Genomic DNA, 136229 nt, shown 5'->3' on the forward strand with positions numbered 1-136229 from the left:
AGTCATTGTCCGGTTGAAAATTGTATGTTACCACCGAACATGAGTACTGAAGCAGTTTTTCTGAAACCACGTGCACCATTCAAACTTGCTGCCTTTAACGTTCGCACATTTATGCAGGTCAGACAACAGATAGGGCTGGCTATGTCTTTAGAAAGTCTTAATATTGATGTTTGTTGTCTATCCGAGACCCGTATTCAAGACTCTGGTGAAGTACTACAAATTCGATCTTCATCTGTCGCTTCAAAAAGCTTGTTTTACGTGCGCTTATCCGGGGACACTGTGGCATCTTCGTCTGGTCTTACTGGCGTTGGTGTCGCACTAAGCGCCAGAGCTGAGGCAGCACTAATCGATTGAATCCCCATTAACAGTCGGTTATGTGCTGTTAGATTAAAGAGTTCCATCAAAGTGAGAAACGATGTCTTTTCGTCATCTCCGCCTATGCCCCGACAGATTGCAGCCCGGATGCAATCAAGGATGAGTTTTACCACCAGTTATCTGTTCTTCTCCAGAAAGTGCGTTCGACAGATATTGTAGTACTAGCCGGAGACTTGAATGCTCAGGTCGGGTGTCTAGGCCCAAAAGAGCATCTTTTAGGTAGCCGGTGGGGAATTGTTGGTCGCAGGACAGATAACGGGGACCGTCTACTGCAACTTTGCACAGACCGCAACCTGTTTCTGGCTAGCACTAACTTTCGGCACAGTCATCGCTGATGTGCCACCTGGCGTCCTCCCTCTGCATCCCAAGCCTGGACTCAGATTGATCACATCGCGATCAGCTACCGCTGGCGTGGTTGTGTACAAGACTGCTGCTCCTTTTGGAGTACCTATCTGGACTCTGACCATGCCTTGGTCTGCGCCAATCTTAACTTACTTTTCAGTGGACAACGAAGTGACCACCACCAAAAGATTGATGTTAGCAAGCTGGTTGCAACTTCTGTTGCAAGTAAGTATCGAACCGAGCTAGCCTCTAGGCTAGCTACCATTCCACCGAAAAGTATGGATGAGCATTGGTTGCACTTGCATGACGCCATGAAAATGGCGGGAACAGTCAGTTGTGGGTTTGCGAAACGTCCCGCTTTTAAGCACTGGGTTTCTCCAGGTTCCTTACAACTCGTTGAAGCCCGTCGGTCTACTCCGGGTGACCGTGAGTTTGACCATAAACGAAGGATGCTACGTAAGGAAATTGGGCAAAGCTTGCGTAAGGACCGAGAAGCCTGGTGGTCGAAGCGTGCTAATGAGCTGGAAGCAGCAGCTGCATCCGGTAACTACCGGAAGCTCTTCCAACTCATCCGAGCCACTGGCAGCAAGAAGTCTGGTGTGAACGAAACAATCTGTGAGGATGACAGGATGCCAATCACTAACATCCATCGACGTCTTGGACGATGGGCAGAATTTTTCGAAGGGCACTTCAACTGGCCTGCCGCTCCGGCAGCATCGGTCAGACTGTCCTGCTCTTCATGGCCGGTGATGACTGATCCACCAAACGAGGAGGAAGTCCGCAAGGAACTCCAACTCTTGAAGCGTTACAAATCACCTGGCCCAGATGACTTACCTCCGGCTCTTTTTAAAGATGGTGGTGACTTTCTGACTAAGGAATTGACGACGTTGTTTACAAAGGTTTGGGAGCTAGAGAGTGTACCAACGTCATGGAATGAGTCGATAGTTGTCCCTATCTTTAAAAACGGTTCACGTCGTTCCTGTAACAACTATCGGGGGATAAGTCTACTTCCGATTGCGTCCAAGCTATTGGCTTCCGTCATTCTTCGTAGGCTGTTCAAAACCCGAGAAAGATTGACTCGCGAGGAGCAGGCTGGGTTTCGTTCTGGTCGAGGATATATTGATCATATCTTCACCCTCCGCCAAATGTAAGAACACCACCATACTTATCAAAGGCCAACAATCGTAGTGTTTCTCAACATCAGGGCTGCCTTCGATTCGTTGGACAGGACTGTTTTCTGGGATTGTCTATTGAAGAAGGGTGTGTCTGAGAAGTTTATTAACATCCTAAAAGCCCTATATACAAACACCTCAGGCAGAGTGAGGGCATACAACCACCTTTCTCCATTGTTCTATTCGAGCAGTGGGGTTAGGCAGGGTTGCCCAATCTCACCATTCCTCTTCAACTTTGCCATCGATGACATTCTGGAAACAGCTCTGATGAATGTAAGTAATGGTGGTGTGGATCTGTTGCCTGGAGAAAGACTTCTCGACCCTGAGTATGCGGATGATATTTTCTTACTGTGTGATAATGCCCAAACAATGCAATTCGCACTTAATCAGTTGGCAATCAATGTCCGTAGGTACGGTATGTGCTTTGCACCTTCGAAGTGTAAATTACTCCTACAAGACTGGCAGGATTCTAATCCTGTACTCATCCTGGATGGTAAGCAGATAAAAGCAGTCAAGAAGTTCGTGTATCTGGGTAGCTGCACAAGTGCTGGTGGTGGCGTGAGTGATGAGATCAATGCACGTATAGTGAAAGCCAGAGCGGCTTATGCCAATCTGGGCCATCTTTGGCGCCTTCGTGATGTTAGTCTGGCTGTAAAAGGTCGGATCTACAACGCGTCGGTGAGAGCAGTTTTGCTCTATGCTTGTGAAACCTGGCCTCTCCGAGTTGAGGACGTTAGACGACTCTCTGTGTTCGATCATCGTTGTCTCCGAAGGATTGCTGACATCCAGTGGCAACACCATGTTAGTAATGCAGAGGTTCGGCATCGTGTGTTTGGGCACAGAGACGATAATCCACTTGGTGTCACCATCTTGAAACACCGACTTCGGTGGCTTGTACATGTTCTACGAATGTCGTCCCAGAGAATTCCACGTCGTGCATTACTTGCCGACGCTGAGACTGGTTGGAGAAAGTGGAGAGGTGGTCGGTATGTGACATGGTGTCGTGGTATGAAAGAAAGCTGCAAAGGGCTGGCTTGTGTCGGTCCTTCACGACTCCCTGATTGGGGTCCGAGAGATGGTACAACACAGTGGCTAGAGACGTTATCAGATATGGCTCAGAATAGAAGACAGTGGCGATCATGCTGTAACCTTCTTTTACTTTCTTCATAAAACGTGGTTGTATCTTCCTTAACTGAAAGATTTCTTCTGACTGTACCCTTCTGTTCCCCTACTATTACTATTATTATTACACTACCTTACACCAATCTCTTCGTTATTGTTTTTTTATATCTTTTTTTTACGTTCCCCACTTTTTTCTTTTTCTTCTTAAATTTTCATTGTTTTGTGTGGCGCATATATATTTGGCGCACTCCTGTACCAATATATATGTGTTCAAATAAATAAATAAATAAATTACATACGTCCAACTGTTTCTATTAAATTGTAACTTAATCAAATCAAACCTAAAAAATATCATTTCTCCGTGTTAAGTCTCCAGTTTCTAACCAAAAATATTAATTACAACAGGTCAACAGGACGTGTAACGGATTAAACTAGAATTTCCATGAATCTTTCACCAAATGAACTCCGCCTGTAGCTCTTCTAGAGTTACTGCCGGTCCCAAGCCCGGGTAAAGGAGGAGGGTTGGGCATGGGGTTAGCGTCCCCATCCCGTAGAAAACTAACTCGCTAAAAAAACGCTTACCAGAAAAAATAATTCAAACCATTTTAACTCTGCCCTGAGCGTTAGAAGGTCTTCATTTAGAAGAATTATGACGCTTCATGGTGAAAGCCGAGTTCCTTCGGAAGCCACGAGGCCGATGCCCCTTCTAACAACTAGAGCAAAAATTTTTATAGGTACATGGAACGTTCGAACAATGTGGGAAACCGGGAAGACCAGTCAAATAGCAATGGAAATGAGGAGATACAACTTAGCAGTACTGGGAATCAGCGAAACCCACTGGACCCAAGCTGGACAGAAAAGGCTAGCTACGGGAGAGATGCTGCTATACTCCGGTCACGAAGAGGACAATGCTCCGCACACTCTGGGAGTTGCTCTTATGCTGTCCAAAGTAGCACGAAATGCACTTGTAGGATGGGAATCTCACGGATTCACAATCATCAAAGCATCATTCAAAACAAAGAAGGAGGGGATCTTAATGAATATTATCCAATGTTATGCACTCACCAATGATAGCAACGACGACATTAAAGATCAATTCTATGAGAGGCTGCAATCAATCATAGAGAAGTGCCCAAGAAAGGACCTAACTATTCTGATGGGAGATCTAAATGCCAAAGTCGGAATAGACAACACTGGATATGAAGATATTATGGGACGACATGGACTGAGAGAGAGAAACGAAAATGGAGAAAGATTTGCAAAGTTGTGTGTATTCAACAAATTAGTCATAGGAGGCACAATATTTCCACACAAGCGTATACACAAGGCTACATGGATCTCACCGGACCACACTACAGAGAACCAGATAGATCATATTTGCATCAACAAAAAGTTCCGAAGGACAATGGAAGATGTGAGAACCAGGACAGGAGCCGACATAGCTTCAGAGATCACCATCTAGTTGTGGCCAATTTCAAACTGAAGCTAAAGAAAAACTGGACAAACATCATTGCAAAGGTTCAATACAGCCTTCCTTCGAGATACCAACAAAATCAACGAATTCAAGATAGCTCTCAACATTAGGTTCCAAGCCTTACAGGATCTACTGAAGGAAGAAGAAACTACTATGGAGAACAACTGGAGAAGTATCAAAGAAGCATTAACTTCAACGTGTCAAGAGGTTCTGGGTCTAAAGAAGCACCATCATAAGGAATGGATCTCTATAGAAACACTGAACAAGATCAAAGTAAGGAAGAACAAGAAGACAGCAATTAACAACAACCGAACACGAGCAGAGAAAGTCCAAGCACAAGCTGAATACATAGAAGCAAACAAGTAAGTGAAGGAAAGCATTAGAGCCGACAAGAAGAAATACGTGGAAGAACTAGCAACGACGGCGGGAAAAGCTGCAAGGGAAGGAAATACGAAACAACTTTACGATACAACGAAGAAACTAGCAGGGAAATACAGTAAACCAGAGAGACCGGTCAAGGACAAAGAAGGCAAGCCAATCACTGAAATTCAACAACAGCGAAACAGATGGGTAGAATACTTCAAGGAACTCCTGAATAGGCCGGCTCCAATGAATCCACCGAACATCGAAGCAGCACACACAGATCTTCCTATAGATGTCAACCCACCAACGACGGAAGAAATTAGAATGGCCGTCAGACAAATCCAGAACGGGAAAGCAGCAGGACTCGACAACATACCAGCTGAAGCACTGAAATCAGACGTCGAAGTAACCACAAGCATGCTTTACCCTCTATTCAAAAAGATTTGGGAGGAGGAACAAGTGCCGATGGACTGGAGAGTATGGAACCTCGTCAAGATTCCAAAGAAAGGAGATCTGAGCAAATGTGAAAACTACAGAGGCATTACACTACTGTCAATACCAGGGAAAGTCTTCAACAGAGTTTTGCTGAACCGGATGAAGGATGCAGTAGACGCCAAACTTCGAGATCAACAAGCTGGATTCCGTAAGGATCGGTCGTGCACAGACCAACTTGCAACACTACGGATCATCGTCGAACAATCAGTTGAGTGGAACTCGTCACTATACATCAACTTCATTGATTATGAAAAGGCATTTGACAGTGTGGATAGGAGGACATTATGGAAACTTCTTCGACACTACGGAGTTTCTGAGAAGATCGTCAACATTATCCGGAACTCATACGACGGACTACAGTGCAAGGTCAGCTGACAGATGCATTCCAAGTAAAGACCGGAGTCAGACAAGGCTGTTTACTCTCTTCCTTCCTCTTTCTTCTGGTGGTCGACTGGATTATGAAGACCTCGACATCTGAAGGAAAACACGGAATACAATGGACAGCTCAGAATCAATTAGACGATTTGGACTTCGCAGATGACCTAGCCCTCCTATCGCGTATACACGAACAAATGCAGATGAAGACAGCCAGTGTAGCAGCAGTCTCTGCATCAGTAGGCCTCAGTATACACAAGGGGAAAACCAAGGTCCTCAAATTCAAAGCGGAGAACAGCAATCCAACCACTCTTAATGACGAAACTCTGGAAGATGTAGAGTCCTTTACATACCTAGGAAGCATCGTCGATGGACAAGGAGGTTCAGATGCAGACGTAAAGGCGAGGATCGGCAAAGCAAGGGTCGCATTCCTACAATTGAAGAACATATGGAACTCAAAACAACTTTCAACCAATATCAAAGTGAGAATCTTCAATACAAACGTCAAGGCAGTTCTACTGTACGGAGCTGAAACTTGGAGAACTACAACAACCACAATCAAGAAAGTACAAGTATTTATAAATAGCTGCCTACGCAAGATACTCAACATCCACTGGCCGGATACCATCAGCAATAGCCTTCTGTGGGAGAGAACAAAGCAACTTCCAGCTGAAGAAGAAATTAGGAAAAGACGATGGAGATGGATAGGACATACGTTACGCAAGTCGTCAAACTGCATCACGAGGCAAGCCCTAACTTGTAACCCTGAAGGGAAGCGAGAAAGAGGAAGGCCAAAGAACACATTACGTCGGATAATAGAAGCAGATATGAAAAGGATGAATTACAACTGGACGGAGCTAGAAAGGATTGCCCAGGACAGGGTTGGATGGAGAATGCTGGTGAGTGGCCTATGTTCCTTCACGAGGAGTAACAGGCGTAAGTAAGTAAGTAAGTTTCACTAAATGCTTGTCATTTTTTTTTATGGTGATACAACTACATAAATATTATCTCTACACTTTTTTACTACTTATAGTAGTACAGAAACGCTTTCACAGCTTCCAAAATTTAGTCATATCGTGTGCAAAACGAAGAACATATTCATTACACTTCGTGATTCAGCAATATTAGAATTATCTACTGGAATAAACTGAAACCTCAAGGACATAGTTGAACATTATTGACTCATAGTTTTGTATCCTGGACTTGTGGGATCAAATTATACTAAAGAAAACAAAATCCTCTGGATTTCCAAAGGAAACTGTAGTTTTTGCCCATATTCCGAAATCCCCAGACAAAACATTCGGTCAGATAAATGACAACTACAGATCTACTACTTAGACTCACGACTCATTTGATTATATAAATAAAGTATAACAAATATTAAATTGAGATAAATACATTGCTCAGACAATTCGATACAAAGCTACGCTACAAAACAAAATAGACAACTTCAGCGAATTCTTTTTTCGGGTGATTCGAAGACATCTAGGATCAACTGCTAATAAGCTGTGGATTTCTTCTGACATCAAAGGCCCTATTTTACAGCTAAACAACGGACCGAACTGGTTTTCAATATACTCGTCCTTTGATATGTAGAAAGATATCTCTTCAACGCTACAGGTATTACTATTCGGCAAAACTCAAGTGAGTTTTATCCACGTACCGAAATTCCATTAGTTACAGAAAAAACAGCTGATTGGACAGATATCCAAGATAAGCGAAGTTTCCGGCAAACTCAATCGTCAGACTGATCGTTGACACACTGGTCAGTCCTTGAGCGAAATTTTGTATTCAAATAGAAACGCATCAAAAACTTTTCCTTATTTTATTCAAGACTTTCAAACGGCAATACTCCCATGAGTGTCCTCACTGTCAAAACTCTTGAAGTCCTGTATAATTATTACGTGACCATTAACAACTCATCACTAAACGTCCTTTACATATATTTTCAAGTGATTTGAATCTTATGCAAACTCTTCACAACTTCTACAATTATCATACAATCTATCTTATCTGTTTCAAGACATTATTTAATTACTGCCTCACCCGACCCCTTGTTGTTGAATTCCATCTTCAAATGACCTCACACCTAGTTGTACATAGCTTTTGTTATTCTAATTCATTCTGTCATCAATGTCAACCGTTTTACATTATATCTTACCTCAATCCTAAACATTAATACATATATGGTTGTAGGCAGCTGATGAAACAATGAATTCATATTATACTGTCTCAATTGTAGTATTGTCTTTATTCATAGTTGTACAGATATTATTTCCGCCTTCTGAAGGAATTCAAGTTTAACAGCTTTTGTGAGACTACTAGTAACACCGTGAATCATTAAAAACGACTAAATTACACTAGCATTATGGCCAGCTTAGACTAGATAAGCTGTGATTAGATTGTTTAGTCATAATCATATATAGTCACGCTAGAAGGTATTTACGAGCAAGGAAACGTAAACTGTTAAAAAAAAGAGATCTCCCAGAGTTGATTAGTTTACAGTAGAGACTGAGCCAATAAATACAAAGAGAAGCCGACAGTCTAAGTACCTCACTTTTCAATCCTTGTGTAGCGAACCCAGAAGTGTAAGACAATAATTATAGCTTTATTCCATTGGATTCGATTTTAGACTGATGCACGTAATTTCCAAATTAACACGATCCTTAGTTCGTGTTCTCTAAACTGTAGGCATAGGTAGCTACTTATGGTTTGAATATCTCCTAATCAAGTTTCGCATCAATATGTTTGTCGATAAGCTTGTCAAATTATCCTTCTTCGAGTATTTAGAGTTATGTCCGGTTTCTCCTCGAGGGTGTCTCTAAAGAATATTTCGATTTTTCTATAACTACGCATTTATCAAGTCTACTTTGTACCGCAATGGTGCAAACCTAATGTAATAGGTATAGAAGTTAGGAACTGCAGCTCTGAACCCAAAAGTAGATTCAACCTGTTTTTCTACATCAGTTGGCCTCCAGTCCATTAATTTACGATAATACTAATAAATCCTCTCAGTATTTTCTTAACTCAAATTAATTATTTCAACAAATTAAAAAATTCACTTAATACTCACTTCAAGCTTACCACCTATGATTGGATTCGTACATTTTATGTACCATGTAATCTCTAATATCGTATATCTGTAATACGATAAGAATAATTCAACAAACTCATATATGATCAGGGGTTAAAAGCTTTTGTTCTATTCTACTGTATATGACTAGACACCAGGAGACAATGATGTACGTTATGCTTTAACTTTAGTCATAAACCTCTTAATGATGATAATCCAATTAATAAAGAAAAAGTTATGGCATAAAGGTTATACAAAATTTTACTTAAGAGAAAATGCGTAATCATGGAATAGATATAAATTTACGGGAAATAATGTATTATTTAATGCAATTAATTTCATGGACATGAACATGGCTTCCGAAGTATGGAGCAATAGTAAACAGAAAAGTAGAAACACAGAAGGAGAATGAATCCGAATCGCAAAAATAGCCTTTGAAATGAAATTATAAACAACGCTTAGACAAACGCTGAACATAGTTTTTTTATGAAACTGTCACACTTAAGCGTAACTACCTAGGCTTTGGAGAACAGATTAAAACTTGATAAGCAGTTTTTCGTTCAATATAAACAAACGTTAGGTGGATGAATTTCAAGAGATAAACATTTTACAATTAGAAGGCAAAATTTATAGAGAATCTAGTTGCAACAGACAACGCCCAGTAGGATTAAAAATAAGAATTGACCTACAAAACTAGTACACTTTGTAGCCTTACCGAACTGAACTTCCTAGGACAATGGAATCCTAATAAGTGTCTATACCGCTCGAGCTACTGTACGTTATAAAAAAACAGGTTTATAAACAAACCAATAACGGCGAGGTGATAGTTGGTGGAACCATTATAAACAGTTATAAATAAAAACAATACATTTAAACTTGGGTTAATTTATTTCAATTCAGTTATTTATTCTCTGAAGAACTGGCTTACACTGGGTCACGAAACGTCAGAAAACTTAATTCCTCTGCTCACTGGAATATTATAAACATATTATTTATATTTAATAGCAATCTACCTAATGCTCAATTTATTTGAAATTATCAAGTCAAACCTTAGAAATGATACAATTATCAACATGGAGAGAACGACAAACTCACAAGCCCGACATCCCGATTAGACCAATATTATTCATGGCTAATTCGCCCTTCCATAAACTCGCCCGCCGGCTGACAAAGTGCCTAGAACCAATCCGAAAGACACTAACACCTTACAGTATAAAAGATAGTTTTGAATTTGCACGAAAACTCGACAACCTAAATGTTTCCGATAAATTTATGGTTTCATTTGACGTCTCATCGCTCTTCACAAACATCCCCTCGGAAGAAACGATAGGGATCATATGTGAATATCCTGAACTTCTACCTCTACCAATCAATGATTTTAAACAGCTCCTCTTTTTGTGTACAAAAAACATACAATTTCAATTCAATAATGTCTTTTACCGTCAAATTGGAGTTGCCATGGGCAGCCCGTTGGGCCTAATTCTTGCCGATATATTTATGGGAAACCTGGAACTAAAAAAGCTTAAGCACGCAATTGATGGTACTACGCTGTACTATAGACATATTGATGACACATTCCTCGTCTGCAACAATCATGAGCACGCCATTAGACTACTCGATCTGTTTAATAAAGCACACAAGGACATAGAATTTACTATGGAACAAGAAGTTGAAGGCAAATTCCAGTTCCTTGATATTGGGATCAGACGAACATCTGATGGCACATTACATAGACATATTCATCACAAAAATACTTGGGGTGGACTATATCTCAATTACTATAGTTTCTGTCCAATAAGTTACAAAAAGGGTATTTTACGAACCCTTTTTGACCGCGCTCGTAAAATTTGTTCAAAGGAATGCTTGGATGACGAAATTACTCTCATCACTAATGTTCTACGTGAAAATGCATACCCATTGGAATTCATCCAGTAACATGCAAAAACCAATCCTCGGACAAAGTACGATGGAGTAAAAAAGAAAACCTGCTTCTTACATTCGTTTTAAAGATGAAATTGCTGGATTAATTAATCACAGATTGAATTCTGCGTTGAAAGTGGCCTACCCAGCAGCAAAACTTACGACAGTATGGCAAACAAACTGCTCACTTAAACAAACTAAAATCGACAAGTCCTCTTTTCTTAGTAGATCCAACTGCGTTTACCAATTCACATGTACGTGCCAAAGAACAAACATTGGAAGAAATGAGAGAAGAGTGCATTACGTAACCCATCTTATGATTATTCGATTCCATTAATCTCTAAAATTATCACACAATTTATGAACTTCACTAAACTATTACACCATCCACCCTGAATTAACTCCTTTTTTAACCTCCGACCTGTTCTAGCATATATATAGTTATTATTGTAATCCAGTTATTTACACTCAATTATGTCAATTGTTTCACACTATCTCAATATAAGAATTCTATCACATTTTTGGTTGTAAGCAGCTGACGAGAAACCTCGAAATATTATGAATTCATACTATTCTGCATCAATATTTGTTCTTGTTTTATTTAAACGACAATAGACCTTACTAACAGATAGTTAGATCAATAGACAGAACACATAGAAACGTTTAACTCTGGTTTCTTAACCATTTTAGTTACAGTTTAATATTGATAGCACTTCAACTTTCAACAAAGCTTGGAAACAGTAGAATGAGAAAGTGATTACATTTTAGTCTAGTTCCACGGGTTTCTAGAGATATTACTATTAAGTCATCAGTTAGGTTAATGAAGATATCATATATTGTTGAGAAGTGTAGTGCCTTAAACTAATTTTCTAAGGTACAAAAATGTAATTCTTTGAGTTTTTAATGTACAAAATATAAACCAACCATTACCAAGACAAATCGTCTAGTCGGAATAAGAGTTTTGGAAGGTAATATTGTGTCTACTTAGAAATGTAAGGGGTGTTCAGATCTACTTAGAAATAAAAACGACAGACTGGTGTTGGATTCATGTAATGAGAGCTCATAGGACCAGCTAGTTTGAGTGGATATTAACTTCTTAGGGAGACGGTTTTTGAAAGTTTTATGAAAAGGAAGAAAATAAATGAACAATTCAGTGAACGTCATACATAGATCAACTTACTCCTTATCATTTTTAAAACAGGAAAATATAATGACACAAACAAGATATAAATTTATTCGAATCGAACAGTTACACCCGTTTCATATACTACATTCCAAAAGAATAGGTTTCAAAATTTATAAGAGATATTTTCAGGTAATATTCTAAACGAGGCTTTTATTGCGTAATAAATATAGACTGTAGCAGTTACAGATGTTAAAAGTCTATAGCTAATAACATTAAAATAGTCAGCATTAAATGTACAACACTAAATTCTTGTCATTAGATCGTTGATTAGGTTGCGGTGAGTCTAAAACATCATGGAGGAGGCTTCTTCTGACCTTCGGAAATACCTTTGCGAAATGCTTCTTTCACTTGGCTAATAAGACCAGTCCAATCATGTGTCTGCTTTGTAGATGAATCAAGCACTAAATAATGAGTTCGAAATTGTATAACGACTCACATTTCTCTTTTGCTTCCAGAAACATGCGTACTGTTGCGCGAGCGACATATCTCATAGGTTTACTATCTGCCAACTTAAATTATAAATTCGCAGCAAAAATTCAAACCTTTCGTGTCAGCTCAGGATTAGAAAAATAGGTTCTAAATATCAATGTTAGTAATACACGAATTCCGCTTACATTAGTATGCGTACCCACATCATATCAGTTCACGTGTTTCTGCCTTTTGGGTGCGACACACGTTCAGTCAGACTGTCTTAAACGCTTCGAAAATTGATACTGTCTGTAAACTAAAAATAGAAAAGTTAATCACTCAAAAGAATAAAGACGATATTTCCAAATTCGAGTCCAAAATATAAACGTAATTATCAGGTATTGATGAACCAAGCAGCTTAACTATCAACAGTTTACACCGCGTAAAACTGTGTTTGCTTACTACTGCGAATTTTCAAAGTATTCCAGCACCCTTTTCCTAAAAAATAACCTGTTTATTTATATATTTGCAAAATTAACAGTTTAGATACACTAGCTGTTTAAAAAGTCATACCTTTCGTAGCAGTGAATAAGAAACGTACTATCACACATGTATAAAAACGCCTAAGATTAGAAGTGAATAGTTAGAAAAGTCAAATCACGGTATACAGAATAGTCAACAAGATCAAAATAACTGGTCTGTTCAAAAGTAAAAATAAGTTTATCCGGGCGCTATAATAAAGTCACCATTAGAAGGTGTTTAGGCGCATATATCCTAATCACCTCGGTTGATAAGGACTTGCTAACTAATCACCCGACTGATAATCTTCTCCGAGTGCCCTATGTCTAACCTTAACATTGTTTACTCAGTTGTTACTCTAGAAGCCCCAGAGATCATTATCGTAACTGGGATAAACGTTGTGGGAAAACGAAATGAAACCAAGGTAAGACCTTAATCACCGGACTCAGCTATGTACAGAAAGATGAACTTCCTAATTAGTGGCCTTGTGACAATTGTTACTAGTAGTTTTAAACGCAAAATAACATGGTTTGGATTCAGTAGGGATAGTTTAGATGCATCTATACTTGGTCTCCCGCTGGATTTTAAGTCCCAGTACTGATAAAGAGTTCCTATTTTTTAAATAAATTCCTTATTTATACCATATTACCTACCTTAGGTTCTTTTTGCAAGGACAGACTGTTGCCTCTGCTTTTTTTACTATGCCTTTCGTGAATGTTACCTGTGATGTGTAATAAATGGAGACAATAAAAATTCGTGTTATATCCTCCATTGTTTTAGTGATTGACAAATCGTGTGTTTGCGCTGTTGGTTCTTCATAACATTCCAACTTAAGCAGCAAAATTATTAGGACTTTAATAAACCGAAGATTTTTATAAAACAGGTGTGAATGAATGAGAAGCATTTAAAAAACGAAAAAACTTGGAATAAACATCTACCACCGTAATGCGAAAAAATGAGAAAGTGGACAACCATAGCTATAAGTCACAATGGTTGATTACATAGTCTGTAGTTAATCTGGTCTTTGCAAAGGACACGAGTAACGTTAGAGACGAATTCAGGAAAGTTTAGATACCTCCTGCATTTTGGTGACATTGGCATCTACTCTACATCATGGTTTTGTATTGTAGCAGTCTAAAATCATAAATCAATCTTGTTGTAAATAGCCAGGACATTTTACTTCCACAGATGATTAGCAATCTTATTGACAGAACGTAAACAAGAGATCCAAATACCTGAGAGTTCGAAAACAACTCCCATTACACCAAACAGGCGTTATATAAGTATGCTAAGACACATGAAGATCATTATCTACGCCCTCCTAGAATATCTGTTTAGTCATTTCATATGTCTGGTATCCTATTAAGACTGCGTAAGTAATAATGAGCTTCCTAATATTATGAAATACCACGTTACTACTACAAGAGAAACCTATTTAACTTCGATAAGTGCTACTTCAGATCTGTAACGTAAGCGACTCAACACAACAATACTCGGCTACGGTATATTCTGTTTATCCAAATCTCCCAATTTCGGGTTCTTCCTTAAAGTTTAATGATTATCGGCAGTTTTCCCCAGACTTGGGGAAATTTTGGGGGATTTGTGCAATTTCCCCAAAGTCTTCTCTAGCGACTTCACTGAAGTCAAGAGACTGTGTTATTCTACTTCCTAATGTGTATGGTCTAATCTTCGTCACCAAATCGTTCCAGTTGGTGACCGAATGTGTATGAACCACACAGAACCCAACGTACTGCACATATTCTTGACTTATCTAGATTGCCACGTAATTAGACCAAAATTGACATTCATTCCTATAAATTATTTCAAAAGTTGATCAAGGTCGAGACTATGGTGTAGTTACAAATTGACTTCTTTAAATTTGGCTAATGTTAAGAAGTATTTTAATGTATTAAACAATGACGACAACATACTGTACCTTACAATAAGCCTGACTAGAAGCTAACACAAAGTATTCCTAAACGAACCCTGACATAAGACATCTACCCGACGAGTAACGTCTACATTCAATTGCACCAACATATCTCAACAAACAATAATCTTGTAAACGGCTGGTGAAAAGCAGTCTTGATATTAATTTATAAACATTTATTAAAAAGTATTGATGATAGTCTAGTCACTTAGCTGCGATAGTCCCATTGGGTTCTGTAGTTAGCTTGGGGCTAGCATACTTTATATACACGTGAATCAGTATAACGATTCAAATGGTTCAAATGGCTGTGGATGAAATAGAAGAAGTCCCCGCTTGACGGACTTCCATGTCTAGAAGCGGTGGATCACCAATACCTACCAATACAGGAACCTGAAGAAACTCATTGACTTGAGTAGCGCAGCGAAACTAAGAAAACATAGTTGACTCAATGAAAATTTGCGGCAACACTTACTGTATTACATTAACCGTGGAATTCCAGCACACTGGAACATTAAATTACGCAGCTACACAAGAGAAAAACAGAACGCGGAAAGCCGACCGCCATTGCTTACAAAGATGTCGGATATATTGTAGGGTCAGTGAAGTGTCACTGAGTCCTCGCCAAATCAGCCAGTAGTCGGGACACTGAATATCCAACAAATCATCGATCCCTGTCAAGGACAATTAACGCTCATCAGTTGATCGTTTGTCATGAGCTGACGCATGCGGTGGTGGTCCAGCTATTTTCACTGTACTCATTCTTGCTAATATATTTGCTTAATGGGGTCCTTTGTGTTATAGGTCCTCAAAGCAGCCGTTGAAAGGGTAATCGACATTAGGTGTTGACCGTGAAGTATAACTTAGAAGTTAGATGGTTCGTAACACTATTACCGTTTGACTCGAGTAGGCCTCCAATCATTTGACATAGATCGTCTACGTTGGTGACCTACACTGGTGAGCCCGACGTGATCTGATACACCAACTTGTAAACTGAGTCTGTTCCGTCTCAGAATTCTATATATCACTGCCTTGTTTTAGTTTTTATATATTGTGATATTTTTTCATGCTTTTGGATATACAAATATATATCTGCCATGACGGAACAAACACCTAAGATACTTCAGTTAAAGACTATGACCGTACCTTCATTACAACTAATGCCCTTCTGGCCAGACGGCATTGAAGACCTAACCCGTTGACAAAGTTTAGATCGATTCCTTAATAATATCGATCTGCGACATGGTCCTGCAGAAGAAATGTTGTTAAGAATGAGAGAGGTGAGTGGCCAAAGAACTTTCGATGACGGCTTATTGAGACAAATTTTCTTACCTCAACTTTCTGAGCAGGTTCAAGCTGTGCTGGTCTCGCTTCCAAAACAGCGCCGTAGACGATCTGGCTGCATCTACCGACCGCATTTTAGAGATCAACAAATATTCTAACGTCGAGGATTTTTCACACGATAGATCTATTCTATCAACAATTACTCGATAAGTACTCTGAGATATACTAAACGCAACCGAAATTGCCGTGTGTAACCAGCAATGCTACATATTACATCACGACTGCAGGACCACCTTTATTTTCTAAAGCGCGCTGACTGGCTCCCGAATTAAGGTTGTCTAAGAACGAATTCGATCAGATGATAGATTTAGGAATCATCCGGCCATCAAACAGCCCATGGGCATTCCCCTTGCATACGGTCCCTAAAAAGGACAGCTACGACTGGCGTCCAACTGGAGACTATCGATGACTGAATGAGTATACCATTCCTGATAGTTACACGGTGTCCCACATTCACAATTTGACAACTACCTCGAAAGGTACAACTGTCTTTTCGAAAACTGATTTATATAAGGTCTATAACGAAATGGCTATGACTTCTGTTGACATTCCTAAAACCGTTATCATAACTTCTTTCAATCTCTACGGATTTTTGCGCATGCCTTCCGGCTTAAGAAATGCTGGACAGACCTTCCAAAGGTTCATAAATGACGTTTTTTGAGGTCTCAACATCGTACATGCGTATGATGATGACTGCTTGATAGTAAGTCTTCGGGGTTTGACAATAACTTAACCAGTAGCAACTTTTATGATCGAAATTCGACAGAATATCGATATATCGAGAAGTGACCAGTCTAAGCAGTTGTAGGAGAAATGAATCACGGCGTTCCCAATCGTGATCTGGTCTGTATGCATGACCAAGTGCCTTCAGCTAAATAAGTCCATTAAAACTAATATGGTCAGTATCAAATGTCGAAGACTTCCAGAGTTATTGATTTTGGAGATTTATTTACCGCCATACAATGATCGATGACCAACCTTATCTTATCTTCACTGTCACAAATCATAAAGCATAACTTTCATTATTGTTGTTAAATGAGGACATAAAATTTACGAAATCTGTGACCCTACCTTGCATAAATGATTCTACAAATGAGCTATCCTGCGTTGGATTAGATAAGCTGTATATCAAAATTAGTATATACAGTGATTTGTACATCATTTTATGGTATCTGAAAGGTTAATCATCAGTTTCCATCTCCATATCTTTTCAGCTACTGCTATGGTATGTACATGTTAAACCGAACAATCTATTAGTGAAACTATTTGAACCTTGAGAAATCAAGTACAATTTACTTCCAAAAGATTGTTGAAGCCGAACAAAATTTATAGGCAAGACAACCACTCCAAGTTGTTACGCGATATACTAGACAGTCTCTACCTCGTGTTTGGATCCGGAACTTTTGGACCGAATTTTAAATAACTTTCGCATAACTGCCCATACGACTAAAATTGCTCCTTGATTCCACAGCTGCTTATGTTCTGAGCTTATGATAGGCGATGGACTTTCTTTAGCTGATTCATCGTGATCTGTGTTCTTTGACGTTCACATTCTGTCTAACCGTGTCAAGAAGCAGGAATGTGCTGCCAAGCCCAACATTATCTGGAAACAAAATAGCGAATCATGAAGTAGTACCATGTGATTGTGCAACATATGGTAGACAAAAGCAACATAATATATCAGGACCAATCGTGAACGATATAATTAAGTAACTCTAATAAAATTGTACTGAAACCCTTTCAATCAGCATGTATAAGAATCTGAGGGACAAAGTCGCTTAAGAGTTCTAAATGAACTCCTTGAAAAGTCAAGTGCACACGTATGAACTGTATGAGTCAAATTTAATTATACAAACTAGTTGATCTGATAGACAGTTTGAGTTTAAGTTATCTTAAATGTTTGATGTGTATAACGGAAAAAACTCTGAAAATCCCATACAAGTATTTTTGGACTATAGTATTATTTTTCACTCTCTCATTCTGTCTTACATTGTAAATTCTGTCCAGAAATCGGATAACTATGTCTCATAATAATGCCTTATGTTCCAAAATTTTCTTCCGCTAGGTTTTCATTATCTGACTTTGGTTGAGATCTACCTTTACCATTTAATTCCGTTAATGAACGTTGGCAGACCGTTTACGGTAGGACCGTGTTCGGATGAAGTCAAGATTAGACGTGGAAACAGTTGATTATTAATACTATTTGACTGCTTTCTGGAAGCAGTTGCTTGCAATATTGCAGATAGATATTTAATCATGCCTGTTAAGGTATTCTAACGGATTACCAGATGCCTATTACTTTGTCCTCAACCATTTTTTTGCTGTATTGCACACTATATTTTGCCAGAAAAAAGCTTTGATTGTACAGCACAGACAGTACGGTAAGGGAACTCGTTTTACTTTTGATGTAACCCGTTTTCTTCATTAACTTTGAACCAACAAAATTCGCCACGAATTTCGAGTATTTATACGATCAACTAAGAGTGAATCAAAAGACTTCGTGCGCTTTACAGAAGGAAGCAGTTGTGTCTAATTGGAAAACCTTCGGTTTGTTGACCCGTTGCGTTTAGGCCATACATTGCAACTCAGTTAGTGAAAATGAGTTTGTTTGAAATCTATGAGTTTAACGGAAACGGAAGATGCTACAATTTAAACGATTGGTTTGGTTGATCATAATGAATCATCAATTGAATCATAATGAAAGAATAATGGTGATAACTGAAACTATCAAAATGAGATGGCACGTTTGAACAACTGGTTTCTGATAGAATGTATCGGGTTTCTTTAAACTGGGGTCTTAATCAGCGCTCAAATACTGGCTTTTCATTGAACCTCTAAAGTTTTGCATGACAAAATAGAAAAGACATGTTGGATTAATGTATCTTGAAGTCTCATTCTTGTCACTAACCTCGTTATTTCTGAGACACTCGTATAACGATTAAGAAGCACCACAAATATTCATGGTTTGACAACGGTTTTACCTGCAACCCATATACATTTGAGAGGCAAACCCAATAAAAAAATAAGTCAGGAATAGGCGGGTCGGAAGTCGCCGATATTTAAAGAAGCGTTTGGTGTAAACTGGCTAGTGGTTGCTGTTAAACCCAAACTAAGGTTTGGACTGAAGAATAGCTGCCTAGGTGGGTTAGATACGCGCCCTCGCCCGGTTGAAGCGAAAACAAAGTAATTTGATAAAATGGCGGTTCTGAAATTCATTATAAATCTAAATGTACATTGTTACCTTAACAAATATGATCACCCAGCTATCCAACCAATAATTATTCAATTATTCAAATCTAAATTACAATAAATAAAGAAGTTGACAAGGGATGCGAGGAAATTACCAATCACAACAAACAAATGTCATTATATTCTGTCTGGATAGACCACGCACAGATTCGTTCAAAAGATAATATTTGGTTGTTTTATAATTATTCCAATTCTGAAAGAGTGCCTCAATTCACAATCAAAAGGTGCACAATCCCAGTCAATACAAGCAACACAATCAAAAGGAGGAACAAACCAATATGGCTGCCGCCAAGACTAAGTATCACGTAAACCAGCATAAAAGCAGTTGAGGAAGAAACGTGGAAACCTAGTGAAGGCGTAAGAAAATTAAAAACTATAATAAAATACAAATATTACCAACTCAATTGGAGTCAAAAAGAGTGACAAAATGTACAACTAAAGGAATAAATAGGAACAAACTGCAAGTGTATACATGGAGGGATTTTTACACACAAAACATTCAAAATGGATCTTACAGTTTCAAGGAATACGTTGCACGAGGTACCCACTAATAACATGATGTGTATGCATGACCGAGAATTTTCGGCCATGGTGTTTCGTGTAAAACTAATAAAGTCAGTATCACTCTCGAATAATTTCAGAACTGTTCATTGTTGAAATTTGTATACCACTAAAACTCATTCCCCTCTAGTAAAGTAGTAATGACCTTAAGATATTGTAGTGTGGCGTCGATTCGCGTTTGACTATGATCACCACTACAAGAAGATTGCGTACCAGAACAGGCTAAACCTCCAAGTAAACTAGAAATCAGAAGGCGATTGAAAGTCGTAGCGAGATATATTTGTTGGCGATCTCGTGGTATCAAAATAATACCGAGATCGTGCCAAAGGAGAACAAGCGGAACTACTGAGCAAACGTAAGTTCGTGCAAGGTCACAATCAACGGAAGGAAGAATGTTCTTAGTACGGTTGAACAACTAAGTACAGTAAAACAATCACTGGTACAATTGGTTATAATAATAATCGTTTCCATCAAATCAATCGCGTTCTCTTGTTAGAAGTAGGTCACTACAAGAGCCCTCCTCTAGAAAGGGTTCACTTTTTCGATACGAAGAGATTTCTTTCGTGGGACTGATCGGCAAACGTGCGATTGTGGGACGAGAGGGTTGGCAGGGCAGAGAGGGATCGTTGATCCTCGAGTTGCCACCGAAAGTCTTTTCGGTAGAACGGTACCTGGAGAAGCGTGCTGTATTTGTTGATCCGGTTAGCGTACCATACCAGAGTAGTTTGTATCCAGGATCTGATGATTGCGTTCGAGGTGGTGCGGAACAGAAAACGCTGCAGACGCAGGACAGAACCACGTTGAACCAAGGAACCCGAAGCGACCATAATAACCAACTGCGAGACCAAGCATATGCCATACACATTCTAAACCAGAATATCGACTGAGTGCGTCCACAAGGGCGTGAGTGATCAGACCAGCTTTCGCCAAGGTTGACTGAAATCGACGGTACCAAACGGGTGATGGTTGGAGGAGTGAGCTCAGGATACAAAAAATCAAGAAAAAGGGGAAAGGTTAGGCATGCATGTAGTATACGGATAGAGTCTTGTGTCGTATCCGCTGTTGGTTGTGCGGTTAGTCGCGAAAGCATACGGGTAGGCGTATTCGGCGATCGGAACGTGGGACGGCAGTTTTGTTCGTACCTCGTGAGCCTGCAATCGAATCCGAAGTCAAGGGCAGCGTGGTCTGTTGGTCTGGATGTGAAAGTGAAGTGCAGATGACACGCGCTGTTAACTGGGGCGTGAGAATAAGGTCTCTGACGTATCCAGCGTTGGATATGAAGTAGATATAGGGATCCCGCTAGCAGGTTTATTGGGCCTAGCATTGAGTCTCAACTTATCAGGGAGAGCACTGTCATCGACATGTGCTGACTTGAAACGATCAATGCTGACGATTTCGGCGCGGCCATGTCGATCAACCTTGAGGGTCATTTCGTGACGAGAAATCACGTGAAAAGGTCCTTCGTAAGGCTTTTGCGAAGGTTAGCGTACCGAATCCACTCGCATGAAAACATGTGAACAGGTAGATAACTCTCGAGAGAGAGAGCGGCCTGTCGACGTTGTATTCGGGTTGACACTGGAGACAGCGTTCGCATAAATTCAGACAGTCGTTGGACGTCGTCTGATTTACCAAAGTCGTTACTGCTCCGTGGTGTGAAAAATTCCGCAGGCAGACGCAATGTCGTGCCGTACAAGTTCGGGGTCGGAACACTGAATATCTGCCTTTATGCTCGTTCTGATACCTTAGAGGATGAGCGGTAAGGTTTCGTACCAATTGTTGTCTTCATGTGTTCGAAGAGGACTTTTGAGTTGGCGATGAAACCGTTCAACTAAACCATTTGATGCTGGGTGGTAGGCGATAGTGCGTTTGCGTTCCGTACCAAGCAGCCGGGTAAGTGAGCAGAATAATTCGGACTCGAAATGTTGTCCCCGGTCAGCCGTGACAGTAAAGGGACAACCGTAAAGCGCTATCTATCGTTCTACGAAGCGGTGTGCAACTGCTTCCGTAGTAATAAGCGTGATGGGGATACCTCCGGGCCATCTTGTGAAACAATTGATGCACGTGAGTATGTGATCATACCCATGCAATGGTGGCAATGGTCCGACAATGTCCATATGAACGTGGTCGAAACGAGTATCAACCGTAGCGAACGTGCCAATGGGGGCAGCTACGTGCCTGTGCACTTTTGATCGTTGACACTGTAAGCTATGCTTTAACCACACACGGACACCTTTATTCATGGACGGCCAGACGTATCGTGCAGCGATGAGGCGTAGTGTAGCTGCGATGTCTGGATGAGACAGTCCATACAGGGCATCGAAAACGAGAAGTTGGTAAGCAGAGTGTACAATGAGTCGGGGAAGACCGGTAGAAGTATCACACAGGATAGTACCTGAGCTAGTAGCTAGGAATACTTCCTGGCACTGAAGGGTGGAGATTGTTGTGCTTCTGTACAAAAGGGATCGTTTGGTTGGGTGGCAGCCATCGCACGAAGATCGAGAACCGGTGAAGTGACCGCATTCACTTGGGTACATGACAGAGCATCAGCAACGTAGTTCGACCCGCCTTCAATGTGACGAAGGTCTGTCGTAAACTGAGAGATATAGTCCAAATGTCTGCGTTCTCGAGGTGAGTAACGGTCAGATTTGGTATGCAGAGCATACGTGAAAGGCTTATTGTCGGTGAATAATATGAAATTGCGACCTTCTACTGCGTGTCGGAGATGTTTGATGGTACAGTAAGATGCTGATAGTTCTCGACCGAAAGCGCTGTATCTCGTCTCCGTAGGAGTGGGGCGTCATGAGAAAAATTCGAGAGATTACCAACTTCTGGAGATGCTCTGTTGCATAACGGCTCCTATAGCAAAATCTGGTGCATCAACCGCTATACTAAGCGTGGCTGATGGTTCAGGGTGAGCGAGGAGTGTGACTTGAGCCAGAGCCATTTTGATCTCTGAAAATGCAGTACGTGCGGCATCGTTCAATTTTAATTTGCGTGGATTACCGCGAAGTAAATCGGTGAATGGTCTTAACCGTTCTGCCGCATGTGGGATGAGGCGTCGATAGAAGTCAACCAAACCGGGAAATGCGTTCAGTTCCTTGAGTGTGAACGGCACATTGTACTCCCTTATTGCACGTACTTTGTCCCCACAAGGTAAAATACCCTCTTGCTTAATGATGTAGGATAAAAACATTACCTCGGACTTGCACAGTTCACACTTGTCCGGGTTGACTACTATTTCTTTATCCGAAAGGCGTTGGAATAAGAGTGTAAGAAGTTGATAATGTTCATCCACGTTTGATGATGTGATTAGCGGGTCATCAATATAGACGTGAACAAAATCAAAGTCTCGTACTATGCTATCGGTGAACCTTTGAAAAGTTTGAGCAGAATTCCGTAATCCAGATGGCGTTCGTAGGAACTCAAACAGACCAAAACAAGTCGTGACAGTGGTTTTCTCGATAACTTGAAGAGCGACTGCGTTCCGATGATATATTCGTACCAGATCGATCTTAGAAAAGATATTCGTGCCCTTGAGCGATGCCGTGATGTCGTGTATGTGGGGGATGGGGTAGCTATCAAAGCGTATAACTGCGTTTAATGCTCGGTAGTCGCCGCGTGGTCTCCCACTAACCCCATCCTTCTTGCGCACCATGTGAAGCGGTGAGGCCCAGGGACTGTGAGAAGAACGAATAATACCAGTAGCTAGTAAATTGTGAAACTCACGTTTAGCGAAAGCCAACTTGTCCGGTGCCAGTCGGCGTGGTCTTACCGTGACTAGGGTCCGCGAGTGACTATGTAGTGTACAACACGATTGGTCATTGATGGAATCTCCTCGAGTGGTTTAGTTAATTTGGGGAATTTCTCGAATAAATCGTCACGAGAATGAAAAACGCCTAAGATTCAGTACGCATTTGTGTGAACTTTGAAGCCCATTAATCTGCTGTTCGACGAAGCATTAATTAGCTGCAGTCTACGTGAATCGACTAGCGATTCGCAGTGCTGTAGGAAATCAATATCGAGTATGACTGTGGAAAAGTCGATAATGATGAACGTCCACATACAATAATAATATATTTCTGCATGTGCAGGTACACACCGTTTTTACAGGCATGATCTATTAATTACAACATTTGTTGGTTCGCAAAATGCTTCCCAACTTATTAAGTTTATAGTTGTTATAAAGTGAAATCGTAGAGCACTTGCTGTAAACTATGACCTTGAGAGGACGCGTACGTCAAGTTCGCTCCAAACGTCAGAAGTTTCATAGCTGTGCTCTCAGAGCAAGATTCTGAAAAAGAATAAAAGAGAAACAGAAGAGCAGCAAAGCACTTGGATATGAACGCCAAAGGTTGCTTAACATTGTGTAGTAGTACGGACAGAGGTAGAATAAATTAGAATAAACTCATATTATGTCTTGTTAGAGTGAAGTCAGAGGCTCCATATTAGAGAATGTACTAATAAAGAACAACGAGTTGTGATGTTTAACAAGTTGGAGTAAGCTCACATGAAGGAAGGGAAGTCAAGGTTGGTACAAGGAAAGCGGTTTATTAAAAGGGAGTGTGTATATAGAGGGTGAGGTGTTAATACTAGTGACTATATCTTTCATTGTCTTTTTTCTTTTCTTTTCTTTGTCCATCCGATGTCAGCCACGCAATCCTAGTGTAAAAGTCCGAGTTAGCATGTTATAGGTTGTCTTAGTAGAATAGCTAATCCAGCATATTATTGGAAACATGAGTCTGAGTGGTGAGCGTAGGAAGACAATCTATATCTTAGATTGACTGTCTTATTCTCAATTATTAAGAGCCTGATACATACAAAATGTTCTGTCCCCACAAACACGGGTGGATTGAAGTTATCGCCCTCATCATCAATGCTTGCTGGTCAGTAACTCCACCCTCCCTCCTTTTGTGATGTTAGGCTCATTTAGGCTTATTTTTGTATATACGTCATACCTCACACAATTCTTTGTGTTTCACGACCTGTTGGAGAGCACTATTTCTATAAGTACCATTTTACAAGCTTATCAGGCAGTTACAAGCTATGGACTGTGGGTAAAGCATCGATGCAATGCCTCTGTTGACTATAGTATAAAGTATAGTTTGCCAATCAGAGTATAAGCGTTAAGAAGGGTATATTGTAGGATAGTTGTTTATTTAAGCAGGCGGAAAAAGTATGGAAGTATATGAGTTGTACGTAAGGTAACGAGTGGAGAAATAATATTAATTGCTAGTCAACATAGTGTACAGGAGAGTAAAAATTTAATAACAGGAAGGAACTCACAGTAACTTGGTGCTGATGTTACTTTCTGTTGTCATAACCAGTTGATTGGTAACAGGTTCCATAGATGCAAGACCACTGGTAGTAGGCAGCCGATTGTGCGGTCCTCTTGACTTTTTAGGGTGGTAGTGAGTGTCCCTTATCGACCGAGTTTAGTTTAACAGTAATGATAGGTCCAGTGAGTTACCTGTCTACTTCAAGTGAAGAAATGGGGTGGAAAAAGTATTTAATACAACTGCAAAACAGGAAAAATAAGGCAAACTGAACTTGAAGTCCATTTTGGTCTAGACATGGAGAGAGCCTATGATGTCTGAGTGGGGTGCAGATGTGTTCGTACGTGCAAGATCAGTGCGAGTGAGGGCTTGATCAAGCAGTTTCACAAACGTATGTAGTTCATCTGCCATGCGAGTCTCGGAGGGAAGACTGTTCCATATTATTGCAGACTTGGTGAGGAAGAAGTTTTCCCGAGTTTTTGATCTGTATTTCTCAACTTTGACCGTAGATACTTTGTTTCGAAGTCCGTATTCATGTGAATCTCGGGCAAGAATTATCTGACATGTTGAGTAAGTAAGGTTTTTGAGTAGCTTGAAGTAGAGAATCAAATTAGACCTAAGCCTTCTCTCCCAAAGGGGTGCTATTCCTAAGATTCGGCATCGAGAACTGTGGTCAATGACTGAGTCAGTCTTAAGTACTTTGCAGGTGAAGTCTCGTTGTATTCCTTCCACCTTTAGTATATCAGATAGGCGTAGGTTGGAAAATAAGAACGAGCAGTATTCAACGATAGGTCTTACACAAACTTTGTAAAGAAGGATTTTAGATTCATTTTGATGGAAATTACGGAGAATGAAGCCAAGCAATTTCTGCATTTTGGATGCTTTGGCTGAGATGTGTTCAGAAAAATTAAGACTGTGTGAGTAATGTACCCCTAGGTCAGTTACTGATGCCAGTCTGGGCAGTGTGTGATCGCTAAGTGTTAGTTACATTTTAAGAGACGTGTCTCCTATACATAACCAGCCGCATTTCTCTATGTTGAGCCCTAACCTCCAGCGTTTGCACCAGTCATCTACCATGTTGAGTTCATGTTGGATTGTTTGCATAGTACTGCGTAACTCGCAAATGTCAGTTTTATAGATGACTTTTAAGTCATCGGAATAGAGGTAGGTCTTACCTGTGCTAAAACACTTGCATATATTGTTGATGTAGATTATAAAGAGCAATGGACCCAAGACACTACCCTGCACAACACCACTGGTTATCGGTCGAGGTGTAGATGTATTAGAGTTAATCTTGGTTATTTGATATCTGTTCGTAAGAAAAGACTTGATCCATTGCAAAAGGGGATTTATAATTCCAACCGACTTCAGTCTGTTGATTAGAAGATTATGAGGTACTTTATCAAAGGCTTTCTTAATATCGAAGTATAGTATAATAACTAGTTTCTTCTGGTCACGTATACGAGTAACCTCGTTAAAGAAGTCTATCAGGCATGTACTGCACGACCTTGTTCTAATGAAGCCGTGTTGTGACGGGTCTATTAGATCTTCCTTGAGTAGATGATCAGATAGTTGATTTTGTATCACTTTTTCCATTATGCGTGATATGACTGGAGTGATATTTATAGGTCTGTAGTTTTCAACCAGGTTTCTCGGTCCGGATTTGTGTTTGGGAAGAACATACGTTACCTTCCAGGTTTCCGGATATGTACCTGTCTCTAAAGATAATGTGTATATTTTGAGTAGTAGCGTCTGTATGTTCGGCCCTGACATTTTATAAACGATTGAAGGGATATCATCGGCTTAAGAGTTTTAATGGCGGTATGTATACTCCTAATGTCGAAGTTTGTGGTACTAAGATAGTTTTTGCCGGTGCACTTTATGTCGATATCTGGAGCATCAGATGTATTCCCATTGTGAGAAAACCATTCACTTAATAGTTTACATATGACGGTTTGGTCATTATACGTTACTCCATCGTGCAGTAAGGAGTGAATGTTATGGTCTGTGTTCTTTCTTATGCGTTTCGTGAGGAGACGACATAGGGCTTGGGCTTTAGATATAGCAGCGAGCGCAGTACGTTCCTCTACCTGTTTATGCTTGTTGTGTTGTCGTCGGTTACCCAGGTTGACCGTGAGTTGTCGTGTACCATAGGTAAGAATGGCTGAGTTATTCACAGCGCGTAGTCGAAGCGTCGTAGCTTGTGACTTACTGTTACCAATAGGCACGACAGAAACTTGGGCACCTGTATGTATCTGCCTTGTATGAGCACGGGGCTCGACAACGGCGGGCTCGAGACCCGATGGAGCGGTGAAACCAGTACCAACCCACACTCGCTTCCGAAGCCGCCTTCTGACGCGGCTTGAGAGATGCTCGTGTTGTGGCTTTCCGAGAGCATGATCTGGCTCGAGTGACGTAAAGTTCGGGTATATCGCAACGGTCTCGGAAGTTAAGAAGTGTATGAATACAACCGCTCCTATCACCTTGATCCGGGAAGCGACTAGGGTCGATATCCACGTTCGAACGTGACTTTGAGGCAACTATGTGGTTGTCCCGGTTGCCAGTCCCTGCCAATATTTTTTCTGCTATGAAGGCCACCTGGTTGAGTGGTGCATCCTCGAGCAGGGCCGTGATAGTTGGTTGGATGTGTACTGGTAACGTTTCGAGCCACAATTCCTTAACAATTTCGGAATCAACTGCTGTAGGTCTGCAAGAGATTTCAGGCGCGCGAGGTAGTAGCTCGGCTTAGCATCACCCAGGGGGTAACACGCTAGTAATGTCTTCAACCGTTCCTCCCTCGATGGGAGTAAATATCTGGGGATCGCCTCCTTGAGACGATCATAATCGTTAGGCACATTATGGTTTAGGACGAACACACGGACAGCGACTATGTGATCCCTTTGTAAAGATTCCATTGCGTAGGCATGTATTCTCCGTTGGGTCGTAATGCGGCGGATCTCGAACTGAGACTCCAGTGCCGCGAACCAAACTTCCGGATCATCGGGGATCAAAGATACAGGTCGAAAATGTATAGCCTGTACGTCAGAGTCTATTATATTAATACTATTCCTATCGTTATCCTTCATTTCAAGTTGTTGCCAGAATATTATATGTTGAGAAATATCACTGTGAATATGTGCAACAGACGTGGGTAGACAAGTAACAGACTCGGCGCAATTGACTTCTTCGGAAGATTCGGCCTCGATTGAAAAGCGTTCGTAGTTTTGGGTTCACCAGTTGAAGTGTGGCGTCGAGTCGCGTTTGACTATGATCACCACTACAGGAAGACTGCGTACCAGAACAGGCTAAACCTCCAAGTAAACTAGAAATCAGGTGATTGAAGGTCGTAGCGAGATATATTTGTTGGCGATCTCGTGGTATCAAAATAATACCGAGATCGTGCCAAAGGAAAACAAGCGGAACTACTGAGCAAACGTAAGTTCGTGCAAGGTCACAATCAACGGAAGGAAGAATGTTCTTAGTACGGTTGAACAACTAAGTACAGTAAAACAATCACTGGTACAATTGGTTATAATAATAATCGTTTCCATCAAATCAATCGCGTTCTCTTGATAAGAGTAGTTCACTTCAATATAACCAGTTCGAAGTTTAGACACGACAATATAAAAATCCCAAGAATACAACGAAGTGGTTGTGAGACGCGAAAAGCAAAGCAAAATAAAACTTTGTTAATTTCCTACATGCAATAGTTGTTCAATTGTTCTAGAAACATTAATGTTCGTCCGAAGTGAGTGGAGTGGATATCGGATACCAGCGAGGTTTTGTTATGGTAGTTCATGATCGTGGATAGTATCGTGGTCGTGAGGCTTGTATCGAATTTTTACTCGGAAACGAAGTCAATATAATTAATGCTTTAATGCCTGAGACCTACAGAACTATTTATTTTGCCCACCTATTTACCGTAACACATTCCTGGATAAATTCTGGTAAGTTTACCTGGTTAGAAAATAATTTTCAGTGGTTATTGATGCTATTGAAACAGTTTCCTACCAGCTAGATATGGCATAGTGTCACTAGTAATGACCCTGCTATAAGCAGGAAGCTGCTCTGCTTGATAGATCATTTCCCTAGGGCTCAGTAATAATAAATTAGCCTGAAAATGTTGGTCATACCTTGTTGAACATCCTCATCATCCAAAGAAGGTGTGAGAGGTTTATTCGCAGTTACTCATCGAAAACGTAATCTGAAATGTCCTCAGATACCTCGTGGTTCTAGATCAATTTACCCAACATCATCAAACTGTTTTAAATGTACGATAACCACCAGATTTTTAAAAGAATGTATCCAAAATAATTCCATGCATAGTTGCGAAGAAAATCAAATTTCATATACGTCAACAGTAGTTCAAATGTGTCGTTTATTTGCTTAGAGTGGATAACTTCAAGGACTTCACCAGGTCATAGATTCAGGTTGTAAAGCGCAACATACAAGATTTGTGAGGAGTAGTAGTCGGCAGCGCTCCAGGGGTATCGCGACACTTTTTTGCGCTACTTTTTCATTTCTGCTTTGTGCACAACCAAATTTGGAAATACATAATGAATAAATTTGAAAGTCTATTTTCCGTTTTCATAATTACGTAAAAAGGGGTTTTTCGATTTTGCGTTACATGGTATCGTGAAGTCCTTGAAAATTCATTATTCAGGTGCTGCTATAATAGTTTTTCGATGTTTGCATCGCAGATTAGCAATTATTTCTACTTAGGTATACACTGATGGTCGACAAATCTTTTATTTTTATATGAAATAGGAAGATTCAGGCATATATCGTCATAAAAATTGTATTGTCGTCAAGGCTACCAAAACTGCGTTACAACTAACGATACCATGGTAAGATTTATCGTTTTTCCTATCTTTATCACAATTTCTGCTGTTTTTCACTGTTTTGGTCGACTTTTATGGCAGAAATAGGTTTATAGTGAAAACATAAGGTGTCCTGAGTGTTGTAAATATTATGTATATGCTATAGATGATAATAACACATATTAAGATGTTAATATCACCTTCTACAGTTAGATATATTAGCCACCAGATGATTGTATTGCAGGAAATAAATCATAATCATGCGGTAGAGGTATAATTATGTGGAGATTCTACCAAAGACGAAGCTAAGATAGCATTACTACCTCTTGTGTAGATGTACACAAGTATTTGGCTGTACCAAAGCATGTCATTAAGATATGGTTGTGACTTTTTTCTTTTTTTAAATTGTGAATTCACGGGACGACTACCTCAATTCTCAATAGCCGTGCAATTGTTTTGATGTTGTACCTACATTTCAATAAATATTTTTCAAACAGCTTACTTTTTTACTTACATGGGAAACTGTAGAAGTGTTGAGAATGTGTGTTTGAGTGTCAGTGAACTTTTGAATAAATGCACATTCCTTATAAATAATACATCACGTGTTTCTTCTTTTGCAGATAATTTCAAATAACAATGAATTAGCAATTGCATTGGATATGCAAAACAATCGATGCTTAAGCTTCTGCTCTAGTGTTGTACAATAATACGCTTCACCTTTTAAATAAAATTTTTCAAAAACATGCCGGTCTTTCACTGTATTGCAGATTTATTTTGGTCTGTTGTTGAAAATAAAGGTGAACATAGTAGACCTTTGGGGTTATGTCAATGGATGGAAAATAGGGAGTTCTGTGTGTATTTAGGCGAAAAGTAAACAATTCTGCGGACAGTTAGGCGAAAATTCGGTAATTTGGGGGATATTTAGGCGAAAAGTGAGTAATTTATCGACAAAACGGCGAAAAGGGGGGAAATCCACATTATTTCCTCTGGACAGGCGAAAAATGCGACATTCTGATGTGTTTTCCCCTTTCGCTACCAAAGCATTTACCCCTTTATTTTCCCTTTTTGGGTTGTCTGGGGAGCTACAATGTTTTGGCTGCCGGTATTATTGCAAAAATACCTAATATCAGAAATAAGTACTGATATAAAGCTGTTACGAGAAAGCACTGAAAAGTACGATTCGATAGTCAAGATATCTTGATCTAAGGTGACCAGATTGTGTGAGATCCTATGTGATGATCTTCGGAAATCAACCAAGGCCTGTCTAGCTTACGTGCTGATGCCGTAAATGACAATTACTCATAACTTACGTGGGACTAGAATAGAATATGCATCAAGAATTTCAGGTTACACAGGACGATTGAAAGTAAATTCACACAGTAGTCTTTATATATGTTCATCGTCTAAGTTTCTGAAGTGCAACCTGCCCAAAGAATTAAATAATACAATCCGTGTATGTTGTGACCCATACTTTCCTAAGCAACGCAAGAGATAAAGGAAATAAGCGTGATTGACTATCCAAAGGAAGGGTGTGCTAAATGCACTTTCGATCTGTAATTGGATACTGGTTTCCGTTTTTATACTACTTTCTGGTAAACATTTATACTGAAATAACTTTCCTGTCTATCTTATTTCCAGCTAGCTTCGCAAGCGTTCACAGACCTAACGGGAACAATTCCTGAGAAGTAGAAGTTATTTATTAATGGACCATTTGTGCTAGATTCAAACTTTAGTAAACGTTTACATTTATAACGCACCAGTCTCTTAATTACGGCAATTCTTATCTATCGTGACACGTCGAAATCCGAACTACTAGTATGGTACACCATGTTCAAGGTAGCAGTATTTGGTAAACGGTATGTATAACTAATCGCGTGTGCGCCAAACTGGTAATTATTACACAAGAACGCGAAACAACATCCCTGTCTCACAGCCACATAAGACTGCACAGTACACTCCCTGCCGTTACGCTATAAGAATAAGTCAATCGCCATATAAATGAATTTATGTAAAACTAAAAAGATTACAATATTAGATCTTCTTGTTAGCAAGAAGCATAGCTATGGTCTGCATTAACAATGGATTCTGACGTTGTAGCTTCATCATTAGCACCGACTGAACTCATCAACTGTGCACATATGTCTTCCGATGCTTCGAGGCATGAACGGATGAGTTTACTTGCCATAGGTTCACTAAGAGCATGGATTGAGTGGTAGTTGCTAGTGAACTTCTCTAGCAGATCACCACTCCCTGTAGAGATTGAGATGTTGTCCAGCGCACGAAGAACCAGGTCCATTATGTATTTTCTTGTCCACCGGTTGCTATGTCGAAATAAGTCTACAAAACTTATAGAGATAAAGGAACACACATACCTCCGCGAATCAGATCTTTAGAATGTGCATACAAAATATGACCACAGGGCAGCATGTAGTCATTGAAACGCTCACAAGCACATCGTGCACGTGAAGTATCAACAACATACATCATACCCTTGTCGTAGCACCGGATGTATTCTCCTTCTATAAATTCGTGTCTCATTGTCCGAACACGTTTATAATTTACAGCTACAATTTTAGCTGCAAAAGGTGTGAACTCAATTAGAAGAGTTCGAAATGACATTGGAACCTGGAATTAATGATACATTTAACTATATTTCTTACCTGAAGAATAGGAAAACGTTGAAGATCCTTCACAGCGTCATAAGGACGCAAACGTACATCAATGTCTGTTTTACTCCAAATTTTCCAGAACGTCAATAATAGGGAATCACCTCTTCTGAGACATTCTTTTAGGTGTTTATGAGCACTTTCAACACGGTTGTTTGTGTGGTTGCCCAGGCTTAATACATGTCGCCGGTAACAGCGAGCCCACATTGACTTCCTAGCAATCCAGTAATCTTTTATGTAATCATACGCCCGTGGAAAATGAGTTCTTAGATGTTCGTACTTTCGAGTAAATCTGAATATAATGCGCTATGAAAAGCGAAGCTCACATATCAGACCGTTTAGTCTTCACAAGCTGTTCCAAGCATTTGCGCACATCAGGATTTCGGAACTACAGAAAATAATTTGTACAGTTAACACATACCTTCCTGAAAAACGCTCTTAGGACATGGAATGAACAAAGTATTGTGTTAGAATGACTGTGCGTAGACTGCACAGCCGAAATTTCGGTCGCTGCCGAATCCATAATGAACGTGCGTGTAGCATAAGTACCGCACATTATCTCTTTAAAACATTCCAATAGTTTTTCTATATCTTCGCGTCGTTCTTGACTGCAAAGAGCATACATAACAGTGTGCCCTTGCCCAAGACTATCAGTGACCACTAGCTGGAACAGTGGAAAGCTTTCAGATAAATTTATTACTAATCGTCACTTACCCGACTTTATTGGTCTGATAAGTCGAATCAATACATATTACGTCCGGGAACGCGTGGTAAACAGCTATTTGCTCTCTGCGGCTGAAGCAAATCATAGACATGTTCCCATTTTCATAGAATACTTTAACTTCAGTATTACCTTGAATGCGCTGTAAAATGTTATTGATATTTTTAGTGTCTAAACTCAATTAATTACAATGTGAGTTCAACAACCTGGGTACAACTGTGAACGCATTCTGGCGATATCGTCCTTGGTAAGTTGTTTATTGAACTTCAAAGAAACCAGATACCGTAAGCTACGAGTTGGTGTATTACTCAGTAGAAACGTTCTTAAATACAAGCGTTCACTTGAGGTCAACTGTCGTTTCGATGGATCGGCAGAAATATATCCTTCTGTGCAAGGATGGTTGTGCACGGTTTTAATAGAGGTGAGTTTCAACTCACCATTCAGTGCCCGGACCCAAAATCCTGATTTACAGTGGCAATATTTCGACCTGAAGGATAAATTCATTTGAAGTAAGGCATACGTAGATGACCGACGTCGTCTCCTTTGCCTAGGTTGTGTTGGCGAGTTAGAAGTTGTATGCTCTTCAGAAGAATGATTATTACTATCATCATCTACATCCTGAACGCAAGCATCTGACTCTGACGAACTGCGTTTACGTCCATATGTACAGACATATCGCACGAAAAAGTACTTTAGAGTTGAATCATCACTGTTCTTTTTGCATACTGACATAACGTACTTAGTATGCGTATACTAAGAAAATAATTATTAACCACAGAGGTCATATTACCTTATGTACTTCTTTCAAACAGGTCTCAAAATTGTCCCAACCTGTAAATCTTCGAGATAACATAATATCATTGAAGATTCGTCCTATATCATGCATCATCACGATGGAATCGTCTTCGTTACTTGAAGAATGAACGTTATCAGACATAGTGTGGCTGAACTCAACTCAAATCTAAAAATGTCTTGATTTGACCGCTTCTGAAAATTTTCACGAATTGTCGATGTGACGCACCAATCATTTTGCGACAGTTTGACCTTCAAGTGCTCGCAACCCCCATCAGTGGACGATACCCTAGGAGCGTTGCCGTAGTAGTCCACTCGTCTATACCTAGATAACTCTGTGAACACTGTTCTCGTTTGTTGTCATGTCTAGCAAGCACAAAAAGAAAAATCTGGGACTTTATGGCTAGTTAAAGAAATATTTAGTATGTTGTTTACAATAAGTGCTAACTGCCCAACCTCCCTATTTTGGGCAACTGTGGGTAATTTTTCGGGTTTTCCTCAAAACCGTAAAAAATATAGTAGTTTTCCCTAAAGTTTAGGGGAATTTTGGGGAAAAACCTTAAAGTGTTGTAAGATTTAGGGGAAATATTGGAGAAAACCTAGACATTTCCCCAAACATTCTCAGGATTTTCCACAGACCTGGGGAAATTTCGGGATTTTCATGCCATTTCCCTAAAACTTCCCCAAAGTTTCCTATCGTAGTTCCCCTCAAATAGGGGGATTGGGTGTGTACAGAGTTAATGCTGTTGTTCCTTAACTACATAGAAAATTTAGGGTTTCTGTAGCTGAAAAGTCCCTAGCACTTAAGTGCTGTTCAGTACTTTAATTATCAGAGGGAAGATTGTTTATGATTTCAATAAATAAAAAGTTTGAAAACTCAAATGACACAGTGAAAGGTCAAAAAAATCGGTTGGTATCTACTAGCTCATAAAAACATTATATATCTGGAGAATGTGATCTAAGTGAATGCTAAATATTAGCACAGAGTCCTCAGCTTCCACGTGTATCGATTACCATTGCTATTACTACTACTACTATTACTGCATTATATGTTATAACTAACCTCTTCCGATTGGCATTTAAATCTACATAAAATCAAATGTCTTCCTTAAAACCATTCTCAGGCTTTTTTTTATATAGGAAACCATACAACTAATCGACAAATTCTCTTGCTATCCATTCATAGCCTCAAAATCTAACTAACCAGGCCACATATCTCTACTCGCCTTGGTGATGTTAAGTGTAGAAATTTGGGCAGACGGATATGTTTGTTAGGTTTTATGTCATTTATGTTTGCTTTTGTGTACAAATATCCACTTATCTGCCAGAATCCAGGATAATTACATGGAAGTAGACTTTTGTAAGTCATTCTTGTCCTCCACGGTACGTCTTTGTCTTGTTTGCTTTTGATAGTTACAAGTAGTAAGATGCGTTTATAAATTTTGTCTTCGAATAGAATTTCGTACGAAATTTATGATAGTTGGACAAAGCATTTCTAACTGTACTTTATTATATTTCTCTTCACGTTACTGCCGTGGAGCGATAGTTTGGTTATTAAGACACGAGTTCTAGCCACTAAGTCTCGGGTCCATTTACCACAACTTGTACTTTCGTTTGTGAACTCGGGTATTATCGTTACCTTTCAGAGAATATGTAGCTCAAGTTCGAGTATCTAAACTGTTATTTTCTAAAAACTTATATAAGCCTAATTATTTCGCTTGAGAAATACATTATCCATGTTGTAATTTTACATGGTGGGCTTTGTGCACAACTTGTTACGTTACAATTTATGGCTTTTGCATTGTACTGAAGTGTTTATTTATTTATTTTTTGCTCACAACTCGTAGCAGAACTAAGTTATGATGTCAAGTGAAGTGATAGGGATTCAGAAGACGGTGATACATGTGTTAAGTAATAATGATTCCTGCTGCACTTTTACTATTTCAACATTTCTCAGTTGTTTCTACTTCAAACAAATAAATATCTCCAGACTCAATTCTCCTGGACAGATTGTTTGATTGAGTATCTTAATGAACAAACAGATCAAAACTGTAGTTCTTGAATTTCGACTAACATTCATAAATCATCAGTTAATTCTTCGTGTATATTATAGTGATTTTTTATGGTACCTCCATGCTATACTTTTCAATGTGTTAAATGCTTGAAAATATCAAAACTTCCAGAAACTGTTAAAAGGCCTTCAAGTTCATCAGAGTGATTAAACAATCCTTTTTTGAGGAGTGATGTTCGAGTAAAAGTTTTGTATATTTACGGTTGAGGCTTCTGAAATACTAAATGTGCAGTCACCATTCCATGACCACCTGACGATAAAGTACTGTTGATTTGTGATGAACTAGTGAATATTATACTTTGGTAAATGCTTTATGATGGGTCTATATTTCTCTCTTTGATTGCACTAAAGATCAGTAGACAACTGGAACTACTCGGTATAACCATTTACTTCGTAAGTTTTATGTAGGGTTTTCGTTGAACTCCAGTTTTAGTTGCCCATACTCAGACTACGATTTCATGAATCTCCTGGTATTCTACAATAACTGACTTTTTAATTCGATATTTGTCCGATTCTTTAATGTTACTAAGCTATAATCAATGTCGTTTTAGCTGTCTCAGATTCGGTAATTTTGAAGACATTAATGTTTGACTTTGTGTTATGAAGATGTGCCCATAGTGCAAATGATCGCTAATTACTTGGAACAGTTTCACGTTACCTTATTTGTGAATTTATTTCACTCCTTACTTCTTATTCTAGAACGTGAACCACTTATTAAAACGTTTAAATTTTGAGGCTAGTGGACTCCACTTAGCTCTTATATATAAAACTTAATCAGAAACTAGAACGTTTTATGTCCCAAACTGGGATTGGAGGTGTAAGTATGAATACTTGTACTGTAGAGATTACCATAACCTTTTGTATCATGTGTAGTAAAGTCGAAAACCTGAGTTTTTCATTTTATGCTAACAGTCGTCAGTTCTGGGCACCATGACACGAAATTTGGATTTAGTACTCATTAATGTCGGTCATACTACTCACCGACTAAGTCTTACCAGAATGACAATCTTTTTGCTGGTAAAACTCGGTCAATCAGTTATGTGATCAGAAATTTATGTTTCTATACGTTATTGGAAGTCTACTAAGTATCTGACTTCTTGCTACTAAGAAGTCGGAATGTTCATTTTACTAGTAATTTACAGAATCTTTTAATTATTCTGTAACTACTGGTTAACAGTGATTAGGCTACTCAGTTATTCTGTAGTAATAAGCAATAAATTTACGTTTGTTGGTATCGTAAATCTGCTTTGAAATTACTTTGAAAATATATTCCATACATGTTTTTATTTATTAGATATCTTATACTCTATTTACTTGTGTAATAGGTTTTATTTTTGCTATACTGGACTTGTTAACATAAAGTATTTGTTTATATTTGGATTAGTTAGATAAAATAAGCTCAAACTTTTGTGTTTCTTTAAATGATTATGTTGTGGGTGGTTCAATTGTACAATAATAGTATCACAAGTTCATTATAAAGTTTTCAATTTTCCAACTTTTCAGAACTGGATTTTATGACGCAATGGAGAAGCAGAAGAGTAATTATTTTAACATAAAAGTGTATAGGCGACATTTCTCAAGAAAACAAACCTTGGGTTTTATGTTTTTCTTTACATTATTTTTAATTCTTGTTATATCAATCTCATATTTAGTTTATAGTAATCAGGGCCTGAGTTTAAATTATTTTGAACATCAGCCTAATGTGGATTTGTACGTGATATATGAAAATGAGTTCAAAATGTCGAACAACAAGTCATCGGTTAAACCTATAAATCCTGTTAAATTTAACGCAATTCTCCAACCAATACATTCTTGTAAATTGTCCAATCAATCTGATGCTTCACCAGATCTAGTTATTTTTGTCAAATCAGCGTTGTTACACTTTGAGTCACGTAATAATATACGCCAATCTTGGGGTAATTCAAACTGTTTCCGTTATTCCGGAGTGCGTGCTCGAACTCTTTTTATTCTTGGTAGATCAGGTTCCACCGATTGGGAAAATTCCAGTACTCAAAATCTGGTATTACAAGAACATATAAAGCATAACGATATAGTTCAGTTTGATTTTATTGAGGACTATCATAATGTTACGTATAAGCTGATAGCGACATTAGACTTTGCTATCAATGAATGTTCCTCTCCTCGATTTTTCACTTTGATTGACGATGATTTCATGTTGCACCCGTCTAATTTGCTTCGGACACTTGCCGAAGTTACTGAAACTCAGTATTTGAACTATATAGCTGGTGATGTGTTGCGTATCTCCAAACCGATGAGGTTCCCGTCCAATAAATGGTATATATCCTACTCAGACTATCCATACAATTTGTATCCACCCTTTCCTACTGGCGGAACCATTATTCTTAGCATGCCTGTCGCAAAGCTGCTTTCCGTTGGTCTGAGATATACTAAATTACTTCCTTTTGAAGATGTTGTAATCGGCCTTATATTATATAATCTGGGTATTAGCCCTGTACATTTGGATGGTGTTTTTGCAGTTCGTCAATCAGACGATCATATTGATCTCATAAGTCTTCATGGGTATGGTGATAGTTCCTTTTCTTTATCTAGTTGGAATAAGCTTGGTTTACAGACTGTTTGCAACGAGTAGCTTGTTTTCTTGGTTGCTTCTTTGTTATTGTTTGTATATTCAATATGTTACAGTTTGTTAACGTTATGTTAACCTTGGAGAATTTCTAGTCAACTAATATTCACTTTTTGATTTGCTGATAACTTCTTTGAAAGTGCAGTTACTTAGTTACTTGTAAAAATGTCACACCTAAAATTTCGCATACTAATAATCAAACTGTTTGTTACTCAACTTGTCAAATAACTAATCACAAACTATCTAACTGTAATGTAAATATTTATTAAATTCTCATCTTGCAAATAAGTCGTAACTACATATTTTTCATTTCAAATTAAAAGTAACTTGCTATAAAAATATTCGTAATGCTTTTTTATTTGTACAAATATTGAGAAAGCATACGTCTGAAAAGATGCTACCTCAGTTATAGGATAAGTTCAAGAATCTGAAAAGTTAATGCATTAGTAAAAATTATTGCCTCCTAATACAATCAATGTCTCTTAACGGGAAAGAAAGTAGGCTATCCCAGATAAAAATACAGTTAAGTATTAGTTGTTAGGTATTCAATCTCTGGCCTATCCGTCCGGGTGATTAGATCAAAGCTTATGCTTTCTTAAATGTTTCTGTCTGGCTGATAACCGAGTCGAACATTGATTAAGTTAACGGGAAATAAATGTAGGCTGTTAGATAATGAGGTAGAAGTTTACGTCTTTTAACTCATGTTACTACATGAACTCAATAATTTTAATTATGGGTTAATAAACTTAAATAGTTGAACCACTTTCCGCTGTAATTTTGGGTTTGCTGGAGAAGATGTTTGTAGAGTTGTATTTTTGCTAAATATTAGCCTTTTGTGATCTCAGGCTGTATATTATTCCTATTGCTTAGCAAAACATAGGTTACTTGAGGTGAAATTCGTTTTTGTCTCCAATTCTTACCGTTGAGTAATGAATGGCTGATTTGGTGGAGTTTTTTCTTCTATGCAATTCACAGTGTTTGAAATGTAGTTTCATTCGCTTGTTTCTCTAAGTGTAAAGTCTGTTAACATATAGTCGTTTAATCAGTAATGGGTTTGACTATTACTTCTTTCCGAATCCAGTAATTTTGTAATTATGAAGTAGTTTCATTTGATATATCCAGATTCTCTTGTTCACATATGTGATGCCATTGACAGGTATGATGATCTGTGATAGGTTTACAAAGAATGTTATTCATAAGTAACAAATGGGTAGCAACATATACAATCTCAAAGTTTTCAAAATATTGTCTTGTAATAACTTTTCTTACTAAATGACTGTGAAAAGGTCACTGCACGTCATTGCTGTGGTTGTAAGCACGTAAGGGATAGTAGCTGATTGTGTTGAAAATAAGCGAAATCGTGTGCTCTCTCAAATAAACACAGTCTTTGATAGTCGAAAACTAGTAAGATCGGGTCGATACTGGATCTGGAGCCGCTCTAGAGGTACTGTTTGTTTCAAGCCCGCAGAAACGAAATGATTTGGTTGTAGGGTTAGTAATTCCGCCTCATATAAAAAAGTTTTGCTAAAGAAAGCACACCAGTCAAAACGATCACTCAAAATCTGCCCTAGAGATAAAGAGTCTTCGTGTAGATGACATGATGTCTCATAATAAAAGCCGAAATTCTTTCGAAGTCATAGAGCCGATACTCTTTCTGGCAACCAAAGCAATAATTAATATAGTATATTGAGTGTTTGAAAAATGTGGGATACTAGTACGACCATCCAAATAGCGGCAAAATTGAGAAGATATTGTCTGGGAGTGTTTGGAATAAGTGAAACGCATTGGACACAATCTGGACAAAAATGTTAACTTCAGGAGAGCTTTTACTGTACTCTAGTCGTGAAGAAGAAAATATCTGACGCATAGATAGAGGACCTAAAAGTCAAGATTGGGGTTGATAGCACGTCTCGCGAATAGATCATGTGGTGACATGAAATAGACGAAAGGAATGGAGATGGTCAGAGACTGGTAGATCTATGTACTTCCGACAGTGTGCTTATTAGCGACATCAATTTCCTCCAAATGCGTACGAAGAACTTCATGAATTTCACCGGACCATACCATGGTAAACCAACCCTATACATCTGCATAAAACAATTACGAAATTTTATCTAAGTTGAAGAAACAAAAAGAAGAGACGATAGAGCTTCATGTCACAATCTGATGACGGGCAAACTAAAATTGTAGTCAAAGTAGCACTGAAAAACTGGATAAGTGGCACAAAAATGTTCCACAAGACCTTCCATCGAAATGCTAGCAAACTCTTAGCGAAAACTGAGTGTTATAATATATACTTGGAGAAGTGGAAACTGCCGCGGCGAGCAGCTGGAAAGGGATTAATGCAGCAATAAATTCAAGATATCTGGAAGTGCTCGGCCCCAACTGACATCAGCGTAGAAGTTGGACCCTTGTAGACAGCGTAGGTAAGATTCAAGGTATGAAAAACAAGAAGACGGCATTCGGCAACAATAGAAATAATTAAGAGACAGCTGAGGCATTGGCTGAATATGCAGAAACAAACAGGCAAATGATAAACACCACGAGAGCGGGCAGATGAGAATATGTTGATGACCTGGCAACTACATTAAAAGCTGAAAGAGAAGCAAATGTGAGAGAAATATATGATAAAACGAAGAAGGTAGCAAGGAAATGTAGTAGATCAGAGCGACCAGTCGAGAGCAACGAAGTAAAAGTAATCACCGATGTTCAAGAAAGGTGTAACAGCTGGGAAGAGCACTTTTAATATCCCTTGAATAGATCAGTAGATTTCTAAACCCATCAGATATCGAAGCATCAAACACTAACCTTGTTATTGATTAAGCACAGACCATAGGGGAACTTAACAATAGCATCAGACAAATTGGGGTCAGTAAAAGAGCACAACTAGATGACATACTAACTGAAGCACTATCATCAGATAGAGGCAACTTCAAATGTACTCTGTTCTAGTCAAAAGGAGTTTTAAGAAAGAACAAATAGCAGGAGACTGACGGAAGGAATACTTCGCAAATATACCGAAAATATGAGATCTTTGTAAATGTGTGAACTACAGGGGCATCATGCTAGTATCAATACCACACAAAGTTCTCAGGCGGGTGTTACTGGACCGAATTCCCAACCTTGGGATCAACAAGATGGGTTTCATAAAGATTAATCATGTGCCAACAAATTAGAGACATTATTGAGCAACCGATTAGATGAGACTCATCACTATACATCAATTTCCTTCATAATGAGGAAGCGCTTGACCGAGTGGATGGGAAAGCTCTGTAGAATTCTCATTGATATTATAGAGTACCTCATAAGATCATCATCGTAATACAGAACTGAATTGCAAAGTTGTGTATGGAGAGTTCACAAATGCATTCTAATGGAGGATCAGTGTCAGACAAAGCTACCTACTATTACTTTTCTTCTTACGTTTGTCGACTGGATCATAATAACCTTCACATTCCGTGAAAAGCACGAAATACAGCGAACACTTTTGTCACAGCTGATGACTTAGGCCTTACTTCCGCAAAAAGCAACGAATTCAAACGAAGTCAGCCAATGTAGCAGTGGTTTCCACAGAAATGGGTTTCTGTGTTAACAACACAACGGACACTAAAAAAGTCACACTTTGTGCTCAAGGTTTGGAAGAGGCAAGGGGCTCTACACACCTGGGTAGTATCATCGATACACAAGAAGGATATGATAATGGTGTTAAGAAATGAATCGGCAAAAGAAGGGCAACACTTTAACTGCAGAATATCTAGAACTAAGAAGTACTGTCACTCAAAACTGAAGTCAGAACTTTTAACGTAAAAATTAAAACGGTCCTATTGCACGGAGCTGAAATTTAGAGAACTGACATCAACCATAACATATAGGTAATCATGAACAGTTACCTACGTAAGATACTGCAGATTCGTTGGCCAGATACAATCAACAATAACCTACTGCAGCAGGAAAGAAATTGTCTCTTTGAGGAGGGAATTAGCAGAAGAAATTGAAGATAAGTACAATATCATATGTGGAGACCAATATGTATCACAACGGAACCTCCAATTTACAATCCTGAAAATGAAAAGGAAAGGGGCATACCAAAGAACATGTTACTTCATAAATTGGAGGCAGTCATCGAAACCATAAATAGCATTTGGCAATAACTTGAAAGGTGGACGCTAAACAGTGTTGGAGATCTCTGGGTGGCGGTCTAAGCCCATAGAGCTATGACGAGCCCAAGTCTTTCAGTGAGAGTACAATAATAGTTAATCATTTAGAAAAATTAGTTTCTTGATAAAATATGAGTGCAGATTCCGAAGTGCAATGTAGCTGTCGTTAGTTTAAGAAATCTCCCTTGCTTTTATGGATATTGAATCTCTGATTACTTATTAATAGGAGTAAATTGATTGAAAGACTATATAGTAATTAAAACGCAATCTTTATTTGATCGATTTCCTTATTCAATGTCATTCTTGCTCATCATAGCGCTAATTTATATTGATCAATCCAGTGTGATTTATTGTTCATTTGACTTTTATCCAGTTTAATATTCAGTCATACTAATTTTTTTATTTGACAATTTATTTAATTAATAATCACTGGATGTAATATATGTATAGTAAAATAAATTCGAATTTGAATGACTCTTCTTTAGTCTCTGTCAAGCGTTAACTTCTATCCTTAGTTAAAGCGCAGGGAAAATGGGGTTAGGGAACAGTTTTATTCATTATGATTGAAATCAGAGCTACAAATTATTCATTTAGCTCCTAAACGTATTTAATTCACACTGACGTTTTTCAAAAGGAAGGATCCTAGTTAGCATGGAAATCCAGAACGCATGTTTTCTCCTATTTAAGACTCATCATTTGCTTGTATCTGAGATCCCGGTGTTGGTGATTGCACTGGGAATTAAACCTAATAGTAGTTTATGGAGGATATTTCTACCTCACATTGTCGACCAGCTCTGTTTTGAAGTTTGGCGTGTTCAGGATTACTTTTTCTAGTTAATTAATTTGTTGAAGAAAATGGATTACAAGTATTTTTAACATTTAATAAGCTTTAAATTAACATATTGGTGATTTAGAACACCATGGAATTCACACGGTAATTGAAACTAATTACTGTTCTACTTTTATCTGTCAAAACTTTACTCTTATCTAATTGGTCTAGTACAACAATATTTTATAGGTTGGTTGTTATAATAAAATCTCTCTCGATTTGCGCACCATTACTTAAAGCGTTAGCAACTCACCAAAAATCAGTGTATAAGTAAAATTTCGGATTGGTTTTATACCCATATGGCTTCGATTTATTGACAGTTCGGACATTTCTAATGCTACATGCCTAAAAACTATTATCTGCAATATGATATGGCCAATAAGGCAACCAATAATTATTACTATACCCATCGATTTCAAAGATTTATGGTGCCGTTTCTTTTTTTGCCCTATACGACAACAACGTATAGTCAATGTCTGGCTTAAAATCTCAATAATAACCAACTATTTCTTTCTCATAACTTTCCTACATTCATAAAATGTTTAAAAGGTAATTTATAAAGAATAATAACCATTACATTTAGTTTTCATTCCACTGACAACTGTCAGTAGTTCGACTTCAATATTACATTACATGTTTTTATTTTATTCCTTTGTTTGAGGAGTTAGGGAAAAATAACAATTCCTCCGCTCATTGTTAACCTATCAGCACTCGTAATCATTTTCAACACTGTCGTTAAGTCATATTAAATATCATCAATCTAGTGTCTTCACAAGTTAGTTTTACATGCTACGTGTTTTGTTTTAGTGATGGAAAACTAAAATAATAGAAAGCTTTTCATATTTCTTATGTGTTAATTCTTAAAAGCGTAGATTCAATAAACAAATGTTTCTTTTCAATGAATTATCACTTTCTATAGTTAATAAAAATTAGTTTATATACTATCCGATGAATTTTACTGAATATAATTTATGTTAGTATGTGTTCTTAACAAATAAATATAAGACTCCTCAGCAGTGCGCATCCACCATCCCGCCTCGTTAGATTCGAACCCTGCACATGTCGGTTTCGCGCGCGGACACTTAACCTCCAGACCATTGATCCGGCGTCCAACGGTGTTAATGTCTAACTTCAAATAATCCACAAAATTGAGCGACAAATACACCACTGCCTTCAGTGAGTTAGTATCTCACGACAGACCCGGCTAAACTCCACTGGTCACTGCTTTTCATTAGAAAAATTGAAAAGTATTTTTATTACATGAATCAGTGACTAAATAATCTGAATATAAATTGATATACTTATGCAGTACAAGTTATAGAATTATCTACTCTGAAATATAGTTGAAATGTTTGAACATTTGTTTGATTTTAATTTTCTTTTGTCATTTTAGTGAATAAGTTTTCTTTATTTTGTCATTACCTTAACTCTGTCGATTAAAGCATCATAGAGTATACTTTTGTTCATCATTAAAACGAGAGTTTAGTTAGGCGGTGAACATGATTTACCTTTCAAGATTCCTTTTTTTCAGATAATTGCTCTAATCTATGTTATTCAACCCGAAATCAAAATGAAAAAAAGATATTCGAGATCAATAAGACTGTTAAAAATAGCATTAAAGTTGAATTTATATACAAATACTATTTTCTATTTGGTCCTTTTTTATACAGTAAACAACGTATAACTTCAAATTCATTCTGCTGGAGAACTAATGGGAGCCATGTTATACTAAACAAACATTCGGACAGTGGCTTTATTTCGTGGATTGGTTGAAGTCAGAAATTAACACTGTTGGATGCCGGATCAGCGGTCTGCAGGTTAAGCGTTCGCGCGCGAAAGTCAGTGAAGGCTTCCTCATACTACTGTATTCGTGCTTACACTTCAGTCATTATTGATACTTTAGGCTACCGTGCATAAAAAAATAAATGAGTTATCTTTCATATTCTTTCGTCAAAATGCATTATTATCTACGATAAAGATATCATGTGGTGTTTATATCACTTAGTTTAAGGAAAATAAAGAGCAGGGAAAAATACCACACAACCTTTTACAACTTTATATTTTTGTTCTGTCATGAAATAACAAGTTAGTGGAGTTCAACCATGTAGAGCACGAGATGTTTACCTAGGGAAAACAGTGGAATATGGTTGTGTAATACTGTGAATGATTAAGGTTAGAAACGTAAACCACTAGTTGCCAACTCAGTGATCACATTACAAAACCTAAAGGTTCCAAATCCTTTCCATGGTGTGGGTCATCCGTTGAGGAGTCCCATACTAGGAGAAAACAATTATCTAGTGATTCCCGGTTTTCAGTGTTTGTTTAACTTTGGTCGGTTTGTGATCTGAAAAACTTTATTAAAGTTCTCATTTACAGGAAAAAGAAAATATTCTAGAGCTTTTTCTCATTAATGAATATTATTATTATTTTATCAATCGAAGTCGACACAATACAAAACATTAATTTATTATACATCCTTTCTACGAACTGAATACAATATCTTAATGTGATCATGAGGTAAGTTATGTTAATCTTATAATTATCAACGTACACATTCTTTAATGGGTGGAATCCGATTAATCTAAAAGATCATATAATATTGATTTTGATTTGCAACAATTGTGTTCTTGTGAAAATATAACGAGAATTTTAGACATTGATTATTTTGTTAGAAACTTGCTAAATCGTTCAATAAATTCTAAACTATAATCATGATTTATGTGAATTGATAGGTGAAAATCAAATTTTAGAAATTCAATAACTCCCATCTACTTCGAAAACTGGTAACATTTAGCACTTTTATAACGGAATGAATTTAGTTGAGAATTGGTGCCGTGGATTGCATCTAATAATTTACACAGTTATGATTAATATTCAATGATTGATTCTTGAGTATTAGAGTCACTAATATTTCTGTTGTACGCTGATTTAAGTAGCTGAAGACATTCACTTTAAGTTATTAGACAATACTTTATGATAAACGATTATATTTTCATCCATAAATGTGATGTATACATAAATTTGGTAATAAAGGATTTTTTAGGTGGGTCCATTAAGTTAAAACAATTTGAGTAGAAATCTGATAGATTTATGGCGGTCACTAATCTGGATATTCGATCCAATGAGTTACGTCATATAACTCACTAGCTGCACTACATAAAATACTAAACGTTGATGAAACACCTTTAGTTGATTATTTAGTCAACCTTATCAATAACAATCTTCACATTTACTGTGGATGATTGCGTCACAACTCTCCTACTTATTTCATCCTTATGAAAGTTTAACTTGTATTCTTGCGAAATGTGAATGAGCTCAACTGAATTGTGAATGTTTCTCACGAAATTTCGTTTATAAAACCTTTTATGGATCAGATTTGTGCATATGTAGAAGATTTCGGGCACAATATGGAATAAATTTACTTCATATCACAGTAGTTTTTTTGCTTAATTTACAGCGAATAATTTAGTTTAGTTTTACTATACTACTATTCAGAATCGTGAAGAATAAATTTACGTCTGCTTTCACTGTGTTACATTAGTCAGTTATAATCACAGTGCCTGACACAGTGTTTTAAGCCAAGTATCTATACATCAACACAATGAGATGAAATTAATGAATATAAATAGTCAATAAAAATCCAGAACATCGAAATACTGCTTTTAAACAACAGATGGGTCAGAGGATTAAATATATGAAACAATAATTAAAATTAAGGAGATGTAAAGAGTATATGCATCTGTGTCACATTCACCGATTCTTATCCATGTCGCATAACATGATGCCATATTTATAGTTAATTTCGATTCAAACTGTTAAATGGAAAAAGGCACTGTAGATGTTTGGTAAAGTGAACAACCACTATTCAGACTAGTTCATTCCGTGCTAACATGAGTATGAATAAACAGTGAACGTGACAAAATATTTCTAAAATATTGTTTTGACTACTCATGAGTAACAGTCCAATATAATTATTGGATTGCCCAAACTAAACATCAGCGCTGACTTGTCACGTAACGATAGTTCAACTTTCTTACTCGTAACTGTTGGTGCTTAATCCCATAAAAAACCTGGTAGTGAAATTGCTTAGTCAATTCTTTTGCTTGTATTGGGCAAAGTTTCATCAACTTAAATTATTAATACGTCTTAGACCTATAGGAGGTCAGTCGCCACCCGGATAGCTCAGTCGTAGTGTCTTTGACTATGAAGCTTGGTGACATGAGGTTGAATCCGCCAGGGAGCATTAGTCCCCCCAATATTCCAGGTGCACCTTACTGACGAGTACCATATAGTGCGAAACGTAGGTTCAAGGTTTCTTGTTGAATACCTCCAATCACCACCTTACATCTCAAAATAATGCGCGTGACGTCACTTAGCCTAAGGCCACATTGCAACTTGATCTATAGAGTTCTATAAGCACTAAGAAGGATTTGACATACACGCCACTGTTTACTACCCAGTGATCGATCAATGATGGAAAGTGAGATTATCTTAAGCGCTCTCAATAAACGGAGAAAATCGTCTAACTGCAACGAGAAATTCTCATTTATATTCATCCAAGAGCAGTTTGTTACTGAACAGTTAAGGTGTTCAGAATGTGTTCATTTAATGAATAAAATTCATATTACATTGTCACACTATTATGCTTTATCAATGAAGATCTAAGTAAATAATTTTAAGACCAACGTTTTTGTGAATCAACTGTTTAAAAGTATTCAATCGACAACCATTTACATCATCCGTTTACCCTTACTTTAACGACAGCCTTTTCAAATACATTAAAAACCTGTTCATTTTTACGGCTTCGTATAACACATTTACAGCAATTTTGGTGGAGTTTTGTTCTCTGAGCTGGATGGTTTGGTCGTGGAGCTTTCATCGTTCTTCCGAACGACATCATCAGCACAAACTTCAGATAGAAGTGAAGTGTTCGAATTTCTCCATATGTGTTTCACAGCTTGTTCTGTGCACCTCGTAGCTGATTGGTTCTTATTGACCTCGAGGTGCACAGAACAAGCTGTGAAACACATATGGAGAAATTCGAACACTTCACTTCTATCTGAAGTTTGTGCTGATGATGTCGTTCGGAAGAACTATGAAAGCTCCACGACCAAACCATCCAGCTCAGAAGACCAAAATCATCCACCTGAGCTACAAATCTTCTCCACCACATTTACAGCAATCTGATCATGTATCAAAAATGCTTATATGCTTGAACAAATGTTTTCAGACTAATTTAATAAACTGTATTAGTTAACTAGGAGTAAATTATTGAAGACTTATCTGTCAAATAAACCACGAAAAAAAAAAACACCGAAAGAAACTTTATAAATTGACCGCAATTAGAGTAATAACGAAAATCAATAATATTTAGATATAATTCTTTACTTAAGCACTCAGTTCGAGAAAAATTAATCTGACGATGATCACATCTAATATTTAGTTTATCAGGGAAGATTATTATTATTGTCGTCTATGATTATTGTCAAAACAATCAGACATCTATTATTCAGATTGTTGGAAACGTCTCCACTCTAATGTAATATAACAAAGCATTAAAAATATAAAATAAACCGTCATTTTACAAAATCTATTATCTATAGGTTGGGAAGTAGTAGACCACTTATTTGATCATAATTTTAGTATAGGACTATAAAATGAAATAATTTGTGATCAATAAAACACTTAGGATACCGAATGGTAAAGTATAAGGAAATGTATCAAAGGATATAGAAGTAAATGACATAGTTTTAGAGCCTAATTTAAAATAGGATCTAAACGCAAGTATGAAATGGCTACATGTGATGGTTAACCTATAAAAATTTGATATAATGATTGTCGATTAGAAATCTATAGATTTACTAGTTACCAGAAATTAGCCCAATCTAACCCTGGCGATGAACAGGCTTCATAGCGATGAAAACATCTGATAAATGATAACTTAAATGTACTCGCATTAACAAAATGGGAAGTTATTCCTGATAGTACTTAACTGGTTGATCATACTATTCCAAAATACATATAACAACCAGAACAATATTACCAAATAGGATAAAATTGAAGGTCGACTTAGAAACAATCTAGGTAAACGTGTAGATATTTTCATTTCATCCAACAGTTGAAATAAATCACAAGACTCTAAAAAAGACATATTTAACGTTTTTATTAATATATCATGTGTAAACCTACCAAGACCAGATTTGTTCTTAGCTTGCAGATATATTCAAGCGCCAATTCAACCACAGTTTTGATTAATAACATAACAAAGTTATGGTACTCCCTCTTTTTGGCGTAAAGACTCATTATTCTAGTTTCACTTCTTTGAAAATACGTAAATTTCTCAACACGCAACAGTGGTTGCTGCTTATTGCCGAATAAAATTTAGAACCAGGTTGGAAACTCATTGGTAAAACTTTGCATAGAACCATAATATGATATTTTGAATAAGAATGCAATAAAATAAATTTCTTTGTCTGAAAGCTAAGCAATAAAATCAGCTAATGGATGAATTACAGTCATGTGAAGCCCACATTATTTGTAGAAACTTAAGAACAGTTTATTAGATGACTACAGTCTAAGTAATGAATTATTTTATCAAATAGGATTCTACAGACTGTAATAAAATACACAGCGTACACTTGTGTTGAAAGAACCTACGTAGACAGATTTATTGAAATAGTACACATGAGGAGACTATCCTAGCTGAACGGTAACTTCAAAAATCTAAAATTAATCCAACCGAACGTCAAGTAAATACGGTATGCCGAGCATTAGTGGCTTTACGTAAAGGTCATAAACTGTGAATGTAACCTAAAAACAACATAAGCCTCTCACCGAAGCAGTCGAGTCAACAATATTTTGGTGCGACAGGGAGCTCTACATTAAAAGTAAGTTTTTAGTATCAAATAGGTTACCTGGTCGGATAGTTGGAAAGAGATCTCTGGTATCTGACAAGTCTTCTGTCATCAATGTAAACGTTTTGAAAATTCACCTGCCTTAAATATTATGTAAGGATAGTCCAAACAAGTTTCTTTATATGGAAGCAGAGGTTAATGTAGTCCATCCTACAGATTCAAAAAATCGACAACATAGTTCAGATACTTCATCCAAGCTTTCATTAAGTCTGGTATGATTGCTATATATTCATCTGACTTTGGGTCCCAACTCCACTAATGTTGTTTTTCTGGTTGTTTATATCAATATATACATATCAATATGCTCAGACTCTTGAAACTGACTTTCGAAAACCCGATGCATTGATAATACACGCCGTAGATGACAGGTTGGTAATTTCGAAAAGCATAAATTGTATAACTGATACATGCAAATCTGACTTCAGTGTCTTTTCAGTCAAGTTCCCTGTTATTTAATTTTCGTTTATTACTGTTTTGATAATTCACTTGTATCCAGTTAACATGGAACTGAAGCTACTCAGTTATTTGAAAATTTGTAATATTTGCTAAATGGGAATATTTTTTTTATTCTACGAAACACCAGTGTTTATTCATCACTCATGGCAGTCCCGTTAAGTCTAGCCAATTAGGCTGTTCTACCACTATAATAAAAGGTAGAGTGAAAACCATTGATTAAGAACGTTAAACACTGATAATGGTCGTTATAGTGTTAATGGAATAAAGTTATTGTGAGATTATTATAAGAAGTGTTTATAATGTTTTCCAACTGTAAAGCTCTTGACAGTGCTTAAGTTAAAAGCAGGATGACTACTCTCCATTAGCAATTTGACAATTAGATTTTACAGAACAGTTCACATTCGATATGTCACAGTAATGGTGCCACGAACGGAATAGCTGACTCATTTTGAACAGCACTTGTTAACAGTTTTATCTATATTTTAAAATATAAACGTTTATCCTTGTTAAAGAAGACTGATATTAATTTAAGTACATATATTGAACGTTCCAAAAAGTTTGTTAGAAATATCATTTGCATATTATTTTACAAAATAAAAACGGAAACAATTATGTTACCATAGAGCTTAAAAAGTAAGGTTAGTTAATAAAAATTGTTTACCGAATTGTTTATTATTCCAACAGCCTGGTTAAATTTGCATTTGACTTAACCAACTCATGCACATTGTAATCAATAATTCTATATATCCTTTTAAACTGGTTCATTGTAAACTAAAACTGGTACCCTTATCATGAAACATAGACTAATTAATCCAGTGATTCAAAAGAAAATAAATACATTTGACAAATTCTCAATTCTTCGTAAGTACTCTCAACTTCATTTATCATATGTCATATGCAAATAACAATTAATTTAAATAAGCAAATATGGATAGTGACTAGTAGTGGAATCCAGGACGTGCGTTTCGTCCAATTTGGGACTCGTCAGCGGGGTGTACTTGCATCTCAGAGTTGATATGCACTCTGGGACTAGAACCCAGTACCGTTCGCTTCAAGCGCCAACGCGTTACCCACTTAGCTACTGAGTTTTGACAGCCACTTGCTTGTACAATGGGATGCTTATAATGCTTGTAAATTAAGGCAATATTGAGGCAATACGCACAGTACGCACATATGCCAATAAGAGACTAATCAATCGCAGTCCTAAACATCAATGGGAAGATTCAAGTAAAACAATACCAAGTGAATTAATTAATTTAAACGTTATACTATCCTACAGTAACTCGGTTTATTATCGGTTACACACGAGTACATATTGTAAAGTGTTTTAAAAAAATTTGAAAACATCTTTTATTAAATACCGAATTATTTATCAATGAATATTTCAGTGAGCATAATGTCAATGAAGGTAAGAAAGTGCAAAACTACATAAAAGTCTTCCCAACTCATTTTCTTTATTTTCAGAATAAAACTTTACACTTCATCAGTCATAGAAAAATATTAGGAGGAGAGTGTACTGATATGATATATTTGAATATAACATACTGAATTTAACTATACAAACTTGGAAAATGACTTTCTATGATTGAGTAGTTGATTATGACTTGTGAAAAACAAATGCAAGTAGACATTTTCGGTTTGAATCTAGTGACAAATAGAAATATATAAATTTTAATACCTAATAAATGTATCTTCGGAACGAAAAATCATTTGACCTAATGATTCTCTTGGAAAATTTAGTTGAACAAAGAAGAACAGTAAGAATTCGAGTGAAGAAATTTCTGTTTAATTAGTTTCTGATCATGGCTCTACATTAATATATGTATGTATGATTCATAACAATGAAATAATACTCATCGAGCAGTTACGTTACGTAATAACTATATAATGACATATTGATTATAAAATAACATTGACCAATTGGAAGAAAAATGATTATAATAATCAAAGTTATTATTATGTTGTGTGATACACAAAAAGAAGGAAATAATAAAATATTTTTGATAAAAGGTCAGTATTGTAGTAGTTATGTAAGAATCACAGAACAAATGTTGGGAAAAAGTAAAATACCATTCAGCAAATTTGACTGAATATGATGGATAACCTTAAAAGCTTTATTCAATTCAACATGAGGACCTGTGCCCATCAAGTAAGCGAGAAACGAACTCTTAATCACTCTTACTTTTCCCTTGCTCAACCAAGACGGATGGTGCTCTGCTATGCGATGACAGACGTGCCGAAATGTACGCTTGTAAGGTTATCCACCATATTTCATCAAGTTTGCCACATGATTCGCATATTGCTGAAGCCACTGGAATCCATGTTTGCAAACCAAACCTTTGCATCTAAACGAAACTTGACAACCACTCTGGCTACCTAGGCTATTGGTAATGGAGTGAGCTGGTATCAGAACATTGATAAAGTATTTTTTAAATTTCTTCCACTTCTGTATTTTACATATTCTTAACATTCCACTTACATCTTCATTCCGTTGATAAGTGTTTAATATTTTCATTAAACAGTTGTGAGTGTTAACCACTGATGTTATGTAACAAGGGGGTATTAAAAACGGTTTTGGATTCACGATTTGTGTGTACGGGAGTTGGTGAATGTTCAATATCGAATAATCTGATGCTGCCGCGATCATTAATTCATCGTGACTAGTGGAATGTCCTCTATTTTTACCTGCTTCTCATCTACATCACTATGTATTGTAATATGGTGTAGGATCTAATTAAAAGCAGCCTTAGAGTGTTACATTTGTATCCAAAGCAGTTGACTAAGTTACTGGGTGTGGTAAACAGAATAAACGCAACTTTGCTCAATAGCACGAATAGATTATGATTTTTGATGCCTTTCAACCGACATGTTAAATCTGACGCATTGGTTATTTATATACCATTAAGAGTGACCTTCGAGTTGAGTAGTCCATCACTGTGGTATATTTTGTCTAGTGGTACGAGGCAATGAAAAAACCCGTGAATCATTTTATCATTTAGTCTGAAACTCATTCCATTTATATAATCGAAATGGGCCTTACTAACAATAATGGATCGGGAGAGTTCACCAATCGGTTTTTTTAATTGTTCAGAGATTTCTCCACTCATCCGACGAAAACCACAAGTTCTAGTAGTTCAACTTTCCAAACAAATAATAAATGTTATACAGATTAGTTCTAATGTATTTTGGCGATGTTTTATTAATAACAACTAATCAAAGTAACCTGTAAGGCAATTCTGAGTTATATCAGTTTATCAGTTAATTACAAGACCTTTGATTTCTAAATTTCATAGATTTTCTTGCCATCAAGAATTCATAAATTATCTACGTGTTTAATTTCAAGACTGTTAATCAAGTCCTAACCTAAATGAAACAAATTATCGATTTCAAGATCATAATAACAGTGTGTGACCTAAAAATATTTGACGTAAGAAAACTGACCAATCAGAAGCGATGGAAACAAGCCATTTGTATGACTCATTAATTTTATTTGAGCTAATAGTTTTTAAAAAAGGTTAGTTCTGTTCAGATGGTTATTAGACATGGGCGTAAATAACTATGGGCATATCTTACATGGTAAATTTATATTTGTCTTTTAACACAATTTCTAAATAAATTTGTGGGACAATTAATTTCATAAATAAACACGATACAAATTTATGGTATGGTATAATTACGTACAAACATGCATTATTTCTATTTTAGATTGTCTGAAAAAATATTTTTATACAAAAATCAATAGATTACATAAATAAATAAAATTCAACGTGAATATAATGTCCACAATATTGAATGACTTTCACTCTGTTCACCTTTTTCCGTATCGCTTAGATTGAACGCACATAAATTGGCTATTGTTTTAGTCTTGTTGATTGAAAGCATAAAATAAGGATTAACTAAATACTTTGGTGAATGACTATTTAAAAAGTCCCACTAATTCTTGAAATCAATCACTAAAAGGTAAGTCTCATACATACTTCAATATATTTTTAACAGTATTCTTTGTTCTTTTATGATTCAATAACAAGTGGGAATATTTCTTGTAGTTTATGTGGTGTTAGGCGATAATAGCAATATGCAAAAATAAACGTAGTTGTTAAAACTATCTTTATTCAAAGTTTCAACTTTCATTTATGCTTTACATGGTGATTTTCATTAGCCTGTATTGTTTAAATGTATATCTTGTATAACAAGTTTCTGTGTCAAAGATTTCTCATTACTATTTTGAATTACATGCTCGAAATGACATCACATTACGAAGGAATCCTATAAAAGACAGACGATGTTTAGATTATCACTTAGTATTGTTTCCTGTAATAAACGAACTGAAGATGGTCAGTTACTGCCGAGTCATAGAAAGTTAAACTTCTCATTTAGAAATAGGACAATATTATCCAAAATCAGGTAGTTCTATTGTCCATCTGTAAAAATGATTATTTATGTTTGAAATCAATCTACATTTCTGTTCTATAAATGGTTTCCTGGATAACTTACCTTTCAGCTTTACATTAAAGTAAAACTCAGATAATTCGTGAATCGGTTGCATACTTGCGTACTTTCGTTAACGAATCCAGCACTGGTTTTGTATCAGTAGATACTAGCAGTCCATACTAGATAGACTTCATATTGATATGTGTTGATCAAATGAATACAAAACGAATGTTTAGCGTGTATTCTAAGCTGGAAATAAAGCTTTATGATCATCAAAAATAGTATGCGAATATAAGTAGGTATATTGAAACATGCATTTTATTGTACTGTTATGTCATTTGTGTTTAATAGGAGGACATAGGTGTATAAATCCTCGTGAAAATTGATGGTTATATATCGGGCTATATTAATTTTCTAGTTTAGTTTTTCATGAACCCAAAAGATTTACTTTCAGTTATCTTTTATATTTAACAGCAAATTTACACAAAATTATTCTAATTATTTACCATTTGTACAAATAATTTACCAAAAGAGGAATATTATAATGACATTTAAAGCAAACTCAATTAGGATACTAAAAGAAAGAAGACTCAGTAATATTTGACAAATATAACTTATCACAAATCGATACAAACTGCTTAATTAATGATTAATAGTTTGATCTTACCGTAAAAAGTTATCTCAAACTCGATTATATCATAGGATATGACAAATAACTTTAGACATTTAAATAGAACCAAATGTACACAAAATAGGTATAAGGTTTTTTTGTATGTTCAGTTTTTTCAACGAAAACGTTTGATATCACAGCTTCGGATACTGGAAGAAAACGACTTCACTTAACGTAATTAATAATTCTAGATAAGATAAATTATAGAAAAGAAAGGCGGTTTGACTTAAATATAATAAAATTATATTTACAATTATTGCTTTTTATTATATAGTGAAGTCAGAAAATGTTTTTGAAATCTACCAAACACCATACTTTAGTAGAACTATCATAATTATAGTGTCAAAAGTAAATATAAATTAATTATCAGAATGGGATTTGTGGAGATTTTAGAAATTTGGTTGAAGTTAGACATTAACACCGTTGGATGCCCGCTCAGTGGTCTAGTTGGTTAAGCGCCTGGCACGAGACTGATAAGTCCTGGGTTCGAATCCCGCGGGGGCACTATCGTGGATGTGCGCTGCCGAGGAGTCCCATACTAGGACGAGACGGCCGTTCAGTGCTTTCAGGTTTTCCATGGTGGTCCAGCTTCAATTGACTCATGATTTCAACCAGTAAAATAAATTAATTAAATGATAATAAATTAATATTTTCATCATAGAAACTATCCAGCTAGTTTTGATTATTTCAGTTTGTTTATTTATTTTGGTACAATTTAATTTTATGTACGTTTTGTTTATAACATAAAAGAATACAAAAATGATGGTGAATATTTTAAGCACAGAATGTAACTATAGTAAATGTTATAGTCTTTGAGCTGGATAGGTTAATTGTGAAGGTTTACACAAATATTGATCTTAAAAATAAACTGCGAAAAAATAGTTGTAATTAGAATGTACAGAAAAAAAACATATGGTTGTTTTGTGTTAATTTTTTCTTAGCTGAGTTACTCATATATATCAGGTTTTATGAATTTTTTCAAAACAAAACAAACTACTAAATTGTAGATATCATTACCAAGGTTTGATTTGATAATTTCGAATAAATTGAGCATTGGGTAGCTTGTTATAAATAAATAAATAATATATTTGTAATATCCCACTGAGTGGAAAAATTAAATTTTCTGACATTTCATGGCTTAGTGTAACCACTAAATTGATTATTTTAAATTTATCTCAAAATATTTTATACATGAAAATTGGTTTCCAACATTCTTTTTTACCATAAAATTATTTGGTTCAAATAATGCTAATTAACAGATGAGTGTTTGTAAGAACACTGAATTCTATCATAGAAAAAAGTTAGTCGTAAAGTATACCTTAAAAATAATTATATCTTTTTTTAATCTAATCTTTTCTACTACTAATGATACTGTTACCATTTGTACTGTTTTGGTACTTCATTGTGACGTAACAGTGGGACAACTTGACAAGATGCACATTCTATTTGACGAATGATCTGTTGACTGACATGTTCTTGACAAATTCTTTTGTTTTATTAATAAGGAGCATAAAGAAGAATTTTATTTTCTCATATCACTTCTTTTTTTTCTTTCAGAAAGAAAAGGTTTTTTTCATAACTATAGCGTTACAAACTAGTCTAAAACGGATTCATTTAGTCTAAATTCATGCGTATAGATGTTAACAATGTACACTTTAATATTGATTATTTTGTTTATTTGTTTGATTTCTTTATTTTTATTTTTTTTGAAAGAAAGGCTTTTCAACCAACATATAGGATTATAGAATATTTATGAATGACTTTATATGGTCTGAAGTTAACACACCCCTATGTAAATCAATAAAATTTAGATATAGAACATTAAAACAAAACAAACAAACAAGACATTTTTATAATTCCGAATTTTATTAAGAATTTTTTGATAATAATTATTTCTAAAAAAAAACATTTATTTCATATATTGTGTATAGTGACTTGTTTGTAAATGAACTTTGAAATTTAGATTATATTCTATCATATAACGTGTACAACAGAAAGATTCATATTACAATAATTTTAAGAGTGTATTATGAGTTTGACTTGGTATTCTTAGAATATGAATATGGTGTTCAAGTCAAAGAACATATACTGAAATACATTCGACATCAGTTGACGTCGGAAAGCAAAATGTCATAGAGCATACTTTTCGATAACAAAACTAACGGTTAAAATAAAGCTAGAACGAACATGGATGCAGACTAATATGAAGTCATTGTATTTCGTGGTTTCTCATCAGCTGCTTACAACCAATTATGTATTGAAATTTAACATTGAGGTAAGATATAGTGTGGAACAATTGAAAATGAATTGGGATGATAAAGGGTTAGGGTGTCAGAATAAAAAAATGAGGTGTAGGTGATATAATAGTTGAGTGAAGTTCAGAGACAGATAAGATAAATAATGTGATAATTTAAGAGTTAATGAAGGGTTTACATAAGATTCATGGAATTAGAAAATCTAGTACGATCGGTTACGCAATAATTGAAGAGGATTTGAAGAATTTACATAATTTAAGAGAATCGAGTGAGTGGAAACTGATGAGTGAATGCGTGGTTTAAGTGTACATAAAATAAGAATTCGGTTATGGAAAAGAAATATAGCAAATTAAACATTAACAAAATAAAACTAGTGACAAAAATTGAATTACCAAGGTAACAATAGGTTTATTACTGTCTCTTTTTGAATACATAGATCAGGTTTGAGTGTTTTTATCGCAATCGCTTCAGAGAAGCGAAGAGAAGCAGTATTTTTTTGTCTGCTAATAATCTTAAAAGCTTGAAAGATGTGAACGGTATTCCCGGTGTCAAGTAAATGCCGAGCTATTGCACTGTTAAGAGCCCCTCTTCTATCGGTTCTTCCAATGTATGTGCTTTGACACGTACATGTTAATTGGTAAATGCAGTTGGAACTACTAAAAACAAGGACCTGTCAATTTTAGTTGGTTTGAGCGAGCAGTTCCTTTCCCATAGCGTAGTCAGTTTTACTGATGGGTAGGTTACCTTCAACGCAGCGATTTCATCTCCTATGAAGCGTAAGTATAAGAAGCATGCTTTCTTTTCCACTGTATCGTACTTAACCCGAGGGTTGGTTCGGTCATATTTCTGGATGAACTTTGCTACTACTCCTTCACTCATAAGTTTCCACTCACTCGATTCTCTTAAATTATGTAAATTCTTCAAATCCTCTTCAATTATTGCGTAACCGATCGTACTAGATTTTCTAATTCCATGAATCTTATGTAAACCCTTCATTAACTCTTAAATTATCACATTATTTATCTTATCTGTCTCTGAACTTCACTCAACTATTATATCACCTACACCTCATTTTTTTATTCTGACACCCTAACCCTTTATCATCCCAATTCATTTTCAATTGTTCCACATTATATCTTACCTCAATGTTAAATTTCAATACATAATTGGTTGTAAGCAGCTGATGAGAAACGATGAAATATAATGAATTCATATTAGTCTGCATCCATGTTCGTTCTGGCTTTATTTAAATTCATAAAGGCAACTAATTGCACTAAATTAATGATTGAAACAAGCTTTAAATGGTTTTTAAAGCTTTGCGTCGAAGATATCATAAGTGGATTCTTAAGTTTCTAAAATCCTTCATCATTAAACAACTATATTAATCAAAATATTTTGTCCTGACGTCACATCTGTCCTGGTAATCTGTTATCTGAATTAAGTCTGAGAGTGATGTATGTGACTTCCTCAATCACAAAATTTGAAGAAAATCAATCTTAAAATTCTTAGATCGATTCAAGATGATTTTCGTTCAGTCATTTTTCAATGGATTTTTATACTAGTTTATTCAGAGTAGATTTTGTTCATTAACTCCATTGTATCTTCATTTGTATTGATTATTCAGTATTTCATTAAATGTATGATTTTCAACTCATTATATTGATTAATTCACTGTGATTATGTATCCAATGACAACTGCTCAAGTTTAATAAAATTCTGTGATTAATAATTATAGAAAAATTAATGTATATTTGAACAGATTTTGAAAGTAAATTTATTCTTTTTGCGGTATTTATCAAGGAAGATTCTATACAAACATGGATGTTTCACTCAAGCTAAAAGAGATAGAAGTAATCTAGTTCGTATTATTTATACCGCAGTTGTGGGTAATTAGTTTAGTATCAGAAGGGAGTTATATAGAGATTTTATTAATTTAATAGCTGAATTCATGAGTCAATTTAATATAGACCACCATGGCAAACCTGGAAGCACTGGACGGCCGTTTCGTCCTTGTATGGGATTCCTCAGTAGTACGCGTTAACTATCCCGTCCCTCAAGATTCAAATTCAGGAGTTATCGGTCTCGCGCACGAACGCTTAACCTCTAGACCACTGAGCGACCATCCAGCGGTGTTAATATCTAACTTCAACGAATCCACGAAATTGCGCCACCATCCTGTGCTTCCAGGTTTTTCATGATGCTGTAGCTTTAATTGACTCATAAATTCAACTATTAAATTAGTTTTTTGACAGTCAAAACGAACCATAGGGACAATTCCTGCACCCTTGTCTATCTCAGTAATTAGTTTATTGAACAAACATCAAATGACCTCTTATCATTTTCACATGATTTATTTACCATTTCTCTCCATTTTGGTTGGTCATTTTGCATTTGCTTGGCAAGTATATATGTGGCTAGATTTTTCAAAATGTTTAGTGTAAATACACCATATTTTTCAGATTTAATTATACTGACGTATATATGACAAATAAATCTAAGTGGAATCTTTAATGTGAATGTGAATTCGAAAAGTTCAGTATAAATTGATTGCACATAAACCGACACACTAACTTATCAGCACCTTTGAACATTATATATCTGTGATGGTGAAAATCTCTTTGTTTGTATAGTAGCATTGTTGAGATATATAAGCTATCAGGTAAACAGATGATCTAGATTTTTCCAATTTGTTGATATTTACTTCTAACGTCGAAAAATCTTGTTTTTGGTGTTTTGGGACTCCGCAGCACTGAGAACCCATAATCTCACACGAGGTCGAACCATGCATATTTCAGTTGGTTCAACAAGCATATCAATGTTTCGTCGAATTGTTCGCAATTGTAACTGAGGACAGTTAATGGTACTGACTGGTATTTAACATGTGTTATTGATGGGTGGCTTTACTCAGCACGGAAGAGCTTCCTAAAAAAACTTCAAGAAATTCATTTTAATCAATTTACTAGTGTACACATAAATGCTATTTAATTTTGTGACTTTGTTTAAATCTGCCTCATCTTTGGGATATTGTCAATTACTAACTGATATCATCCAGTGAAACGCTAAAATCCGGGAAACGTCGGAATAATGCTTCATCATAATTTACACGATGCATACGATTATTATTATTGTCTAAGAAAATAATGTCATTAAATTGAAATATAATGTCTCATTTATCATCGTACTAATACCTGAACTTTAGGAAAGAATTATATTGATAAAGTAATGAACGATTGGTATCATTTATTTTCCACTCATTCTTTAATATTTTCAAATTGTTCAATTATGTTGTGGTCTTTATTTGATTCACATGAGTGATATTGTACAATGATATGCAAGTGTTTTCATGTTTATTAAATACACACTTTGGTGTATATTCATCAATTGAGAGAATACTATGCAATTATTACAGAATGAGAAAATAAAAGTTTATTTTGATTTCAGTGGTTAAGATCATGAGTCAGTTGAAGCTAGACCACCATGGAAAACCTGGAAGCACTGGACGGCCGTTTCGTCCTATTGTGGGACTCCTCAGCAGTGCGCATCCACGACCTCGCCCGCTGCGAGATTCGAACCCAGGACCTACTGGTTTCGCGCGGGAGCACTTAGCCACTAGACCACTGAGCGACCATCCAACGGTGTTAATATCTAACTTCAACTAGTCCACGAAGTTGAGCGACACATCCACCATTGTTATCAGTGAGTTACTATCTCATAACAGACCTGGTTGAAGAAAACGAATGATTACATTGTTCTATACAAAAAATATGACAGACAATGTACAATTCACTGTGAGTTATCTTAGCAACCAAAGATTATTATAGAACTAGGATTGATAATCAAGTGACACATGATAATCATGGCTTAGTGAACTAATTAAAATACATTATATTAAAACTATGTATGTTTTAAAACTAAACTTAATTCTAATGATAAGAAACTTGGAATATGATAGAAAAATTTTAAACTTCGTCAATCTATAAAATACGCTGACAACTCTTCTAGTTAAACTGACAGTTCTCATTGCAAATATGATATCACTTTGATAGGTGAATGTTAAAATATGAAGAATAATTCAAATGTTTCTTTTTAGTTTATAATTAATACACAATATGATGAGCACCTCTCCCAGCGTTAGAAATAAAACCACCAAGTTGTGTGATTATTTTATTAAAGTTGGATATTTCAGATTTATCAATAGTGAATTTTTTTTTATTGTCTAATTTTGATTAAAAATGTTAGAATCTTTGTACAAAATAGGAAATCTATAGGAGAATGGAAGTGCAGAATGATGAAAGAGTCATTCTGTAAAATTATGGTTGTTTTATGTTGTTGTACTATCAGTCAATGGACTAAGGGGTCCTGATCTCCTGATCATTAACAGTTATAAACGATGTAATATAATTACAAATAGATGTAGATAATTTGATATATATATTTTGGGTAATTTTTGTACAGTCAGATAGAAGTATTTATCGAAAAGCCATGAATCTGAAATCTCTATCAACTAGAACTCGTTATTGGGTACTATCTTCGAACATAAATATTTATCCAACGATTAAAGTTATCATCATTCTTGTGGTCTTGCAACAAGGAATAACGTATCAAACATGATAAGCTTTATCAGCCAATCTGTTTCCTTGTTTAAAGTATTTCGTCATATAGCGAATACACCTATATCGCTGAATATCATTTTGCACTTATTTGCTTAGATGGTCATGAGGAGATTTCATACAGCTTGAGAGTAGATATTTAGCATGCTTCACTGGTCCCACAGATGGTGTCAGTTCCTGATGTGAATGGTTTATATGTCAGATCAATTCTTAGTAAACTGCTTAACTTAACAAAATCATACATTAATTAGTGATAGATTGATGACTCACTTAAGGACAGCTTTTCCAGAGTTAAAATAAGGGCCCTTGGAAATAGCCAAGTTGAGGGTATGAGATGTGCTTACTAACAAAATTAGATTTAGGCTGCACTATAACACAAATCGATGTAAATTTTTAATTTCAAATGGCGAATTCCGACTTAGCGGTTTTTTGGTATCGGGGTCACCATGATGCATGAAAATTGTGAACTCGATCAAATATGTTTTGAATAAACACCATTGAGGACCATCAAACAGAAATTAAATATCTATTTTTTACTTCAAGATTTTTAATAATTCCTCATCTAATATATAGCTGTAATGATAAATTTTATTAATTATTAAATGATAGAAATTGTTTTGAGGTCACATATTACCAATCAGTAGTTATTAAATGTTCATCTTATAATATAAACACTTTCATTATGAACTTTGGTGTTTTTGGATAAACTTAACTTTCTGTCAATGAAAGTTTTAACGCCAAGTATATCACAGTTTGAAAATATTCACTTATATTATAATCAATTAACTGTGTAGTATTCAATATACATTACCGAATTGAAGAATTTTTGTAAATAAAATGTTCATCATATTTTAATCAATAAATATCAAAATTCATTAGATACATGTTTTCTTCTAAGATTCTTTAGTAACTCTACTTTTAGCTGTTCTAGGGCTACTGTTGGTCCCAAGCCCAGGTAAAGGAGGAGGGTTGGGCATGGGATCGGAAACCCCATCCCGCAGAAAACAACTTTCCTAAAAGACACTAACCAGAAAAAACAATTTAAACCATTTAAACTCTGCCCTTTGAACTGAAGAAAAAATCACGACGCCTCGTGATGAAAGCCGAGATTCTTTGGAGCTAAGAAGACCATTGCCCATTCTAACAACCAGAGCAAATATTTATATAGGTGATATGGAACGTCTGGACAGTCACATTTCGACAGGAATAAGGAGATACAACTTGGCAGTACTGAAAATAAGCTGAATTCGTTGAACCTAATCTGGACAGCAAATAGATACAGAAGAGATGCTACCGTACTCCTGTCACGAAGAGGAAAATGCTCTATACACTCAGGGAGTTACTCTGATGCTGTCCAAACTAGACACGTAATGCACTTATAGAATGGAAATCTCACGGATCCAGGACATTAAACTATACTTCAGAGAAGAGAAGAAGGGAATCACAATGAGTGTCGTCTAATGTTATGCACCCATCATTGATAGCAATGACAACGATAAAGATCAGTACTTCGATAGGTTGCAATCGATCATGGCGAAGTACTCAGGAACGGTCCTGATAATTCTGACGTTAGATCTAAATGCCAAAGTCGGAAAGGAATGCAACGGTTATGAAGATATCATGGATGACATGGACTGGGAGAAAATAATCGAAATGGCAAAATATTTGCAAATCAATGCGCATTTTACAAATTGGTTATAGGTGTTACAATATTCCAACATAAACACATACACAAACTACATGCATCTCACCAGACCACACCACGAAGAACTAGGTAGATCACATTGGTATCAATTAAAAATTCAGAAGAACAATGAAAGACGTGAGAACCAGGAGAAGAGCTGGCATAGCCTTTGGTCGGCACCGATCGGTGATTACCAAGATGAAACTAAAGCTAAAGATACGCCGCACAACTAGGGGAACAGCATTACAATGGTTCTATACAGCCTTCCTTCGAGATACGAACAAACTCAAAGAATTCAAGATAGCTCACAACAACAGATCCCAAACCTTACAGGGTCTACTGAAAGAAGAAGCTGCCATGGAGGACAAGTGGAAGGGTATCAATAAGCATTAACTTCAACGTGTCAGGTGGTTCTGGGCCGCAAGAAGTATCATCATAAGGAATGGATCTCTGTGACAACTTTGAACAAGATTCAAAAGAGAAAGAACAAGAAGACAGCAATTAAGAATAGCCGAACAAGAGCAGAGAAAGTCAAGGCACAAAGGTGAACACACAGAAGCAAACAAGCAAGTGAAGAAGACCATTGAAGCCGACAAGCAGAAATACATGGAAGAGCAAGCAACGACAACGGAAAAAGCTGCTACAGAGGGAAATATGAGACAGCTATAAGACTCAATGAAAAAGCTAGAAGGGAATATAGTAAACCAAAGAGACCAGTCAAGGACAAAGAAGGCAAGACAATCACCGAGATTCAAGAACAGGGGAACAGGTGGCTAGGATACTTCGAGGAACTCTTGAATAGACCAGACATCGAAGCAGGACACACAAACCTCTCGACAGATGTCACTCCACCAACGGTCGAAGAAATCAGGGTGGCCATCAGACAAATCAGTAGGCGTCCGGCTTCGAGACCAAAAGGCTGGATTCCGTAAGGATCAGTTATACACAGACGAAATCGCGACACTACGGTTCATCGTTAAACAATTAATTGAATGAAGCTCGTTACTAAACATCAACTTCCTTGATTTTGAGGAAGTATTTTACAGCGTGGATAGGATTCTTATGGAAACTTTTTTGACGCTGTGGAGTACCTGAGAAAATCGTCAACGTCATCCGGAATTTATACGACGGACTACACTGCAAAGTCATGCATGGAGGACAGTTGACAGATGCATTCCAAGTAAAGACCTGAGTTATACAAGGTTACCTACTCCTCCTCTTTCTTTTTCCTCTGGTGGTCGACCGGATTATGAAGACATAGACATCTGACACGCAGCACGGAATAAACTGGACAGGTTGGATGCAACTAGACAATTTGGACTTCGAAGATGACCTGACCCTTCTATCCCATACATATCAATAAATGCAGGTCAAGACAAACAGTGTAGCAGTAGCCTCTGCAACAGTAGACCTCAACATACGCAAGGTAAAATGCAAGATCCTCAAATATAGCACAGAGAACAACTTAATCACACTTAATGAAGAAACTCTGGGAGAGATGTGAATGTTCACGTATCTGGACACCATCATCGATGAACATCGAGGATCTGATGCAGACGTGAAGGCGAGAATTGGCAAAGCAAAGGTCGTATTCCTGCAGGTGAAGAATATACGGAACTTGAAACAACTGCCAACCAATATCAAAGTGAGAATCTTCAATACGAACGTCAAGACAGTTTTACTGTACGGAGTTGAAATTTGGAGAACTGCTACGACCATGGAGTATTTATTAACAGTTGTCTACGTAAGACACTGAATGTCCGTTAACTGGATACCATCAGTAACAGCCTACTGTGGGAGAGAACAAATTAACTTCCAACTGAGGAAGAAATTAGGAAAAGACGTTAGAAGTGGATGGGACACACATTGAAGAAAACATCAAACTGGTTTACGAGGCAAGCTCTAACTTGAAATGCTGAAGGGAAACGAAAAAGTGGGAGACCAAAGAACACATTGCGTCGGGAATCGGAAGCAGACATGAAAAGGATGAATAGCAACTGGAAAGGACTGACCAGGACAGAGTTGGATAGAGAATACTAGTGAGCAGCCTATGCCCCCTCATGGGGGGTATCAGGCGTAAGTAAGTGAGTTTTTTAGTGATAATACAAGTGAAATCCAGAAAGAAACTCACAAAATTCTCTGACCTATTTCCAAGAGAACAATCCTTTTATTTCTTCCATTTACAATAGAATGGTTTAATTTAATGTGTCCAGATTTTGTGTTTGTTTCAAGTGTTTTTATTTTTTTAAGCTTCATTATATTTTTTTATTTTGTCGATTCATTTCATTTTACTCATTTAGTAATGAAGACACTCAGTTGCTGAACTAAAATATTCTGTTCAATAATCATTATGCGAATATATATTGTCAGTTATTTATTCAGTTATGTAAACTGTCGTTTATGTTCAAGAAAACACATATTTCTTTGTAACATTATGCTTACTATAACTTGGCTATTAGTTGTTCGGTTATTGATTAAATTTTATATGCAAGAGGATTATCAATTATTTCATTATCCTCCAAATATTAATTTGTATCAAATTTATGAAAAAGAAAAATTACAAATTAATTCAAGTTTACCACCATTATGGAAAATAACGTTTCCTCTATCTTCTAATTATACAGAACAATGTCTAATTAGACATTATAAATGCAATAGTAATAATAATAATAATAATAATAATAATAATTCCTTATTATTTCAGTTGTCAAAATGTCAAACTCTTGATATACTATTAGTCATTCGATCACATGTAAATAATTTCAATCAACGAGATGCTATTCGTCAAACATGGGGAAATCAACAATGCTATGAAAATTTTGGTGTGTTTATTCGTATTCTATTTATTTTAGGCAAACAAGACGACAATAATGATAATGTATTAAATTATTTTATACAAAATAAAAATATTCATTATGACAATAGTGTGGGTAACATTGGAGTATTACAAATGCTACACTATGAGCATTTTATGCATCGTGATATTATACAATTTGACTTTATTGATAATGATTCTAATTTATTGAATAAATGGATTGGTAGTATTGATTTTATTGTAAAATATTGTATGATTACTGAAAAATCTTTTACTCTATTTCTAGATGATGATACTTTTTTACATCCAATAAATTTAATACAATTATTACGTCGTATTACACTTAGTCAATATAGAATTTACGCATCCGGTCATGTAAAACGTATCTCTTATCCAGTACGTATCCCGTTCTTGCCTAAATATATGTCATTATCAAATTATCCATTCTGTATGTATCCACCATATATAATTAGTGGAACAATTATATTAAGTATGCCTGTTGTTCAATTATTACGTGTTGGATTTAACTATGTTACAAATATTCCATATGATGATATCCTATTAGGAATGATACTATTAAAATTTGGTATTAGTCCTATTCATTTAAAAAATATTTATACAGAACATAGTTTAGATAAGCAAACCCTTAAACAATTACAATTTATCAGTATTCATGGTTACAATGATCCTTCAATGATTCACTCGTTGTGGTCAACTTTAAATATGAATTATGCTTGTAAAATAAAACTGAAGAACTAATCAAAAGATATTTTATGCTCTTTTTTATTCGTGAAGCTATACAAACTGACAAAGTTTTTCTTATTATTTCATTTTAGCTAGTTCCGTGATTAAAAGTGACAGATGAACAAATAATTTTTTAATGAAGATTAGTTTTTTAATGCACTATTTTATGGGTTTATAGTCCTTTCATATGTATGGCAAACATGATATCGGTTACTACTCAATTCTATAGAAAATCAGTAGCAGTTCGAATAGCTCAGTTGTGACGTCTCAGATTATGTACAACAGGGGGTGTGGAGAAATAATCATCTGAAGATTGCAAGTATACCATGTTGTTAAGTGCTAACTAACACGAAAATTTGATCCATGGATTCATATTGACCACCATCAACCACCTTACACCAAAACATGGTGCACATGATATCAAATTATTTAGACTAGTGGATGTATTGTAACGTAGTCCATAGACTTGGATCAGAATTTAGAATTTCGAAACTGTGACATTTTTTAATACTCAGTGATCAGTGAATGAAAATATAACCAGCGTAAATGATAATTTAATCCTGAATTCACAATTTGACATATTTGGCTGATCATTTTTTTAGTTTATTTTACATTAGATACATGGCGTCAAAGCAACATATTTTTGGGTGGTAAATGTTAATGTTGTCTATTATTTGATGGCAAGTGTTTTTTGGATGCTTTTAGCTGATACGTCGCAATGATTTTATTCTAGTAAAAGATATACTATTCCATATATATATGTAAAGTGTTTCCATAAACTGTTCTTATACCGTTACATTCTACTCAGTCCTTATCATTAAAATTTAGTTATGTGAAGTATCACCTTATTGTACAAACAAGTAGCTGAATTTAATCTACATTTAATAAAATTTTAACTTGGAACTAATCAATGAATTTTCATTCATTACCACTCATTAATTTTCGATGGTTTTTAATTGAAATCAAGCAATGTGAGTTCAACTATGTAATCACTTAACTGAACTCTATTTTAAATTAAAGCTAAATAAAGTTATTCACTTTCTATTACATGAGTTAACGAATCAAAAGTCAATTATATCGATCATGAACTATGCTAATCACTATATAATTTTATTTCAATCCAAATTATTTGTTATATGATAGTCTGAGTCAGAAGATTAACAAATAATTATTTTCATAGTTGTAGTAACAACTTGATCTATACCAAACCACCATTAAGAACCTAGAAGCACTGGACAGCCGTTCCGTCCTGGTATGGAACTTCTTAGCAGTGCGCTTCCACGGTATCGCACATGGAATTTGAACCCGGGGCCTTCGGTCTTGCGCGCGAATGCCTAAATTCTAGAACACTGAGCTGGCATACGATGGTGTTAATGTCAGACATTAATCACTCTATGATCTTGCGCAACCCTTCGTTTATCACCTAAGACGGATGTGACTCATACCCGGCAGGGATTGTACTCCGCTGGTTACAATTGCTCGATATAACTCCAGGAGTTACATCTTTAACCTGATCACTAGTAAGCGCAAGATTGTTATAAGTTTAAGGATTTGTAGAGATTGTGATATTTTCACGCGAGACCGAAGGTCTTTAGTTCGAGTTCTGCTTACGGGTTTTTGGCTGCGCACACCTGAGGAATCCCATACTCGGACGAAACGGCCGTTCGGTGCTGTCAGGTTTTCGTTGTGATCTAGTTTAAATCGACTAGTGATTTCAACTGTGAAAATACTACAGTCTCCACAAATCCCTATGCTGATAATATATTTATTGACTAAATTATTGATAGTTCATGATTTTATTCACACTATATATGACCCAATGAATTAATGAGCTTAAATTATTCTTGTTAGTAAATATATTGTTAAAGACTCATAATTTTTTATATGCTCTACTCTAAGATGTCCGAATTTCTTTATAGATACAAAATCGAGCAATCAAGCTTCAGATTAGATTAGGTTAAACGAAGCAAGTTTAGTCTATTTTGTAAATAATGTTGATCTTGGTTTATCTAAATTTATGAGTGCAGCTATATTCATGAATTAAATTAAATTCATTTCCAGCAATTTTTACAAGAGCGTTATACTATCAAGAAAACTGCTGACGACCAGGAAGATGTTGGCGATTTTTCTTATTGTAATTTGAGGCATTTTATCAGTGCTCATTCACAGTAATATACATGCTATTAGATAGACTGTTGCTTGTTTATGTACAGTATGTCTCAAATCTTATTGATGAACTCGGAAGCACTGTGCTTGTTGCATGGTGTGATAGGTTTGAGTCATTTTCCGTATGGAATTATTCCTAGTTATTACCGGAAATTACAGAACTAAGTCAACATAATTGTCCGTTACTTCATTGTTTTCATTAGCTCAATAATTTAAATCAGATGGATATAGGCTATACGTTTAAATCATGTGAAGCCTTCACAAAACCACTGAAGATAAAAGAAAAGTTAGAATATAAAAGCATGTCAAATAAGCATACTATTTAACATTAATTTCATTATGCTTTCCCGTGATAATAGATTTCCGAAGGTATGATGAAAATGTAGGGAAATCGATTACGTTACATGTAGATATTTATCATACCTGAAAATTAGCCCGGTATCTCCGTATAACTTTGATGCAGACGCTGACATCGATTCGATTGTTTATAAACGTAAAATGAAGCAACAGTCGTAGTAATCAATCCAATATGCTGATCATCAATGCACCCCTTTTTTAACTAAGTAAAATGCAAAACAATGCGAGTGACATATAAATATGCAGTCACACCCATTATTTCATGACTAGATCTCCGATAAAATTCATTAAAAACCCGTATGTAGACTAATACTGGAGCCTAGTAATTTTTGGAATGGATTAGAGTATATAAGGTTGAGTTAATCATAACTCAGTATGAATATTTTAATCAAAGAATGAATCTAGATATTGTATACTACTAGTAAGTCGATATCAATAGCCTATCCTGTATGTTATGCTAAAATTCACGTAAAATTTTGATTAGAAAATTGATCAAGTGGAATCAGTGACGCGGAGCAGCATCCTATTTCAAATGAATTTCTTTATGTACAATGTTTTGGTTTTACTTTATATAGTCAAATAATTTCATTAGATTTATTCAGAGATTTTGCTTAGCATGTAGCTGTCACAACTGCTTTGTAAGAATTGAGATATCTTAATAAATGGCTCAATACATTTTAATGCTACACAATGGGTCATTCTGCTTTAAAAATATATATTGTATATTGCATATAAAAGCTTTTATTTGAATATATAATGGTATTTGTTGGTGAGCTTTAGAACTTGATGATCTATTAACAGTTTGAATGTATTCACTCAAACAAATTGTTTAGTGAGAATTTCAAAATGCTTAACCCATCATTTTCTACTAATTGCAGTAATACACAAAATAATTGCAACGAGAAGAATGGCAATACAAGTAAACTTAGCAGTACGTATCACTATGGTAATGAACTTGACCGAACTACTTTTATTGAGACTAGATACAAAAATAAAATACTATCGTTTAAAATATTTTGATCCATATTACTTACTTACGCCTGTTACTCCTCGTGAAGGAGCATAGGCCGCTCTTCATCATTCTCCATCCAACCCTGTCATGGGCAATCCTTTCCAGCTCCTTCCATATTAAATACCTAATACTTTGGATAGCTTATTTCTTGTGAATAATTGTAATTTCAGGTATTTCTTTATTCAATGAGGATCTTCAAGCGAGAAAAAACTCGTGGAAAGAATTGGATAAATTATATTATTGTTTTATGAATGCCTAAAAGGGATGAGATGTCAAAAACTGTTTAGAACAAGTTCTTGCAACGATTTTGGTAAACATCAGAAATTGATCTTAGTTGAACAACAATTGAAAACTAGAGGACAGTGGGTGTCTGTTTCTTTCTAGAAAGGAACTTTACAGCAGTGCGTATTCACAATTCCAATGGAAACCGAGTCTAAGACATTCATGTCAATCGGGGAGCCGTTAACTTTGAAACCGCTTAGATAATATCCAATGTTTTGTACATTTAACTTTATCCAAATCACGGTATCGGATAATCATCTTTTATTACAATTGCTAGGCAACTACTTCGTACTCGACAAGGTCTTATATTAGAACAAAATAGCTGTGCACAGCTTCCTGGTTTTCGATGGTTGCTTAAATAAGATCAGTTCTTGATGGAACCCATAAAATTCAATAGTTTCCATAAGCCCTATTTAGCAATATTATTAGTTAGCTTTATTTTCAATCAGAACAATAAGTTAAGAAATATCGATGGTTACTATCACCATAGGAACCTGACTTGTTATTCTCTCTTAATTTTTAAAAGTTTACAATTCATTCAGTGTCCTCATTAGGTCACTTAACAAAACGTTTATAAACATAACTTACCACAACAAAGCTTAATGATTAGTATGCTCGTAACATTGTACTGAAGGATTAGCTAGATTTCGTGATAATAATTAGTATTGATTTATTAGTGTTTAGAATTTAGTTATTCCTACTTATAAATTGTAGTGAAACCGATTTACCATAAATAGTCATTCCTGTTAAACCGTGTGCAACACATTGGTTGTAAATATGATTGACAATTTCTAAATTTCTAGGTAATACGGCAACTCATAGAGTAGTTCGTTTATTTTATGTATATATTACCTTTGAACCAACAGAGTAGAAATTATATAATGAAAACGAATATAAGATAAGTAACTAGAAGATATGAAATGGATTTTATGGTGGTATCCATACCAATCTAAGAATTATAACTTCAATAATTATGTGATCGGATATTTTTATGAAAATACAGATGATTGACATCACTTCTCTTGAAAGTATGAGATATAAATTATTATGTTGCTTTTAATGTCTTACTGCCTTTCTAACTTGAATAACAAATTAACTCTATCGTGATTGAATATCTTGTAATATTTTGAGTATCTGTCTTGTAGATTAAGTTTAACATGAATACCTATCGAACAACGATCATTTTAAGAGTGAATTTTCCAGAATTCTGAATTGTAAAATAAGACTAACCTTGTATACATTCAAAGTAAAAGGAATAAAAAAGTTTGTAACGATATATAATGTTTTTCGAGAATTGAAACTGATTGACTAAGCACATGAAAGCAAGAACATTGAGTAGTTTTCGAGTAATTACTTACCATTGTTTAACAAGATCAAATTTAAAAATTCCATAAAATTGTACTGAAAATAAATAGATATATAGATATTCAAGAAACTATAGGTCGAATTTTTAGTAGACTCTTAAAAGAATAGGTTAGGACATTTATTTGAGACACAGTTATTTCCCTGAGGATTTGACATAGATTTTAAGAATTACAGTAGATAAATCATAAAATTTACCACTGTAAAGGTGTGTCATTTATTTCATTGATACTTTGTCGGCCTAAGAAATAACTATAGTTGAAAAGGAAGTGTTGTCTCTATCTACAACGGCCAACTAACGCGAACCAGAATCCATCAAAGAATGGTTTTTATTACTATTCGAATGACTTATTCATCTAGGAGCGCTGAATACATTGATGAGATCCAGAAAATTTATGGTATGGATTACAAATTTAGCTAGATGCTATGATTTGTCTGCTTTAAAAATGGGAACATAGCAACAATATGCGGTCGAAAAAGAATAGTCAGAATATGACGGTGGGGATTGTTGAATTTGATTAATATTGCAAACCGATCTACGTTAGACAGCCATTCAAAATCTAGAAGGACTGAATAGCCGTTTTACCACTTTAAAAGATTGTATTGGTGGAAAATAGATTACAATAAGGACTTCAGTGTCAAATGAAATCCTAGATCTACGCTGCTAAGACATTCTCAATTAAAACCGAGTAGTTGTCCAGAGTTTTGCACCTTTTAGTGATTTTCTAGTTGATACTGATTCGTGACGAAATACGTCACCAAGACATTACATGGAGTTGTCCCATGTTGTTCAAGCAAATATTACAATTTTAATCGTATAAATATCCCCATCATAATAAAAGACTAATATTTAAAGGAAGAATATTCTTTTTGATAAATTCTCTTCAGGTTCTACAATTGTACATCCGAATTAATAAACCAAAAAATGGTCAGGTTAAGGATAAAGTGCATCGTTTACGGTGTCGGTTATTATGTTAAGCCCATATACCTTATTCTAGCTTCTGGACAGCCCATTCTATTCATTCTAGTTGAGTCACGTTTTGACCTTGTTAATTATTCGCTTATCAATCTTGACTGTTTTTATATGAGCGCGTAGGTGGAAAACTATATTGTGTCATTCAATAGCTAAGATTACTATTGATTAATTGGCCTTGAGGTTGGCCAGGGGAGGAAAAACGGTTGAAGATATTTCTTTTGTACCCATATGTCAGGTTTCTTCATCCGGATGACTATAGCTTCAGCCGTTCTCAGGACTTTAATCTGACAAGCTTTGGCAGAAAGTTACTGATCCGATAAATAATTGAAAATGATTGGTTTATACTGGCATATGGTATTTTGATGAACTAGTGATTCCTTTGCACTTGTTGAATGCTTGATTTCGAATTCCAAATACAGTACATTCGTTCAGGTTTATCTGGTACTTCTTGATCAAATTGCGTTATTTCTGCGATTCTTACTTTATACTATAATTCAAATACTCCTAATCATCACATTGGCGTCGCGATGAAGCCTGTGATGGAATTGTTGTATATACATTGAGATCTTGATGCTTTTGAGTATTAATTTGAAAAAGGTTTGAAATCTGGGCTATGACCAAGGAAGATGATGATGGTGTTAATATTGTGGCATGCTTCCTTACATTCATCGGAAAAGAAGCATACAGCTTTTTAAAAACTCTGGCTTTACCAGAAAAGCTCATTTCGCTTCCTTATATAGCTCTCAAGGAACTACTGTTGGACTATGTTTAGTGTACAAATTTCAAATGTGGTAAACGCGGGAAACTTCATAAAATCATTCATAAGGACATAAAAAATTCCGCTACATTACTACGTTATCCTAATATGTTGAGTGAACCTAATCATGATCAAGAACATTACGTAGTTTTGATAGATGCTGATTTTTCTAATGATCCTTTGCTGTGCAATGACATTCTTAATAAATTCGAGGAAACTATTTCAAAAGAATCAAATCTTGATGTTCTATCAAACATTATTTGTTCTCATAGTGCATTTGTTTCTTGCGGGAAACTTGTTCAGTGCGAAGCACAAGTACTAAATGAACTCGAGTTTGAATACAATTCGGATGGTTTCATATCAACTGCTGTTTATCCTTATCACGAAGTCACTTCTAATGTTTACTCTAGTCAATGTGAGAAATATGTTTTAGATGAAGCCATATCATCTATAATTTAGGGATATGAAGGTCCATCATTATTTTGTGGGGAAGAATAGTGTTGGAGAGTCTATGATTCAAATTCTAGATATCAATGACTTAAGTATGCACGCTGACCAAATACAATTCCAGGAACCAGGTGAGTCTGTTCCAATTTCCGTCGTTAATTCTAGTATTAATGAGTACATTCTAGATAATACAGAGTCTTTGTCAAATACACTGTCGGAAAGACACAGGATGAACTTAAGCAGAAAACGTACAATCGATTATAGACGCTTAGACTCCAATTTAAGCTGTAGCGGATGTGTTTGATTGAACTAATGATGCTTATGTACTTGTTGAATGCTTGATTTCGAATTCCAAATACAGTACATTCGTTCAGGTTTATCTAGTACTCAATGATCCAATTGCGTTATTTCTTGGATTCTTAGTTCATACTATAATTCAAATACTCCTGATTGTCATATGGCACTATGACCAGTTTGCACTAGATGGTCTAATATCAAGCTGTTCACTTTTTGGTGTAGTTTTGGAGCAGAAAGATAGACCTTTTAATACTTCAGACTGTTTATTAGTGCAACCTTGACCCATGAGATGTCCAGATCTCATCAGAGAAACTCGCAGATACTTTGAATGTATACCCAGTACTATACGAAAACGTTGAAATACTAATCTGAAACGTAGGTTTTCTATCTATTATCCACTAATTTTGATGGTTTTTTGTGTTTAAATGATCGTATTGTTATTCCTACTTCATTGCGTAAATCTGTCCTTGAAGATCTCTAAAGTGGATATTTAGGTGTCGAGAAAATGATGTTTTTGGCAAGGCTCACATGTTGGTGGCCAGAGATCAAAGCCGATATATGTCGCACAGCAAACAACTATGGAAAATGTCATAAGTTGAAAAGTCAGTCAGTATCGTCTGAGGCTTGGGAGATAATTCATAGAGACTATTGTGGTCCATTTCTTTGCAAACGCTATGTTCTTGTTGTCATTGATTTGTAGCGTGGCGTCGAGTTGAGATTAACTGTGGACACCGCTACCCAGAAACACGTGCCAGACAAATCAGAAGGCGAGGATCGAGCGTAACCAGATTTATTTCGTTGGCGATCTCGTGGTATTGAACGAATACCGAGATCGTGCCAAGAAGTGGTACAAGTGGAAGCAGAAGACAGAAGTACGTGCGAACAGTACCAAAAACCGCGGAACAATGATGGAAGGTAATGGAAGCACAAAATGGCTATAATTAGCACAGTTAAACAAAAGCACATTAAAACAAACACTGGTACAGTTGGTTATAATAATAATTGTTTTTATTAAACCAGTCGTGTTCTCGTGATAAATGTGAGTCACTACAGATTCTTTTCAAAAAGGCCTGAAGCTTTTTCACAACTTCACCAAATTCTGACTTCACAGTCTATGCACCAATAAATGTGTTTAGTCGAGAAGAGGTTCCTATGATGTTAGTGATTGATAATCGCTTTCATTTTTCTGCGTACAGTCATCATCTGATTGAATGGTATAGAGTGCAGACATCTGTTCACTGCTCCTTAGCACCCTTGTTCTAATTATCAGGCAGGAACCACTGTCAGGACATTAAAAACTGCTATTAATTCTATTGCTGCTTCAACATTTAATAAACCGGAGAGGGGAGTAGATGCATTTCTACTGCAATCTAGAAATGCTTGACATTCTGTGGCGAAAGAAACTCTATAAAAGTTAATAAAAGGAAGAATTCTTCGTTCGAATATGAGGTGTCTAGAGTTTGCAGAAAATACATATTATCGTGGAAATGGTCTTTGACTAACCACGGGGATTGTGGTGAAGAGTGTCTGAAAATCTGTGATGCGAATTCTAGATATCAACCATTTCAGCACACGCAACCGACATGTTGATCAGATACAATTCCAAAAATCAGATGAGTTCGTGTCAGTTTCAGTTGTTAGTTCCAATACTAATGAGCATATTCTAGATCACACAAAGTTTGTATCCAATGCACAGTCTGACAGATATTCAATGAACTTGAAAGGAAGACGCACAACCGATCACAGAAACTTAGATTCCAATTTAAGCTGTGGCGGTTGTGCTGTTTGTATAAACTAAAGATTTCTTCGTACCTGATGACTGCCTGATTTCGAATTCTAAATACAATAAGTTTGTTTGCGCTCACTTAGTTCTACTTGGCCTTCATTGCGTTAGTTTAAGGATTCCTAGTACGTACAATAATTCTAATACTTTTAAATATCACACTTTTCTTGAGAAACCAATTTCATTCCCATTACTACTTAGTGATGTGAAGTGTACTGGCTTTAAATAAAGAGAGATCAAAATGTCATAAAATGGTGCAAAAAATGACCAGAAAGTTAGGCATTTTGTACTTGAACTACGAAAACAGGCCACGAAGTGCAATTTCGGCGACTAGTTGTAATCCGAAGTGTTCGAATCCCGCGAGTGGGATCGTGGACGAGCACTGCTGAGGAGTCTCAAAATAAGACGAAACGGCCGTCCAGTGCTTCCATGTCGTCAATGGTGGCATTAAGTCAATTGGTTCATGATCCCAATCAAAAACCCAAATAATTCTTAGCTTATTCGTCGATCAAGCTCGCGTTTGTTTAATAATTATTTCAATTTTCGCGGAAATATGAGGGGTGATTTAACAAAGGATTTCAAAGCAGATCACAAAGGTGAGCACACGTTTAGCAAATGCTTACTCTGTAATTAATTTCACTCACATAATTCGTGTGACTTTCATCGTCCCAAACACTTTAAGTGTGATAATATAGGACAAATGCATTCGGTTTGTAAAAACTACTATTCATTTGTCTGCAGGTAACACTGAACTTTGTGATTCTGTTCCTCTTAAATTTGGGCGTTTCTACCGGTCATATTGATAGGTCTTGTGAATCGAAACGCTTTATTCGTTTCCTAAGCTATTCTGGAAACCTGCAAGCTAAAACTACACGGCAACCTGAACACCAGAGAGAAGACGTAAAGTATGAGAGAAATACTTTACCGCAAGATTCGTTTTTTCTACAGAAAAACATGGGTATTTATAGATGTTAGCGTCTGTTAAATCAACATCATAGTTCAGCCAATCCGTTAACGACTTATTATGCTACTGACCAATAGTAGCACCACACGTTGGAATTCTGGAATGCTCCATCGTGCTCTGATTGGCTAAGACTCTTCGGCTCCTTTTGGGCATCTAAATGCTCCGTTGAAGTTCTCCGAAAGCCGACTAAACACATATACTATGTTAAATAACAACTTTGAGTAGTAAACTTCATATTCAGAAATAATTATATCTGTTCGGTAGTGCTTTTCACAATATTGTTGTTGACACTGGTAGTATAATGTCCATCATTTCATTTGAAAAGTTGGAGTCATTAAATTTCGATTCTATAAATAAACTTATTAAAGTTTCTGTGTCTAGTATTAATAGTCATAAGCTTCCTATTCTTTTGTGTTTTAATTTACTGATTAGAGGCTATAAATCCTCAATCCCGAAGTGCGAGCTCCTCATTGATTTTGAATGGTCTATCAAGACTTTGAAAACAAATGTCAATTATATTACTGCTGCAAAATTTAAAGACCCAAAGAGGAGAGGAGATAAAACCTTTCGGTGCAGAATCGCCAGACCGTGTGCAAAAAATAATGATGAAATTCTTTTAACAAGAACATCCTCACATACTACGAAAAGTCTGCAAGCCGGTCCAACAGCCGACTACATTACAAGGACCAAGGTGGGGTCGTTCCAATTTCCATTGTTAATTCCATTACAAATGAGTACAGTCCAGACATTACAAGGACTATATCCAATATGCGGTCTCATAGACACAAGATAAACCTAAGCACAAGAAGAACAAAGGATTATATTAATTTGGATCTCCACTTAAGCTGTGGTGGTTGTGGTAATGTACCAACTGATGATTCGGTTGTACTTAGTAAAGCGCTGAATACGAATTCCAAGTATAGTGTGTTCATTTGTGCCCATCTACTTTTACTTACTTGTTCACTCACGCCTGTTACCTCTTTTATAGTAGCATAGGTCACGCAACGGCACTCTGGATCGAACTCTGTCATGGGGAATCCTTTCAGGTTGTTTCCGGTTCCTATATATCTTCTCGACGCCTGATTCGGACTCCCGGCACAGTGTGTTCTTTGTTCTTTCCCTTTTCTGATTCCCTTCATGATCCCAATTTGACAATTGCCTCGCGACACAGTTTAGTGTTTTCTGCAATTTATGGACTATCCATCTCCATCGCCTCTTTTCAATAGCTTGTTCGGCTGAACGTTGGTTTGTCCTCTTTTAGTAGGCTGTTGCTGATGGTATCTGGCCAACGGACACTGAATATCTTGCTTAGGTAATCGTTTGTAAATACTTCTACCTTTTGATGATGGTTGTAGTAGTTCTCCAAGTTTCAGCTCTATACAGTAGGACTGTCTTGAAGATCGTATTGACGATTCTGGCTTTAATGTTAGTTGAGAGTTGTCTTGAGTAACATATGTTCCTCAGTTATTATAATGCTCTCTTTCTTGACCAATCCTTGCTTTCACATCTGTATCAAATCCCCATTGTCTGCCGACGATGCTGCCCATCCATTTCAGCAACGTGTTGCCGAAAACTTTTCCTGGCACCAATAATGGTGTGATGCCTCTATAGTTCTCACATTCGCTCATATTTCGTTCTCTTTCAGAGTTTTCTGCTGTTGTTGCTAAGTCTATAGTAAATTCTTTACTGAGCAGATAATGCAAAGTTTTTTCTTCTACAGCTACTAGCTCTTCAAACTATTTCTGCCTCTTGGCTCTAATGCCCTCCTTCACTTGCTTGTTTGCTTCTGTGTGTTCACCTTTGTGCCTTGACTTTCTCTGCTCTTGTTCGGCTATTCTTAATTGCTGTCTTCTTGTTCTTTCTCTTTTGAATCTTGTTCAAAGTTGTCACAGAGATCCATTCCTTATGATGATACTTCTTGCGGCCCAGAACCACCTGACACGTTGAAGTTAATGCTTATTGATACCCTTCCACTTGTCCTCCATGGCAGCTTCTTCTTTCAGTAGACCCTGTAAGGTTTGGGATCTGTTGTTGTGAGCTATCTTGAATTCTTTGAGTTTGTTCGTATCTCGAAGGAAGGCTGTATAGAACCATTGTAATGCTGTTCCCCTAGTTGTGCGGCGTATCTTTAGCTTTAGTTTCATCTTGGTAATCACCGATCGGTGCCGACCAAAGGCTATGCCAGCTCTTCTCCTGGTTCTCACGTCTTTCATTGTTCTTCTGAATTTTTAATTGATACCAATGTGATCTACCTAGTTCTTCGTGGTGTGGTCTGGTGAGATGCATGTAGTTTGTGTATGTGTTTATGTTGGAATATTGTAACACCTATAACCAATTTGTAAAATGCGCATTGATTTGCAAATATTTTGCCATTTCGATTATTTTCTCCCAGTCCATGTCATCCATGATATCTTCATAACCGTTGCATTCCTTTCCGACTTTGGCATTTAGATCTAACGTCAGAATTATCAGGACCGTTCCTGAGTACTTCGCCATGATCGATTGCAACCTATCGAAGTACTGATCTTTATCGTTGTCATTGCTATCAATGATGGGTGCATAACATTAGACGACACTCATTGTGATTCCCTTCTTCTCTTCTCTGAAGTATAGTTTAATGTCCTGGATCCGTGAGATTTCCATTCTATAAGTGCATTACGTGTCTAGTTTGGACAGCATCAGAGTAACTCCCTGAGTGTATAGAGCATTTTCCTCTTCGTGACAGGAGTACGGTAGCACCTCTTCTGTATCTAGCCTTTGCTATCCGGCTGTTGTCCGATGAATTCCACTGATTGAGAGCACCACCAGCTTGTGTCTCCTCATTTTCTCAGCTATGTTATTGGTCTCCACGGTTTCATATACTCTCCGAACATTCCATCTTCCTATAAAATTCCTCTGGTTGTAGGGAAGGACATCAGCCTCGTGACTTTCGAAGAACATCGGCTTTTACCGAGAAGTGTCATAATTTTTTCTTCGATCAGGATAACAGAGTTTAAATGGTTAAATTTATTTATTCCAGTTCGCGATTTTTAGAAAATTGTTTTCAACCCTCCTGCTTTACCCGGAATTGAGACTGGCTGTAACCCTGAAAATTCTTCAGGTGAGTCATCTAGTTTTAACTACACTAAATTACAGTATTTGAGGACTTCTCATTTGGCAAATTAACCGTAATACTGCTAATTATCATGCCTTCCTTTGTGAGTAAGGTATTGTTCAATGAATAATAGGAACATTTCTGATGGCTTTGTTTTTTAACTATATGATCCAGTTAATAAAAGCATTTTTCGTGTACCAGCCTTTTTATTTGTATTTACATTCATCTATTCTGGGTATCTTATGCACCATTGTGAATGTTTTTACGTCATTATATGACATTTATTGGCTGTTTTCTTCTTTTGAAAAGCGTCAGCATGATTTTACTACTTTTGTCGATAAACTGGAGCAGTTTAACTTCAGGATCTAACGAAAATAATAGAGTGAAAATTCGAATGGTTAGAAAAGTTGATTACTTCAAAAATCAAATGAGCAAATAAATTAATTAATTCGTTATAGTATGAGAAAACTGAAGTGTGGTCCTCTTTGATGTGTATTTTGACGAGGGTTAGTCTCAGGAGAGCGCGATGGTGTTATCCTGGTAGGATTCTCATATAAGGGTGACTTGGAGTACATAGCAAATTATTTGCAGTTTTCAGGTCAGCTCCTATCCTTCGATAGCTCGAAAATGAAGATTCCCAATTCATTAACGAGTGATTACAAGATTTTCTCCATTTTGTTACAAATCATATAAGAAATAGAATGCACCTTACCCATCGTATTATTATACAAAACCGTACAGTAACTTTTACTTGGCAAAGCCATAGATAAAAACTGACATTTTTTAGGCACATCATAAGTGGATTTCTTGTTTCATTAGAACAACAGTATGTTGAAACGACACAATGTGAAATTTTTGAGATTTCGTAGCGGTTTCCGAGGCAATTAACTTTGTTATGAACAACGTAAACTTAGTTGTCTTCATTGAGTGCTTCACGCTGTTCCCAATTTGATCATCAGTCTAAGGGTCAAATTAAAGTTAAACGTTTAATGGATGACATATTTGGCTACCTAAATTATGAGATTTCTGCCTAACTTGTTTGAAGACATTGTAAAAGCTAAGTTACAAATAAACCTAGATTTCAGCCGATATTCGAATCTTTGCTTCGATAATACTGTCATATCAGGATTTAGTAAGGAAATTTGCTATTAAATGTTTCAAATAGGGTTTCCGACGGAAGAACTATGGTTTGTATATACACATTAACTTCGCTACTATTTTCTGCGGATTTCAGTGAGCATGAAGATAATATATACTCGTGGAAATGTCCAAAGTTGGATAATAAGGAACTTCAGGCTACTGATATATATCACCTCTCAGAACACAATTCTCGTCAAGTAACTATCAAAAGTACTCAGTTTGAGAGCACAGGTCACTAGCACCCTATTTCAGAGGACTTAACCCATGTGGTCTATGCTGGAGGTTATGTCACTTACAGATAGGCATGGTACAACCAACGAGATTTGGCCCTACTTCAAAGTTTTCGTTGTTAGACATATACGTCTTCCACTAGTTAATAAATGATGGAAATACTCGGCTACCATCCAAGGTTACAAATTTCGGATTCAACCAACCAGAAAAAGTCTTGAAAGCATCCTAATGGTCACCAATCATTCTGAAACTTTTAACTGATAATATGAGAGCAACACCCATTTTGTGAGAAGTTAAAGGTGCCTTCAGAACTTACACTTTCTTATGATGACCGTGATCTTCCTTTTCTTCAGATCCATTCCATCCTCAGGTTGGAATAATATTTGAATTGGACACAAAATCAAGGCTGGTGTTGGGAAAAACAAAAGAGAGAAATTAGGATAGGAACGAAGACAAGTACAACTGCAGAGTGACACGACATATTAAAAAGGCCATAAATAAACTTCGAAATAATGAAGTTGTCTTTTTTGATATTTGGGACCTGTAAATCTACATTACGACGAACTATCACTATTCTTACATGGTAGAAAACTTCAAAATATTCAATCTAGTTCACATAGAATAATGCAAGAAGTGATAATAGATTACAAATAAGCGAGTTTAGTCTGGCTGAAACATCGGAAACAACAACGAGTCTACACGTTAAACGGAACAGAACGTGAAATGAAATACGGCACTTTTAACAGCTTACAACTATAATGCAGTATCTTTGAAACCCGTGACCTAACTCATGAATCAGTTAGTTTCTTAGAAAAGGGGTGATAAATAAGACATAACTTTGATCCAAATCTTCTCATCTATCAATTTTCGTGAGAAATGTTTGGATTTTGATATAAAACATGGTTATTACTAACATTTACCCTTAGTTACGCCATAGAATCCAATTCTGGGTGAATAATTAATGGAATCCCTCTGTGTGTCTTTTCCTCTATGATTGTTTTCTTTTTTTCCTCTCTATCTAAAATGTCCATCGTTGCCGTCTGTGTTCATTGACACATTTATGCAACAAAATACCTTATCTTGCACTTAACTTTTAAGTATTTATATCCGGTATTATTTTTTGTTTCTTTTCAGGTTCAGTCTGAATAACACCAGGATCATTGCTTTAGCTTGTCCTTTGCTTGTCCATTTGTACCTCTGTTACATAGACTCCCATTGATTGTCTTAATTTAGCCTTACTTGACTTTTATATCATCCGGCTGCTGGGTCACTGAAAGTCGATCAGATCGTTGATCCCCGTCAAGGTCAAAGACAACCAGCGCACAACAGTTAGTCGTACGCCATGGACTGACCTGAGCGGCGGTGGTCACGCTTTTGTTTCTGCTTACTTTAACTTATATATTTCTGTGATAACGTCCTTTTTGTTGTACGGTCTTCAAGGAATCCATTGTGCCCTAATACGACGAAGAGGTAATCCACGTTAGGTGATGAGTACAAGGTGCGACTTTGATGTTAGCTGTTGATCACACCATTTCTGTCTAAATCGAATAGGTCCCTAATCATTCGAAAGAAATCAGCAACGTTGATGATCCACGTGTGTAGTTTGATTTTCGCTATTAAACTGATCATTTTTAGTGAAGAAACATCATATCTCTTATTAGTTAGAAATGTTTGTGCTTCTGGAGACATTGGTTGTCAATCTGAATATAATGAACTTATATATTCATTAAGAACGTTTATAAATTAAGTGAGCCATTTTTAATTTGGTGTTACATTTAGACCTACAAACGTTGTCAAAAACTGTTCGAATTATTTAATCTAGTGCGGTTTGTTTAGGCATTTTATGAGATTCAAATTTATAATCAGAACCATACCATATCAACACATTGTGTGGTGAATTTATGTGAAGGGAAGAAAACGACTCGTGACTGCAATATTCACATCCAAATACGGAAAGATTTACAATGCAATTACCTATTCTGACTTTCTAAGACGGGAGAAATAAAAGAATCACGACACAGGGATTGGTTTCGCTGTGTAATCAATAGTTCGTACAATTAAATTTATCAACAAGTTTGTTAACACTATTTGTTACAATTGTCCGGTTGATGACAAAAATGGCGAACATCGTTCTTCTTTTGTCGGTTACTCTCACAAACCCTGAAACCCAATCATGAACTGTCAACACCAGATACAACGTTTGCTGGAATCACAGACGTAAATATAGACACTTCGGTTCCAAAAACGGGACACTGTCAAGATAAAGCAAGCTCACTAGGTGTCCTGGCATATAGTGAAGCCGCTAAAGATATTCTTCGTTGTAAAAAAGATTTTTGGAATTATTCTGCCATCGACACCGTTAAACTTATACTGTTGGAGTAAAAGAGCCTTTTAGAGGCAATAACACACCATAAATCATGACATTGAGAATAACTAATACAAAGTTGTCGGACTCTTATGGAAAAATGTTCATCATTACTAAAAACAGACGTCTAAAAAGGTAACGTATCGACACGACCGCTACAAGAGATAACATTTAGAATATTTTAGTCGATATTATCTGATCACGCCTGTTCTTATCAAGGGTTTCCAAATTATACGGACAAACTTTCGTGATAATTCGGTTAGTCCTCGTTGGAAAACTGGCCCATTGGCTGCCTCATTGTCTTGAACATGAGAATTTTACCGTACCAGTATATTACATTCTCGATGATTTCGTCAGTGGAAAACTAACTTTGCATCATACTGAAGTGTTACAAACTGATATTAAGTCAGCCGTAACGTTTTAAAGAAAATATAAACGCACTGTTCGATTAAATAAAAGTCAGGACAACCACGTCAGTAAATAACCACTCATCGACCAGTCTTACATCAGTGATGCACCGGTTCTAAGAAAAATCATTCATGTTACCGTCCTGACCGACAAGACAGAATAATCTGCCAGTTAAAAAATATTACGATTGTAGGGCAGGTCGTTCTTGTTTGTCGAGACTTTGCACTTAAAATGGTCACCACGTTACTATCAGGAGTATGAGTGTAGTCGTAGCGTTAGATCACAGGAAAGTCTTTCGTATGGTGTGAAACTCCAGTAATGTTCTTCACCGAAGATCTTTTGATGGATAGGATAATTATTGGTGGTGCAACGAAATCTTATATTGGCCTTATTTTCATTAACAGACACTCATTTATCTTGAATCTTCTATCATTTTGAACGCTATATAAGACGCTCATGTAATCAAGTGACTAGACATGTAACAGCATTCCGACCCTTACCATAAAACAAGCTGTGAGTATATTAGAGAAAATGAGAAGACATGTTTTATGAGTGGTACTGGTATTGGGAGAGAAATTACATGTGAAATGATGTTACTTAGTCATAGATTATCTCGCAAACCCAGTTTGCTATGATCATTCGTCTAGTGGGCCATAATCATCATACCAAACGCAAGACACGGAAATAGATGCTGAGAATTGATTTCGTTTCACCGACTATTTGCGCACTCTGTAAAGGCATATAGATGAAAACAACCTCTTACAATTCATTGAATTGCGTGAAGAAGAGGCAAGGTGCAGCGAGTTTAACTATCCAGCTCTAGTTTTGGTTTCAAGACTGTATTAATTTGAATCTAACGGTATTGGTGATCGTAGTTTATTGCCCTCCTTGATAAATGTAAGTTTATTGTGTGTGCTCGCTGGTTCGTCCACCCATTTTTTAAAATTATCTCCTCTACACCCCTCTTTATTCTGTTCCCTTGGTACATAAAATACCTCTTCGACAAATGCAAACCTCCACACAAGGCAAGAATAGATTTATCTATAGAATACCCTAACTTGATCGATAAGTTTAAGCATCATAAACCGTTATTAGTTTCATCCTGAAACTAATTTCTTTCTTTTTCATCATCCTTTAAGCCTCTCTATGGGTTTTAGAATATTTCAACCAGTTCCCTTTCTATATGTATAAATAACTAATCTTCGATTAGGTAAGATCAGATGGTTCCAATAATTCTATCATCCTACAATATTTGATCCTCTTAAAAACACCAATAATTAGCGAATGAAATAGTCTTGCTGACGTCACTTTAATACTAAATATGTCCGGTATTAGTTGATTGCAAATGAATTTGTTTGTATTCTCCAATGGCTCATTAACCTCATGGCATTTGTTTGAAGCTATTGACGCTAGCAACGGTGAGAATTGGCTTTCCGTTGTTCAATCAATATATGTATACATTTTGTGCATGTTGATATTATTGTATAATGCTATAGGAATAGTAATTCATTTTAAGGATATAGACGGCCTCGGACTATTTTATATTCGTTCGGAAAATTGTTTAAAACTCTTGGGTTTATAGCTATAAACAGTTTCAACATAAACATGGACCTTCTATATTAATCATTACGGCTTTCATCATGAGATTATGTCGACTATGATGCTAAAAAAGATTTGGCTGGGGAACCTGTTTTGCCAAAACAGTTTATGACATTTATGTTGTACTTTGAAATTTCAAAACGTTTTCCAAAATGATCCTTTTTATCGGTCTATTTATATTTCGGTTCCTTAATTAAGTCGACAAACTGGCTCTATCTGCCAAATACAGTGAAGTATTTCTGAGATTCATAAAATGTTAATGCAATAATATGTATAATATGTATAATGTGTGTGTATGTATAATATATACATTACTTACTTACTTACGCCTGTTACTCCCAATGGAGCATAGGCCGCCGACCAGCATTCTCCAACCCACTCTGTCCTGGGCCTTCTTTTCTAGTTCCATCCAATTCTTGTTCATTTTTCTCATGTCTATCTCCATTTCTCGGCGTAATGTGTTCTTTGGTCTTCCTCTTTTCCTTTAACCTTCAGGATTCCATGTGAGGGCTTGTCTTGTGACGCAGTTGGGTGCTTTCCTCAATGTGTGTCCTATCCACTTCCAGCGCTTCTTCCTGATTTCTTCCTCCGCTGGGATCTGGTTTGTTCTCTCCCACAGTACGTTGTTGCTAATAGTGTCCGGCCAATGGATCCGAAGTATTTTGCGCAGACAACTGATAATAAACACCTAGATTTTCTGGATGATGCCTTTCGTGGTTCTCCAGGTTTCTGCCCAATATGGTAGAACTGTCTTGACATTTGTATTGAAAATCCTGACCTTGGTGTTGGTTGACAGTTGCTTTGAGCTCCAGATGTTCCTCAGTTGTAAATATGCTGCTCTTGCTTTGCCGATCCGCGCCTTCACATCTGCATCAGATCCACCCTGTTCATCAATGATGCTGCCCAAATACGTAAAGGTTTTTACATCTTCCAAATCTCCGTCAATTGTGATTGGATTGGTGCATGTTGTGTTGTATCGAAGAATCCTGCTTTCCCCTTTGTGTATATTGAGACCTACTGCTGTTGAGGCTGCTGCCACACTGTTCGTCTTCTCCTGCATTTGTTGTTGCGTTTGGGATAGAAGGGCCAGATCATCAGTGAAGTCTAGATCGTCCAACTGCATCCTAGATGTCCATTGTATCCCGTGTTGCCCTTCAGACGTTGACGTCTTCATGATCCAGTCGATCACCAGGAGAAAGAGAAAGGGTGAGAGTAAGCAACCTTGTCTAACACCGGTCTTCACTTCGAACGACTTTGTCAACTGTCCTCCATGCACGATTTTGCAGTGTACTCCATCATATGAACTCTGTGTGATATTGACTATCTTCTGAGGTACGCCGTAGTGTCGAAGAAGCTTCCATAGTGTTGTTCTGTCCACGCTGTCAAATGCTTTTTCGTAGTCAATGAAGTTGATGTAGAGTGATGAATTCCATTCAATTGATTGTTCCACAATGATCCGTAGAGTTGCGATTTGGTCTGTACACGATCTATTCTTACGGAATCCTGCCTGTTGGTCACGAAGTTGGGCGTCTACGCAGTCCTTCATCCTGTTTAACAATACCCTGTTGAGGACTTTTCCCGGTATTGAGAGAAGAGTGATGCCCCTGTAGTTATCACACTTGCTGAGATTGCCTTTCTTTGGTATTTTGATCAGAAGTCCTTCTTTCCAGTCTTTTGGTACTTGTTCCTCATCCCAAATCTTATTGAAGAGAATGTGGAGCATCCTTGCAGTTGCCGCTACGTCTGCTTTCAGTGCCTCTGCTGGGATGTTGTCCTGTCCTGCTGCTTTGTCACTCTTGATTTGTCTGATGGCCATGCTGATTTCTTCAATTGTTGGTGGGCCAACATCGATAGGGAGGTTCATGGGTGCTGCTTCGATGTTGGGTGGGTTCAGTGGAGCTGGTCGATTCAAGAGTTCTTTAAAGTGTTCTATCCACCTGTTTCTTTGCTCTTCAATGTTGGTGATTACCTCACCTTCCTTGCTTTTGACTGGTCGTTCTGGTTTGCGGCGATTTCCAGAGCGTTTCTTTGTCGTGTCATACAATTGTCTCATGTTTCCTTCTCTTGCAGCCTTTTCCGCCGTCATTGCTAAATCTTCCACATATTTACGTTTGTCGGTTCTGATGCTCCTCTTCACTTGTTTGTTTACTTCTGTGTATTCAATATATATATATACATAACAATCCAAAAAATGCAAACTGACAAATAACGTAGTGGAAAAGCTGACTCAGTGTCTTTCAGTGAAAACAGATGATTTTACATAACCATGTACTAATATCGAGTGCAGGTTTACATAATCGAAACCTGCATATCTCTAGTTCGTCACAGTATATATTCCTGGTCGCTAGTGCATTGAAAAAGAATCGTTGTGTTTTTCGATTCTGTGATGTGGCATTTTTTGTTGGGGCAAATTACGTTCCTATTGCTACTGCCACCAACTGGATCTTTAAACGAAAAGCATTGTTGAAGCAGCAGTGCAGGACAATTAGTCGAGTATTGTAGAATTTGAGGTGACGTTTTCCTCTGAAATCTCCTTCCTTTTATACCTAAACTAGTTTCTTATGAACAAAATTGGAGTTGAACACTAGATTTTTTGTTTATTGATTTGCTATTTCAGTGAATAGCACTACTACGATTAATATGTGATGCGTCTTCTGAGTCGTTTTCCATTGTATTCGTTGTTTTTTCCTATATGCGGTGAAACATGGGATGATATTTCTATGCACTTCAAAATTACTTGTTTCATGAAACAGCTGCTGGTGTAGTGTGACTTGACATTAATCTAGGGATGTAAGTAGTGTTAAAGCTTTGGGTAGCTACTCATTTGGAAATTTAAAAAATATTGCTTACAAATAAAGGAAAAGAAGAATGAAAGTCCAGTCTCAAGTTCGCCACCGTAGCGGATCAAGCGAATGTTATCGTGGTCTTGATTGGATTTCTCTTAATGCCATCCGACAAGATTTATTGATGGTAATTTTAGGATTAAACCACAACAGTATATTTCAATCTTATTCCTGAAAGTTAATCTACAGGATATTGTTTTTACAAGCGTAGGAGTCATCACTTGAAGAGTTATTTAATTTTTCCTTATATTCACCTTTATGCCATGATATATTTGATGAATTAAGTTTTGGAGCTCATAGAATATTGGTTAGTTTTCGTGCTTTACCTGATAATGTTGATGTTTGTTTTGTAAAAGGGAAAATAAAGATAATAGAACATAGACGACAGATAGATAATATTTGCATGGTGTTTTGGAGATAATGCAAGACTACATTTATACCAATTATAATAAAAATAGACTTAGATTTATCTAGAGTTTTGATGTGCCTCGAATGTCAACCAAGATGTGAGCAGTCATTTGCAAGAAGTGTTTTATAATTAAATAAAATTTTCAATGAACATGTTTATTTGTAAACATTGATGGAAAAATAAGTTATCGATCAAAATACATTAGCCTGCCTTGATGACACAGTATTTTTGCACGCTGGTTACAGTATTAAAGACACAGAAATACGGTTGGCTTAGTTTGATTTGACTTAAGCTTAATTTGATATAACCTGTCACCCTGGTAAGGTCGAAGTAAATCAGTACAATAAAGCTTACAGAACGGAATGAATAACTTTTTTTTTATATCTTTACGCTAACCAAACCGCCGCTGACAGATGCTTTGAAATGAATATCGAGAAAGTTGTACATTTTTCACTGAATTTCTCATGTAACAGTTGATAAAAAAGGTTTGTATAAACTTTTAAAACGTGTCTTATTGGTGTATATGCATCAGGACTCAGTAGCTAAATGGATAACACGGCAAAATATGAAGCTAACGGTACTGGGTCCGAGTCATTAGCTCTGAGATGCAGATGCATCCAGCTGACGAGTCCCAAGAAAGATAAAATGCGCATCCTGGATCCCACTGTCAGCCACCATCAATATTTGCTTGTATTGCTATTTTCTTTGACGAGTATTTGGCAAATTTGTGATTTCTTCTAGCCCACAAAGATAGGTTTCTCTAATGTTATTGTTAAACTTAGCTGCTGCTTGGAAATAAAAGCCAATAAAAAACAATATATTATAAAATGTATATAACTCACTCTACTATTCTTTGTTATGAAAGTTTTGAGTATAAACCGCAATAAACCTATGGAACTTTCAAACTCTCTACAAGTTTATAAACTTGAAGCACCGGTATTATAATTCCTGTCTAATTTTGTTGTTTAGGTTGTTAATTCACAACACTAATTGTTTTCGATTTAACTATTGGGTAGATAGTATTTGGACCATACAGTGAATTTCAAGCAAGCAAGTCAAGGCTGTTGACAAAGTTCTGGTTTTTTGCTTACTTAGATATCTGAGTCATAAGTCTTGTATGTAGGCTCATCGTATTTCAAAGACACACCAGCTGGATCCTGTTGGAAAAAAGTGGTAGGAGAGTAGGCTACCATATTACACTAATGCATGAAGTATGCTGAGTATTAGTTGTTTGACGTTTTGCTATAGTACTTAAAGTTATATTAATCCGTGGTTCTGTAAATTAACGACCGGTCTAAGCGTGGTCATGCTTTATCTCTAGGATCCTCATTCTACAAAAGCTAACATTAAATATTTTGATAATATGCGTGAACGCTTAAATCTGTTAATGTTTACGCAATGTAAAATAACAACGTTTCGCTGCTCTTCATTTGTGACACTGCTACACAATAAGTTTGGCGTAAAGTATGTTTACTCCTTGTCGATAAAGGAAAAGAAATAATAGACCTTTTGTGCGCTATTTTCTGGAAACTAACTCAACTTTACCATATTTGTTGTTTGCTATTCACCATATAACAATCAATATACTGTTTGTGCCTTTTATGGCGTCCTAGATTGTCATTTCTTCTTTAAAATTACTTAATTTTGAGCAAGAGGATATTTATTGTCTTATTGTTTATTAATTTTATGTTAGTTTACAAAGTTCCTGAATGAGTGATTTAGAATCTTTTGATGAAGATAGCTTAATTGAGAATAAAATTGATCATGAAACTAGATATGGAGAAAAAACACAGAACAAAAATGTCAACTGTATAATGAATAATGACATCGTCAACAATAATCATGATATCAATGGTGACAATATAATTTACTACAATCATGTTGAAAATGAAGCAGTTGATGTACCGATAAAAGAATGTAAATCATCTGATTTAAACCCATCAGTTATTCATAATTATGAAAAATTTGAAGAATCTTTAACATCTGAGTCAGTTCCACCATTAAATTTGCTCTCTGAAGAGAGCAGTATTATTGAAGCTACTGAATCATGTAAAAAAGCATTTAATATTGACTTGAGAGCTGAAAGTATGACATCTGTAAGTATTACGTATCAGCCATTTTATTCACAATATTAATGATTTTTACAATGGATTTTTACCATACATGCATGTATGAAAATTTTTATAAATCAACCTATTTGAAATAATTTCTAGTGATAGGCTGGGTTTTATATAAAGGATGAGTTACTTAAGGATCCAATTTTCGTACCCCACTGTATCTAAAGTTTTCTTCTAGTTGGCCATTTCATTAGCATTCAAGTAGGATTACCATTCAAATAGTTTTAATAGAATGACTCCATGCTATTCAAATTTACAATGCAATAAAAACTGTGATATGGCTAGTGAATTTCTGGCGAGTTTGAGTTTCTGGAAACGTTTGATAATGTTTCTTGATCTAATGTTCATTCATTCACCTTTTGTTGAAATCGGTAAATTTTACTTTCAGTTTGTGAGGGATTTTCGACTTACTATCGTTGTTTACAGTGTGTTCAAATAATGTACAATGATGATAAAAAATATCTTAAAGTAAACCTTTCTTTACTTAGGTAAAAGTGTTTGGTAATTAGTCTGATGAAAAAGTTGAACAGGTGAATCTCTTGAGAATTTTACTGATTATTCGTATGTATATACAAACTTAAAAATAACAGTAAGAGCAAAGCAATTTCAATAATATTTTTCATCGTTTTCAGTTCAACAATTTACTTTAATTCATCTTTTTTCCATATTGAACATGTTCTTATGAGATCACTTTGTTGAGCTCTTTCGCTAACAAATACATTACTCTCAACAATTTATTTCATTTTACAATCTTTTATAGTTTGATCGTTCTGTTATAGATATTTAAAAGATAGATTACTGAATTATTTTAGGGTCATTTACTTCGCTGTGTTTTCAATCGAGCGATTGGCTGAAAATTTCTCTGATAATATATGGAAGAGCAGTTTGAATAGATATAAGCAAACATTACAACTACTCTAATGTTCAGTAATTAGGATAAAAACAGAATTTTAGTTTTGTTAGTTAATTATTAATTCTAACTCATAAAGTGGGTGTGTACCATTTATATTTAAACACTGGAAGTTAAACAAAATGCTTGACCTTAGGTACCGACTAGTTTAATTCTCAACATTAAAAATGCCAAGTTACAGGTATTATCTTAATAAACTAAGACAAATGATGTTAAGCGAAAACAATATGGTACTCATTTCTCTTCATCATTTCAACTGTTGCGTGTACAATAGCGTTTGTCAATATTATAATGAATTCATTTTTCATTTATTAGAGTTTCTCATCAGTTGCATGCAACCTGAACAAAGGATTACATAAATATTGTTTAAAAATAAACATTATATTATGATGTATAGTTTATGACCTCATAACATAACAATAAGTTGTATTTAATATAAGAGGAAATAAAAGTAATCAGAGCAATCAGGTAAGATGTATTTGGGAATGAAAGATAAAGCAAATTGTTGGAGACTACTATTCTAGCGCTTGGGTCAATCTGCTCATAAAACACATCTGATTAAACCCTGTTAATCAGCTAATTAAAACGAATTCAAATAAATTACTGAAGGTCAGACTAATAAAGCAATCAACTGGGATTAAAACCTTTGGTCACATTCACTGTCTTAAGGTGATAAAAACAAACTGAGGACTAGGCGATGATGTTATGGTTCATAACAATAATGATAATTTCCAATTGAACTAAGCATTTCGGAGAATATATTATTAAATAATTTTATTTACATTGTACAGTGAAATTTATTTTAAAATGATTTTAACTTTGAAAGTCTATCGGTTTCGAACTACTGATTATTTCTCGACATTTTTATAGAATTCATCAGAAAATTCTCTTGAAGAGTCACGAGGTGAAATTATTCCAACTCAATGGAATCAATGTAGTCAAAAGTTAAAGAAATTACAGTTGGATAAAATTAATCCCAATAGATCTACCAAGAGTACTATGTGTGGATCGAATAATAACTATCAGTATGGTGAACCCATCATCCTTGGTGAAGGTAAATCTCTCACTCATGACCTATATATATATATATGTATATATATATATATATATATATATATATATACTATTAAACCAAGTATTATACAAAAATGTAGTTGTCAGTGCTATGTTACAAGTCTAGGTTTTTATTAACATTAAACGAGTTCTTTTCTACTAGATTAAATTCATTTCTTTCGTAAGTTATCTTCAAATTATCTAAAGCCCAAAGTAACAATATATATCAATGAGCTTGTGTATATTTTGATTTTGAAAGCTCTTGAGCTAAATCCTGTCAGAGAATGGAGAGTCTCATTGTTTTGTCTCTCTGATGGTTTTAAGTTTTTTTAGATATGAGCAAGATATATGGTTTGGAAATTTAGATTCTTGTGCTTAGTAACATTTTCTAGTTGGAAAATAAGTTTTTAACAATTAACAATGTCTTTGGTATGAAGATTACTGAATCTCTTTAATTTTATTTTAAAAAATAACTTTAGTCAGATAATCATTGAAATCTAAGATGGATTGAATAGATGTTTCATCCTAGTACAGGCCTCCTAAGTAGTGAGAATCTACTTCAGCATCATTGATAATTTCCTATATATAAAGGTTTTGATTTTACTAGTGACTAATATTAAGAAGTGATTCTTGGAGTTCTGGTGAAAACTAGTGACCATTGGAGTTTGGTTATCTTGGGTGTGACACAACTACCGTGTGACAATGGATGGTGATCGTCTAGAAATTTTCCGAAATTAGAAATGTGCACCATTGAATAGAAATTCAGTTATTTGAAAGTTAAATATTGACCACAAGTTCGGAGGTTTCCGGATTCAATACCAAGTGAAATCATGGAAAGTAGAATGGTGTGGATTTTTATATTAGAGTGAAAAGGCTTTCTGGTTCCCCTCAAACTTTAATGATTATCTAACCAAAGTGACAATGGGTTGTAAGATTTGAGAACCAATGGTATATCAATGTAAAGACGTCACTTTGTTAAGGTAACAGTATGCTGCCACGGCATCAGAGTAAATAGTTTTTCTGGTTAACCATTAGGAATTGTCAATAAAGGATAAAGAACTTCAGCACTTTGGTTGCGACTTCTTGGGATGCTCAGATTCATTTATTCGGTGAAGGAGATAAGTACTTGTACCACACAAAATCGACATTTTTAATTTCAACATTAAGTTAACATGTGTGGTGCATGTTAACCAGTTACATCCAATAGTAAGATCAACAATATTTTGCGTGATTGGATTGCGAGATCGTAGTCGATTGTGGTCATTGGATATTAAGGAAGTTAGTGGAAGTTTCCGATGAATGACGACGGACCAACGTTACATAAGCAGAGAAGTGTTAGTAAAATGGTACCAGAAAGGGCATCTGGTTCAATTAGTGATAGTGTAGAATAGTAATGAAGCAACTCCTGAAGGTCGTATTGTTAAACCACTATTCGAATTTGGCATCAAATTCTCATCTGCAACATTTTACGGTACTGAAAGCCTTGACAAAATCGAAACAATATCAATTTTTCCCATTTATTGTGTAAAAAGGTGATTTAGGATTAATTTTCAGTGAGATTTATGGTTAATACATTGTAAGAACGTGAAATTTAGTTTATGAAGTTAATGTTTATTATTAATTCTTAAATGAACGAGATTATTCTAAGGCGAGATACTTTTAACTCTGAAAAGTAAACGATTTAAGTAAATTTTGGACTGCAAAAATGTAGTCATTTTTTAATTATGAGGACGTTTCATTCTTAAACAGAAGCTATTCATGTTACACCTTCTGCTCAGTTAAATTCATTTTCATGATTTATTATTGTCTAGTAGCCCCTAGTTGTTTTGAATATATTATTCTTTATAACTATTTTGATCAATTGTCATACCAACTTCACCCAGCACTCTAACTCTGTGGTTAGTCATTCAGTGGTTCTAACCTACGTAAACAATATGTTGGAGATACCTGTGATCGTTCTCAACCAACTACACATGTTTTATGCCTTTAAAGTAACATAAACCCTACTGGTACACAATATGCATTCCTTCTTAGAAACAAAATGATATATCTAATTTTTGCCACAATCGATTCAGCCAAAACAAATTCAGACTATATTCTCTCTACGTGCAAAGGTTTTGTCAACCACCAACCCAGAAATGGTTACTGAGATGTAAACAATTAAATTGATGAATGCTTTCAATTACCTTAGTTCTCATAGTCAGAATGTTTATTAACCCTTCTTGATCATGAAACAGCAGTTTGCATTCAGATAGAAAAAACACTGATTAAATACTCCTGTAATGCTATTCAAGATTTCGACATGATTCTCACCAAACAAGACAACATCACTAAAATATGAAGATATTGAAACAACCAACGGGACTTATTATTTCCATCCATAATATATCTATAGTTTTGTACACTCTAATCCACATCTTACGTATATTTACAAAAACCTGACTTTTCAGTTAATATGCTCAAAATATGCTTCTTTCATATGTAGTGAAGTAATTTTGTTTTGTGTTTCGTAAACATCCATTTAGATATTATTGGCCATGAACTAGTTGTTAAAAATAAGCTAAAAACCAAACTGAATTTTATTGCTTCCAACAAAATGAACATTCATCAAGGAGGTGTTAAAAGTTGTCCCGTAACATACGGTCAACTTCATAAGGTGAAATCACAATATAATTCTGGGTAGGATAATTTTATATACTAAAGTTTTTTTGTTATTGTCAAAAAATAATATAATGTGTTAATGAATATCTGCACTGTTTGTATAGCTTAAAATGTCGGAATAAGAGATCAATGATCTCTATTGTTAACAATGAAAGTGATGTGTACCATGAAGAATTGAGATTCTTCCATATTAGTAGTAACGATCTCCAGGTTGTCCGTTACTTATTTATAAATACTTATTTATTCAACCTAATGCACCTTAGTCGATAGATTTCAATCATTATGAAAGACTGGACCGCATGATGTTGGTTTACACTTTGGTTAGGGACTGTAAACATCTTTGATCTGAATGAGTTTTTCATGGTTTGAACGATTCAATGATGAGGTCTTTGACCGTGACATTGGATGGTACAATGTCGAGTCTCACTAGAAGCACCATTTTTTTCAGGACTTATGATATACTTTCACGGAAGGTATCAGTAACCACGAAACCTTGATGGAAAGCTCCCTAACAACTTTCTCTAATCGTCTAATAAATATACGTGTATTTTGAAAAGTGAATCTTGTATATATCACATTTTCAACATTTGACATTGTGACATTCGAGTTCAGATTTCTTAGACATACTAAAAATTGTTCACTGAAAAATTCATCTGAATCGTTTGAATACTATGCTTTTTACTAGTAAAGACTTAAATGACTGATTTGTCAATGAGAATCTATTAGTAATTTCATTATTTGGATTGTTTCAATTTTCCAATAATGTGTACCTCAACAAGATTTTCATAAGATTATGATGAATACTTGTAAGCTGATAATATTACAAATATTATTTACTTATCTTGCATTCTATTCGAAATGTGTATGAAGAAATGGAAAAACCTGAGACTGCTTATGTTTAATTAAATAAACAATATTTGTAATTACTCAATATTTATTCGAGGTTATCAAAGTCAACTTCATCAGTTATGACTAAAGCACCTAATTCTACTATCGGCACTTATATACATCGTGGATATGAACGTAATAGTCATTAATATTGGTGAGACATTATGATATTTCGACATAGTTGCGTTTTGTGGAGATATAAAAATGTTGGTTAATTATTTTGGTAATTGTGCAATAGTATGTGAAGACTGACATGGTGAAAAGTATTATCACATTATTTATTGGGATGAGAGTTTAGTATTAATATCTTCATTCCATTAAATCAATCATTCAACTTTCATTTTCTGATCACCCTATTTCAGATAGAGATTATGTTCCATGATGTAAACAGTCAGGTGGCGCTAACGTCTGTCATATTCAGGTAGCCTCTGTTATGTACATGTCCCCTCTGTTGTATTAGCCGTCGTACTGTTGTTACCCGGAAAAGAGGAGCAACTGCAATTCTCACGACACTAATTGAAAACACAATGACTGGTTTAATAACAATTTATTGGCTTTCCAAAACAAGTCATCTATAAACGTCATCATTAAACTAAATATAATCATTTATATATGGATTTTTCACATATTTGACGATTAGTTAAGAAACATAATATAAATGGAAAGATATACAGTATTACTATTAAAAAATGCGATGTTCGCACAGAATATTGCAAACAATATAGATGTCACTGTGCAAAAGTCCACACCCTTCATACCGAACGAAATTTACACTTCACTGGTACTAACATATTGAATTGAAATAATGTTATATTGAAAAACATAAAACCAGTATTGCACTGACTAAGATGTTACACTGTGAATAAAAACAATCTTAAAATGTCACATTAGAAGCACAGTTAATTTAACAACGAGTAAGGGGAAACATGAACTTGTCTTCTTCTCCTGACTTATCAATATTGTACAATATAGGCTAGACACAACGTTCTTTCTGGATATTGAATGAACTATTAAATTATTTATCTAATTATGTAATGCTAAATAATTTGATTTATTAATAATGAACCTTAATAAATAGTTTAACTCAATCTTTTTATTTCACTATCATACAAAAATAAATAGATCAGCAAAATGTTTAACAAATAATCAATTTCTACTTAGTCCAAATTTGAAAATTACCAAACGTCATAGAGAATATTTTCAGTCGGATCCTGTTTTATGCTCTAATAGACAATTAATAAATAATAAAGAAAACTATATAAATGAATCACAATGGAATGGGAATAATCTGTCACAATTAACATCATCACCATCAATATTATCATCACCAACATCTTATAAACAAATAACACCTAAAATAAATCAACCACTTTTTGTAAGTAATTATTTGTTATTTCTATTTATATAAGTTAAGTGTATGTTTTATTTATATTTGATCATTTAAAAGAAATGTTTAAGATCTAATAAAATATGTTTTCTTTTTCCAAAGAACTACTATTAGTTTAATTGTTTTGTTCAGATTTCATGATTGATACATCAAAATGAAAGAATTGAAAGACAATCTTTATTTGTTCACCACATTGATGAATTGAAAACCGGAAGAAGAGTTGATGAATGTTGAAAATGTCTAAGAGACAACTGCTACCTACAAAAAAGTATTGACAAATATAAAAAACCTAAAAATACCAGATAAAAGAGACTACAATGAATAAAAAACAATAAATAAATAAATAAATAAATATGTAAATAAACTTCAAAGGTGATTACATCGCAAGGATAATCAGTAGGAGGCTTAACAATGCAACGGTTTGCTCATTTTATTCCTATCAGCGTTTAATCATTATGTAATCACTTGCTTCTGACCGTTTGAACCGTCGTCACAATTAGTGTAGTAGAATTTTCTTTTACATAAGGTATATATTTACAATATTCAGTCTATTGAATTTATTTACATAGTTGCTATACCATACTAATGTGTCTTCAACATAACTTCCAACTTAACTCCTTCATATAAGTAATTTAAACCTGTTTTTAAATATCACAGGTTGTAAGCAGCTAACGAGACCGGAAAGAAATAAAATGCTATTCTGCTAGAATCTTTATTCTTGCTCTTTTCAAAATTCAGTTTAATGTTACATGATCAAGCAAAGGAATATATTTTAAATTGAACTAGTTAATTTACCTGTTCTTATAGCAATTATGATTTTCTTCAGCTACTATACGATATTTTTTGGTTTCATATTTTGTTTACGAATATCAAACTACATTTCTTATGTCGCAATATTTTTCATTAATATATTTCATCTGTATTGAAATCATGATGATTTTAATTATTAGAGGTCAGTTTTATATTTGTTTATTGAATTTTCGTAAACAATATTTATCCAGCCAGCTTGGTCTGCATATTCAAATAAATTATACACATTACGCAATACAAAAAACAGTCCTGTAAGAGAAAATGACGCAGTAAATCAACCTATTGAATCTTACTGGGAAATCCAACCAACTTACAGTTCATATGAACAATTAAATGGATATAGTCTAAGTGGCAATACTCAAATAGAAAGTAGTAGAAAAGAGATCAGTTACAATTCCTACCCAGTAAGTTTGTCGGAAAGAGATAATGCTTTGCATAATTTCTTTGTGTCAGCCTTTTTTTAATAAGATAATCACACAGTCCTTAGTAATTGGCACAATAGTTGGAATATCATAGATCATTATTAATTATTGTTAATCCCAAAAACAGTGTTCCTGTGTTTTGAAGCTGTTGTAATTCATGAACCTATCACTTTACTAGTGATACTAACCTTGGCCGGTAATATGTTGTTAACATTTTGAGTACTGAATTAAGTTATATCAGCTAATCACCCGATAACCAGTCAGTTAATTCCGTATTGCGACTAAACCTACGATTTCAGGTTTATCATACACATGTTGTTGATGTTGTTGGAGTTAAGGATTTGTAATTGTAGAAATCTCGTAGTTTAAACCATGAAGCAATCCTAGCTTGACCACCATTGAAAACCTGGCAGCACTAGACAGGCTTTTTGTCTTAGTATGGAACCCCTCGGCAGTATTCATTTACGAACCCTCAACCAGGGATCGAACTCAGGATTTTCGGTCACGTTTTCGGACGTTTAACTTCTAGACTATGAAGTCGGGATATAATGGTGTTAATTTCTAGTTTTAGTCAATTCATGATATTGCGCAAAACTCATCCAATGTTCACAATTCTTCAGTGATGTTCTAGCTAAATTCGATTAGTGATTAAAATTGAAAATATTTGTTTCACGCTAATTTAATGTTAACTTTGGGTTAATTTGAAAATGGATTTTAGTACAACTGATTATTAGATTATTTATTGAAAACGTAGAGGAACTAAATTCATAGTGAGGATAATAGTCTTCAGTGCATCTCAAAATAATACTTATTATAACTATCATAAATTTGTTGAATTCTATTATTTTTAAGCATTATTTAATCCAATATAAATTCTAGTAAACTAATGATTTTATCTAGTTTTGTAATCTTTGTTATTCAAGTTTTAAGAAAATTCTTTCACTCATCTACTCATTAATTTATTGAATATAACTTGGGCATATCAATGAATATACTTAAATCATTTTAACTTGAAATACTAATAATATCGTCAATAACTATTCATCGTCATTCCACAGCACAGTGACCACATTGAAATGAAACTTGTAGATAACCAACAATTTTTTTTCATATTGTAGTGTATTTGACCTTTACTTTTTCAAGGCGGCCTGCTTGAATATCTGAGCTACCTGTTCCCACCATCTGGATATTTCAACAAGTTATCTAATTCCTTGTTTGTTTTAACACATCATTATGTCTATTAATCGTATAACCTATTCAGGTGCGTTTGTGAAAAGTTTACGACATTTCGCTGTACAAGTTACAAAAGAGCCCAATCAGAGACATCGTGGTTGCTGGCAATATGCATCCAAAAGAATATACATTAATCAGATGTCGATTCCTGAACTTCCAACATCTAACTGACGACCACCCAATATTTATCGCAAGGGTCGATCAAGAAATAAGAAGAAAACGTATTGAAATACTTTGTGCTGAGAATTCTATATTGTACCAAAAATATAATATTGAACAAAGTCATTAAAAATAATAATAAAACCTTATGTCTAAATGTTTTATTAAAAATTACTTATGGGTACCAGTGGGATCTAAAACGTGTAGTCTTCATGTTGGTTACTCGTCCCAGCCATGATGTCTATAGTGAGACTCAAACCCACTACCGTTCGTTTCAAGTGCTAATGCATTATGTACCGTGCTCATGAGTCCAAATATTCACGGACTTGTTCAGCGGGTATGAATTTTTTTTGTTAGTGTTTGAATTTTCCGTTGTTGATGTTATGGATTCCATGGCCTGGGTTCCACTGCCAAACAGACTCCAACTTTAACAAAACTTATAATTAGACGGTGACATCTGGGTCACTTGTTTATGATGCAGATATGGTATTTGTAGTCCTTAACTATAAAAAAAATACAAGAAAAGGCGAACCCTTTTCAATCTAAATATATTTGTTATATTTTGAAAAAACCCAAAGTAACCGTTTAAAGGGTAACGATAAATTATCAGACATAATGTCTTCTAGACTTTCAAACAATGATACTTTTGTTGTATATATATATATATATATATATATATATATATATATATATATGAGTAAAAGATTATGCACTCTGATATTTCTAAATAATTGTTGTTTGGTTTCTTGTCTACCTCGAAAACCTTTTAAACAAAAGTCTAATCTTTCTACTTAACAACATATTCATTTGCCTGAAATCTCCACCTTATCTTATATATCTTATGTTGAATATTCACTTATTACAGACTTCAGCATCTGGTGTATTTCGAATGGGTATATTGCAGCAGGCAGAACTAGCTAAAGCTCATAAGCAATTTTGTCACAAGTATTATTCATCACCTCCCATGGAACTGGAAACCAAAACACGTTTGCACACATTATGTTCACCAAACGTAAATACTCACAAAACCGCGCAACCATGTTTCAACAACAGTAACAGTAATTCACTTACTTCAGGAAACTCTAGCCAGCGGAAACCTTTAATGCTATCACAACAACGATATACACTCAAAGACTATAGTTTATTGCCATCAATCAACTCAAAATCACGTGGATTAGGTCCTGATATAGATAATGAAGAGTATCGTCAGAAGGTAAGTAATTGGCACTTTTCTCATAGAATTTGCCAAACTAATCATTAGGTGGAAAGCTGATGAAAAACGTTTTTGTCACTGTATTGGAAATAATGACAGTTGGAGAAGTATGACGAATGGAATAAATTTTCTGTTATTGACCTTTACATCAGTATTTCTAGTTTATTTAGTACTCGTTCAAGGTAGAAAAAATTAAAGCGCATTAATTGTTTGTCTCTATTATAAGTGACATCCCTAGTTTCTTTTAATACTTCAGTTTTGAAAAAAGGTGACTGTCTTATACGGAAAAATTTGAAGGTTATTTCTTTTTAAGGTTTTGAATCAGTATTACTAGTACCTAGTACTGCTTACTGTGGGTGGTTTGATGCACGTTATTAGATAAATAATTTAAAGGCATGACACTTTAACCACTTCAAGTTATCTTCTGAAAGTACTCAATATTCACTAGTTTTGATATGAACTTTTTAAATCCTTAAGTTTTCAAGTCATATCTCCCGGAAGAATTTTTTGCAGATTGTCTTTATGTGTAAGTGAAATTCGTTGCAAATTGAACTCGGTTGGGACCCTAATGAAAGTCAACGGGTGATTCACGGCCTTTTATATTTGAGAATATTTATCTTTCAAGCATTTGCTTTGTACGATATGTTTGAATACAATATTCGGCGAGACTCTAATTTATGGACGAGCCAATTAGAAGCGTTTGAGGAATTTCAAGGTCACGGCGCTAATTTCAATACCTGATGCTTACGTACGATCAGTTTACAGCGGATTTTAGAGAAGAGATGATTATTGAGCGGTTACAAGAGATGGGACAATTAAGAAGTTCCTTTACCTGCAACTGCGGTAATCAAATGACTGCAGTACCGTACGCAGACTTTCGTGATGACATTGTGTTTCGATGTTCTTTATGTTGGAAAAAGAAGGCATTTTTGGAGGGTCAGAAACTGGCAAGCAAGCACAATAATACCAATTATACAGAAATACGTGCAGCCGGGCACTACGATATATACAGATGATTGGAGAGCGTATAGATGCCTTCATAGACTTGGGTATGTCCATCATTTCGTAATGCATGAACGCCACTTTGTCGACTCTACTACCGGGATTCACACTAATAACATTGAAGCCATGTGGTCAAGACTGAAGGAATTTTTAAGACCGTATCACGGCTCCAGAGGACGCCTATTATGAAGCCATATGGACGAGTTTCTGCATCGTATGCAGTATGATTTCAGAACATCTGAACCTTTATCAAACCTCAACAAGTTTTTAAATCATGTAAAAGAAGAATATCCACTGCAATTCATTAGTTTCTTATAATATATTTTCACTTTATACTAACTCTTTTGATTGGGTAATAATTGTCAAGGTCACATAAGATTCTTTCAAAGGTCGTCCATAAATTAGAGTCTCGCCTTTTTTCTTTATTAAGCTTGCTCGAAAACTCCGACAAAATGTTTATGCAGAGCACATAAGAAAGTGTAAAGAAAAATCTAATGCTAGAGTTTTACACTCAGAAAACAATATTATTGGTTGTACTGATTCTCATAATGAAACTTCGAATTCCTCACCTGGTGACAAAAATTACAGTAATAAAGAAAATGAAGAAAAGTTTGAACCAGATGCTAACAAATGTTCAAATCCAAATCTAACCCAAGCTACACAAAACAAATCTGAAAATCTAAGTGATGATAAGTCGAAAGATAAACACAATACTTTGCTTTGTTCACCGCACCAAATATCTTTATCAAGTCATCAAACTTTTAAAAATGGTACAAATCTGGAATCTAAAACTGGGACTGCGAGAAATCCACCAGAAATATCAAAAGAGGAGATGAATAAGCAAAAGGCAGCAGAAAAACGTTTAGCTGTAGGTCTTTGATTCATAATAATAATAATAATCGTCTAATTTGTTTTTATTTTATATACAAGCTTTATGTATAATAACTTTTCAGTCACTATCATTATGAAAATAATGAACAATTTTATAGTGTTCTTATTAATAATCTCATTATTCTTATTGAAATATTCAAATCGTTGGAAAAATACATAGCTCAGGCATTTAAGTAGGGAGCTAAGAGTTCGTTCCAATAATATTAGAATACATATGATATCATAATGAATTAACCCAGCCGTTGTTGCTACCTTGACGTGGTGGTCGTGCTTGTCTATCGTGATGAACCAATCGAGTTATACTGGCTGGAACAATCGTTTCTCAAGGTCCTACCATGGCAGACAGGTCGGTTGAATAGCGGTAAGACTAAAAACAACAAACTCAGGGTTCGAAGGCTAAGTCGTACTTCTGACTGTACAGAGGTGTGACAGCAGTAAGGTGTTTCCTTGACAACCAGGATGACAGCGATGCTGCCTTCCCACAACGAGAGGTTGTGTTCAGAAAAGGTCGACCCTAAAAATGCACACCTCACCTTATCCCACGGATATCCGTCTCCGGCGGTAGGGTCTCAACAAGTACGGAGCTAACACGAAAATTACTCACAAAAAGGTCGTGTGTGACCGACCTCAAGCAGTTGTCCCTTGCTCACTGTGGTCACACTCTCAGGTTACTAATACCACCTCTAACCCACTATCCTTTTCAGGTACCTCCAGAAGAACCCTTCCACGGTGTGGGCAACCGGGAAGTGAAAACCGCTCTTGTTCCTCTAATTGCACTCGAAATCACTGTATTCATAATCAATCTGATAATGAATTAATAAAATACTGATATTGCAGTTGAAAAATGTAATTGAAAATTAACGAAAAAATTCCATATTTCCTGGACTACCTAATAAAAAAGTGTCATTGCTTTAAAATATTTTTTATCTATTAATCAATCAATTTCATAAAAATTTCATTTGAGGTCACAACTACTAAATTGTAGATATTAATAATTGGAAGGAAATTCTGGGCATAAAGAATGCTACGTTTTCATAAAAAATATACTCTTAGCAGTAGTAGTTTTCGTTTGTCTTCTAAGTCTTCTTAATAGTTAAGGACTAGGTCAAGAGTATATATATATATACTTCTATGAATCCGGTGTCCATCTTGTTGTGTTAATGAGGTATGGCAACTTAGAACGATGCATATATGTACCTGGTCCTACGTTGTAGCTGACTGACTGACTGAAGTATTGCTGAATAATAGAACCAGAAAAGTTGGAAAGGTCAGCTGAGGTAATTTATTCATGAGAATCGTTTGCACCATTGTTGACAACAGAAATATTATTTATGTCTAGGATGAGGTTGAATTCAAACTGCTGAACACTTGTAAACCAAACCGTTGTTTGTTTTATAGTAGTTATAATACTGAAATGGTTGTTTAAGTCTCTTATTTGTAAAAAGTAATCATATGAGGACAATTTCTGTTATGCAGTCGAATATATTAGATTTAACTGGTTGATAACCGAGTTAAAAATTTGCGAACTGAGTGAAATGCAAAATGTGAATCATTTATTTCTAGCTCAACTTATCGAAAAGTGACATTCCCTTATCACTCTGGACCTATTGATCTTGGATATAATACCATGTAGAAGGACGGAATTACATCACTGAGGAGTTATAAAACAAATAAATTTACAATTGAAAGTGATTAGACATCAAAAGTATCTGTTAGTACATTACATTAATACAATACAAAGTTCATAAATAATAACGAAATTTCACTTATTAACAGTAATATGTTTTATTTGATTATAGATGTTAAATTATGCAAAACATGTTACTCAAGTTTATTCAAACCATCGTCGAATTCACACAAATAAACAGAAACAGGTAATTCATTAAAATTTATTATTCTATGTAAATGGATTTAAAGAAAATATTTGGAAATTTCCTTAATTTTTTTTGGATTCATTGAATTTAGACACTAATACAATTGGATGCCGGGTCAGTGGTCTAGAGTTTAAGCACTCGTGAGTGAGACTGATAAGTCCTGGGTTCGAATCTCGCGAGGCGGGGTCATGAATGCGCACTGCTGAAGAGTCCCACAATAGGACGAAACGGCCGTCCAGTGCTTCCAAGATTTTCATGGTGGTCTAGCTTTAATTGACTCATGATCTCAACTGTTGAAATTATTTTTTAATAAAAGTTTTTGATAGTGTATAGTTTATATTTATTTGATTTTTTAAAATACAACACTGAATAAAATCCTGAAAACATTTATTTAGCTCATTTGAAATTATCGTTTTAATGTAAAAAACAAACAATATTGCATTAGATGACTAGATGCCATTAATTTGTTTTTGAAGGTAAAGTGTCTGATGGTTAGTAAACTTTATTGACAAACAGGTTAAAGGAAAATTGATCACACTTTGGGATTAGTTATGTAATATAAGATAATATTGGTTGACTCTATGGAGCAAAATATTTTGATTTTATTGGGCAAAAGATTGTTTTGAAAGGAAAAGTGTTGATGTTAGATAACTGCAGGTAATCGTTGGGAAACTTCAGACATTGGTTTCATGTTGACTGACACTTATCAGCACCGATAGCGTAATAGGAACATCGCAAATATAGTGATGTAGTTTCATAAACTGTAAAATGATCAGTTCACTCAATATTACAATTGAGTCGTACTGACCATTGCCATCTAGCACTAAATTTCAACGAAGAGTTCCCAGCTTCCAGTTAACTTACATTAAATCACTGTTCGTACGATGTTACCAGTAGTCATATTGTAACTTGAATTGTTTTAAATCAACGATAGACTAAACAAACATGACATTACTTCGAGCAAATGTATATTATTCTAAACAAAGTCATTGAACTACATTTTACCCAACAATTAAAAATAGAGAAATAACCGTTTTTTATGAGTTTCCTAAATTAATGTTACTCATCCAACAAATTCAGGCTCATAGGCTCAATCCGGATCCATACTTTCGGAGCATCAGCAAGTGAAACTACGTGACTATCGATATAAAAGTATGTGGAGCAGGATTCTAAACCTATCGAGAGAGAAAAAATATCAAATGATTTAATTGTCAAGGGATAAAAAAAGCCGTAGTTGAATAATTCATGAATACCCTATTGAAATAGTCACATAAAATATTGTATTTCATTTTTACTCACTTATTATTCTTTATTTCTTCACTTAATCAATGACTTTTGAACACTTATTCTTTATTGAATCTTTTTAATTTAGGAAAATGATAGGAATTTGAAAAAGTCTAATGATTACAAATTATGGTCAAAATCTGATGCAGAACTATTAGAAATGTTACGTAGACATGATGAAGATAGGAAGCGTTTTGAAGAGATTCAAAAGACTTTAAGAGTCAAGATATGAATTTTTTTATAGATTTTGTAATTTTATTCTTTTCTTTCTTCTTCGAAATAATTTGTCTTTCATATTTTAGAAATTATGTATGAATTCTAATTTATAATTTCCTATTTGTTTAGGTTAGTGAATTGATTTTTCTGTAAGAAAAATAAACAATATTACGTAATTCAACAATAATGACAATGATTGTAATGTATATTAAAATCTTTTTATAATTAAAAGAAAATACTTTGATGCAACGAAAGAGACCCATTGTGTCATTGAAGAAGAAAGAGGGCCATTCAGTGAAGAATATTTGCCTTTCGACGATTTTATTTATTTAAGATGTACAATTGCATTTATAGTTAATTTTATTTGCTAAGATGGTATTCTCTAGTTAGGTAGAATGGTGCTAAATACTGAAAAAAACTAGAAGTGGTACGTTGTTAAGCAAATGTGATTGTCAAAAAGAAAATATTCCGATGTTCGTTGTGGCTGTTAAACGCTAAAATAGTAAACGGAAATGTCTTAACATCGTATAAATAGAGTATTTTGTAGTCACAATTGATTGATCACTGGGTGGTGATCAATGTCATGCGTGTCTAGTCTTTATTTTGTATTTTGTATTATTCACTCAAATGGCTTTTGTAAATATCTTTTTATGATTTATACGTGATTTTTTATCACCGGCTTGTTTTATCAAGTAAACTAAGAATTACAGATCAACTGATAAATCATCAATTGAGTTTATTCAATAGTTCATACCCACCAATCTACAGTAAATCAAATGTAGGATTTTAATCAGCATTATGTCAAACTGACTGGAGTCTATTAAATTGAAAAGAAGTTTAACAAATTAGGTCAGCTTTTTTGCTGTATAATTTCACTAACACTCAGTTTGTTAAATGATACGGTAATTCACTAATACCAATGAATTACAGATATACATATATTCAACCATTTGAAACGAACTTTGTTACAGACTAAGTTCCTTATTTTAAAGGTGACTCTAAGACAATAGAATTTACTTGAATCATTATTTTACAAACAAAAATGAATGAAATGTTAATTATGTTTTTTTTCTTTTACGTGACGTTAATATTAAGTTTTTAATTGAATTGAAACTAGAATATTCATGTCAACCCTTCAGTGAAATCTCAACAGTTCACTTTTTTAAAGTTTAGTTTATACTTTATAGAACAAGATTTTGATCTTGTGTTATCAATAACTATTCACCTTTCTTCTACCACATTTGCTTACAACAAGTAAGAATTTAGAATAAAATTCCTATGCATGGATATAAAAAGCAGGTTTTTGATAAATATCAGTAGAGTTGTTTTTTTACGAAAATGAGTAATGAGACACACTGAATATTTTCAAGTCTCACCTAATGATAATCAGACTGTTACCGCAGTGGTTTGATTTCTTAGTGTAAAAAATACCTCTGTGTTACGTGAATATTCAACATTGTGCAAAACCCGCTAAACAATTTCCTTTAATCCATTAATATAACTGGACTTAGAGAGTGATAGGGACAGTGAAACATAACTTAGTCCTAGACAAACAACCCATCAGGTTGAACCATTTCTACGTTAGAGAATAGATTACTGAAAGGTGAATAGTCTGTGGTACATCGTTAGGGTCAAGGAAGACCAACTCAGATTATTCATCTACATACTATAGATAAGAGTATACGACAGTTGTTCTTTTTTTACTTTTGTGACCTGTCCGTACTAATATATGCTGCTGCTCACTGAACGTACTGATTCTAGTTGGCCACATAGGAAGTCAATTAACCTGTTTTTATGACAGGATAAGTCAGGTTAGGTGTGAACCGCGAGGTGTGACTTCGGCGTTAAGTAGGATGTCACATTATTCTCTTCCAACTCAAGTAGACCCTGACCATCCACGTACATCACCCGCGTTGGTGATCAACAAAAGAATAACGTTTACGATCCGAGTATATCAATGTCAAACGTCTCAATTCGTTGTTTATTGCGTTTTCTTTTTACGAAAGTGTGAAGTTTACGATAGTTTTGTTTCACAGAATAGGCTTAGGTTACAAAACTATGTTAGTATTGACTAAAACAGGATGATGTATCATTTCATGAATGGGTAACTGTCTTACACCCGACACTGTTCAACTCCACTAGTTACGCCTTCTTACTAGAACTCCGACAATTGCTACTCAGTTAGTCGCTAGTGAACACATGTTAATTATCAGTATAGGATTGTGGAAATTGTTGAGTTCTGAGATCATGGACAGATCAATGTTAGATCACTGCACCGCTGAGGTGTCCCATACTAGAATAAAACGGCAGTCCAGTGCTTCCAGGATTTCAGTAATGGTCTAACATTGACCTTGATAAATTAATCAGTTGCAGTATAAATTACTGAGTGAGTTTATACATTTTAACCAATTAACTCACAAGACAGAGAAATACACTAACAATAAAGTATATGGACATGTCTCATAAAGAAAATTTTTTCCATGATATTATTCTCCTTTAAGATTCACAATCGTATTTTTAGGTAGTTTTTTTACATGTAATAGTGTACTTTGAAACAGCCAAGCTTACTAAAGTCTGGAATGTAAAAGCTCATGAAAATGGAGCATTGTTGGATTATTTCATAAAGGAATTAAACGTTATCGTGAGATTTCAAGTATTCATCATAATAGTCTATAAATAAATAGGTGTTATTTCAAGTAATTTAAGTTGTCAAAAGTTTCCAAATATTGAATAAAATAGGCATTGCATCAATAGCAAAGTAATCAAGAAATAAATTTGTGCAATAGTTTCAAAAGTATTAAAAACAATAATTTATACAATCAATGTGATAAACAGTCGTCAACTTTACAAAGAAGAACAAAGTGAAGAATAAAAATATCATTAGCACCTACGATCTGTAAAATAAGGAAGGATGCTAAGACCATGGTAAAATAAAGGATTGATGTAGTGTTTGTGCTTATTAATAAATACTTTGTGCGTTAATTCCCACATATTATGAACTCCAAGTACAGTATTTGCAGTTTTGCTCATTGAGTTCAGTTTAATTTAAAATGAACTTTTCTGGGAGATCCTAGTTAGCATATTGATTTGATTATTTCGTAATATCGTAATTAGATGTGACATTTTTTACATAGAGTTCCGGTTTGAAATGGTGAATCAGTAAAGTGTGAAGTTCGTTATCTTTATACACGATGAACGAGGACAAGTGAATCGTGTAATGACTGAAATACAAATGTTCCTGGAAATATATTCAAGTAAATGAATTGACTAACATGCACAGCAGTAACAAATAACCAAAGCTTCAAACGACTGAATAGACACAACTGGAATGAAATAATAGAAGTATTAGAATAACACCAGAATTAGACGTCTTTGCAGTTGAACTGGATTTGTATTGACACTGCCATTTAGAATCACCAGGAATCGTATCATAGTAGGAGTAACACTGGAAATAAAATATCCAGCCAGTGTACTCCAGTGAAGTAAACTTTAGACTGCATCAGACTGTTCTAATCTGCATTGTATTAAGATGAATATAAACTGCTGAAAAAGCCACTTAGTCAACCTGTCCCGAGTATTTGCACATCAATATAGCAGTGAAATATGGTTAACAAATGGACAAATAGACAAGCAACCAGCCGAAAGAATATTGGGACGATTGACGTAAAAGGCATTACAATAAATTATAACTGAGAACAAGTTAAGCCGGTAGAATCGAATCAATACACTTGATAGTCATGTTCTCAAACAGATAACGTATTCCAAGATGGGTGAAAAATTGTTTCTGTTTCCACATAAAGCTTCAACTTTTCACAAACCCCTCATCTAAACCTTCTCCCAGTCTGTTCATTCGACTTTGGAGATGATCTTGATTGAAGACTTCCGTGGTTTCATGCGACAAGAAGTAACCACGTGTTCAAGTATTTATATTTGGTTATGGCAGCTACCACGTTGATGTATTCCACATTCTTATTGTGTTACTTGAAATAAATGAATTTTTGCATTGTTTTTGGCTGTAAATTGAGTCATTCTTTCAGAACTGGAGACATTCAGTTTCATAACAAGTAATTCCTAATATTTTTGTTATTGATATTTCTGTAAAATTGAGTATCGCCTACGTGGTTTATCAAGAAAGGGTAGAATAATATTCTTATAATAGTCGGAATGTTTACTTGTTGTGCTTTGCAACTCTCGGATATATTTTATTACTTTACCTATTTAATGTCATTTGGATTTGACCAACCAATTGGGTGAATAACTGGGTGGTCATATTTGTTTAGGTAGAAATGTACACTTAAATTCATAAACATTTAGAACCATCTTTAACCAAATCGTTACAGGAGGAACTTAAAGTAATTGACTAATTGATATTTGTTATATTGAATATCATTCATTTCACTGTGACTTGAATATATTTGTTTCACTCATATTTTTAACTTCTCTGTTTATAACTTTGACCTTGGATTTTTCGGTTTGGACAGTTATGGTTCAGTATTTCGAAAATCTGGCTCAACAACATCAAGGGATGCGCAAACCGTTAATCCAGGGGTTTTCGTGCACATATTACATATTGTTGCGGATATTTTGTGTCGTTAATTATCAGCTGTAAACAGCATTTTTTCTGTCACACGTCAAGTTTCATAATGTTTGTGTTTGTTACATAGCCTTTATTCTGTTTTATTAGTAGTTTGACGCATTTGTTGCTCACAACCCAAGTGAATGCTTAGTCAGCCTGATGTGGTTATTTGTAACAATACAAACTCGAGCAGGTAAAATTCACCATTGTTTAAGTCAAAAATAGGTCGTAAATAGAGTTTTAAGGAAAATAAGCTTTAAAACCTTTTACATCTGGTTCACCTCCTTGATTATGGCGATGATGAACATGGATGTTGGTAGCTGTTTGTAAAATGTAGGTTGAGACAATTAAGCGTAAAACTATTTATCAATATTATATAACTTGCTAATATAAAGCCATAAACAGTTATATCTATTATAAGTATCATCGTTTTAGACTGAAGTGACATATGTAACGTATCTGAGAAAAGTTATGTGAGTAACAATTGACCATGATAGTCTTTTCTATCCGCTTTCTGAACATGTACAGGAACAGTGTATAACACTACTGGAAGTACCACATTAAGTTGTCACATATTCTTCATAAGTAAAACGAGGCGTGTTTGTTTTGTGCATGGTAACTAAACCATGTTGTAGTTAATGCTAATTTATGATGTGTCTGTTATAGGGTTTACAAATGAACAAATTTCTAATCCATATTGTCGAGTAATAACTAAATGGTGCTTGCCAGTGTTTTTGTTGATATCAAATGTCTAGGTGAAATACTAGAAGGGTTAGAAGATGAAGAGCGCTGTTTATAAGAAATTTAATATTATTATTTATCTGAACAAACGAATATTGGTACAAGAGAGCACCAGTATATATGCGCCACACAAAGCAATGAGAATGCGAAGAGAAATAGAAAAGAAAAAAAAAGCTAAGGAGCGCAAAAAAAGAGAACAATAACGAGGAGATTGGTGTAAGGTAGTATGGTAGAAATGAGGGAACGGAAAGGTACAATCAGAAGAAATCTTTCAGGTAAGGGAGACACAACCACGTTTTATGAAGAAAGTAAAAGAAGGTTACAGCATGATCGCCACTGTCTTCTATTCTGAGCCATATCTGATAACGTATCCAGCCACTGTGTTGTACCATCTCTCGGACCCCAACCAGGGAGTCGTGAAGGACCGACACAAGCCAGTCCGTTGCAGCTTTCTTTCATACCACGACACCATGTCATGCACTGACCACCTCTCCGCTTCTTCCAACCAGTCCCAGAGTCGGCAAATAATGCACGACGAGGAATTCTCTGAGACGACATTCGTAGAACATGTCCAAGCCACCGAAGTCGGTGTTTCAAGATGGTGACACCAACTGGATTATCGTCTCTGTGCCCGAACACACGATGCCGAACCTCTGCATTACTAACATGGTGTTGCCACCGGATGTCAGCAATCCTTCGGAGACAGCGATGATCGAACACAGAGAGTCGTCTAACGTCCTCAACTCGGAGAGGCCAGGTTTCACAAGCATAGAGCAAAACTGCTCTCACCGACGCGTTGTAGATCCGACATTTTACAGCCAGACTAACATCACGAAGGCGCCAAAGGTGGCCCAGATTGGCATAAGCCGCTCTGGCTTTCACTATTCGTGCATTGATCTCATCATTCACACCCCCACCAGCACTTATGCAGCTACCTAGGTACACGAACTTCTCGACTATTTCTAACTGCTCACCATCCAGGGTGAGTACAGGATTGGAATCCTGCCAGTCTTGTAGAAGTACTTTGCACTTCGAAGGTACAAAGCACATACCGTATACCTACGGACATTGATTGCCAACTGATTAAGTGCGGATTGCATGGCTTGAGCATTATCGCACAGTAAGACAATATCATCCGCATACTCAAGGTCGAGAAGTCTTTCTCCAGGCAACAGATCCACACCGCTATTACTTACATCCATCAGAGCTGTTTCCAGAATGTCATCGATGGCAAAGTTGAAGAGGAATGGTGAGATTGGGCAACCCTGTCTAATCCCACTGCTCGAATGGAACAATGGAGAGAGGTGGTTGTATGCCCTCACTCTGCCTGAGGTGTTTTTATATAGGGTTTTTAGGATGTTAATGAACTTCTCAGGCACACCCTTCTTCAATAGACAATCCCAGAGAACAGTCCTGTCCAACAAATCGAAGGCAGCCCTGATGTCAAGAAAAACTACGATTGCTGGCCTTTGATAAGTATGACGGTGTTCTAACATTTGGCGGAGGGTGAAGATATGATCAATGCATCCTCGACCAGAACGAAACCAGCCTGCTCCCCGCGAGTCAATCTTTCTCGGGTTTTGAACAACCTACGAAGTATGACGGAAGCCAATAGCTTGGACGCAATCGTAAGTAGACTTATCCCCTGATAGTTGTTACAGGAACGACGTGAACCGTTTTTAAAGATAGGGACAACTATCGACTCATTCCATGACGTTGGAACACTCTCTAGTTCCCAGACTTTTGTAAACAACGTTGTCAATTCCTTGGTCAAAAAGTCACCACTATATTTAAAAAGAGTCAGAGGTAAGTCATCTGGGCCAGGTGACTTGTAACGCTTCAAGAGTTGGAGTTCCTTGCGGACTTCCTCCTCATTTGATGGATCAGTCGTCACCGGCCATGGAGAGCGGGACAGTCTGACCGATGCTGCCGGAGCAGCAGGCCAGTTGAACTGCCCTTCGAAAAATTCTGCCCATCGTCCAAGACGTCGATGGATGTTAGTAATTGGCATCCTGTCATCCTCACAAGGTGTTTCGCTCACACCAGACTTCTTGCTGCCAGTGGCCAGTGGGTGAATTGGAAGAGCTTCCGGTAATTACCAGATGCAGCTGCTGCCTCCAGTTCATTAGCACGCTCCGACCACCAGGCTTCTCGGTCCTTACGCAAGCTTTGCCCAATTTCACTACGTAACAACCTTCGTTTGTGGTCAAACTTATGGTCACCCGGAGTAGACCGACGGGCTTCAATGGGTTGTAAGGAACCAGAAGAAACCCTGTGCTTATAAGCGGGATGTTTCGCGAACCCACAACTAACTGTACCCACCATTTTCATAGCGTCATGCAACTGCAACCAATGCTCATCTATACTTTTCGGTGGAATGGTAGCTAGCCTAGAAGCTAGCTCGGTTCGATACTTACTAGCAACAGAAGTTGCAACCAGCTTGCTAACATCAATCCGTTGGTGGCGGTCACTTCGTTGTCCACTGAAAAGTAAGGCAAGATTGGCGCAGACCAAGACATGGTGAGAGTCCAGATAGGTACTCCAAAAGGAGCGGCAGTCTTGTACACAACCACGCCAGCGGTAGCTGATCGCGATGTGATCAATCTGAGTCCAGGCTTGAGATGCAGAGGGAGGACGCCTTGTGGCACATCGACGATGACTGTGCCGAAAGTTAGTGCTAGCCAGAAACAGGTTGTGGTCTGTGCATAGTTGCAGTAGACGGTCCCCGTTATCTGTCCTGCGACTAACAAGTCCCCATCGGCCACCTAAACGACCCTCTTGTGCCTAGACGCCCGATCTGAGCATTCAAGTCTTCGGCTAGTACTACAATATCTGTCGAACGCACTTTCTGGAGAAGAACTGATAACTGGTGGTAAAACTCATCCTTGATTGCATCCGGGCTGCAATCTGTCGCGGCATAGGCGGAGATGACGAAAAGACATCGTTTCTCACTTTGATGGAACTCTCTAATCCAACAGCACATAACCGACTGTTAATTGGGATCCGATCGATTAGTGCTGCCTCAGCTCTAGTGCTTTGTGTGACACCAACGCCAGCAAGACCAGACGAAGATGCCACAGGGTCCCCGGATAAGCGCACGTAAAACAAGCTTTTCGAAACGACAGATGGAGATCGAATTTGTAGTACTTCGCCTGAGTCTTGAATACGGGTCTCGGATAGACAACAAACATCAATATTAAGACTTTCTAAAGACATAGCCAGCCCTATCTGTTGTTCGACCCGCATAAATGTGCGAACGTTGAAGGCAGCCAGTTTGAATGGTGCACGTGGTTTCAGAAAAACTGTTTCAGTACTCATTTTCGGCGGTAACATACAATTTTCAACCGGAAAGTGACTCGAGAACGTTTAGATACAGTCGAATTTCCACCAAAGACGAGCCGCTGTATAAGTATAAAAGAGAGTGAATAATGTGGAAAATAATAATAATAATGACAATAATAATGATAATAACAATAATAGTACTAATAATAACAATAATAGTAATGTTAATAATTTGAATCAATTGATTGTTTTTCGAAGCGAGAAAAGTAGTTTTCATAGACATAGAGAGTTCATCATTTGTGTGTGGGCTGTGATACTGCCCGGGTGCCCAGACCGAAGCAGGTGGTTATCTTAGAGGGCCACACCCCGAGCCTTTGACCTAAAGGTCTAACCCACAAGGCAGTGGAGCATCGTAAGGAGATGCAATCCCATGGTAGCCGGTGACCAACGATTGGTTCATACGCCTTTTGTTCCCGCAGGATACTGGAGCCCATGTGCACCATTGGTTTGTGATCCGGTTAAAGCGCCGGACATTCGCTTTTCGTCTTCTGATTTTCGTAAACAACACCCCTGCCACGAGAAGGCAATGAGTAGGACTTCCCTGGCAGAGGCTGTATATGCACGGCCGTATGAGAGTATTTCGAGAGGGAGAGCGGACTCTCCCGACTCTCGGCCGTACCAGGGCATTCGGGGGTTATTTGAAACTTGCTAATGAAGTCGAAAATAAACTGAAATCAGAGTTTCAAGCAAAAATGAGCTGTGAAATTATTAACATTCCATCCACGTCCTTATTAATCGTGGTGTTGAACATGGATGTTGGTGGGTTTTCGTGAAGTGTAGGTTAAAGCTGACACAGGTATTCAGTGTTTGTCAACGCTTCTACCAGTAACACCTTCTAATATATTTCGTTCCCACCCAGAGAAATCAAAAGACAGAGTCGAGGAGATCGGAAGAGTATATTTGGCGATGACCAATATATCGGAATTCTCTGATCTAATCTGGCTAGCGATTGCGGTTGGTGTTGAGCACGGCGTTACCACACGTGATCTGCTGCGGATGCCTGACCGAGCGCCTTCAGCTAGATGAGTCTGTAGTGGCATTGGACAATAGTCACACAATCCACAAAGCTGTGAACACGAGACTACTCAGAAAATAGATATTCAATATTTAACGCGGAGAAATACCTAACAATGGAGAAGGCGCGAACAATGAATTGAATGGACTGGAGTTGATCGAGTGGCATGGCTCGGTCATGCAGGCGTGGTCTCTGCTGAATGTTACCTTATATCTTCTATTCATATTAAATATATTGTTCTTTCTCTAGCCTAGCCTTGTTCTACATCATGTATTGGTAATAGATACGATACAGTGAGTTGGTGTAGTCGATGGTGTGACTTCCACGTAAGATCTTATAGATTAGGCAGTTATATCATGACAAATCTACAAATTTAGGATTAGGTCTATTATTAGAGCAGTACTAATATCATAGTAGACCATAGTTTTACAAGTCCACTAAAACATATGGTCAGCATCCAATGTCGAAAACTTACAGGGCTATTTGTTTTGGGGATTTATTTACCGCTACAGATCACTCCCCCCCTAGTGGGTTAGTGATGACCCTAAGACGTGGCCATCCAGAAGCTTAAACCCAGCGAACTTGTCGTTGGTAAACACTCTTCTGATAGCTTGCTAGGATTAGCAGCGTCTGGTCGTCTTTCCTTACTATATAGGACCGAGGTACAACATAGTAAAAAAAAGAAAATGTACAATGAAAATTTCAGTTCCTCATAAACGTCATCGTTCTTTTCCAGCCGTCCTGGAAAAGAAAAAAGAAAATGTAAGTGCATGTTGAAATACACTCGTATGTGCGTAAAAACACAATGTCGGCGAAAAAAAATTGGAATATAAACTAGTTTACACGTAGTATCGTTAAAAAAATGTTTTTTATGTTTTATTTCAAATAAAAATATAAATATATAAGCATATTAAAATTGTCTTTTAAAAAAAAATTATATATCGTAAAAAGAAAGATCGAGATAATATAAGATGTCGAGTAGTGCCTTACGTGCAATAGTCATTTAAATGTTCTGGAAATCTAACTCTTCTTCCAGAACGCGTCGTTTTAGGTATATTTTCAGATACATTCGGAGTATCATCGCTAGTGTTGGTTGTCGGTTGAGGAATTATGAGTGTAGGAGTCGTGTTGTGCGATTGTACCGAAGGAAAATCGACGTAGATAGGATTTCCTTCTAAATACGCTGCTTTTAAGCGATCGATGCTGATGCTATCGTTGTTTCCGTTCTTATCGACTGTATGGTACTTAGATTCACGTTGAAGAACTTTGAAAGGTCCTTCGTATGCTGATTCGAATGGTCGTCGATGCGAGTCTCGACGAACGAAGACGTGTGTACTATATCGTAAGTCAGGTTGAACGAAAACGTCGGTTGATTGTGGTCGGGTGGAAGCAGGTTTAACTGAACGCATTGCGTTTGTAAGCCTGTTTGTGTAGGAGGTTAGATCCATGTTCATTGAAGAGGACGAAGGATCCACGAATTCTCCTGGAAGTCGAAGTGTCGTTCCATAAACGAGTTGAGCCGCAGTGTATCCAATGTCAGCTTTCACTGCATTGCGGATACCTAGTAAGACAAGTGGAAGAGCGTCGGTCCACTGTGAAACGTTTGCAGCTGATAGTGAAGCTTTTAGTTGTCGGTGAAAACGTTCTACCAACCTGTTTGCTTGTGGGTGGTAGGCAGTCTTTCGGAAGCGAGTGGTTCCTAAAAGTGTGGTCAGACGACGGAAAAGTTCAGATTCAAACTGACGTCCGCGATCTGTAGTGATGGTTGAAGGGCAGCCGAAGTTTGCTACCCATCGCTCGACGAAGGCGCGAGCCACTGTTTCAGCAGTGATGTCCTTGATAGGTACTGTTTCTGGCCATCGAGTGAAACGGTCTACGCAGGTTAAGAGTTAATAGTATCCATTTGAATCTAGCGAAGGTCCTACCAAATCCAGATGAACATGTTCGAAACGAGCATCGGGAGTTTTAAATGAGCCTAAGGGACATTTATTGTGTCTGATAACCTTAGATTTTTGGCAGGTTACACAGGAGCGTGCCCCTTCCCTCACGTCTTTATTCATGCCAGGCCAGCAAAACCGTTCTGCTATAAGCTTGATGGTTGCACGAACACCTGGATGAGAAAGTTTGTGCAATGTATTGAAGACATTGCGTCGATAATGTTTCGGCACGATTGGGCGATCCCTACCTGTAGATGTGTCACAAAGTAAGGTTTCCTTACCTGTTCCCATCTGTTTGATGCGTAGTTTAAGTGTTGTGGACGATAACTCGTGCTGAAGATCAGTGTCTTCTTTTGAAGCTCGACGAGTTTCAGAAGGTCGATTCCTTGGAAACTGTTCAAGGAAGTTATGCGAGATAAGGCGTCTGCAACTACATTGTTTGCTCCAGAGATGTGTTGAATGTCTGAAGTAAACTGCAAAATGTAGTCCAGTTGTCGAGACTCACGGGGAGAGTACTTGTCCGAAGGAGAGCTTAACGAGAAAGTGAGCGGTTTATGGTCCGTGAAAAGAGTGAATTCACGGCCTTCGACATAGTGTTCGAAATGCCAAACAGTACAATACAAAACTCGTAGTTCCCTACCGAATGTGCTGTACCTTGATTCGGTGTCTAGCAACCTTCTAGAGAAAAATGCCAAGGGTTGCCAGGAGTTGTTAACCCATTGTTGTAAGACTCCTCCGATTGCCGAGTCGGATGCGTCTACTGCGATACTAATGGGTGCTTCGGTGTCCTGATGTGCGAGCATTGTTGCTTTAGCGATCAGTTCCTTAACTGTGGAGAATGCTTTTCGTGCGGTGTCGTCCAAAAAAATAATGGATTTCGCATTCCCACGAAGTTGGTCGGTAAGAGGTTTCATGAGTAATGCGCATTTCGGCATGAAGCGTCTATAGAAACTTACGAGGCCGTTAAACGTGCGTAATTGCTTGACGGTGGTCGGTTCTGGGTAATCTAGAATGGCCGCCACTTTGGTTCTAAGGGGTCGGATACCTTGAGCATCGATAGTGTGTCTCAGAAAGTCTAATGAGTCGGTTCCGATTTAGCATTTCTGAACGTTTACAGTAATGCCATGTTCGAAAACAAGATCCAGATGCCTGAGATGTGTTTCTCTGTCCGGACTTGCGATTAGGCAGTCGCCAACATACTCATGTACGAAGTTGAGACCTCGAAAAATGTCGTCTATGAATCTTTGGAATGTTTGAGCCGCGTTTCTTAAACCGGAAGGCATTCGCAAAAATTCATAGAGTCCGAAAGGAGTTATGATAGCTGTTTTCGGTGTCGTCAGTAGCCATAGGGATTTGGTTATACGCTTTAACCAAGTCGATTTTTGAAAAGACAGTTGTACCTTTTAAGTTAGCTGTCAAATCGTGAATGTGAGGCAACGGGTAACGATTGGGAATGGTTTTCGCATTCAATCGCCGATAGTCACCAGTTGGACGCCAATCGTTGCTATCCTTTTTAGGGACCATGTGCAACGGAGATGCATATGGGCTACTTGACGGTCGTATGATACCTAAGCCTATCATGTGGTCGAACTCGTTTTTCGCTAACCTTAGCTTTTCGGGAGCTAGTCGTCGTGCTTTAGAAAATACAGGTGGTCCTGTAGTCGTGATGTGATGTGTAACGTTGCTGGTTACACACGGTAATCTCGGTTGCGTTTGTTGTATCCCAGGACACTTGTCGAGAAGTGGCTGATAAAGTGGGTCTATCATATGTTTAATTGTAACTGGGGATAATCTGCAACCAGTAAAAGAAGTTACACAAACGGACAAATTAGTGTTTCCGTCTACTAGCCTCCGTTTGCGCGTATCGATGATCAGATTATGGTGTTGTAGAAGGTCCATACCAATGATTGGCATAGAAACATCTGCAACAACGAAGATCCAGTGAATGGGTTTGCGTAAACCCACGTTGAGGTAAACGTACCTTTTGCCATACGTAGCGATCGGTTTTCCGTTTCCTGTCTGTAAGTTTAGAGCTGATTCGTTAAGCCGGTCGTTGGGATTCGCTGGGAGGACGCTCACTTCTGCGCCAGTGTCGGAAAGGTAGCGAACTCTCGTTGTCACATCTGTGACGTATAACAGACGGCTATGTTCGCCGGCTACGGTTGCCGTTAACGCGTGCCGGCTTGGAAGTTTCCTGAGTTGTTTTTCGAGTCAGTCGGTTTCGTGTTGGGAAAATTGCAGGGTTTTCTGCAATTTCTGGAAGACTTTCCATACTGGTTATGATACCAGCACCAGTCGAGGTTATCTGTCTCTCGTGGTCTAGAGACAGATCGCTTACGAGAAATGATTCTACGTGGGGTGCGCGATCTCTTGCGGTCGGTACGAAGATTAAGATAACGCGTGAGTGTATGACATAACTCGGTTATGTCATTCTGAGTCGTTTGAGGCTTTTCTTTGACTGAAAATACCTCGGTGGTAGATTTCGTACTTTCTAAAATACGATCGACAGATGCAGCCAGTTCGTCTAAGGCGTTGTTCTGAAACGAGACCAGAACCGCTTGCACCTGTTGGGGAAGTTTAGACAAGAAGAGTTGTTTGAATAGACCTTCGTCGAAAGTTCTTGGGCCTATAACCTCTCTCATTCTTTGCAACATGTCCGTCGCAGAACCGTGCTGCAGGTCTATGTTATTAAGGAGTTGATCTAACCTTTGTCGATCGGTTAGGTCTCCTCGTTTAAGAATCGAACGTTTTAAGGTTTCGTAAGGTTCAGAAACATCACTAGTAAACATACTAGGTGTTACGTACCTGTTGAATTCGCGCGGTAGTTCCTTAACTACTGCGAGGAATTGTGCACGTGTGTCGATCACGCAGTGCTCGGAGAAGTCGGCTTCTGCGTAGCAAAACCAGGCTTCGATGTTGTCGGGCCAGAAAGGCATCAGTTGAAACGAAGGCGGAGACAAAGTCTTAAGCTTGAGTACTTTAGGTGTCTGTTCAGTCATGATGAAATATGAAGTACGATAATGAACGGGGGGAAATATATATATATCCAAGAAAAAACACGAAAAAAATCTCAATGTTTAAAAAATAAAAAATAAGGCAATGATATATAAAAATCCCAAAAAGGAACAGACACACAGTTGCAATTAGGTGTACCAGATCACGTCGGTCTCACCAATGATGATGTCACAGGTATTCAGTGTTTGTCAACGCTTCTACCAGTAACACCTTCTAATATATTTCGTTCCCACCCAGAGAAATCAAAAGACAGAGTCGAGGAGATCGGAAGAGTATATTTGGCGATGACCAATATATCGGAATTCTCTGATCTAATCTGGCTAGCGATTGCGGTTGGTGTTGAGCACGGCGTTACCACACGTGATCTGCTGCGGATGCCTGACCGAGCGCCTTCAGCTAGATGAGTCCACTAAAACATATGGTCAGCATCCAATGTCGAAAACTTACAGGGTTATTTATTTTGGGGATTTATTTAACGGTACAACAGCTCCTTGTGGTACACCTTCGTGAGACAGTAGAGACTCTGAACACTTTCCTCTAAATTCATTGTACTGTTTCCTTCCAGAGAGGTAGAAACATAGCCAGTTGGTTATCCAGCTGTCAGTATTGATGCTGATTAACTTTTTAATCAAAAGTTGTCTTGGTATATGATCAAAAGCTGAAGTATAGTCCAGAAAAGCACATCGAACATACTTCTGACCCTTTTCGAAGTTGAACACCATACTGTGATGCAGAACAGCAACAGCACCTAAGGTGCTTCTTTTGCATCCGTAAGCAAAATGATACGGGTAAATATGCCTTTTTATCGCGGGCTGAAGTGGAATTATTAATAATTTTTCCATTGATTTAAGGAAGGGTGAAGTTATTGTGATAGGTATGAATTTCACATTCTTATCACCAGATACGTTCTTAGGTACAGGGATTATCTTAATCCTTCTCCACATTTTCGATATGAGATTAGATGAGAAAGATATGTTAAAGATAGTTGTGAACGGAAAACATAGGACGTCGGCACACTTTTTAAAAATGATGTTTGGGATACCATCAGGTCCCAAACATCGAGATGAATTAAGTGACTGGAGACATCTTCGGACATCAGTTTCAGTGAAAGTAGGAACACAACTATTCTTTAAACCTGTGGACAAAGGGCGCATCACATCAGATGACTGACGTACAAATGACTTATTCAAGTCACAAACATTCAGCTGGTTATCGTTCCTAATCCGTCTGTCACCTGTAAGTTTTTAAAGGGTTTCCATATACTTGGAGAGTTTTTGCAAGACAAGAGTTTTTAAGTAAACATACAGTTGAGACGTCTAATCTCTAGGTTTATCAGACCATTTAGCTTACGAATTTCATTCGAGTTCTTCTCCTTGTACATTCTTTCTTTCATCCTCCGTAGTCGTTTTAGTTGTGAAAATGTAAGTCGGTCAAAGCTTACAAAAATGGTTTCAGTGGGCCAACAAATATCAAAACAGAATCTAAGGTAACAAGTGATAACATCAGTAGTGTTTTCGAGTGAGTCATCTGTAAATAATTCCCAGCTAGTCGTATGAAACATGTATTTCAGATTTCGGACATTTTCTTCTGAGTAATTCCTATATTTGACTTTCTTGGTTTGATGTAAGAGTGTACTCTTCCCATGCTTTCCATATACTTTAGGTAGAACACGAATTATACAGTGATCCGAGCTAGAAAATGGAGCACGTTTACGAGTCAGTCTTCAGTAATAAGGATAGGAGGTCTATCGACCTATGTTAATCCTTGCAGTTTGTAATACTGTGGAAGTCCAACCTCGTTTTGAATATATTAGCAGACGGTGCTGATATAACGTGTTCCGGTAGAGATTTCCAGTAATTCACTACTCGGTGCGAGAAACGGAACTCCAGACGTAAACGGTTTGATCTCGGTTTTTGAACTTTCTTCGAATGTCCTCTCAAATGATCGGTTCTAGACGGAAGCAAAAGATAAGACATGTTAATACCAAGGTCATCGTTCAGTATACGATAAGCCAATATTAGATCACCCCGTACTCTACGGTAAGATAACGGAAATAAGTTAGGGTGTCTCAGTCTGTCTTCATAAGATAGGCCAGCTAGACCTTGTACCATCTTAGTAGCTCGTCGTTGGACTCTTTCTAGCATATCTGCTTCATATTTGAAACAAGGACTCGCTGCTTGAATCCCGTATTCCAAATGTGGTCGCACATAAATCGGGTATAGTAATCCAAACATTTCATCATCTAAATACTGAAAAGACATACGAACTGACCATAATACCCTGTAGCCTTTTGCAGCAGCAGCCTTACGGTGACTAGTCGTTTTGAGATCATTGCTTAATATGACTCCTAAATCTTTAAAGTTTCTTGCTTTGGGTAGCACGAATCCACGTAGTGTATAGTCATACGATTCATCAGAGTTATTTAACTGCATCACTACACTCTTATTAAGATTTACTTCTAGTGACCACGTGTCTAACCATGCCACCAATGAGCTAAGATCGTCCTGTAATACTATTCTATCCCACATACTATGTATGGATCTCCAAATCTTTATGTCATCAGCGAAGAGTAGAACGGATGATTTTGCTACAGTTGGCAATTCATTTACATCAAGTAAAAAGAGAAGAGGGCCCAGGATTGTACCTTGGGGAACCCCACTTTCTACAGGTACCCACGGGGAGAGAGCCTCATTAACCCTTACCCTTTGTCTCCTGTCATGGAGAAAGTCACTTATCCGATCGACGACTGTATAATGGATTCCGAAACGTTCCAGTTTGAATTTAAGACCAGAGTGTGAAACCATATCAAAGGCTTTACTTAGATCTATGAAAATTACATCCACAGGAGCATTCCGATCCTTTGCCGCAGCCCACTCTTCTCGTGCAATGAGAAGATTTGTCAAGCAAGATAGGCCTTTCCGAAAACCATGTTGTGCCCTGGAGAAAAGATTTTGCCCTTCAACATAGTTTATAACAGCTATCCGAATGATTTTCTCCATCAGTTTCACAACTGCACTAGTTAAGCTAACGGGTCTATAGTTACTAATTAAATCCCTACTCCCAGCCCTATACACCGGACTTGTTATGTCGTCTTTCCAGTCTCTAGGAATTCTGGACTGTCTCAGAGACATGTCGAATAGTATCGCTAATGGTTCAGCAATTTCATCTGATATGGCTTTTATAATCCTAGGATGAATATCATCGGGACCACTGGACTTATCAGGTTTTAGATGCTGAAGTAGCCTTAAAACAGCACCTTTCTCAATGACTACAGGATCCATCAGCGAGCCGTCACGGTCACGATGAATCATTGGTCGTTCCTCATTACCGATAGAAAACACTTTACCAGAATATTCCGATAAAGCTTCAGCTTTTTCGGCATCATTCTCTGCTAAGATTAACGGATTATCTCGTATCAAAAGTGATGGAATTCTATCGCTTCTCTTAGTTTGCCTTTTTATATACGAGAATAACCGTTCCGGACTATATCTAGAATCCCTAACCAATTGTTTTTCGTATGATAGTCTAGTCTTGCATATTAACGCTTTACAGGTATTCCTAATCTTACAATAGCTGGATCTGTGTTGTTCTAAGCCAGTAGAGATGAATATATTCCAGTGATTCTTCCTTTTTCTAAAGAGTTTCCTGACCGTTTTAGTTATCCATGGTGTACGGTTATTCGGTCTTCGCGGTACCAGGTATGGTATGAACTGGGACGTAACTAGTCTAAATTTACCCTTAAATACAGATCATGCTTCTTCAACTGATATGCTAGTATCTACTAACCAATCTGTCTTAGCAGCGCATTCCTGAATGGCTGATATGTTAGCTTTTCATACATTTGGGCGCGGTGTAACCTGATTGTATAACATGTCCCTAGTTCTAAACGTGAATGACACAACAGCGTGACCGCTGTTTACTAACGGTGGAAGAATATTAAAGTCGACAATATCCTCAGTCTCATGAGTGATTACCAAGCCCAGCAGAGAAGAACCCTGGTTAACACCAAAACGTGTGGGTTGGGATACATGCTGCACTAGTGCATGCTCCATTATTGTTATCAGTAACCTACTATCAAAGGAGTTTATAGATCCTTCTGTGGTCATATCAGTCGAACTAATATCAGGTGCGTTAAAGTCTCCTATTATCAAGCATCTGATATTTTCACTCCAAAGATGAATGTGCTCTAAAACAAAGTCATCAGCTAAGCAGATTGGGCTCCGATAGATGACACCTAGCATAAATGTACTACATCCTATTGCCAACTTACAGCTAATGACTTCACAAGTGCCGCTATCATGGGATTCGCTAGCAGAGGAGCGGATAGTTATGCCATTGGCTATATATAACAGGTGCCGCCTCCTTTTCTACATCTATGTCTATCACTCCTGATGTAATGGTATCCGGATAATTCTGGAGTAATGTCTAAGTCATGGACTAACCAAGTTTCTGTCACTGCTACCATAAGTGGCTTTAACCTGTCCACTAGTGCTTCTAGTTCATAGAACTTATTTCGTAGACTACGAGCGTTGGTATATAAAGCTCCTAAGTAGAACAGCCTATCCACACAGGCCTTGGTAGCATTCACTTCCAAGACCTGACTATCCGAAAACCCACTAGTTGGAGATTTTCCTCGCCGTTTTGCCGACGGGTTTCAAGTTCAGCTAGTGCTTTCTTCCGTTTTTATTCTATCTTCGAGAGACATGTCAGGTCTAACGCAAATGTCAGAATCCTCGTGACAACGAGCGCTACTTAACAAGAGATCCCGTTGCTTCTCCGATCCTTGGATTACCTTAAGGAGTCTGCATAGACGGGGTTCAATATTGTCCTCGGTCCTCTTGCCTATTCTTACCAATTTTTTGACCTGAACTCCTTTGGAGTTATCTGGTAAAATACTACGAATGTATTCTCCTAGCTTTTCTAAGTCATGCACGTGTCTAATTTTCGGATCAGGGTCGTTTGACTCCCGCAATTTGCTCACAATAATATTCGATGTTATTAGATTTTTCTTCTTTGTCGCGCCAGGATGGGTTTCACTCTTACCATCAGATCTTGGTAGTGCAATTTGTGGCTCACAATTTGGGTCCACCAGTGAGTTACTAACTACTTGTGTACTGCCTACAGCTTTTTTCTTTTCGTTTCGTTTCCTACGTACCGTAGTCCACTTTTCATCCCTCATAACACTGGGACTATTTGGAACGGTGACTGTTTTATCCAGATCTTCGGTTCTCATTAAAGGTGCATTATTAACAATGTCAGTACCAGGTGGTACTACTCCCCCTGTTAATGTCAACGGAGATTTCACTTTTACGTCAGTCAGAGTCGGTTGTTTGAGGCGTCGCGTAACAGCAGGTACTACACTGACACATTCGTCACTGTCAGTGCCCGTGTTGTCGGCGCATATGCCATCGTTCTTCTTACAGGCCAAAGCCAACAGGCTCATAGCCTCCTGTATTAGTAATGCCTTGTTGGCACAGCAAAACATGCAAAGCCAATGTGAGTTAGGCTTCGAGCATCTTTTGTATGCGGTGGGACTTAAACGGGTGCACATTTTGTGGAACCACTTATGGCATTCGTCACACTGCATTCCCTCCTCTACAGGGAACAAACAGTTTGGTTGCCCACATTTGTGAGTCTTACCAACCATCGTAATTCGATTTAAAAGGTTTAAAAACAAAAAATGATAACAACGTGAACACAAGTGTTAGTCAAGGACTAAAAACAGGTACTCAGGACAAAATGTAGCAAAAATTTCAAACTTTAACCAAAGAACTCTTAGTTAAAGTCGACCAAGAATGCTTTTTAGTGCAATAAGTACCAAAAGCAAGTGTAATCACCACAAGTACAAAATTCACTGCCCTTTTTGAAATTAGCGCGCTTATGATCAAGGATAGATCCATTGAAGGTGGGAGCTTCTAAATGTCGCAACCTTATGTCCCTTTGGAATGTCTAAGGCTTTAAGGATGGTGCAGGATAAAATCTTTCGTTCCATATCACAAGGAGGCTGAAAGAGGGAGCAAGTAAAAGAAAGGACGAGAGGCAGAGTAGCCAATATTCATGAAGGAATGTTTAAGGCATGATTACTCAGTCTAATTTTCTTTTATTAAGGTATTTGTTAAGAAAGAGCATTTAATAGGTTAAAGAAAATAAGTGTTAACAAGGTGTGAGTGGACATACAACTGACAAATTGAGGCGATTCGGAAAGGAGCTGAGAGTATGGGATTATATGTGGTTATAAAATAAAATATGGTGCTAGAAACACTATTGTGATATACAATTGGCTATCTTTTTTATCAAAGCAATTGGAGCCCTTTTCATCATTTTTTTTGTATTATTACTTTTTTTCAGGTATCATAGGGTCTTGAGTAGGCTTCGTATATTAGCGAATTGTCTAGTTTGCTTGTAATAGGATTACTGGGTAGGAAGTGAAACCAATTCAACGTTCGTAACACGATTTAAAGAGGTATTTTGCGTGATAAATCAGCTTCAATACCATAAGTTCGTGACATCCCACTAAACCATAAGGAGCCGTAATTGGCGAGACTCTAATTTAAGGACGACCTTTGAACGAATCTTAAGTGACCTTGACAATTATTAGCCAATCAGAAGAAAGTTAGTATAAAGTGAAAATATATTATATGAAAGTAATGAATTACAGTGGATATTCTTCTTTTACATGATTTAAAAACTTGTTAAGGTTTGATTAAGGTTCAGAGGTTCTGAATTCACAATGCATATGGAATAGAAACTCGTCTATTGGGTTAGAGTTAGGTTTACGTGTAAGGTTAGGGTTAGTTGAGGGTTAAGGTTTAGGGTTAGGTGAGGGTTTAGGGTTAAGGTTAGAGTTTAGGGTTTAGGGTTAAGGTTAGGGTTAGTTAGGGTTGGGGTTAGGTGAGGGTTTAGGGTTAGTTGAGGGTTAAAGTTTAGGGTTAGGTGAGGGTTTAGGGTTAGAGTTAGGTGAGGGTTAGGGTTAGGTGAGGGTTAAGGTTAGGGTTAGGATGCTAAAATCGAGTTTTTAAATCATGTTAAAGAAGAATATCCACTGTAATTTATTACTTTCTTTTAAGATATTTTTACTTTATGCTGTCTTCTGATTGACTAATAATTGAAATTGCTCAAACGCTTCTGATTGGCTCGTCCCTAAATTAGAGTCTCGCCGTCCTATCTGTTGTAACCTCTCATTAATCACCTACTGTCTAAAATCCGCTGTGAACCGATCGTATGTTAGCAGCGCGTGTTGAACTTGGCTCCGTGACCTTGAAATTGCTCAAACGCTTCTGATTGGCTCGTCCCTAAATTAGAGTCTCGCCCAGTAATTAAACAAAATGTTCTGCCCTACAGACATGGGTGGATTGAATTTATCTCCCCACCATCATGTTTGCTGGTCAGTAACGCCACCCTCCCTCCTTTTGTGATGTTAGGCTCTCTTACGTTTATGGTAAGTATGAATACTGCTTTAATCAAAGGCCATAGTTGGAATACACTGTCTCTACTAGGTCCATGTTACAAGCAAATCAGATAGTTGGAAAGTCTTTTTTGGGTTAGATGTCCATATAGTATATCACACTGCTATGAAAATAACTAATGGTTTAAAGAAGTAAGGACTAATAGCAAATCAAAAGATTTGAGAGGGTATAAAACTGTAGAAAGAAAAAAGAAAAGAAAAAGATTTCAGGGTAAGACAAATAAAACATTGAGAAACTCACAAGACTTTGTGGCTAAATTTTGAGCTTTGTATGATCGGCCTTAGTAGATCAGCATCCATAAGATTGAGCTATCTGTCTACTTGCAGTAGAAAAAAAACATGACTTTTAGGAAGAATAATGTACATTTAACCTGTAGAGATTTGGGAACTGAAAGCTAGGGTTAGGAACATAAGGTTATGATTAATAAACAATGAATAATAGGAAAGGATAAGCCATATATTCTGTGGTTTGGTTATATTCGTATTAGTAACAGTCGAACTTGTTATAATCTTGTTCTTTCTAGATACTAGGCGGTCCGTAATAAAGTGCCTCATTGGTGGGCGGGAGTTCAAGGAAATGTTGAAGCTCTTTGGAGTCTAGAAATAGGGTTATTAGCTTTTTGAATCTGGTAAACGTATCACAGTTACCGATAGGCATTGGCAGCCTGTTCCACAATAAACTATACCGTACTGTAAAAAACTTACAACGCATTTGTTTTTGGTGTTTTACGGTAAGTAGTGTATATGCGTTGTTTCTAAGTCTATAGGCTGGGTCGTGGGTGATTGTCGGGCAGGAGGTTAGAAAGGAGAGCCCATATATCGCTTTGTAGAGAAATATTAAATTGTGTTTTAGCCTACGGTGCCATAAAGGTTCTAAAGATAGATGCTTACATCTGTCTGTGTAGTCGAGACTCGAGTTGCATCCTAGTAGTTGACGTGTGAAACGTCTTTGAACATCTTCTACTCTTATTTTGTCTGTGATATTCATATTAGAGAAGACAAAAGAGCAGTATTCAAGGGAGGGTCGTACACATATTTTGTAGAGAGTAAGTTTACCCTCTGTTGTGAAAAAGTTTTTCATTATAAAGCCAATTAGCCGTCTAGATTTAGAAATAATAGAGGAGGCATGTTCTTCAAAGTTTAGGCTTCCTGTGTAATTAATTCCTAAATCGTGTACTGATTCGAGTGTTTGGACTCTACATTCATTTAAGTGAAGTCGCGGTTTATAAGGATGCTTTCCAAAGTGCATGATCCCGCACTTGTTGAGGTTAAATGGTAATTGCCATTTTTCACTCCACATAGTTAAGTTATTGAGGTCCTTTTGGATCTGGGATATACTTTCGCTTAGTGTCTCAGGCTTATAGCTGTATACTATTTTGAGATCATCAGCATATAAGTATGGTTTCCCAAATTCTATGGTGTTACATGTATCGTTTATATACATAAGAAACAAAAGTGGACCTAATACGCTTCCCTGGATGACTCCACTGGTGATTGGTTTAGGGGACGAGAGACAGTCATTGTACTTTACCATCTGTTTACGTTCTGTTAAGAACGAAGCAAACCATGAGTACAGTGGGTTGTGTATTCCGAAGGACTTTAGTTTTACGAGTATCCTTTTGTGTGGGACCTTATCAAAGGCTTTCTTAAAGTCTAGAAATAGGACTGATACAAGGAGTCCGCTGTCTCGTTTCAGAGTTATATCATTCAGGTAGTCTACTAGGCATGTATCGCATGATCTGGACCTAAGAAATCCATGCTAGGAGGTCGAGATGAGATTATTAGTTAGTAGATGTTGGACTACAGCCGCCTTAACTACTTTTTCCATCACTCTGGATACCACTGAAGTTATGTTTATAGGCCGGTAATTTTCAACGCTTGCTTCAGGTCCTGTTTTAATTTTGGAAATGATTTGTGTAGTTTTCCAGGCAGTAGGGTAACACGCTGAAGAGAGTGATATCGCGAATAGTTTGCGAAGCAAAACACACATATCATCACCTCCACGTTTTAGCATGCAAGATGGAATACCATCTGGTCCATCAGTGTAGGAGTGTTTCAATGTACTGATTGCTTTGGAGATATTTTGTACACTGAATTCTACATTAGTAATTTCACAGGGAGTTACTGGGATTGGTTCTGAATCATTAAATGGTTTTTCGTTAGTTAGTGAGAAACAAAAATGTTCACTAAATAATTCCGTGATAAGTTTGGGATCTTCGTATACTTGTTTGCCTTTAATGAATATACTCCCTCTCGACTTAGAGCGTTTAAGTTTATTTTGGAGTAGTATGGTGAGTGCAGAGGAGTTATTATTAAGTTCGACTGCACGTTTTTCCTGTGCTACTGCTTTTTGTTTAGTTATTGCCTCTGTTCGGACAAGTATTTCTGTCATCGTTACTAAAGAGGAAAAGTCATTTAAGTTGTGGAATCGAGTACAATGTCTTTGAAGACGTCTTCTTGTACTGACCGGTATATAGAGATCTTTAGAGAACGTAGGTTTACAGTATTCTAAAGGTGCGATGTTGTTGATGATACTTTTGATGTTGTGATAAAATATATTGGTTAATGTGTCGGTATTGTTTGAGGTAAAGAAAGTTCTCCAATCAGTGCTTCTTAGGTAATTGTGGAAGTTATTCCAATCAACCTTGCGATAGTTTCTACGAAGTGTTACGGATTTACTTCTATCGGTTGTGGTTTTTACATTAAGGCTGCATATGACAATGTTATGATCACTACTTGGGAACTTTTTTCCAATATACAAAGTATTGGGGATGAGGCCACTGGTAAAGACTAAGTCTAAGATGTTTTGATGTCTGGTAGGGCTATCGACATACTGAGTCCATTGTCCAAGCTCTAGACACTCAATAAATGATTCATAGCGTTTCGGCGCTTTGACTGGCAGCCAAGAAATTTCGGGCATATTGAAGTCACCACAAATGAGCTTGCCTGTGAATGAGAGTGATGATGCTAGTGTGAATACCTCCGATAATACTGCTATTTCATCTATTGATGCGTTAGGTTGACGATAAACACAGCCGAGCAGTAAGGTAACGGAATTCGACGGCTTTAATACAATCCACACCGAATCCTTCAGTTTGTTTAGTTCAGGCATATCACATAGCAGTGAGTTTAGGCTAGAGTGAGCGTAAATAAGACATCCTCCGCCTCGTCCATTCAATCTGTCGCTTCTATATAGAAAATAGTTATCAAGAGATATGCTTTGGTCGGAAATATTACTGTTAGTCCATGCTCCAGATATCATAATAAGTGATGGTTGATATATGGATACAAACAGGGCTAAATCCGTCTTTTTGTTGCAGATCGATCGAGCGTTGATAAGACATATATTAAGCAAGTGGCCTACTAAGTTAAAATGGGTGAGGGTATCTCGGATAAAATCGTCGTAACCCTCGCGGGTGTGAGATGAGTTTGATGTGTGGGATTGGATGTTCTTCATTAGCTCGGTATTTTGATAGCTAGACTTAGTGGGAGATGTATCAAATGAGCTAGTGAAGTTGATTGGGGAGTTTACCCAGGAGGAAAGGGTGGGAGTACTCTCTGATGGAAACTGTACGGAGGAAACAAATTTATGGTTTACATGTGGTTTGAAATAACCTGGGCTATATGCTTCAACAGAGGTGTCACTAGGGGTCTTACTCCAAAAAAATCTTGTACAGGCCTACTGTGAAGTGTATGGTTATTTACAAAATAGTCTTGATGGTTAGACTCGTAGCCCCTATTATGGCTATTTAAGTTAGCGTGAGAGGGGTCTGCTACGCGTAACTGGGAGGAGTTGTGACTGTTGTTGTACATGGGAGCCGTTGTTATGTGATGGGTCGGTACTAAAGGGTGTGAGAAGTTTTCTTTCTGAGAGTAATTACAGTTGCGATCCTGGGGAATGTAGGTAGGGTATGGAGTGAGAAACCTATTATTACCATTCTTATTTATGGTTTTAGGCTTCAGGGGGTGATTTGGGTGGCCAGTTTTCTGGTAGTTTTCGTTAGTCTGCGTGTAAGAAGGCTTGCTACGCTGAAGCCCACCACCCATTTTGCAACTTAGAGGTGTTGAAGGCAAGTTATACGATAGCAGCGGGGAGAACCTGTTCACTGTTCTTGGGGTACCTATAGAGCAGTTGGGTTCAATCTTACGTGTTTCCCTATTCGGTATCATGAGTTTTGTCTTCCCAACCTTTATTTTCAGAGCTGGAGTCTTTCGTTGTCTCTGTGAGATGAACTTAAGTTCATTCAAGTCTACTTGTGGAATATCTTTAGGAGGACAAATTTTCAGGTGTATAGGTTTAGTTGGATGTGTGTTGTTACACGACTCACATTTTAGTACATTAGTGAACGAACAGCTGGGATTAGTCATGTCGTTATGGTTTTTGGTGTCAGTTGGGGTCCGTATCTTATCCAAAGGTTTCTGATTTGTAGACTCATCTAGATCAACAGAGTGATCAGCCGTATGTGGAGTGGTGTCATGCTTACTGTTCGTGTGTTTTAAACTATTTGCTGTGTTGCAAACTGTCTCTGGCTGATTATTAACTGTAACACTCCCATTCAATTCTATCACTTCGCGTCTTCTTACACGACGTTGACAGGGCGTAAGGTCTGGAGTGACTTTTATATTCTTGTATGGAATTAGTGAGCTAATATTTTTGCTCAAATTAATAAACTGCTTAGCATCGTTACAACAGCCAAACATAAACAAAAGGGGGCAAGTCGATCTGTCTGACTTTTTTTCTAAGGCGAATGACTTTGCAGTTAACGTTAGGCATACCGCATGCTCTAAGGCAAATATCCCTTAACTTAGATGAATGTGTGCGGTCGGGGAGGTTATACACAACTGCATTGAAGGAGGACATTACTCTCTTCGTCACTTCTTCAGCCACAAACTCCAAAATACACTCAGCTTTAGTGAGTTACTCAAGATTTCTGTCTGTATCAAGGCCCCATATATGAGTGAGGGGTGCTAATTGCTCAAGTTTGCCGTTAATTTCGGATAGGGAGTTTTGTAGCTGTCGGATGTCATTACTATATCTATCAGTATTTTGGTGTGTATGAGGTGGACCATTAGACCCTTTAGTCTTTGAAATTTTAGATTTAGGCCTT

At 36.5% G+C, this 136229-nt stretch overlaps 5 protein-coding genes across 8 annotated transcripts; 3 read left to right on the plus strand and 2 right to left on the minus strand.

Annotated features, from left to right (window-relative positions):
- Positions 1-20018: 20018 nt before the first annotated feature.
- On the minus strand, positions 20019-21556 carry MS3_00000349 (uncharacterized protein). The gene has a single exon (XM_051208152.1). It carries the CDS (start codon positions 21227-21229, stop codon positions 20381-20383), a length of 849 nt encoding a protein of 282 aa, XP_051073683.1. The 5' UTR covers positions 21230-21556; the 3' UTR covers positions 20019-20380.
- A 10431-nt stretch (positions 21557-31987) lies between these two features.
- Positions 31988-41377, minus strand: MS3_00007243 (uncharacterized protein). Of its 2 annotated transcripts, XM_051215500.1 has the most exons (8): positions 34176-41377; positions 33906-34138; positions 33592-33872; positions 33379-33556; positions 33086-33344; positions 32991-33052; positions 32371-32956; positions 31988-32335 (listed from the first exon to the last, which is right to left on the minus strand). In XM_051215500.1, the coding sequence occupies exons 1-7, from the start codon at positions 34320-34322 to the stop codon at positions 32596-32598; spliced, it is 1521 nt and encodes a 506-aa protein (XP_051073685.1). In that variant the 5' UTR covers positions 34323-41377; the 3' UTR covers positions 31988-32335; positions 32371-32595. The 2 variants fall into 2 exon arrangements, with proteins under 2 accessions (XP_051073685.1, XP_051073684.1); XM_051215499.1 differs by having other exon boundaries at positions 32371-33052; positions 33086-33556; positions 33592-34138.
- On the plus strand, positions 34184-41377 carry B3GALT1_3 (Beta-1,3-galactosyltransferase 1). The gene has a single exon (XM_051215512.1). The coding sequence runs from the start codon at positions 37771-37773 to the stop codon at positions 38857-38859; it is 1089 nt and encodes a 362-aa protein (XP_051073686.1). The 5' UTR covers positions 34184-37770; the 3' UTR covers positions 38860-41377.
- Positions 41378-54727: 13350 nt separating this feature from the next.
- On the plus strand, positions 54728-69361 carry MS3_00007265 (uncharacterized protein). 3 transcript variants are annotated; one of them, XM_012945129.3, is made up of 3 exons: positions 54728-54785; positions 54915-55169; positions 67160-69361. In XM_012945129.3, exon 3 carries the CDS (start codon positions 67210-67212, stop codon positions 68431-68433), a length of 1224 nt encoding a protein of 407 aa, XP_012800583.3. In that variant the 5' UTR covers positions 54728-54785; positions 54915-55169; positions 67160-67209; the 3' UTR covers positions 68434-69361. The 3 variants fall into 3 exon arrangements, with proteins under 3 accessions (XP_012800583.3, XP_051073687.1, XP_051073688.1); XM_051215524.1 differs by lacking the exon at positions 54915-55169 and having other exon boundaries at positions 67564-69361; XM_051215525.1 differs by lacking the exons at positions 54728-54785; positions 54915-55169 and adding an exon at positions 60948-61784 and having other exon boundaries at positions 67564-69361.
- An 18090-nt stretch (positions 69362-87451) lies between these two features.
- MS3_00007276 (uncharacterized protein) lies at positions 87452-109370 on the plus strand. Its single transcript, XM_012945131.3, has 10 exons — positions 87452-87477; positions 92604-93006; positions 94808-94991; positions 97516-97669; positions 99662-99914; positions 100928-101140; positions 103416-103763; positions 105196-105633; positions 107456-107530; positions 108903-109370. Exons 2-10 carry the CDS (start codon positions 92620-92622, stop codon positions 109044-109046), a joined length of 2196 nt encoding a protein of 731 aa, XP_012800585.1. The 5' UTR covers positions 87452-87477; positions 92604-92619; the 3' UTR covers positions 109047-109370.
- The last annotated feature ends 26859 nt before the right edge of the window (positions 109371-136229 follow it).

This window comes from Schistosoma haematobium, chromosome 1 (genome assembly GCF_000699445.3).
Source record: "Schistosoma haematobium chromosome 1, whole genome shotgun sequence".
In the NCBI taxonomy this organism is placed as follows: Eukaryota; Metazoa; Platyhelminthes; class Trematoda; order Strigeidida; family Schistosomatidae; genus Schistosoma; species Schistosoma haematobium.

What these genes read in the sequence shown, in the direction of transcription:
- MS3_00000349 (XM_051208152.1), bottom strand. Translation starts at nt 21,229, where the DNA reads ATGCTAGGCCCAATAAACCTGCTAGCGGGATCCCTATATCTACTTCAT.
- MS3_00007243 (XM_051215500.1), bottom strand. Translation starts at nt 34,322, where the DNA reads ATGTCTGATAACGTTCATTCTTCAAGTAACGAAGACGATTCCATCGTG. An exon ending in GTTTGAAAGAAGTACATAAG is followed by an intron (nt 34,139 to 34,175) that starts GTAATATGACCT and finishes TTATTTTCTTAG; the next exon opens with TATACGCATACTAAGTACGT. An exon ending in GCGTTCACAGTTGTACCCAG is followed by an intron (nt 33,557 to 33,591) that starts GTTGTTGAACTC and finishes AATTGAGTTTAG; the next exon opens with ACACTAAAAATATCAATAAC.
- B3GALT1_3 (XM_051215512.1), top strand. Translation starts at nt 37,771, where the DNA reads ATGGAGAAGCAGAAGAGTAATTATTTTAACATAAAAGTGTATAGGCGA.
- MS3_00007265 (XM_012945129.3), top strand. Translation starts at nt 67,210, where the DNA reads ATGCGAATATATATTGTCAGTTATTTATTCAGTTATGTAAACTGTCGT.
- MS3_00007276 (XM_012945131.3), top strand. Translation starts at nt 92,620, where the DNA reads ATGAGTGATTTAGAATCTTTTGATGAAGATAGCTTAATTGAGAATAAA. An exon ending in ACCCATCATCCTTGGTGAAG is followed by an intron (nt 94,992 to 97,515) that starts GTAAATCTCTCA and finishes ACATCCATTTAG; the next exon opens with ATATTATTGGCCATGAACTA. An exon ending in AAATAAATCAACCACTTTTT is followed by an intron (nt 99,915 to 100,927) that starts GTAAGTAATTAT and finishes ATATTTATCCAG; the next exon opens with CCAGCTTGGTCTGCATATTC.